Source organism: Blennius ocellaris, assembly GCF_963422515.1.
Source record: "Blennius ocellaris genome assembly, chromosome: 15".
In the NCBI taxonomy this organism is placed as follows: Eukaryota; Metazoa; Chordata; class Actinopteri; order Blenniiformes; family Blenniidae; genus Blennius; species Blennius ocellaris.
The window spans coordinates 18527154-18633171 of NC_137664.1; the positions used below are offsets into that span (position 1 = coordinate 18527154).

At 40.9% G+C, this 106018-nt stretch overlaps 3 protein-coding genes across 3 annotated transcripts; all 3 read left to right on the forward strand.

Annotated features, from left to right (window-relative positions):
* Positions 1-1891: 1891 nt before the first annotated feature.
* gtf3c5 (general transcription factor IIIC, polypeptide 5) lies at positions 1892-12187 on the forward strand (the record flags this gene model as incomplete). Its single annotated transcript, XM_080509752.1, has 11 exons — positions 1892-2206; positions 5698-5896; positions 6667-6862; positions 6966-7146; positions 7342-7446; positions 8413-8527; positions 8706-8786; positions 9981-10069; positions 10788-10870; positions 11094-11236; positions 12006-12187. The coding sequence occupies exons 1-11, from the start codon at positions 1991-1993 to the stop codon at positions 12185-12187; spliced, it is 1590 nt and encodes a 529-aa protein (XP_080365878.1). The 5' UTR covers positions 1892-1990.
* A 2127-nt stretch (positions 12188-14314) lies between these two features.
* cel.2 (carboxyl ester lipase, tandem duplicate 2) lies at positions 14315-19361 on the forward strand (the record flags this gene model as incomplete). Its single annotated transcript, XM_080509570.1, has 11 exons — positions 14315-14380; positions 14503-14650; positions 14762-14881; positions 14963-15160; positions 15233-15363; positions 16047-16154; positions 16280-16394; positions 17428-17614; positions 18360-18563; positions 18881-19090; positions 19178-19361. The coding sequence occupies 11 exons, from the start codon at positions 14315-14317 to the stop codon at positions 19359-19361; spliced, it is 1671 nt and encodes a 556-aa protein (XP_080365696.1).
* Positions 19362-29411: 10050 nt separating this feature from the next.
* LOC308140257 (cholesterol 7-desaturase nvd) lies at positions 29412-88270 on the forward strand (the record flags this gene model as incomplete). The annotated part of the gene is made up of 7 exons (XM_080509942.1): positions 29412-29760; positions 36840-37028; positions 37434-37612; positions 83582-83707; positions 83964-84083; positions 85393-85569; positions 88109-88270. The coding sequence occupies 7 exons, from the start codon at positions 29412-29414 to the stop codon at positions 88268-88270; spliced, it is 1302 nt and encodes a 433-aa protein (XP_080366068.1).
* Positions 88271-106018: the final 17748 nt, after the last annotated feature.

Sequence of the window (106018 nt, forward strand, 5' to 3'; positions counted from 1 at the left end):
CTTCCACGGCAAGACGGGCAGCGGAGGCCGTCTGATAACCTTATCACGGCCTCCCCATGCAGTAACGGCTGGAACAAGCCGGCAGCGCGACAGGGAGGAGTGGACAGGCCTTCGCCCAAGATAGCACCGAGAGTTGGACGAGTGTTGGAGGGGGATGTGGGGCCCCCCCCCGGGGAAGGAGTGGAAAGGCAGACAGGAAGATGAAGAAAATCTTCACACCACAGCAGTGGACAGATTGTCAGTCAGAGTGTGGAGCGTCTGCTGTCTCCTCCGACGTGAAGCCCTCCTCCACATCAACGGGTCAGTGTTCACAAGACCGACCGAAATCTTTATGTCACATGATCTGAACACTATACTCAACATCCACTCACAGATACCGGAACAGATATCTGAACGGTCTTGTAAATGAGAATGAGTGAAAATGAATAATGACATTACCTGTTTCAATAAAGGTCAAATGATTAAAAATAAATGTGTGTATTTGTTAGTTCCACCGCTGTGTGTCCCAGTATGAGAGCCATCATTAATGCCATCAGACATACACATCCATATACTATCCATCCATCTTTCATACTGATGCTTTACCTTCTCTCTCAAATCATAATGTACATTTTTTCCCCATGAAATCTCATTTGCTTATTCAAGAAGGTCTTGTTACAGAGTTTGGAAGCACAAGCACAGAGCTGAGGCGAGGCCTTCTGAACTCGACTGTTGCTATCCGGTTGCCACTCCGATTTATTGCTTCTAACATCAAAGATACGACCATGCTATTTATGTGAAAACAATAACTTAAAGGCAGCCATTCATGAGTTCTGTGGAATCTTCCAGCACCTGGGGATTATAGTCTTATTCAAAACAGCTTCCTTGAGTGGATCCACACTCTGGCAGGTAAATGGGAAACCGCTTTTAAGGTTGAGTTTCAAAGCAGAGCAACCTGTGTGTATCATGCGCATGTGATTTTCAATCAACTGTGAAAGAATTAGGGAAAAAAACCTTAGCTCAAATGAAGTGCGACACAACCTCTGTGCTCCCTTGAAAGCAGTGATAAAGAGGACAAACTAGAATCAAAGTAAACAGGGCGTCACATCACACAGTTATTGTCAATACAGCAGCATCTTAACTAGCTGGGTAAACAGAGGCAACTGTTTCCAAAGTGTCTTCTTTCTTTCTTCTCTGAGGGGATGACAGTCTGTTGACAGTTTCAGGGAGGGACAACACATAAATTCTCTTTACCAACTCCCTTTCTGACATACAATACAAACACTTTTTTCCACAGTCATTTGACAAACTCATTATAAATGAATTGTTGCTTCAAACAAACCTGAAGATTTACTGTGGTTCTGACGTCGTTTAACTCAAATGGGTTTTGGATGTATACTGCCATCTTGAGGCCGCAACATACATAGCAGCAAGCTATTTAATACCTTCACACAAAGTCGAGACCACGTTTCAACAAATTTATGATACACGTTTCGTGGACTACTTTTCTGAAACAAAATATGAAGGATTAATACCAAACAACAAGCAAATGATATAGATACAAAGTAATATTATTTCATGTGTGCACTATCTATATCAGTAAGTCCACGTCTTTATTAGTTTATATGCATATTGCCCCAGGAGTAAATGCATACTATTTTATATTATACAATATTATATAATATAATATTCTATTCTATTCTATTCTATTCTATTATTGGACTTCATTTATGACTTATGAACTATGTAATATGTCTGGACATTTTTTTTAGAATCTAAAACGCGATTCTAAAATTTAGATAACTGTAGGATTAACTACAGGGGAGAAATGTATTTATTTGGTTCCCGTAGGAACGTTTTATCTTATGCAACGTGTTTCCACACGGTGTTATTTTGCACTGGGACACGACCAGCATGGCGCCGCTTTTTCCGTGTTACTGTTGAAAGTGTTGTGTTTACACGTTTCTATGTGGTTTCTCTCCTCTATTCGTCTAGTTTTCAAAGATTTTTCATGGAGGATAAAATGTCGGAGTCCCTGGAGGTGAAGCTGAACTTCACCCTGAAGGAGCTGAGCCTCTCCGGCCAGCCCGGAGGTGAGCGGGTGCCCGGAGGCTCGTCCACCGTGGAGGTCCCCGAAAACAAGCTGGTGTGTGTGGAGTATCCCGCGGGTTTCAGCACCGTGGACAGGATGCTGGAGACTCTGGGAGGCGAGCAAACTGTGACTAAAGTAAGAGGGCTGCCGCTGGTCTGTACCGTGTGGGAGATAAACCTTGTGTGTGTCTGTTATTTTGTGACAGCTGAACGTCTAAAGCGTGTTGACAAGCGGGGAGACCCTGTGGACTTATTGACAGCCCACACATGGCGGTTTGCAAGTTTGCAAACCTGGAGGAATCATTTCAGAACATTGAGGTCATACAAGAACTTTAAGAATAGTCGCATTACAAATACGAAAAAGTAACCCCCACAGTTACATTTTATGTATTTATTTCCTCTTTGCTATACCATACAATTTATCAGCATGCATATAAAACGGGTCACTCCACAACTACTGCACTTACTCAGATTACTGATCATTGGTTAGAGGAAATTGATAATAAAAAAATAATTGGTACAATATTTTTAGATTTAAGTGCAGCTTTTGATCTTTTGGATCATACAATTTTATTAAATAAGTTAAAATGTTATGGATTTCAATTGCCTGCCTTAAAGTGGTTAGAAAGTTATCTTAGTAATCAGGAGTCTAAAGTTTATTTTAATGGAAATTATTCTGATGTTGTGAAGATGGATTGTGGAGTGCCTCAGGGAAGTTGTTTGGGACCCCTTTTGTTTTCAATTTTTACTAATGATTTTCCCCTGGTATTGGAAAATGCAACCATGGCTACACATGCAGATGACACTACCATATTTGTATCTGCACAAACAGATATCCAACTTAATAATATTCTAAATGAGGAACTAGCCTTAGTAATCCACTGGATTAGAGCAAACAAATTAGTAATTAATGTTGAAAAAACTAAATGCATGGTAGTTGGCTCAAACCACCTATTAAAAACAACACCGATGTTACATCTGACCTCAGGAAATATGACAATTGAACAAGTAGATCATGCAAAATTGTTGGGAGTAATAGTGGATTCTAAACTGTCGTGAACCAGTCAAATTAATAATGTATTGAAGAAAATGGGGAGGAGTATGGGCATGATTAAATATTCTAGAAAATGTATTCCCAAGTGGTTGACCAAGCGAATAGTTCAATCACTTGTACTTTCGTACTTAGACTATGCATCAGTTGTTTGGTCAAACACAAATGAAAAGAACCTACAGAAGTTGCAAATAGCTCAAAATAAAGCGGCAAGAATTATTTTAGGTTGTCCATATAGAACCAATGTGAGGACAATGCATGAAAGTTTGGTGTGGTTAACAGTTAAATGTAGATTAAAGTACTTCCTAACAACATTTACGAGGAATGTAATTGTTACAAAAACACCCCAAATCATATATAATAAATTGTCATTTTTCTCAGATAACTATAATTATGAAACACGTCAGGCCATTGACACAAGGTGTGCTTTACCCGGTTGTAAAACTAACCAAATGCAGCGAGCTGTTTGTTACAGAGCCATGGTTGCCTGGAATGCTTTACCTGGATTTTTGTTGTCAGAGAACAACAAAATATGTTTTCAAAAGAAGTTGAAAGTGTTTCTGTTTACACAATAATGAATTCTGATTGTTAATTTAAACTTGTCAGTAGGTGATAGCAAAATGATAATGTTGCTATCATTATGTGATATGTTTTTTGTTTCACATTGAACTTCCACTGTTTGGTTTGTTGTGTGTGTGTGTGTGTGTGTGTGTATGTGTGTTTATGTTGCTTTTTATGTATTAATTTGTAATGAAATTGAAGGAGACCCCAGGCAGAATAGCTCCTGCAATAAGTCAGAAGCTAATGGGGCTCTCAATAAAATGAAATGAAATGAAATGTGTGGCAATTGAGAACCAGTTGTCATTTACAATTAAGACCTGTCCATGACGCGGCATGGAGGCACAAAGAAAAAAAACATAAAAACGAATACAGTATATACATACAGTATTAATACAGTGTCACACAATCTTAAAAAAAAAATAGTATTTACGCTGCTGTTTATACTGTGATGTATATTAAGAGACAAATGTATAAAAGCTAATAGCAAGTGCAGTGGATCCTTCATTATTAGTTGTGTGGTGCTTGTAGAATAAATGGAGCAAATCTGGAGGTTCGTTGCAGTTGAAAACTGAAATGAAGTACAGGCTTTGAGTTTCACCAGACTGATGAATCTACTGGGTAAGACTGCAATTTGTGTTGTGAATATTTAAAAGGGACTGGAGCTATAGAGAGGCGATATATGCATGGTAGGCATATACAAGTTGATCATATCTGTGACTCCCAGTCGAGGATCTGGGCGTCAGACGTCAGTGGACGAGGTACTCCTGGTCTTTTATGTTCATGAGTGGGTGTGTCCACCAGTGATTTGCAAATCAGAAGGTCTGCAGTCATCTTTAGATGTAATCTAAGACGTACAGAAAGGTTGGAAGTCACTGCATCATATTGTAATCAGATGTTTCAGGTGTAATTGGCTGGTAGCAGGTGAGGCAGTGAAGGTGAAACATTAGCAGAAAGATGTTTCAGGACATTCCTTTTTATCTTTTAGATAAGAGCTGTAGTCAAAGATACAATTACAAGTTCTAAGATATATTTGAAATTACTAGATGCATCTATAAATGCAGTTTCTCCCGTCCAAACATAAACATTCACAGCATGTGCTTGTCGGTCTGACAGCTATCAGTGTCGAAAGACACACGACCGTGTTTGGAAAAGAGATTTGCTCTCATTTGACCTGCACTGGAGGTGTGTCAGGAAACGGGGCGTTCGCTGTTTCCATTTTGTTTTAAAGGTTCACACTGCGACAGGAATTATCTGTGAGCGATAAAGGTTGTGTACATTCATATCTAAATGCTGATGTGTCAAAAAATGTGTCCCAAACCTGTCAAAAAGCTGGTGTCAACCAAAATGTATTTCACAAGAGAGAGAGAGCGAGAGAGAGAGAGAGTTTCATTCAGGAATGAATTAATCTTTGTATTTATGTGTCAAGCACACATGTGCCCACGTGGGCTTATATGACACTATAAACATTAATAAAAAGATGACAGGAATGGTATATGCTCACTATAACATGAACATTTTATCGGAGTCAAAAATCTGGATACAAAGCTTTCAGTCTCATTTTCCATGCTTTTTCCACATATCTTGCCAAGTAAAAACATTCATTTCTAAATAACCAACTCAGCATATAGGACATAACAGTTACAGACTGATGTGCAGAGGAGTTGTATGAACCCAGGAACAGGAGAAGGTGTCTATCAGAGAACCTTAAACCAGGACTGAAACATGTGCAGCTTGTAATTGAAAACTGATTACAGGATGGACAATTTTTACTACCAGAAATGAAAGAGAATTGTAATCCTGAGCACACAAGCTGATCCATCAAGGAAGATATCAAGACTTGATTTGGGTTTGAAAATATTCTGGTTTTTTTTTAACATGCTGGGAACAAAAGAAAAATGCACAAGAGTTTTAGCTTCAGAGATCTGCATTTTGTCAGACTTTGTCTTTGTCCTCTTTGCATTTCTGTACTTAAATGGGATTAGAGTGTAACGATCGTCCTCTGCGATACCCTACAGACCTTCGCTCACCCAAACAGGCGCCTCGAGCTGCGCTTCCGACCCCAAGACCCTTTCTGTCACTCAGCGTGTGGAAACCGCTTCCCCTCCAGCAACCTCCTCCTCAGGGTGCGGCGGCGGGTGAGAAAAAAGGATCCCAACGACGCCGAGATCCAGATGGACGTACTTGGAGTAATTGGAACGACATACAAATTCCAAGGTCAGTTTGAATGAGTAGTTTCAGTTTGAGTTTGACCTCGGTGTGTGCTTGAATGATGATCTGACCCTAAAGCAGTGGTTCTCAATTATTTTCTGTCATGCCCCCCCTAGAGGACATACTTTTTTTCAGGCCCCCCCCTGAATTGTACTACCATTGAGAACCTGATAATATTTATTTATTTATCTGTATAAACCACTGTATGAGTTGCTGGCACCAGCATTCTGCATGCAATCGCCTGATTATCAAAATAAATTAATAAAATGAGCTGAGAACAACTTAAAGCAATTTCCAAGTTTAGTTTATGAATTGTGATTCTCATAACAGAAAAAGTGCAAATGATTCACTGGGACGAAGCACTGCCCTAAAGTGACATTTGAAAAGATCAACAACAATAGTTGTATTTATTTTTCCCTCCTTGGGGATTCTATCAGAAGTTGTGGCGAATATGCAATTTCCCCTAACGAAGCACTGGGTCTGTGTCTGCCAGAAGCACCACAGCACTTTCTAGAACAGGCTCAGTTGTCTGGATCGGACAGGAAGTTACGACACAAAAGGCAAATAAGGCATTTTCCGTTGGTTTGTGGGGCCGGATTGGAGTTCTTGTGTGCCGGTTTTGACAGGCCTAATTACCCGCCCCATCCCTGATCGCTTTAGGTATTGGTGATCTGGTGATATTCACCATATTTGAACTTTTCAGAGTGAAAAGTTGAACTGATTTACATGGGGGGGGGGGGAGAAAAAACAAAACATGTTTGTTTTTTATCCTGCAGGGATGGCAGACTTTCAGTACCTCGCCGTTCACTCACAAGGCCAAGAGAACACGTCCCTGTACGACAAAATCATCCTCCGCAAATCTGAGAACCAAGAGTTCTTCGAGCAGCCCGTGGCTTACTTCCTCCCCCCGGCCATCTTCTCTCGCCTCGACGCTCCCGTGGATTATTTCTACCGACCCGACGTCCAACAGAAGTCAGTGCGCGGGCGCCTTCGTATTAAACCTCACAACTTCCAGCATGAGCCACATTGTCGGGATCGTAATCCGAACATCTGCCGTCTGTCTGTGCGTTCGCAGCCAGATGGCCATGAATTCGCCCTTCATCTGCGTGAATCGCACCCGCCGGCCCAACAATGCCATATTTGTGGCCTACAGTGAACCCACCGTTCCCAGCGAGAGCCTCGAGGTGGCCAGGGCCAACTGGGCCCGAGTGTGCGTGAAGGAGCACGAAAAACAGGCCGAGGAGAAGCTGAAAAAGGTTGGCGGTGCGGCTGCCCACGCCGTGTTTTGTTGACAGTGTGTTTCCTCCTCTGTCGTGAGGGTTACTGTAGGTCGCCGCCGGTGTCGGAAAAGGCAAATCAGAGAATGAAATGTTACGCAATGTTACGCAGATACGACTCCGCCGTCATCCTCTGAGTGGATAACTTATCTCGGGCCAAACATTTGTACCTAGATGTTTGAGAGCCGACCCATCTGGTCACGGAACGGCGTCAAGGCCAACGTGGACCTCCACCCTGATAAACTGAAGCTGCTGCTGCCGGTCTATGCCTACTACATGGTGAGCTCCCAGCATAGAGTGTACCCTGATAGATGGAGCAATGTCATTTAATTCCTTTAACTTTGACAGCCATGGAATGAAAACTCTGGCTGCAATAAAAGCAAAATTATTTGTGCAACATATTCTATTTTATGCCGTCTACTGAGAGCTGCCTCTATTTAGATGTTAAAAAAAAGGTTCTTTTAAAGGCAGTTACTGTCATTTCAAATTGTGATTTGTTTTATCTTCAACTACACAATTGGTGCCACAACAGAAGGTTTTGCTTCTTTATATCTTTAAAAAAAAAATTTTTACATTTCTACTCATTGCAACCGGAGAAAACACATCGATGTCAAATGTTACAGCGCAGAATAAGAACTGAATATCCGCATAATAAATAATGTGAAGAAACAACGAGTCATCACAAATACATTCTAAGATGTCTCCTTCGTACTCTCTTTAGATACATAAATAAATCTGAAATGTTTTTTCAGTGTGTGATATGTAACACTGTCAAATGAGAGACATTTAAGAAATATCCCAAACTGTTGAAGAGCTTATAAGAGCAGCAAACTGTAAGGAAAGAGCCGCCACAACAGACATTTCTCTGGCAGTTTTCCTTCAATTTAAACTCTAAAATCATTTCTGGTCATGTGGCTTTTGGTCTGTGTGTCCTCAGCGATACAGCCTTTAAAACACTAATGTTTTAACATAACAATACGGGGACTGTTTGGGATCTGGGTAAACTAAAGTGCGCCTTCTACAGTAAGAGTTTATAAAATACAGAGTAATGGAGAAATCTGATTTTCAGCGGAAGAGCAGACGCTACTGGTAAAAGTCAAGTTGAATGAAAGGAGCCAGAGACATTTAAAGGTCCTAAACATACACATCTCATTGCAGATTAAAAAAAAAAAAGTTTCACACAAGTATAAGCTATCCAGAGTCATTCAGACGGGTGTAGATTATACGGGACAATTGTTTGCTCAGGTGACGGGACCTTGGAGAAGTCTGTGGGTGAAGCTCGGCTACGATCCCCGGAAGAGCCCGGACTCCAAGAAATACCAGTTGCTGGATTTCAGGATGCGCTGCAGCACCAAGCACGGTAAGACATGGGAGAGCAGACACACTCTCATTTCATTGAGCAGTTAAAGTAGGCAGGCCCCGATAGCTTCTTGTCTGGCCTTTTTTTTTTTTTCCCTACTAATTTTGTTCCACGGTGATGTAATAAAATCAACTTGTCATGTAGAAGATTGATGGGAGTCTTTTCTTTCTCCACTCAGGTTATTCGATCAGCGACATCCCAGTGAAGGCCAAAAGGAGCGCCTTCAACTACACTCTGCCAATCACCTTCAACAAAGCAGGTGAGCAACTCCACAACTGTGACGAAATATGCAAACCTGTATAATTCACAAAGAAATGAATTGCAATTAATAATCAATAAGTGCAAAAATCACAAATAAACAATAATTCTATTACTTAAATGAAGCCAACGTGGTGAACCATCAGTAAAGTAATAATCTGACCCATTTTAAATTGCTGATGATGAACAGGTGAGTTGTGATACTTATATATTGAAGACTGCAACACTCGGGTTATGATTGTGAAGAAGTATTTTATGACAAATTATAACATTATCGGTTTCCACAATGTGCAGGTTTTTGCATTTTTGTAGCATAAACACTAAGCTGTTACAACATACCACACATCTACAGGTCTGGCTCCTATTATTAAGAAAACAATGGGGGGAAAGTAATTTTGTCTCCAAATTGAATTAAAATGGTAAAACTATACTTTAGATTTAATACACACAAACTGAAATAATTCAACATGTTTGTATTTTTCTGTCAATTTTAGTTTATAAATCTAAAAAAAATACAATGGAATAAAGTATCAGAATATTCCTTAAATATTCCTTTCTTAATTCTTTCTTTCTTTCTTTCTTTCTTTCTTTTTTTGTTTCTTTTTCAGGCACCATGTACAAAAACATTCATCTTAAAGAAAAGCTGCTTCGTAGCAGATTCTAGCCATCGCTAGAATAATAATCGCAACATAATAATACATATTTACAAATATAACCTACAGTAAAAATAGATAACATAAGCAGTCACCATTAAATGTAACACTTCCTATCATAAAATACAAATATCAAAAATCTTCAGGAACACGTTATACAGAAAACTCAACGAGCAGGAACACATTATAAATATCAGCTACAGTGAAATCAGTAACAGTATTTTTAAACATCAGGAGAAAAAGTGTTGCAGTCTACAGACGGCTTCAGACTGTCCGGAAGCTGGTTCCAGAGTTTAGTGGCTTTAAATGAAAACACTGTTTGTCCAAAGGTGGAGGAAGTTTTGGGGATGGCACAGTTTCTGGGAGCTTCTGTTTGTTTTGTTGTCATTTCTGAGAGTCTCATACGAAGCGTTTCATCCCGTTTCTTTACCCTCGTGTTGCCATGATCGTGGAGAGACGCTCCGATAAAGAAGATAGATTTCTCTCCCACGTTAAAGACTTGACTCCTGAACTCTACATGTTGGGGGGTTTTCCTCTCGCAGGCCCGGCTCCAGCCAGCGTGATGGATCTTCCAGGTCAGGAGGGTGCGAGCACGAGCCGAGACCCAGGGCCAGTCTCATACCAGCTGAAGGTTGGTGAATAACGCCACTGTTCCCCTGAAGACACACCAACATTTTAAGCTCTTTTTAAAAAAATGTATGGGCAGTTAAGCTGTGTGAATTTGAGAGTATTGGTTATAATGGATCATGCCTTGTCACTGTGTCGATGCAGAATGGTCCACGTCCGCATCGCGATGCAACGTAGAAACGATTAATTTTAACACCCCGGACATTTATGTGTAATATTTGTTCGTTAAAGATCAGTAAATTATATCACCACATCATGGTGACAAAACTCAATTCTCTTTGTGTAATCCACTGCTTGAAATGTGTGATAGAGGAACGCACAGTGCCTGTAGGGGGCGTGGCCTCAACAGGCCTGCAGTCCGCTGTTTATTAATGGCATAGATATTCAACTGTCGCTGCATGAAATCTGGCTGTAATAGTCTGGATTATGCTCAAATATATTTTCCCTACTATATATAAGTTCTCTATTAAGAGCCAAACTTCCGCTAGTAAATTCCTGGTTTATTAACATACAGTCCCATAAATGTGCATTTATTCCCATGTAGCGTTTCTAACTTTGAAAATTCCCATAAATTTGCAAGCCTGCTATTTTGCATTTGTAAATGTTTGAACACAGTAAGATTGCGAGGCCTCTCTTTTCTTGTGCTGTTCAAGCAGAATACTGATTGATCATCATATTGTGCCCTTGAATACTCACTGAATACTTGTGTTTCACTTCTACAGGAGTCGTCCTACATCTTTAAAGAGGGAATGCTGCCTCCTCACAGACAGATGTTTTACCAGCTCTGCGATCTGGATGTGGAAAGGTACAACACCAGTCACAAAAGCCTCCGTCCAGATTAATAACGTTGAATATTGTGATTGTTAGAGTTCCAGCTGTGCGCCTCGGTTTTTCTTCGGTGTTTATGTAGGATCATTTAGCAGTCAAACCAGTTTCGTATACCTGAGCTCACAGATTCATTGACCTGACAGTGAAGTTGCCCTCCTGTTGGGGAGGTGGGAGTGTATAATACTTTTGTGGTTCCTCAGTCTTCAAACAATGATCAAGCAGAACAGCGTTGACGAGCAACAGTGTGACGAGCGCGACGGCTGGTGTGTTCGCGGAACCACCGACAAGCTGCGTGACATGATCTCAGCCATGATCAAGAAGGTGATCCGAGCGAATAAACCCGGTGAGGACACGAGCAGTGGTTTGGTTAGGAAGATTCGGCCACAACAACTCTGGGATTGGATTAAGTTAAGGATATGGGAATAGAGACGAAGAGGACGGAGATGCTTTTGAAATCCACAATGTTATGTTCAATCAGCCCTACTTTTATTCTGCAATGATTATTTTGGTCGGTGATTTAAACAGAATGAAAAATTACGAAAACACGGAGTACTCGTACTCTTAACAGATCCCCGATACAACCCAGCGAGCTGTAAGTGACATCATGCGTCCGCAACGGCGCCCACGAGAGAGCACGAATGACGTCTGTGTTTTAAAGATTCTTTGAAATTGTTCAGACAAAATACCAAGAGGAGGCAAAAGCTTGTTTGTACAACACCAGCAACTTAATCACCAGAGACATTTGGACCAGCAGTTTGCCTGATGTGGCTCATTAGTTTAACTGCTCAGTGAATCCAGGAGGATTTTACGCTGAGCTATGCTACATGCTACATGCTAAAGCTTTTTGGGGCTCACACATCAGCAGTGCTATAGATGATTAGAGTATGACCCCCGTCCCCAGATGTATTCAGCTGTATAACATACAGTTCCAATACAAATATAATACAATTTGCAGTAATATAAAGCATTCTTATACAAGTTTATTTGTAAAGTTTTGTATTGAAAACAGATTTTTTTAAAAAAATGTCCTTTGAGTGAAACAGGAGGAATAACAAGCGTGTCACTTCTAAACAGTGTGCTCTGTTAACGAGTCTCACGTCTCTCTCTTCCAGATGTACCAGAATTCCTTATGAAGAGGAGACGTAAAGGTTTACAGTCCATGACACAAAGGGCGACAGAGGAAGACGAGGATAATGACACTAAGGATGGTGAAGAGGAGGATGAAGAAGATGAATTTTTGCCTTCTGAAGGAAGTGAAAATGAGATGGAGACCGAAATTCTGGATTACTTGTAAATAAACAAACAAACAAAAACCTGGCTACTATGCTGTTTTTAGTTTTGCAAATACATTTCAATAACATTCAAAAGACCTGTACAGGTTTTTCAGCTGAAGGTGTGTGTGAGATTGATTCATCTAAGATATTTGGTGTATTCGGAGCCCTTTAAAGCAACATACACTTCTCCACATTCAGTGAGTGATATGTATGGTTATCCGTTCAGAAAGCCCCTGAGCCGGCCAAAGATAACCTAACCTTTTCTAGGAATACCACAATTATGTAAGCTGACAAAAGTTCCTTTAAATCCAGTGTTGGCCGTGCATTCTGTCCTCGGCCTTCACCAGTGCTCAGGTTGAATCAATCCACCCCGCTATAACTTTTTTAGAGCTATATTATGGCCATAAAAACTATGTTATTATGTAGAAAGTCAGTATAAAGATACTATAGATACTTGTGTAGCCAGAATAAATACCTTTACTGATGGGGGGGGGGTCTGGAATACACAACTCTTCTGTGGCTCTCCTGCAGCAGCTATTCCAGAAATGAGGGAGACAGACGTCAGCTTTTCGTGGTCTTGATGTCTGGCAAGTGATAAAATCCTCAATCCTGCTGTGAAAATTGTAGTGAGCGCAAGTATCTTGCACTGTGCCTCTGTGTGGTGCGTTCAAAGACCTTGAAAAGTCCATCTTGAAAAAGGTTTTGACAATAAATCTACAATCAAAAGTGTTTATCTTCTCCTTTCGCTATTTTAGGTTTGTCAAAACCGCAATTAAATCAACACAACTATGTTTTTGTTGGATGCAGTCAACTGATGCTGGAGAGTAAATTCTGTCGATCAATCAGAGGGCGTGAATACGCTGACGTTACCCGAGGCCTGCCAGCAGGCCCCGAGTCGTCAACTCAAAATGTGATGGGTTTTATTTCCTTATTACCTTAGTAAATATATAATTTATACTACATATAAGAGTCTCCACCCCTGGTCTCAAGGTACCAGTGTGCTTCATGTGTGGACTGTTTACCTGAACATTAATCTTAATTATGATACATTACAGGCACAAACCGAAAATATATATTTAAAAAAACAAAAAACAAAACATGAAATGGTGTATGTAGAAACTAGAAGAGGCGAAATAATATAACAATGATTTAAACAGTGGCGGGCCTTCACGGCCTTCTCTGCAGCTTGAAAAAAATTACTTGAATCACAGACCGGTGTCAATTACATTTTGACCATGAATATGTATTAAATAATTCCAAATGGTCAGTCTGCTTCTTCTCATAGCTTCTCCCCTGTAAGTTCCCTATTAAAGCTTTTAACCAATCACATTTCAGCCATCGCCCTGGACAGTCGCCAGTCCATCACAGGATAAAAACAACTACACACACACACACACACACATTCACACCGAGGGACAATTTGGGATCAATTAACCTCACATACATGTTTTTGGACTGTAGGAGGAACCCATCGTACCTGGTTTTTCACTGTGATTTAGTGAAATTCTGTGATTTGTCTATTTTTGGTCTATTTAACAAAAAAAAAACATTTTGTTGTGACACGAAGAACAGAAAGCGGATTTAATTGAAAACCTGGTAGGTCAGCGTGTTTCACAACACAATCAGAGCTTGATAAACAAGAAGTCGGAGTGAGTAAATTCAAAATACTACAATGGTGGATATTTTCCTCTGCCCTGGTGTGACTTGGAAACCAGGTCAACAGCTGTGCAAACTCAGAAGTGGCTGGCTTCCTGATAGACAAGCTGGAGAACAAACAAAAAGAAAAGCAATCGCTCCTCCATAAAGAATATTTCTTGCAGAATCTTCTCACAAAGTGTCATTTTGTCAACAATGGTGTTCTGTGAATGTTCAGGTCGAGAGCAAAATGGAGGTACTGGAGCCTAAAAAAAGATTTCCATACAGAAAATGCAAAAACCGGGATCAGTCTGTGGTGGTGGTTACGTCCAAGAGTTTGAGATAATCTTAATTCTGAGGACAAACACATTCAGCATAAAGTAGCTCAGTGTTGCATAATACCGATGAAGCCGTGGGCCCATGGTCTGCCGATGGGTCAGGTGTTGTTTGGGGGAGGAGCCTCCTGAATAAAAGTGTCCTGTAGTAACCTGGTTTCCACAGTTTGGTCAGTCATGATGGCGAAGCTGGTGATTTTGGGGGCCATTGCTGTATTCCTGGAGACGGTCTCTGCGACCTCTGTAAGTACTTGAAACGACATCTGAACCAAAGTGATCGAGATACCGAGAAAGTTGACTTCAGTCGATAGACTTTTAATGTGTGACGTCCATCTGCTGCCTGTTCTTATGGTTCCTGTCTGCAGCTCGGGGTGGTGTTCACAGAGGGGGGGATGGTGGAGGGACAGAGCCTTCGTCTGGGGCTCTTCAAACACATGGATCGCTTCAGGGGGATTCCCTTCGCTGACATTCCCGGGCGGTTCGAGAAACCTCAGCGTCACCCTGGCTGGGACGGTGTGTAGACCAGACCTCTCACCTCCAGTGGATTTAACATTTTCAGCCAAATATTAAAGGATCAGTTCAGTTCAACCTCTAAATTCTTACATGGTGTCTGTCTTTGATCAGGTATTCTGAAGGCGAAGGAGTACAGGAAGAGATGTCTTCAGCTGAACCTCCTCCAGAATGACTACAGAGGCAGTGAAGACTGTCTCTACCTGAACATCTGGGTTCCTCATGGCAGATCAGGTACAGACCTAAAAAAAAGCCTGTAAAGTTAAAGTGCCATCTTGATTAGATCAACGCCACAACTCCCCTCTCAACCTGCAGTGTCCACCAATCTGCCCGTCATGGTCTGGCTCTTCGGAGGAGGCTACCTGGTTGGAGGATCAATGGGCGCCAACTTCTTGGATAACTATCTGTACGACGGGCAGGAGATTGCAGAACGGGGAAACGTCATTGTGGTGACGGTGGGCTACCGTGTGGGAACTCTGGGCTTCCTGAGCACTGGAGACTCCAGCATGCCCGGTAGGTGACGCAACAACAGCCAGATTTGAAAGCGTTTACGCTCAACTGATTTGAACGATGTGGCCATGGTAGGAAACTACGGTCTGTGGGACCAGCAAGCTGCCATTGCCTGGGTTCACAGGAACATCCGTGCATTCGGAGGAGATCCCGACAACATCACCCTCTTCGGAGAGTCCGCAGGTGGCGCTAGTGTTAGCTTCCAGGTGAGGAGCTTTTTTTGTGGGTATCTATGTTATTATGCAGTCAGAATAGTGTTTTTATTCACATATGGTCAACCAATATTAACAAATATTTGAACCTTTGCTTTTGATCTATCCTTCCATCTTGAATGTGAAGTTATAATCTGAAGTATGATAAGAACCGTTTCGGTGATTGGAGCCTTTATTATTAAAACCTCAATGATCTCTCATGCTATGTTATTCTGTGGTGTGAGGAGACGCGCTTAAGGCCTTTGGAAAACAAGCTGGATGGTTTAACCCTGGCAGAACAATCAATAATCAACTAGTTGTAGATGCCAAACGACTATATTCAGTTTCTCTGGCCCTGACAGCTCCATGAAGTTATGCAGAGCAAAGCACTAGCCTCACAGAAGGTCTTCAACAATCCCCAAATCCCCACAACATATGCTTTCAACTAACACATCAGAAAGCAATTGCACAAATTTGACTTACAATGGATTTTTATTTATTTTTTGAATGTCTGATGATTACATGGATTTTTTTGAACAGATGTATCTTCATGCATTTCAACATTTTTATAAGAGTTGCCTGAGCCAAAGATCGGGGGCTTTTTCAAGACGATTGATTCCTCTTGTGGTTCCCTTTTGAAGGGGTTTGGGTGATTTGGATGGTTCAATTATGAATCTTTTTTTCCTGTTTCCCAACAGACTCTCACTCCCCACAATAAAGGCCTGGTCAAGAGAGCCATCTCCCAGAGCGGCGTGGCCCTCTGTCCGTGGGCGGTCAACAAAAACCCCCGCAGGTTTGCAGAGGAGGTACAGATCAGCTCCTTTGACTTTCGGATTTAATTTTATGCGGAGCACCTAAAACAAATTCAAAGATGGACATCCATTAACAGACCTTGAGACCTTTTTAACGATGATTCCATCCCACCCCCCAGATTGCTCTGAAGGTCAACTGCCCCACTGATAGCAGGATGGCGGCATGTTTGAAGATGACTGATGCAGTGACTCTGACGATGGCAGGCACTCTCCAACTGTCCGGATCCCCCGACCGTAAGCACTCCGAACACCATCACGATAACTTCCATCGTTGTTGATTGTGATGCATTATGATTGGAAAGTTAATGGCAGTTATATCATTAATTTGCATGATTGTGATGCTGTGCTTCTCCTCATGACATCGAGTCGATGTGAAGGAAGCTTCATGTTTCTCTTGGTAATGGGAGGAAATGTCATGGTAAAACACGAACCATGCATTGCACTTGCAACAGCATCATACCAGCTGTGGCTAATGTAAAAGACCCTATGATTCTCAATGATGATTAGGTTGAGCCATTTCACACGCTCAGAACAATGACCTCACAGTGCAAAATAAACTACATGTAATGTCTTTGTGTGTATTGATATAGTTTCAATTTAAGGGTTTTCAATTTTTTTTATTGCTTATTTTCAAGGCTGATGTCATTGTTTGTACATTCCAATCATCTGTATTTCTTAAAAGGCAATACAGTGTCGAGCAGCTGTTTGAAAAAAAAAAAAAAGTAGCTCCCTGCCAACTATTATCTCCTTTATTTTGTGTTTTCACCGCAATCCCATTCACTTTGACAGGTCAATCTTTTGCTATTTTTTTACTTTTTTTTTTTTTTTTTGTGAAAACGGATCGCAAAATCATTGCCAAACATCATAACATGCTATTCTTACATTTTTGGCATATTTTGATGTGCTTTTTGTGTACATGCTCCCATTTTCACTTCAATTCTATCGGCTTTGACTGGCAAATCTTCTGCTGTCTTTTTTAAATTTTTTTGCATTAACAGCTTGCCAACTTGTTAACAAAAGTTATAGAACACTATTCTCAAATATTCTACATGTTTTGATGCGCTTTTTGTGCACGTGCTCCCAAGGGCACAGGACCTCCTACTTGCTAAAAGTGCTTGTGTTCGTTCTTGTGTTCTTTTAACCAGCGAATCACATTTTACATTAATAAAATAAAGTACAACATTATTTGAGTTAAATTATGTGACAACATTCCTTCGTTGGAACATCGATTCAAGTAATATACCAAACTGTTTCCTGCACTCATCAGATCCCATTGTGAGCAACTTGGTCCTGTCTGCCACCATCGACGGCGACTTCCTGCCAGATGAGCCTCAGAAATTGTTCCACAACGCAGCGGAAATTGACTTCCTCGCTGGAATCAACGACATGGACGGACATCTTTTCACCGGTGTAGATGTTCCCTCCATCAACTCTCAGCTGGTGGACACCCCCATGTGAGTTCCAACCATCTGGGTAGTGCAGCGTTGCGGAGAGATGGGGAAATCTGGGATATCAAAGCCTTATCCCAGTGGTACCTTCTACCCTGAAACTCCTGAGGAGAAATCTCGATGACAAGAAATAATTGAATGCTAAAACCAAGGGGCATGATGCAGTTGTGTGTTTGTTAACGTGTGCACCTATTAATGTTTAATTTTAAATGAGGGGTGGGGGTCAAGGGTCATATATAGACCAATTTCATTGTGAGTGGGTAAACTAGTGTCCTAATAACTTTTAAATTTAATCTGTCAGTGTTTTTCTTCATTGTGTATTCAGATTACAGGAGATAAATATGTTTACATTGTTGCAAAACCAAGCAATTACAAGAAGATGTTCACCTAAAAAGTGATATTTACTATGCATTTGTTGAACGTTAAACACTGTATTGTAGGAAAGTAGTACTCATAATGTGTTGGCTAAAGCACATAAAGGGAATTTACAAATGGTGACATGTGTGCGATCAGTTTGACAGTTTACTCTATAAATATCCTCCAACAACACATTTGAATTAAAATGATCAAAGTACACATATTCCAGTGTGTTGTCTCACAATAACCCCTGGGTTAGTGCGACACGACAAAATCTTAATGATGGAGTTTCTCAAAGCACGTGACCAAACCGGAGCTAAAATTTTATTTCCAATAGTCGTTTTGTCCATGAGATTGTGTTTTACTGAAACCTTGATGTTCTGGCTGATTGCAGTGAGGATGTGAAGACTCTCTTGGCTTCCTACACTAAGGAGAAGGGCCAGGTTGGCGCCAATGAGGCCTTCTCCACCTACTCCTCAACTTGGGGAAGCAACCCTAACAGGGAGACCATCAAGAAAACAGTTGTGGCCATCGGAACGGACTACATTTTCCTGATTCCTACTCAGACCGCTCTTTATCTTCACGCTGCATCGGCCACGTAAGTCCAAAATCTTACTATGAAGGTGTCTCCGTTGAGGGCTCGTCATACAATAGGAACAAACTCCAGCCTTATTTCCGGTCCAGCCTTCACCTACAATGTTTGTAATGTTGCACAAAGCCACAGAGTAAAGCGGAGAAGGTTATCGCCAAATCCACACTGAGTAAAGTGAAAACTTTAAACCGAATCCATTGAAGACAGTCATACTATAGGATCGTTTTTGAAAATAAAGATATTTGCTGGGTTGGTTTGAAGCGTTTGAGGATGTTAAGTGCTTTATTTCAATCACTGGCATATTGTGTTTTTTTCCACAACAGAACTGGACGTACATACTCCTATCTCTTTTCGGAGCCCAACCGCATGGGTGGCCTTATCACACCTTACCCCAGCTGGATGGGAGCTGATCACGCTGATGACCTGCAGTATGTGTTTGGAAAGCCTTTCACCACTCCGCTGGGATACTGGCCGAGCCATCGCAAAATCTCCGGCTACATGATCGCCTACTGGACCAACTTTGCCAGGACTGGGTATAAATCTGCAGATTAAAAACATAAAAAACAACCTGAATCACTGGATGCTTTTAAAGGGCATCATCTGTCTGGTTCTGTCCACAGTGACCCCAACAAAGGAGACCTGAATGTGCCCGCCAATTGGCCCAGATTCGACAACAACACACACCAGTTCCTGGAACTCAATCATGATACAGACATGAACTCTGTGGGGCGGATGATGAGGCTACGCTATGTGCATTTCTGGACGAGCGTGCTTCAGAGCTTGCCCACGCAAGTCTCCGAATAAAGATCTCCTGCTCTTACCTGTACTGTTATGTTAATCACTGTTTATATAAATAAAAATAAGTTAGTTACAAATGCAATTTTCTTGTTGTTTCTTTTGTGTCTTATATGTATGCATTTATGCTATAAGGGGACAATATATATGTACAATGTAAATTAGATGGTTTAATCTTATCCCAGATGTTTATGAAGCTTGTCGGTTCACATTTGCTGTAAGAGAAGCTTTTTTCCCAACTTCTAGCTGTTTAAACCCCTTATTATCCACTATTTCACACGTGTTTTTGCTGAAACTGCTCACATCTTGGTTGTTGGTGTTCTACTTCATAATTTGACACATTTATTTAAAAGAAATACACACAAACCAGAATAAATGTGCCAGAAAAGGGCAAACAGAAGAGCATAAATGTAATTTATTTTAAGGCCTTTGAGTTCCCTAGAGTTTGACACAAAATGAAATAATGTCATCATTTTGGCTTTGTTCAGTGTCTGGCATACGTACATAGAAAACCACTGGAAACCTCTTGAACACTATCATGGCACAATAGCACAACATATAATGAGGATTGACCACTCGTAATGCAATTTCAAACATTCATGTGCATTGCTACGTAGATATATCTACCAGAATTAATGGCCACCAAGACTTGTAATACTACTTTTTACCACGAGACGGTGTTGTGAGTCTGTAGCTGCATGTAGCAGCACGAAATCCATCAAAATCAAGTAAACAAGCTAATGTGGCAAAGCTAAAACCTTAACTACAGTACCACTGAAGATAAACTCGATTTTATGAATCTACATTACTGCCTAAAGTATAATTGACATACTATCATTGAATTTTATTTAATCTTTCTTCTATATCTATTTATCCAGTTGATAGTTGCAGGGGTCTGAAGTTCATCACAGCTGACTTTGGGACCTCAGATGCATGTTTTTAGACTGTGGGAGGAGAATTGGAAGAAAACACAATTATGCACAGGGAAACAGACAAACTTGATTCAGAAAGGCCCAGATTCACACCCACATCACTCAACAGGAGGAGAACATGCAGAACCTTCGACTCACACATGATCTGTTTTTGACCAGAGGAGGACTTTTTGTCATTTCATGCTAAACTCACAAAATACAGTCAATTTGAGTTAAGTTTTCAGATTTGAGATAAGTTTTCATATCTCAATTTGAGATATGAAAACTTATCCTTTACAAGCTGAAACACAGTTTTAAATGGCCTAAATTCATTCAGCAACACTGTCTTAGCAGTATTGACGACTCCAGTGAGGTATTGGTTTATTTGAGCTATTTTCGTCGTCACACTGTTTGTACTGAGCTGACCTGGGAATCAGTCCAGCTGCTTTTGTGAGTCAACAGCAGAATCCCTTCATAAACAAGTCAGTAAAGTTAAATCAGTATGTGTACATCTGCACTGTTTTGATGAGCATCTATTCTCTATTCACAGTTATTGAGCAGACCATTGGTGGTTTGAATAAAATACTTTTTTGTGTCCGTTGGATCTGCGTGTAGCCAGACTGAACCGACGACCTGACAGCAGCAAATGAAACTCGAGAACACAAAGCATGACTGAGGTTGGTCCAGATTGCCAAAGCTATTTTTTCAAGGTTGTTGTCATGTATATGACTAAAACATCACAATATCACTACACCCTCCATCTTGTTTTTATTTTTGAGTGAGTGACCAACAAAGGAGAAAGTGAGAAGAGGTTCAATAAAACTAAATCATAGATATTCCTATCTTTGTACTACTTCTGCAACCAGGTTGTTTAAGATTACAGAATTGTTGTTGTTGGTGGTAGACGCAAATTCAAAATGGATGGAGGCTTACATCATGAACGACATCACAGCCACTGTCAATATCAATCGCCTCATACCATCCATGGATTGCCTGACAGTCTCGCCACGGATAATAGTCCTTCATTAACAAATAAGTTGTTTGGTGAGTTTATGCAGCAGACTGGCATTCACTCGTTCACAAATGGTTTGGCAGAGTTAGTAGTGCAGAGAAGAAAAGAAGGCCTGAAAACTGCGGCAATGCTTTGAATTGGTCTGAACTTATTCATTAACACTCAGTCCAAAATGTTGTTATTTTCTCTTAGCAACCACATTTTCCAAATCAACAGCACCTCTGTTGATGTGTTGGTTTATTTAAGATATTGTTTATCTCCACACTGTCTCTCCTCAGCTGACCTGGGAATCAGTCCACCTGCTTTTGTGATTCAACAGCATAATCTCTTCATTCATTTGTTTCCAAAGTCTGCTTGGTTGTATCTAGTGTGTTTACACCTGCACCGTTTGAGGAGTTTCTTATGCAATTACTGCTCAATGGCTGATTTCCTTTAGCACCAATATCAATAAGGAGAAGAGGATGGCTGTGTGAAAAGTTTTGAATCATAAAAGTAATCCCCATTTTTTGATCCTGTAACTTTACTTTGGAACTCACAAATTACACCAGGTTGTTTCCCATAACAAATACGAGGGTCAGAGGTGAGGGATTGTCCGCTCAGACAGTAGGTGAAGCTTTTATGACCCAAACAGGATTTAGTGCAGTTCTCGTCTCACTCGGGGTAGCTCATATATTCAATGAATTATTATATGCAATTTCCCCATATATAGTGAAATTGCAGAAATTAAGTTTTCAATATGTGCGTAAGAGACTTTTCTGTGCATTTTGGGGTGAAACATCTGAACTTGTAGAAACATGCATAATGCAGCAGCTATAGTAGTTTTTTTCCCCAAACAATTCATTGTATTTCACACCAGAAGGTTTCATTAAAATTGACTTCATATTGAGATTGTTGCCACTTTCAGTCGTTATTGTATGCTTTTGTGAAAATATAGACATTTTCATCACATATACTCTGTGCAACCACAAAGAAAAACTTTCAAGTTTAATTTCAATAGTTATTATGGCTCTATTTTCCCAGTCCGGCCCTCTCGAGATGATATTGGCAGTATGCAGCCCATGAGAAAGTGATATTCCTTTATCACTGTAACACAAAGACTGAAGGACATCTGCACACAGTGTTGATGGTGGGGGGGGGGGGGGGAGTGGAGATTGTGTTGGGGATGTGTGGTAGCATTGCGTCACCGCTACTGACGTGGCTGGGACAGAGTGCGCGTTGCTATACATGTGGACACTGTGCAACAACATCTCAGGTTGGTAGTGAGGTACCTACTACACCCTGTGTCAGTGGCACGCAGTAAGTCTTTTTGTATAGGGAAAAAACTCCCAACACATCTCACTTCACTCACTTCCTGCTCCTGCACATCTGCCTATTCCTTGGGAGCACAAAAGCTGTATTTCAGTGGGCAGACAGCAGAGGGGATAGTCCACTGGGTGTAGGGTGCACTGTTTGTATTGTTGGGTGTAAATATGTACTGTATAGTGGGGAATTGGTCACGTATCACAGTAATGTAGCGTATATACTTTGAATGTAATTATGCTTGTCTGTTTGAAGTGCACTTTATTCATATATTTCTTGTTATGTTAATTTAGGGTAGGTTAAACACCCCTTAGACTTTTGTTTCAGCCCAGCCCCTCCTGATTGGCGCAATTTGGGGAGGGGCTGGCCCTATTTAAAGAGGCCTTCTGTCAGTGTCAGGAGGACTGAGAGACTAAGAGCGAATGAGTGTTTGTCTGCTGGCCCCCAGACTGACGGACCCCAGACTGACCAGAGGGGACCAGGTGGAGCCACCTGAGGACCTTGAGGACCCTCCAAACCAAGTGCGAGAATCTGCCTAGGATGAGTGAGATGGCGGCCCTGTGGCTACTCCTGGAGAAGACGCTGAGAACCCAGGAGGAGGAGGCCTATAGGCAGGAGCAACGCTGGAAGAGTGTCTTGACCCAGCTGAACCAGCTTCGAGATGGGGCGGAGACAGAGCGGTCTTCCCCAACACTACCCACCAATAGTGCTTTTGGTGCCCTATCTGACTGGGAAGGCCCGCAGCGCCTATGTTGCAATGGACATGGCGGCAGCAATGGACTACAACTGGGTGAGGGAAGTGATCCTTCATAATTATGAAATGAATGAGGAGGTGTACTGCAGGAGGTTCCGGGAGCCTGAGGTCCAGTTTAGTGAAACCCCTTGTGAGTTGTACACACGCCTCAAGGACATGTTATACAAGTGGATTAGGCCGGTGTAAAAAGTCGGTCGAAGAGGTCTGCGAGGTTCTGATCACCGAAGAGTTTCTTCGGACCCTCGTCCAAGACATCTGAGTTTGGGTTAAAGAACATGGACCTACAGATGGCCAGAGGGCGGCAGAGCTGGTTGAGGCCTTCATGCCGGCACAGCAGCACAGAAACTTCCAGTGGGAGTCAAGACTGACAACCAGAGGTAGGTCTGAGGGGTTTGGTCATGGGAGTGGTTCTACGTCTGCTGAACCCACTAAGATGCCTGCTTGGAATCCAGTTACCCCAGTCAAGTCTATCCCTTCCCTGCTCCAAGCAGAAGGTTGCAGGGAAGGTCGTGTGCTGTCATTGCCAAGAGGAAGGACACATTAAGCCTAATTGCCCTCAGATTAAGTTAAAACACTCTGTGAATAGTTGTATTCCAAAACCAGAAGACAAGAATATAAGTTTTCTTGGCTGACTGGAAACGATTTCGGTCCTAATTGATGGAAAACCTGCTTCTGCCCTATTAGATTCAGGAAGTACCCAGACTTTGGTGCAGCCCTACTTAGTGGATGAAAGGGACTTCATACAATGCAGGAAGGTGAAAGTGCTTTTTGTGAATGGGGATGAGCATGAATACGGCACAGCAGAGGTCTACCTAAAGGTAAAAATCAGACTTATCAGATGATTGTGGGTGTGGTGGAGAAACTGAGTCACTCAGTGGTCATAGGACAGGATATTGTGGTGCTACCAGAATTGCTCCGGTCTTCTAAGCCAGTGAACATGGTGTTCACATGTTCTCAGAGCCAGTTCCAGACCCCTGAGGAGGAAAATAACGAGCTCAGTGAGTCCAATAGTTTAAAGGAGTTGGCCTTCACTGATGCAGAAATTGCTGCCTCTGCCAGAGTAAAAACCAGGAAGACCATCATGCAGCGCAGGCAGGCCAAGCTAGTGGGTACAGTGGAGGAAGAGCAACAGGGTATTCAGCCAGATGACGTTTGGGGTGATGTGCCAGATAACATTGAGCAGTTGCAGAAGGAAGATGCCATACTGAAGGGAGCATGTGACAGGGTCACACATATTGAGGATGTGCCGACTGGGGTGAATTAGACCTTGTCTGGAGAAGGCTTTATTGTGAAAGAGGGTCTGCTATACCATCAGCCAACTCAGGGCACAGCAGAGCAGCTGGTGGTTCCAAGGCAGCTCAGGGAAAATGTGGTAGTATTAGGCCATGGGATACCATGGTTGGGGCATCTGAGCAATTTCAAGACCTATGAAAGAATAGTAGCCAGTTTTTTTTTGGCCAGGTCTCTATAGAGAAGTGCAGGAGTTTTGTAAAAGTTGCCCCAAGTGCCAGTTGACAAGCAAGAAAAAAAATAGCCCTGATCCACTTCAGCCACTGCCCATTCTCTCACATAGCTATGGACTTGGTAGGACCCCTGGAGAGATCCCAGAATGGTGATAAATATATTTTGGTTATATGTGACTATGCCATGCGCTATCCAGAGGCTTTTCCTTTGCATAAGAGTTCAGCTCGCCCCATAGATCAGGCCCTGTTGCAGTTATTTTCCAGGGTAGGGATTCCCGAAGAAATCCTGACTGATCAGGGTCCAAGACCCTGAAACAGGTTTATAGATGGTTAGGCATCAAGGGAATCCAAACCACTCCTTACCACCCCCAGACTGATGGCCCACGGACGTTTGTGGCCGCTAATGGAAAAGATTGGGACTGCTGGCTGCCTTACCTGCTCTTTGCTTATAGAGAGGTTCATCAGGCTTCCACTGGCTTCTCACCGTTTGAACTGCTTTATGGAAGACAGGTGAGGGGTCCTCTGGGTGTGATGAGAGAATCCTGGGAGGGACCTAGGACACCCAAGACCCAGAGTATCCTGGCTGGCCCATGTCCTCAAGATGAGGGACAAGATGGAGGAAACGACTGAACTGATGCAGGCAAACCTGGAGTAGGCCCATTCACACTAAAAGACCGAGTATGACAAAGCCGTCAGGCAGCACAACCTCCAGCCGGGGCAGAAAGTCCTACTTTTGCTGTGGATTGGTCCCATCTATCCTCCCACCAGCAGAAGGACCTGGCAGCGATGATTCCACCAAAACTTTTCAAAGAGACACCAGGGTACACCCTGGTGGTGGAGCATACCATCCCTCTCAAGGACACAACCCTTGTGCGCCAGCGGATGTACAGGGTGCCAGAATGTCTCCTCAAGACTGAGGTGGAGGAGATGTTTGGCACTGGGGGTGATTGAGAAGTCTTCGAGTGAGTGGAGCAACCCAGTGGTGCTGGTGCCAAAGAAAGATGGAACCATGCGCTTTTGTATTGACTTTCACCGGGTGAATGTTCAATCCCCCTTTGACGCTAATCCCATGCCCCGGCTTGAAGACCTGATCGAAAGGTTGGGGAAAGCATCCTATATAATGACACTTGACTTGTGCAAAAGCTACTGGCAGGTGCCCCTGGCCAAGGAGGCCAGGCCGTAGACAGCCTTCCATACACCCCAGGGACTTTTTCAATTTGTGGTCATGCCCTTTGGCCTGCAGGGCGCACCAGTCAATTTCCAGAGATTGATGGACATTTCTTTGGCCGTCAAAAAAGGAAGTGCAGTACCTCGGTCATGTTTTAGGCCGAGGTGTGATCCGGCCACAAAAGGACAATGTGCAGGCAGTACTTGACTGCCCAAGGCCCCAAAACCAGAAGGATGTCTGGTCTTTCCTGGGCCTGGTGGGTTGGTATCGTCGGTTTGTGCCAGACTTTGCTCGGAGAGCAGTCCCCTTGTCTGACCTGACTCGGAAGTCAGACACCTCCCGGATCCAGTGGGGAGAGGAACCGGAGTTTGGGGTGCTTGGTGCTTGTGAACATTCAGCACCAAGCTGATTCAATTTGGAGATTGTGTTGGGGATGGGTGGTGGCGTCGCGTCACCCCCACTGACGTGGCTGGGACAGAGTGCGCATTGCTATACATGTGGACACTGGTGACGTATCACAGTAATGTAGTGTATATACTTTGAATGTAATTATGCTTGTCTGTTTGATGTGTACTTTATTCATATATCTTTTTGGTTATGTTAATTTAGGGAAAGTTAAACACTCCCTAGACTTTTGTTTCAGCCCAGCCCATCCTGATTGGCTCAATTCAGGGTGGGGCTGGGCCTATTTAAAGAAGCCTGCTGTCAGTGTCAGGAGGACTGAGAGACTGAGAGGGAATGAGTCTTTGTCTTCTGGCCTACTGTGAGGCTGAAAGTAAAAGTGTGTGTGAAAAGAATATTTAAAATAAATCTAATTAAATTTTTGTAAAACACCGTCTACCCTCTCATCCTTGCCTCATCCTCTCTCCCAACACCCGCCAACCACATCCCGAGTCGGGGTGACCACCTCAGAACCTCACACAGCCCCTGAACTAAAATGTGTGAAACACCCCTGATGTACGCACAGTTTAATAGTTTGATACAACTCCACCCTTGAATCTCATCATTTTTAACTGTATGATAAAATTATCCATCACTACACTGAATGAAAGATTACACTTTGGAAATAGAGACGCACAGACGCATACCTTGACTTTACAATGATATTTCATATTGATTTTCCACCTGAAACCCATTGTTAAATTCATAACTGACAGTCATTATTTATAGATGCCCACAAGGGGGCGGAGGCAGCACACGACTGTACGGTCTGTACGGATCACATGTGCTTTCCGCTTGCCAGATGTGTTTTGTGTATCAGTCTGTAACACACTTCATTAAAAGGAATTGTCCACATGAAATCCCATGCTGGCCTCTTCTCTTAAATCAGGGAGAGACTGAAGCTCTCTATGACCACAGAAATGATTTTCTCCACAGCACAGTGATGAAAATGATTTAGGAGTTTCAGGGATCTCAGCTCAAGGTACAGAAGCTGATAATGCTTCTAATAACCGATCCCAACTAATAAGATGAAATACTGTGTTCTGGTGCAACTACAGGTAACTGTGAATTCTCTGTTTGAGCAGGAAAATCGTGCTGCTGCAGCAAGAACTACTTTTTGAATTTTCATCTTCTTAAGTTCATTCGTCCATCCATCCTGTATACCGATTCATCAACCTGAGGTTGCAGGTAACAGATTTATTGACACATTATGGCCAAATTAAAGTAATCAATCAAATTATAAATGCATTTTTTTATACTGCGAGAGGAAAGAAGAATTCAAACTGCACAGAGAACAAGCAAAGTCATTATAGAGTTGCCGATCTTGTTCAAATCTGTTCAGTCAGATCACATAAATTAAGAATGAAATAATCCAGGAGAAGTTGTTCAACGCCTTCACACAGTTTGCTTTAAGCTGTTGTCGTCATTGAGAAGAAGTGATTTGTTTTACATAATGTTCCACTGTATTGTTGGTTGACACTAGAAGATCTACTGTATGGACACATGTTTGTCGACACACATTCGACTCTATGGAGCAACATTAGTGTCACAAAAAGTCCTCAAAATATATTTTTATTTAATATAAATATTCAGTTTATTAGACCTCATAGAAAAAGGTAAACATTCTCTGGAATAAATTCACACAAAAAAATGCAACTTTTGACATTAATCGCATGATTCCAATTGTAAAAAATCTAAATCACAATTCAGAATATAATGTTAGAATTTAGGAGAAAGCTACAAACCTTGTTATCATTAAAAAATGATTTGCTTTATTTACAAAATGTTACCCTCGAATGTTTGTGGACACACATAGCATCTTACACGAGGATAGGAACCATCAAAGAAAAGTCCTATTATAGTCCACATAGGAGAAATATTCAGACTTTCTTTGTAAGAGCTAAAAGTTAGAATATTTACTTAAGTCAGGATTCTATTGAGGGAGGAAATAAATACATTTTCTCTTCTCTATTTCTCACCACTCTATTTTTGAGAAACAAGTCAAAATCCTGATTTAAGTTAGAATTCTGGTCTTGATAAGACATCCATCTCTGAATTTCGAGGGAAATGTCAGAATTTTGATATATTTTATCAAAAATTCTGAAGTCAGAATCAGATTAAAGCCGAAATTAAATTTGTTCCCCTCCTGCAGAATTCTATAACTCTGACTTTTATTCTCAGGAATTAGAATTCCAAGAAACCTCCCACGTGTTGCCTTGTACTTGTAGTTTAAGTTTCACAACCACGATCAAGTTTCATGGCAACAGTTTGGCTGTGGGATCAGCAACCTGCAGCTCTGGAGCCACGTGTGGCTCTTCAGCCTGTCTGTAGTGGCTCCCTGAAGCTTTTATACAATGAACATTTGATCATTTCGGACTCTTATCACTTAGGTACAAAGGGCATTGAAAAAGTTACGAGGGAGAGGGGAAAAAAGAAAAGACAATGTGTCACAAGAAATTGGAAAAATTGCTAAAAGAGCTTAAAAAATTGCTTAATGAAGAAAAACTGTACATAACTAAATAAAGAAGAGTTAAAACAGCTAAAAAAAAAAAAGTCAAAATTGTCTAAGTATGCATGAAAAAGAAGGGCAAAACTAAACGAGGTGCTAAAACAGCTGGACCTGTAACGAAATGTTTTCTATCTGAAATTGTAATTTGAAACTTCATAAATACAATATGAGATTCACTTTTTGTAGGTGGCTATATCAAAACTATATACGAAACTTCCAAAGCTCTGTTAGTTTCATCTTCAGCTTTAACACGTTTTGCAGCTTCCAGTCCTACTTGGTTTGTTGGGAAGGTAGAAAAAAAATGCGTTATTTTGCGCACAAAGGTTGCAGCCCTCTGGTTTATACATACATAGTTTTAAAAAAAAGCCAGCCCGGTTTAGAGTTTCAGCATGCCGGGTGTGGCTTGAAGACAGTTGCCTGGTTTCCAATGCCTGGTTTCCACTTACGTCTGCGCGCATTTACGCGCAGACGCTCCGGGAGACGCGCAGACAGAAGCGCAGACATGAGCGTGTTGGGGGTGGCTGCGGGGATCGGACTCGGGGTCCTGGGCGCACAGCTTGTCACGCCGCAGGACGCGATGTGGAGGGCATCCCTCTGCGTCCTCGCCGGAGTCGCCCTCCTGGCGGCACGCTGGCTGCACCGGCTGCTCTTCTGCCCCCTGGAGATCCTCAAGTCAGCGGATGATGTGGGGTACATCGCCCGGGGCGGCCGCAGCAGAGCGCAGGCGGCCAACGAGGTGCGCAGGAGGCGGAAGGTGGGAGAACTGCCTCCGATCTACCCAAACGGCTGGTACCGGGTGCTGGACTCACACATGCTGCACAATGGAGACGTCAAAAATGTCTCCATTCTCGGTAGGATATTACTTTTAAATAACAAATGAAACTCTCATCTTCAGGACCGGTCCAGGATATCTTGGGGGCCCCAAGCAGGAATAGTCTCAGGGGCCCTACAGTGCATTAAATGAGTGGTTCTAAAAGTGTGGGCACCAGGTTTTGCCTTTTGAGTTTTGGTCTTGAGACAAAAAACCCCATCAGCTGCCCCATCGCACAGCATTGTGTGGCTGACTACCAATGGGGCCAATTGTTAAAGAAATTTCTATAAAATAAATTATGGATTACAATAAGTATTTCATGGTGGATCAGTTTTTAGCTCTCTCGCCTCACAGTGAGAAAGTCTCAGTTCAAATACTTACAGGCCTTTCTGTGTGGAGTTTGCATGTTGTGCTTGGGTTTCCTCCAGGTGCAGGCATGTGATGTTAACTGGTGACCCTAAATTGCCCCTAGATGTGGATGCAAGTGTTGTTGGTTGCTTGTTTCTCTGTGTTTGCTCCGCGATGGCCTGGTGACCTGTCAAGGGCGAATCCTGATCCTGCCCTCACTCATAGCTAGCGAGGATCGGTGGATGGATAGAAGGAAAGAAGGTAAAACTATCAATTATTGTAGTAAAACACACATTTTTCAGAATTACAAAGTAAAGCATGCAATAAATAATAGTTAAAACCATTGATGGAAATATGAAGAAAGTTAAAGTGCCCACCCCCGCACTCGAGGTCACAAAACACGCATGATAGCCAATCAGAATCTTGGAAAAAAATCACAACTTCAGAAATTGTGACATAAATATCCGCATAACCCCCTTTTGATGCAAACAAATACCCAGGCAGCTTTAGAATAGTCCCCCTTTCTCCTTTAGAATCCATTTTTCCTTCACCCCGTGACATCGTCCACGAAAGGTGTTAGAAAACTTCGGACCGCACTTCCACTAGGTGATGTAATAATAATCCGACAGCGGTGCAGGTTAGTGACGTCTGCCGTGGTGAAAAAACTACAAATTTCCAAAAATGGACTACAAAAAGTGCATTCCTACCACTTTCCCCTGTGCCTCTAACTGCTGATATAATCTCAAATATCACAAGATTTGAATCAAAATCACAGGAAAAGAGGCTCCAGGCTACGAGGAAGCAAAGTGAAACTGCTTCCAGGTGAATAAATAACCAATCAAGCTGACAATAGGCTGCACAACAAGTTTACTTTACTGCTTATTTACAACATCTGCATCACGTTCATAGTTGGGATATGTGTTTTAGTTTATTTTAAGTTGTTCAAGGCATATTATTGCATCGGTAACTTAGCATGATCTGTGTTGAGTCATCATGAGTTTCCCTGAACGCTCGGATGAACCCGTCCTTTTAAATTTTATCGCCATAAAGAATCGTGGGGCCGCATGAACTGGTCTCCTTTGGTAAAGGATGCATCAGTGTTTCCTAGGCTAAAGGAGGTTGTAAAGGAAGCATTGAGCTTCCTTTCATTAGCTTTTAGAGAATTTGAATGATCCTTATCATGGCAGCCACTTAAACACTTCCAGGGGTTAAGGAAAAGTGGATAGGAAAGGAGATAGGAGGGACTATTCAGTGGAGTTTTTCCAGATCTCCACTGTGGCCATAGTTTTTAGGAATCACCATTTGTGGAGACTAATAGCTGCGTTTATGTGTAAATGCAAGGCCCAATTGTTGAGAAATATCACAGTTTTTTTTTTAAACTTGGGTACCTGTAAACGTGGCCTGAATGTCATCAGTTGGTTTCTGTCAGGCAAACATGAAAAATGCTCACATGTCATTGTGTGAATTCACTTTGCGTCTATCGAGGGTCGGCTAGTGGCCATGGGGCCTCCAGCAGCCACTTCATTTACACAGGGAGAGCTGGATGTTTCACCTTTAAAGGGCATATTTAGAAAGAAAGACTGTTTGAGATATTTTTTCTTTCATGAAAAATCAAACATTTAGTATTTATCTTGTATTCTGTCCTGAGAAGTTTTTTGTTTTTTGTTTTTGTGAATTATTTATCCTACTGACAATAGCCCTCTGTTTGTTATGATTTATTTCAGTTTTTCACTGTGGTTCCAAAGATGTTGCCCGTGAAAGCAGAAAGTAAATCCCTCAGCCAGCAAGACATTAGAAGTGGTTACTAACAAAGCGCCTGAATAACCATAGTATTAAATCATGATGCGTGTCGCCGTTGTCACCACCGTTTTCACAGCGTGTCTTGTCGGCCACTCACAAGGTCACAGTGGGCGACCAGTGTTGGTTGTTTCTGCTTTGAATAAACCACACATTGCCGCCCTGGAATAATAGTTTATGTTGACCGTGACCTTGTGCAATCAATGAAAACTGATTGTTGATGAGAATTTACTGTCATCAGTAACTGTTGACTGGGATTTTCTTTTGGTTTGGTGACATTGTATTGGAAGTGAATATAAATTTCACTCAAAACTTCTCAGCAAGCCATAATGCTCAATTCAGATTATTTGCTGAGTTTATAATTTTCTAATTTGAGTGTGACCATCTGAATCCAGTGTGAACGGTATACCATTCTGAAATGACCAACATGAGCAGAAATGGGGGGGAAATATATCAGAAAACAGTTTTCAATGTCACTGTTTTAGCCTTTTCTCCTGTTTTGTTTTTTCCCCCATTTTAGCTTAGTTGTTTTAGCCCCTTTATGTGTTTTAGACAGTTTCACCATTTGTCATTATAGCAGTGTTAGCTTTCCTACATGTTTGATCTAGTTTCACAACTTGAGCCTTTTTAGGTCATTCCATTACCTCAGCTGTTTTGACTGCTTTAACCATTTATATTTCTCTTTCTACGTATCAAACATACATGTAAATGTGCTTCAATGGCTGTGAAGAAATAATGAAATCTGCCCATGTTGAATTTAACTCTCTAGTTTCATTTAAAAGCTTATTGAAGGCTTTGGTTATGAATCATGAAAACATTTACCAGCTGCTGTGAAAGTCATAAAACATATATAACAAACATCTTGTTGATTTAATTTCATCCCCTCTGACTGCATGATGAGACTCTTTCTTAAATATTTTCCAAATTGTTTCCCCTCCTTTTTTAAATTTTAGTATCAAATAACACAGCGTCTTTCGACTGACCTTCCCAGTGTTTGGCAGCTCAACCAGTCTTGGTTATGGCCGTTGCTAAGACGAGAGGAGGCCGCTCATATTACAATGTTTTGTATATGTTTTGACTATATGTACATTCATCTCTACCACAATGTTTGTCAGGGGCCGGTTCTGCATCAGACTGCTTAGTAACGCTTTCTCCGTGAACAAAGACTCAAGCACCTCAGACAAGCTTCGACCTGCTTCTGTGATTAGAAGACGGAAGGAGACGTTTGAGACTCTTTTTGGGGTCCTTGTCCACATCTGGCTGGTTTGAAGCCGTCACACACAAGGGAAATAACCCAGCCTTCATTTAGGCGCTCATCAATTAGGTTGGATCAGCTTCCTCAGGTCCTGTTTACATGCTGTTTCAAGTGAAAACGCTTCACTTTCACGTTTTGGTTTCAGAAACGTTTCATGGCAACATTTTGAAAACATGGAAAAGGCTGAAACGCTGAAACTGATGTAGTGAGCATGCCAGGTTACAAGTTCGGGGCTGAACAACATGCTATAACCATTAATAATAGTTGGAATACAGACATTAGTATATACAGACGACCAAGTTGTACTGCTATTACAGGTGACTATCAAGTATAAAACTACCAAGTCCCAGGAGAATGTGAATGTTTTCGAAAAGTTGTGTTTTCAATGACTCCGAGCATCATCGTGTAAACAGACACTCAAAACCCAACAAAGAGTTTCTGTTTTCATCTAAACGGGGGCTGAGGTCACAGTATGACTTGTGGCTCTTTAGTCCGGCTTTAAGCACCATTTGTTGGGTACGGGGGCTCTGTCCAGGGCCACAACTCACCGGGAAGCCACATTTTCAAATTAAACTTTGGTTTATTTGTGAGTTAATTACCTTTATAACTAAAGAGATGTTTTTTTTTAGCACTTTACAAAAGGAAATTTGATCCATTGCAGTGTGAACTGCAAGAAAGAGCAAGCCTTTGCTAATGTGCTCAAAGTAAATGAATCTTCAAGGAAGACTTTTGACTTTGATAGAGAATGAAAGACGTACAAACATCTACTCAGTAAAACAACATGGCGGCTGGGAGACAAAGGGAAGAAACATTTTCCAGTCATCTATCCCTAATTTGTTGGGTTTCTCTGTGAAAAGCACCGAGAAATTACTGTTTTATGAGGTGCTATAGAAAAAAAGTTGAATTGAATTGAACTGAATCTAGTTAGAAGCCACATTCCACGTTTCACCACCTGAAGTGAAAGTCGAGCATTTTTTTAACACAATTACATAATTGTTTGGGATTTATGGGGAACTTCAGATCATTCTACAGTTAAAACACAATATCTGTACTCCAGTCATATGTTTGTTGCATTGAGGACTCATTTTCATGTCTTTATGGTGATTGACAGTCTCTGTTTGCTCTTTGAGCTTCATTAAAATGAGCTACCTCATCACTAGAGCCTCTAAAGCGTCCCCCCTCCTCCCCCCCGTCTCCACGCTGTTTGATATGCAGCGGACCCAAAGCTTAAATGCAGCTCACGCTGACGCTCCACTCCTTGGTAATTAAATCGAAAATGCATTTTAAATGTTGTTATTCTCATCTGCTATACGGGACTTGATCCCGTCTGTTTGATCTCTTCACGGTGTTTCTTTTGAGTTTGAGTTGAAAACGCTTTCAAAGAGCGAGGGGCGCTTTCATGTGCCTGCTGCATCCCCTGACAACAAACCCACACACAAACAGCAGGCGAAAGGTTTTACACCTGAGAAATAGACATCCAACACCACAAAGCTGCACCTGCTCCTGCAGGAACATCACGCCTGTCGTCAAAACGATGGACGCCTTCCTCTCCAACGATCGTCACACGATTCTTCATTTAGCTCGAGAATCATTAAATAAGCAAAATCATAAAAAAATCAGACATGTGCACTCCATGCACGGGTTTTCGCATGAAACACAACATGTGAAAGTGCCTCTTGGATCACCTCTTTACCGTCCTGCTTATTCCTGCTGAGTTGGTGCATGAATGAAATGAATGAGTGGATGTGTCTGGGCTTTTTACCACTTAACCCAGAAACAATGGCAGTAACTGTTTTTTGGCCCCAAAGAAGAAAGTTTAAAGGCCAGCGCTCACCTTGACTCCGTGTCACTCGGGACATCAAATGAAGCCAAACTAACAACCACGTTAAGACACTGAAAAATGAAACTGTAGCTTCATGAAGTTTTTGATCTCATGTTGGCTTTTTGCAATACACATGTTCTCTAGGAATCTCAATAGAAAGTAGTTTTTTTGTTTTGTTTTGTTTTTTTAAGTCATCCCTTACGTTCTCCTGTCTCTCCCATCTTGTATTCCAGCACCCTGCACTCCCACCCTGACATTTCACTGTCCCACATTCTCTTGATCCGTATCACAACTTGGCTCGGGCTTCCCGTCTGCATCCTGCTGCGAGAGGCTGAAGTGTCACCCGCCGAACTTTTCTCAGCAGTCATCCAATTTCGTCATATATTGAATTCTGCCAACTGTATCGTTTCCCCTGAGCGGTGGTGTGACTGAGCTCTACCTCTCGCACTACTTTTAGTCCACGCAGCATGGTGCTGTGTCACCCTTGACTTTAGATTTCTCTGAATTGTGCGGTGGCCTGACTCAGCGCTTGTGGAGCTGCTTCAGCTGTCACTCTAGACCTCGGCTCACCAGAAGGCACTAATCTGGGTGCAATCCGAGCTCTGCTAAAAGGGATTTGGACATTTCCAATTCTGCTGCCATCGGGTGTCACAACTCAAAAAGACATTGCGGCAGGTAGCATGGCACACTATTAATTTAGCTGCATTTTTTTTTTTTTTCCATTTTGCACAATTTGGGGATTAATGACTTTGGTTGCCCGGTTTTAAAGCTATCTTGTACCTCTTTAATGTGCATTTTCTTGAAATTGTGCAGCTCTGTGAATATTGTATGTCTCATTGGTCATGCCTAACAGATTCACATGTTTGTAATTTTGATTGAAAGTAATAATCTCATACCTGAATTCACAATCATAGTCAGGATTAAAGTTGGTGTGGCAGGGTTGATTGTCACATGTTTAACAGTTGTTGATTTAAGTACAAAATAACTGACATTAAAAGGGTCATATTATATAGCTTTTCAGCACTTTCAGATTGTATTCAAAATGTATTGACTCAAATCCAGCTTTTCATCCATTTGAGTATATTGGCTCATAGGAGCTGCATTCAGAATCTGCTGTGTCTACGTGAGCTGGACTGTCTCCACCCACACATGCCTATCTTAGGATAAGCAGGAAGTACTTCCTCTCGTGGTGCCATGTGCCAGAGCAGAGCTGCCTAATTGTGGGAGGAGTCAAAGGGAGGGCCAACATTGACTGGGATTAGCTTAAACCCCTGGTGACACTATATAGGGTTTGATTTCTGAGTCGATCATTGGAGCGACACATTTTGTAAAAATGAAACAAGCCAGGGAGAGAGTTGACAGACTCTCTTCACTTCTGGGGCGTCAGGGACAATTATTACTGTTAGAAAAACATTAGAAAGTGAATTTTGCATAATATGACCCCTTTAAAAATGTGAACGTATAAAAACAAGGGTGAATAATTCTGTTATTGTTTGGATGGGATAATGAACAGAAAAAATTTGGAAAGGGAATTTTTTTTTTTTTTAAGGGATCATTTATCTGTTGGAAAACCAGATACATTTTGCATAATACAACCCATCTAAAGGGATGAAATGACCCAGATTGAAAGGACATGACTTGTATCTGTCTCTTTCTTTCTAATGTTCAGCTTTAGTGGCTTCATGGTCATTTTGCACCTCTGTGAGAGTTTCATGTCTCCTCGTGGTAATTTTGAGTATTTTCAGAATCATTATGCTTCCATCAGTGGTCATTTTGTGTGAAGTTACATGGAACTAATACTCATGCGGACAGCGAGTTGTTCTCTCTACTCAAAAAACCTGGTTATTACTTGCATCTCCTGTTCATGTACTCATCTTTACTGTACTGAATGTCCTAGGAGAGGAAGTGGCGGTGTTTCGGGGCGAGGACGGAAAAGCCTACGTGCTGGATGCCTACTGCCCCCACCTGGGCGCCAACCTGGCCGTGGGAGGACGGGTGTTCGGAAGCTGCATCGAGTGCCCATTCCACGGATGGCAGTTTCGAGGAAATGATGGGAAGTGTGAGAAGATTCCCTACTCGGAGAAAGGTACAGAAGGCGGCTGATGTCCACTGAATAGTAATTTCATGAAGCAAAATATACATCGTTATTGTATGATGTGGAGTCTTGATTAAAAAGCTTTTGAAAATAGCCATTTAAATCTATAAAGATATCCTAAGATTGGACTTTTAGCTGTTGTTTCAAAAGAAAGGCTTTTAGAGGTCTGGTTCTGTTGTATTGGTACTGTAATATTCAATAGTTTCTCTTGAATACACACACCTTGAGGAACATGAATATTTAAAGAAAATTTACTGCAAATATGTACCTTTGTTTCTGCATAAAGTTGACCAACCATCTGTCCCGAAGGTGTCACCAAAGGGAAAAAAACCCACAGAAGTGAAGATAAAAACGAAAAGAAGATTAAAAAAATCTGGATTTCATTCTTTTCTCCAGTGCCAGAGTTTGCCAAGGTGCGTTGCTGGACGAGCTGTGAAGTCAACAAGCAGATTCTAGTCTGGTTTCACTGTGACGGAGAAGGGCCTGAGTGGAGCGTGCCCGAGCAGGGGGAGATCACACAGGGCGAGTGGGTTTACCGAGGCAGAACCGAGCATTTCATCAATGCTCACATACAGGTGGGAGCAATCAATCCACTTTCATTACTGTTTCTTTCCAAATGTACTCAATGAGACGAGAAAAAAACAACATCTTTTTATAGAAACGACCTCCAGACACAGAGATGGCTGCCGCTTACCTCAGCTATTAGGAGAGAGTAAAGAAAGAGTAGAGAAAAGCACAGAAAATAACACGGGGAAGCAATCAACTCTGCACAGTTTGAAGGCAGCCCGATTTATAAATCAGAGACTTTTCGCGCCACCCTGCAGAGACAGAAAGGAGAAAGAACGTACTCAAGAATGAGAAAATACTGAATGAATAAATGTATGAAGTTGAAGAAGGAGGAGGGAAGCTTTGTTTATTAAGATTGCCCTTCAATCCGAACTTATAGCAGGATAACCCTCTACAGCATGACTTTTTATTTTAGAATGTAAAAACGATTGAGAGCTTTGAGGTCTCTAATAATGTATAATTCACAAACATTTAGGGTTTATTACCTGAGGGCAACATTTTCTACGATGATACGAAAGCATCAAGGTTTTCAATCATACATTTTTTATTGACACGATGAAACACAAACGAGATACATTACAATAATCTTACAGCCATACTGATGTGTGTTACTCATATAACTGACCTCAGACTATCACTTGACATTCTGGGGGTCACGCTTCCTCACCATCACTCTCATCCTCAAGTTCACCGTCCGTACTGTCCACTGGACTGACCCCAACATCCGTAGTTAAGAGTCCTGTGGGTGTCCACTTCCATTCATAGTAGATAGTACATCAATAATATTGCATCTGTTGCTCATTGTCCAATGGAGTACATGTTTAGTAGTCGGTATAATCACCAAAAGTCCTACATCTGCATCATGCTGCAACACGTGAAAAAATACGAAACACATTTTTACTATATAAACAGAACAAAACATGTTTAAAGCATCACACGATTTTTGTTTTACAGGTTTGTTCATCTCTACACATTTTTAAATTCAATATCTTTTTATTAACATTTTCTCATTATAACAAATGTGCAGTGCTGGATAATCATTACAGAGACATGAGATAGACGTGGGTGTATATCAATCACATCATGCACAAATGAGATGTATAAAAACATAAAGAAGAAAAAAGGAGGGGAAAAAAATGAAAAAAGAACAAAATAATCCCTCCCATGTCATTGCCAGATTACTCTAGTCTCAGCTCTCAGTTTCACCCCCCCTCTGGTGCAAATCTTCATGTAAAGTGAGCTTATGTGAGCGATGCCGACTTGTGACTTGTAAACAGAGCGTGAGACGGGGCAAAAGGGACTGCTAAGGTGGGGGAAGAAAAAGGAAAAAAGGGGGGAAAAGGAGGAAGAGAGGAGGGAGGAACAAAGGCACTTTTTTAACTATTTACAAAGAAATGAAGTTTATTTCTGCACACAAAACTGACAGATGATTGCGTCTTAGATTTGTCCAACACAAATATTGCAATAAAAAGAAGACAGAAGCTATTTTTCCAGACTCTCTCTCCATTCTATTAGAGTCTTGCCAGAGGCTGGACAGTACCATTTCACCTTTATTTGAGTGTGTCCAGTGCTCTTGTTCTTTGAGCGGCCGCACATTTTACATGTGTAGTGATAGTCCTTCCTTGAAAGGTGGCTTTTTTGGTGTCTCCCCCCTCTCCATGGCTTCTCATCTTCAAGTGCTGCCCTCTTGTGCCTCCATTTTAATTGACAGTTCACATAAGAAGGCAACACGTCTTGTGTCGATGCAGCGGAACCTGAAGATGAAGAGGGGACAGAGGGAGGGTGACGAAGGTCTGTTGGGGAGACAGATGGTGGTGCTGGTGGAGGTTGGTGCAGCTGATGCTGAGGCCAAGCGGGTGGTTGCAGCTGTTGACTCTGCCCAAGGCAGGACCAAGCAGGTGAAGTGGCTGCTGGTGTGGAAACATGGACCAGGCAGGTGGTGGCTGCTGGTGCTAGTATCCTTGGTGCTAGTATCATTGGTGCTAGTATCCTTGGTACTAGTATCCTTGGAAGAAAGACACAATCATTAGAAATGATGCCTGGACACATGTGAGTACTTTGTGTCGAGGTCACTTCATGTCATCTGATGACCAGAATGAACAGGTTCACTATGCTGAACATCAATAATCCCCTCTTTGGTACTGTTTCTAATTGACAAGGTTAGCAGCTGAAACTCTGGCAATGATTTGATCAGTTGTATTCTTATTCTGTAGGTTTTTTCAGTGCATGGTGCTTAAAAATGTGGCCCAAATTGCTCATGGAAACTCTGAAAAATTCTGTAACATGTTATTCACTGCATGTACAAATGAATAATTTCTATGTTTAGTGCCTGTAAAACATTCTTGTTCAATCCTTCATTACCTGAGATGATGGATGAGTGGAGTCACCATGGCCAGAGGGACTGTGAGGAGGGGAAGTGTCCATGGTGTCCCACAGTGGGCTGCTTCAGGTGGTCTCTCACAGAGATCAGCTGATCACTGATTGTGACATCAGGACATTCCTCCTGCAGATCTGGTCCAATGATGTCCAGCTCACTGTCCTGTTGGGGAGCAGGTCTCCCTGTTGGACTGTGAGAGAAGGTGTTCCACAGTGATGGTTTGCCTGTTGTAAACAAACAAAAACACACAAACAACACATTGAGAAAAGCAAAGAAAAGGGAAGGATGTTTTTGTGAATGAGCAGAATACACATGTTTTGTTTTTTTTACCAAGTCTATCTCTGTCTTTCCTCTCCTCTCCTTTATCCTCTCCTCTCCTCTCCTCTCCTCTCCTCTCTTCTCTTCTCCACTTCTGATTCTGGTTTCTACAAAGTTTCTCCCTGTTGGGGGAGTTTTTCTTCCCGCAGTCACAAACAAACCTGCTTGCTTTCTATTTTCTCTATAAAAGCACGTTGGAATGACTGTAATGTATTTAAAAATGTCTTCTTTTTAATAATAAACAAATACACATGGTTGAACCCAGCCCAGAATACACACTGGGCTGTCAGAGAAGAAAGATTAAATTTTTTATTAAAGAAATAAGATCTGTCTTTGAGATTTATCATGTTTTATTATTATAAAATATATTATATATTATAATTGAGTATAATAATAATAAGTAGAAGTAAAACTGAAGTAGAAGTAGAAGAAGAAGAAGAAAAAGAAGTTATTTATATTATATTAAAATAATAATTATAACGATAACGATAATGTGACCATCTATCACCCTGTGACAAGATAAGGCCCTGAACTCTTTCGTATTATTTTAGAAAACTCAGAAAATCATCGTGATATTAGTTTGGATTAACTGAAAACTGAAAACACAATGAAACAGTAGCAATAAATTCAGTATAAGTGATTAATGTTTCTGGACTTTCAACCCTTGAAAAGCCAGTTTAATCAAACAATGTCACACAGGAATCATTTCAAAAGTGACCAAATAATGTCTTGCTTTATTATAAACAAAAACAAAAATGATTGTCACCAATAAACAACAGAAAAGGCTCGGCTAAGCCGGCATGATAAAAGTTTTTTAACCTGTGACTCTTCATAGAGAAAAAATAAACGCGTATGGATCGTAATAATAATAATAATAATGGTAATGATCATAAATGATAACATGCAATATTACTATGAAATCCATACACTATATAATTTGTATACATTACACATACTTTATACACATACGAAACATTACACGAGATATACGTCTTTATTTTTTGAGTACAGTCGCCATAATAAAAGAGCAAATTAACGTAACCTATTGTTGCGTACAATATTGCACATGCACGCACCAATAAGAAGAGTATAGAAGTCTTCTATGGAGTGGGCACATTGCGATCGATCGGAGAATAAATAATGCTTATTAAATCATAATCCACCGACGGTTCGATAACGTCCCGCGAGCAGAATGAAAAGTGAAGGGAATTCAGTTAAATATTCCTCGTACAGTCCAAGACATAATATACATGTTTGCATACAAGTATATATGTATGCATACAGGACATATCGATAACGATGTCTACTTATAGATATATACATTTATATTTAAAAGTGAACCACCGCCGATTTTTTTCGGGATTCATAATCGCGCAATTATGAATTATGAAGCAGTTATGATATTAGGAGCGACTATGACGGTAGTATGACAACACGAAACTGAATTAGACTTAGGGAAAAGAACAACAATGAACTCACTGGACGTACCTTTTAGTTGTCTTCCCTTTTCCTCTCCTCCTCGAGTGTTCTGCAGGCGCGTCTCAGGGGGGCGGAGTTTTGATGACATGACGTTTGTACCACGTGACCCGTTAGGACCTGTTAGGACTGCTCTCGGCTTTCTAAGCACTTTGTCAGGACTTGATTAGGAGTTGTTAGGACTTCAAACAGAGCGTGCACGAGGAGAACTGGGCTCGTGCATGTCTCTCGCACGCGTTTTAGTAGGCGTTCCGTCTCGGGAGCAGGTACAACGTTGCGCATGCGCATACGCATTTTTTCAAACGGTGGAGAGGGCGGTACACCTTTAATCTATCATTAATCTGAAAGTATAAACTGCTATAAACCATTAATGTGTAGTTGTAAAGTGTTAATCTGAAGGTTTAAACTGATCAGTTGAAGCAGTAAAGTGTTAAAGTGAAGGTCGGGTCCCACCATGAGCTAGACTGGTTTCAGCTCTCATACACATAAAATACACTCTGCTCCTTTATCACATTGTGCAACTTCGGTTGCGCATATACTAAAATGGAACCATACAGAGTAGATTAGCATGGCCCCGCAAGGAAGAGACATGTAAATTCGTCAAGTTCCTCACTTTTACAAAAACTCTTTTAACCAAATTGTTTACCAAATACTATTTTTCAGTGATTTTAGTGTAAACAGCTCTACCACGTCTATGGTGGGAATAAAAACGGCAGCCGTGGGGGAAGAAAAGGGAAAAAAGGGGGGAAAAGGAGGAAGAGAGGAGGGAGGAACAAAGGGATTTTTTTAACTATTTACAAAGAAATTAAGTTTATTTCTGCACACAAAACTGACAGATGATTGCGTCTTAGATTTGTCCAACACAAATATTGCAATAAAAAGAAGACAGAAGCTATTTTTCCAGACTCTCTCTCCATTCTATTAGAGTCTTGCCAGAGGCTGGACAGTACCATTTCACCTTTATTTGAGTGTGTCCAGTGCTCTTGTTCTTTGAGCGGCCGCACATTTTACATGTGTAGTGATAGTCCTTCCTTGAAAGGTGGCTTTTTTGGTGTCTCCCCCCTCTCCATGGCTTCTCATCTTCAAGTGCTGCCCTCTTGTGCCTCCATTTTAATTGACAGTTCACATAAGAAGGCAACACGTCTTGTGTCGATGCAGCGGAACCTGAAGATGAAGAGGGGACAGAGGGAGGGTGACGAAGGTCTGTTGGGGAGACAGATGGTGGTGCTGGTGGAGGTTGGTGCAGCTGATGCTGAGGCCAAGCGGGTGGTTGCAGCTGTTGACTCTGCCCAAGGCAGGACCAAGCAGGTGAAGTGGCTGCTGGTGTGGAAACATGGACCAGGCAGGTGGTGGCTGCTGGTGCTAGTATCCTTGGTGCTAGTATCATTGGTGCTAGTATCCTTGGTACTAGTATCCTTGGAAGAAAGACACAATCATTAGAAATGATGCCTGGACACATGTGAGTACTTTGTGTCGAGGTCACTTCATGTCATCTGATGACCAGAATGAACAGGTTCACTATGCTGAACATCAATAATCCCCTCTTTGGTACTGTTTCTAATTGACAAGGTTAGCAGCTGAAACTCTGGCAATGATTTGATCAGTTGTATTCTTATTCTGTAGGTTTTTTCAGTGCATGGTGCTTAAAAATGTGGCCCAAATTGCTCATGGAAACTCTGAAAAATTCTGTAACATGTTATTCACTGCATGTACAAATGAATAATTTCTATGTTTAGTGCCTGTAAAACATTCTTGTTCAATCCTTCATTACCTGAGATGATGGATGAGTGGAGTCACCATGGCCAGAGGGACTGTGAGGAGGGGAAGTGTCCATGGTGTCCCACAGTGGGCTGCTTCAGGTGGTCTCTCACAGAGATCAGCTGATCACTGATTGTGACATCAGGACATTCCTCCTGCAGATCTGGTCCAATGATGTCCAGCTCACTGTCCTGTTGGGGAGCAGGTCTCCCTGTTGGACTGTGAGAGAAGGTGTTCCACAGTGATGGTTTGCCTGTTGTAAACAAACAAAAACACACAAACAACACATTGAGAAAAGCAAAGAAAAGGGAAGGATGTTTTTGTGAATGAGCAGAATACACATGTTTTGTTTTTTTTACCAAGTCTATCTCTGTCTTTCCTCTCCTCTCCTTTATCCTCTCCTCTCCTCTCCTCTCCTCTCTTCTCTTCTCCACTTCTGATTCTGGTTTCTACAAAGTTTCTCCCTGTTGGGGGAGTTTTTCTTTCCGCAGTCACAAACAAACCTGCTTGCTTTCTATTTTCTCTATAAAAGCACGTTGGAATGACTGTAATGTATTTAAAAATGTCTTCTCTTTAATAATAAACAAATACACATGGTTGAACCCAGCCCAGAATACACACTGGGCTGTCAGAGAAGAAAGATTACATTTTTTATTAAAGAAATAAGATCTGTCTTTGAGATTTATCATGTTTTATTATTATAAAATATATTATATATTATAATTGAGTATAATAATAATAAGTAGAAGTAAAACTGAAGTAGAAGTAGAAGAAGAAGAAGAAAAAGAAGTTATTTATATTATATTAAAATAATAATTATAACGATAATGTGACCATCTATCACCCTGTGACAAGATAAGGCCCTGAACTCTTTCGTATTATTTTAGAAAACTCAGAAAATCATCGTGATATTAGTTTGGATTAACTAAAAACTGAAAACACAATGAAACAGTAGCAATAAATTCAGTATAAGTGATTAATGTTTCTGGACTTTCAACCCTTGAAAAGCCAGTTTAATCAAACAATGTCACACAGGAATCATTTCAAAAGTGACCAAATAATGTCTTGCTTTATTATAAACAAAAACAAAAATGATTGTCACCAATAAACAACAGAAAAGGCTCGGCTAAGCCGGCATGATAAAAGTTTTTTAACCTGTGACTCTTCATAGAGAAAAAATAAACGCGTATGGATCGTAATAATAATAATAATAATGGTAATGATCATAAATGATAATATGCAATATTACTATGAAATCCATACACTATATAATTTGTATACATTACACATACTTTATACACATACGAAACATTACACGAGATATACGTCTTTATTTTTTGAGTACAGTCGCCATAATAAAAGAGCAAATTAACGTAACCTATTGTTGCGTACAATATTGCACATGCACGCACCAATAAGAAGAGTATAGAAGTCTTCTATGGAGTGGGCACATTGCGATCGATCGGAGAATAAATAATGCTTATTAAATCATAATCCACCGACGGTTCGATAACGTCCCGCGAGCAGAATGAAAAGTGAAGGGAATTCAGTTAAATATTCCTCGTACAGTCCAAGACATAATATACATGTTTGCATACAAGTATATATGTATGCATACAGGACATATCGATAACGATGTCTACTTATAGATATATACATTTATATTTAAAAGTGAACCACCGCCGATTTTTTTCGGGATTCATAATCGCGCAATTATGAATTATGAAGCAGTTATGATATTAGGAGCGACTATGACGGTAGTATGACAACACGAAACTGAATTAGACTTAGGGAAAAGAACAACAATGAACTCACTGGACGTACCTTTTAGTTGTCTTCCCTTTTCCTCTCCTCCTCGAGTGTTCTGCAGGCGCGTCTCAGGGGGGCGGAGTTTTGATGACATGACGTTTGTACCACGTGACCCGTTAGGACCTGTTAGGACTGCTCTCGGCTTTCTAAGCACTTTGTCAGGACTTGATTAGGAGTTGTTAGGACTTCAAACAGAGCGTGCACGAGGAGAACTGGGCTCGTGCATGTCTCTCGCACGCGTTTTAGTAGGCGTTCCGTCTCGGGAGCAGGTACAACGTTGCGCATGCGCATACGCATTTTTTCAAACGGTGGAGAGGGCGGTACACCTTTAATCTATCATTAATCTGAAAGTATAAACTGCTATAAACCATTAATGTGTAGTTGTAAAGTGTTAATCTGAAGGTGGTTTAAACTGATCAGTTGAAGCAGTAAAGTGTTAAAGTGAAGGTCGGGTCCCACCATGAGCTAGACTGGTTTCAGCTCTCATACACATAAAATACACTCTGCTCCTTTATCACATTGTGCAACTTCGGTTGCGCATATACTAAAATGGAACCATACAGAGTAGATTAGCATGGCCCCGCAAGGAAGAGACATGTAAATTCGTCAAGTTCCTCACTTTTACAAAAACTCTTTTAACCAAATTGTTTACCAAATACTATTTTTCAGTGATTTTAGTGTAAACAGCTCTACCACGTCTATGGTGGGAATAAAAACGGCAGCCGTGGGGGAAGAAAAGGGAAAAAAGGGGGGAAAAGGAGGAAGAGAGGAGGGAGGAACAAAGGGATTTTTTTAACTATTTACAAAGAAATTAAGTTTATTTCTGCACACAAAACTGACAGATGATTGCGTCTTAGATTTGTCCAACACAAATATTGCAATAAAAAGAAGACAGAAGCTATTTTTCCAGACTCTCTCTCCATTCTATTAGAGTCTTGCCAGAGGCTGGACAGTACCATTTCACCTTTATTTGAGTGTGTCCAGTGCTCTTGTTCTTTGAGCGGCCGCACATTTTACATGTGTAGTGATAGTCCTTCCTTGAAAGGTGGCTTTTTTGGTGTCTCCCCCCTCTCCATGGCTTCTCATCTTCAAGTGCTGCCCTCTTGTGCCTCCATTTTAATTGACAGTTCACATAAGAAGGCAACACGTCTTGTGTCGATGCAGCGGAACCTGAAGATGAAGAGGGGACAGAGGGAGGGTGACGAAGGTCTGTTGGGGAGACAGATGGTGGTGCTGGTGGAGGTTGGTGCAGCTGATGCTGAGGCCAAGCGGGTGGTTGCAGCTGTTGACTCTGCCCAAGGCAGGACCAAGCAGGTGAAGTGGCTGCTGGTGTGGAAACATGGACCAGGCAGGTGGTGGCTGCTGGTGCTAGTATCCTTGGTGCTAGTATCATTGGTGCTAGTATCCTTGGTACTAGTATCCTTGGAAGAAAGACACAATCATTAGAAATGATGCCTGGACACATGTGAGTACTTTGTGTCGAGGTCACTTCATGTCATCTGATGACCAGAATGAACAGGTTCACTATGCTGAACATCAATAATCCCCTCTTTGGTACTGTTTCTAATTGACAAGGTTAGCAGCTGAAACTCTGGCAATGATTTGATCAGTTGTATTCTTATTCTGTAGGTTTTTTCAGTGCATGGTGCTTAAAAATGTGGCCCAAATTGCTCATGGAAACTCTGAAAAATTCTGTAACATGTTATTCACTGCATGTACAAATGAATAATTTCTATGTTTAGTGCCTGTAAAACATTCTTGTTCAATCCTTCATTACCTGAGATGATGGATGAGTGGAGTCACCATGGCCAGAGGGACTGTGAGGAGGGGAAGTGTCCATGGTGTCCCACAGTGGGCTGCTTCAGGTGGTCTCTCACAGAGATCAGCTGATCACTGATTGTGACATCAGGACATTCCTCCTGCAGATCTGGTCCAATGATGTCCAGCTCACTGTCCTGTTGGGGAGCAGGTCTCCCTGTTGGACTGTGAGAGAAGGTGTTCCACAGTGATGGTTTGCCTGTTGTAAACAAACAAAAACACACAAACAACACATTGAGAAAAGCAAAGAAAAGGGAAGGATGTTTTTGTGAATGAGCAGAATACACATGTTTTGTTTTTTTTACCAAGTCTATCTCTGTCTTTCCTCTCCTCTCCTTTATCCTCTCCTCTCCTCTCCTCTCCTCTCCTCTCTTCTCTTCTCCACTTCTGATTCTGGTTTCTACAAAGTTTCTCCCTGTTGGGGGAGTTTTTCTTTCCGCAGTCACAAACAAACCTGCTTGCTTTCTATTTTCTCTATAAAAGCACGTTGGAATGACTGTAATGTATTTAAAAATGTCTTCTCTTTAATAATAAACAAATACACATGGTTGAACCCAGCCCAGAATACACACTGGGCTGTCAGAGAAGAAAGATTACATTTTTTATTAAAGAAATAAGATCTGTCTTTGAGATTTATCATGTTTTATTATTATAAAATATATTATATATTATAATTGAGTATAATAATAATAAGTAGAAGTAAAACTGAAGTAGAAGTAGAAGAAGAAGAAGAAAAAGAAGTTATTTATATTATATTAAAATAATAATTATAACGATAATGTGACCATCTATCACCCTGTGACAAGATAAGGCCCTGAACTCTTTCGTATTATTTTAGAAAACTCAGAAAATCATCGTGATATTAGTTTGGATTAACTAAAAACTGAAAACACAATGAAACAGTAGCAATAAATTCAGTATAAGTGATTAATGTTTCTGGACTTTCAACCCTTGAAAAGCCAGTTTAATCAAACAATGTCACACAGGAATCATTTCAAAAGTGACCAAATAATGTCTTGCTTTATTATAAACAAAAACAAAAATGATTGTCACCAATAAACAACAGAAAAGGCTCGGCTAAGCCGGCATGATAAAAGTTTTTTAACCTGTGACTCTTCATAGAGAAAAAATAAACGCGTATGGATCGTAATAATAATAATAATAATGGTAATGATCATAAATGATAATATGCAATATTACTATGAAATCCATACACTATATAATTTGTATACATTACACACACTTTATACACATACGAAACATTACACGAGATATACGTCTTTATTTTTTGAGTACAGTCGCCATAATAAAAGAGCAAATTAACGTAACCTATTGTTGCGTACAATATTGCACATGCACGCACCAATAAGAAGAGTATAGAAGTCTTCTATGGAGTGGGCACATTGCGATCGATCGGAGAATAAATAATGCTTATTAAATCATAATCCACCGACGGTTCGATAACGTCCCGCGAGCAGAATGAAAAGTGAAGGGAATTCAGTTAAATATTCCTCGTACAGTCCAAGACATAATATACATGTTTGCATACAAGTATATATGTATGCATACAGGACATATCGATAACGATGTCTACTTATAGATATATACATTTATATTTAAAAGTGAACCACCGCCGATTTTTTTCGGGATTCATAATCGCGCAATTATGAATTATGAAGCAGTTATGATATTAGGAGCGACTATGACGGTAGTATGACAACACGAAACTGAATTAGACTTAGGGAAAAGAACAACAATGAACTCACTGGACGTACCTTTTAGTTGTCTTCCCTTTTCCTCTCCTCCTCGAGTGTTCTGCAGGCGCGTCTCAGGGGGGCGGAGTTTTGATGACATGACGTTTGTACCACGTGACCCGTTAGGACCTGTTAGGACTGCTCTCGGCTTTCTAAGCACTTTGTCAGGACTTGATTAGGAGTTGTTAGGACTTCAAACAGAGCGTGCACGAGGAGAACTGGGCTCGTGCATGTCTCTCGCACGCGTTTTAGTAGGCGTTCCGTCTCGGGAGCAGGTACAACGTTGCGCATGCGCATACGCATTTTTTCAAACGGTGGAGAGGGCGGTACACCTTTAATCTATCATTAATCTGAAAGTATAAACTGCTATAAACCATTAATGTGTAGTTGTAAAGTGTTAATCTGAAGGTGGTTTAAACTGATCAGTTGAAGCAGTAAAGTGTTAAAGTGAAGGTCGGGTCCCACCATGAGCTAGACTGGTTTCAGCTCTCATACACATAAAATACACTCTGCTCCTTTATCACATTGTGCAACTTCGGTTGCGCATATACTAAAATGGAACCATACAGAGTAGATTAGCATGGCCCCGCAAGGAAGAGACATGTAAATTCGTCAAGTTCCTCACTTTTACAAAAACTCTTTTAACCAAATTGTTTACCAAATACTATTTTTCAGTGATTTTAGTGTAAACAGCTCTACCACGTCTATGGTGGGAATAAAAACGGCAGCCGTGGGGGAAGAAAAGGGAAAAAAGGGGGGAAAAGGAGGAAGAGAGGAGGGAGGAACAAAGGGATTTTTTTAACTATTTACAAAGAAATTAAGTTTATTTCTGCACACAAAACTGACAGATGATTGCGTCTTAGATTTGTCCAACACAAATATTGCAATAAAAAGAAGACAGAAGCTATTTTTCCAGACTCTCTCTCCATTCTATTAGAGTCTTGCCAGAGGCTGGACAGTACCATTTCACCTTTATTTGAGTGTGTCCAGTGCTCTTGTTCTTTGAGCGGCCGCACATTTTACATGTGTAGTGATAGTCCTTCCTTGAAAGGTGGCTTTTTTGGTGTCTCCCCCCTCTCCATGGCTTCTCATCTTCAAGTGCTGCCCTCTTGTGCCTCCATTTTAATTGACAGTTCACATAAGAAGGCAACACGTCTTGTGTCGATGCAGCGGAACCTGAAGATGAAGAGGGGACAGAGGGAGGGTGACGAAGGTCTGTTGGGGAGACAGATGGTGGTGCTGGTGGAGGTTGGTGCAGCTGATGCTGAGGCCAAGCGGGTGGTTGCAGCTGTTGACTCTGCCCAAGGCAGGACCAAGCAGGTGAAGTGGCTGCTGGTGTGGAAACATGGACCAGGCAGGTGGTGGCTGCTGGTGCTAGTATCCTTGGTGCTAGTATCATTGGTGCTAGTATCCTTGGTACTAGTATCCTTGGAAGAAAGACACAATCATTAGAAATGATGCCTGGACACATGTGAGTACTTTGTGTCGAGGTCACTTCATGTCATCTGATGACCAGAATGAACAGGTTCACTATGCTGAACATCAATAATCCCCTCTTTGGTACTGTTTCTAATTGACAAGGTTAGCAGCTGAAACTCTGGCAATGATTTGATCAGTTGTATTCTTATTCTGTAGGTTTTTTCAGTGCATGGTGCTTAAAAATGTGGCCCAAATTGCTCATGGAAACTCTGAAAAATTCTGTAACATGTTATTCACTGCATGTACAAATGAATAATTTCTATGTTTAGTGCCTGTAAAACATTCTTGTTCAATCCTTCATTACCTGAGATGATGGATGAGTGGAGTCACCATGGCCAGAGGGACTGTGAGGAGGGGAAGTGTCCATGGTGTCCCACAGTGGGCTGCTTCAGGTGGTCTCTCACAGAGATCAGCTGATCACTGATTGTGACATCAGGACATTCCTCCTGCAGATCTGGTCCAATGATGTCCAGCTCACTGTCCTGTTGGGGAGCAGGTCTCCCTGTTGGACTGTGAGAGAAGGTGTTCCACAGTGATGGTTTGCCTGTTGTAAACAAACAAAAACACACAAACAACACATTGAGAAAAGCAAAGAAAAGGGAAGGATGTTTTTGTGAATGAGCAGAATACACATGTTTTGTTTTTTTTACCAAGTCTATCTCTGTCTTTCCTCTCCTCTCCTTTATCCTCTCCTCTCCTCTCCTCTCCTCTCCTCTCTTCTCTTCTCCACTTCTGATTCTGGTTTCTACAAAGTTTCTCCCTGTTGGGGGAGTTTTTCTTTCCGCAGTCACAAACAAACCTGCTTGCTTTCTATTTTCTCTATAAAAGCACGTTGGAATGACTGTAATGTATTTAAAAATGTCTTCTCTTTAATAATAAACAAATACACATGGTTGAACCCAGCCCAGAATACACACTGGGCTGTCAGAGAAGAAAGATTAAATTTTTTATTAAAGAAATAAGATCTGTCTTTGAGATTTATCATGTTTTATTATTATAAAATATATTATATATTATAATTGAGTATAATAATAATAAGTAGAAGTAAAACTGAAGTAGAAGTAGAAGAAGAAGAAGAAAAAGAAGTTATTTATATTATATTAAAATAATAATTATAACGATAATGTGACCATCTATCACCCTGTGACAAGATAAGGCCCTGAACTCTTTCGTATTATTTTAGAAAACTCAGAAAATCATCGTGATATTAGTTTGGATTAACTAAAAACTGAAAACACAATGAAACAGTAGCAATAAATTCAGTATAAGTGATTAATGTTTCTGGACTTTCAACCCTTGAAAAGCCAGTTTAATCAAACAATGTCACACAGGAATCATTTCAAAAGTGACCAAATAATGTCTTGCTTTATTATAAACAAAAACAAAAATGATTGTCACCAATAAACAACAGAAAAGGCTCGGCTAAGCCGGCATGATAAAAGTTTTTTAACCTGTGACTCTTCATAGAGAAAAAATAAACGCGTATGGATCGTAATAATAATAATAATAATGGTAATGATCATAAATGATAATATGCAATATTACTATGAAATCCATACACTATATAATTTGTATACATTACACATACTTTATACACATACGAAACATTACACGAGATATACGTCTTTATTTTTTGAGTACAGTCGCCATAATAAAAGAGCAAATTAACGTAACCTATTGTTGCGTACAATATTGCACATGCACGCACCAATAAGAAGAGTATAGAAGTCTTCTATGGAGTGGGCACATTGCGATCGATCGGAGAATAAATAATGCTTATTAAATCATAATCCACCGACGGTTCGATAACGTCCCGCGAGCAGAATGAAAAGTGAAGGGAATTCAGTTAAATATTCCTCGTACAGTCCAAGACATAATATACATGTTTGCATACAAGTATATATGTATGCATACAGGACATATCGATAACGATGTCTACTTATAGATATATACATTTATATTTAAAAGTGAACCACCGCCGATTTTTTTCGGGATTCATAATCGCGCAATTATGAATTATGAAGCAGTTATGATATTAGGAGCGACTATGACGGTAGTATGACAACACGAAACTGAATTAGACTTAGGGAAAAGAACAACAATGAACTCACTGGACGTACCTTTTAGTTGTCTTCCCTTTTCCTCTCCTCCTCGAGTGTTCTGCAGGCGCGTCTCAGGGGGGCGGAGTTTTGATGACATGACGTTTGTACCACGTGACCCGTTAGGACCTGTTAGGACTGCTCTCGGCTTTCTAAGCACTTTGTCAGGACTTGATTAGGAGTTGTTAGGACTTCAAACAGAGCGTGCACGAGGAGAACTGGGCTCGTGCATGTCTCTCGCACGCGTTTTAGTAGGCGTTCCGTCTCGGGAGCAGGTACAACGTTGCGCATGCGCATACGCATTTTTTTCAAACGGTGGAGAGGGCGGTACACCTTTAATCTATCATTAATCTGAAAGTATAAACTGCTATAAACTATTAATGTGTAGTTGTAAAGTGTTAATCTGAAGGTTTAAACTGATCAGTTGAAGCAGTAAAGTGTTAAAGTGAAGGTCTGGTCCCACCATGAGCTAGACTGGTGTCAGCTCTCATACACATAAAATACACTCTGCTCCTTTAGCACATTGTGCAACTTCGGTTGTGCATATGCCAAAAAGGAACCATACAGAAAAGATTAGCATGGCCCCGCAAGGAAGACATGTAAATTCGTCATGGTCCTTTTTTTTTTACAAAAACTCTTTTAACCAAATTGTTTTTCACTGATTTTTAGTGGAAACAGCACCACCACGTCTATGGTGGGAATAAAAACGGCAGGCTGAGAAGATTTATCTGTGATTAGGAGACGGGGCAAAAGGGACTGCTAAGGTGGGGGAAGAAAAAGGAAAAAAGGGGGGGAAAGGAGGAAGAGAGGAGGGAGGAACAAAGGCATTTTTTTAACTATTTACAAAGAAATTAAGTTTATTTCTGCACACAAAACTGACAGATGATTGCGTCTTAGATTTGTCCAACACAAATATTGCAATAAAAAGAAGACAGAAGCTATTTTTCCAGACTCTCTCTCCATTCTATTAGAGTCTTGCCAGAGGCTGGACAGTACCATTTCACCTTTATTTGAGTGTGTCCAGTGCTCTTGTTCTTTGAGCGGCCGCACATTTTACATGTGTAGTGATAGTCCTTCCTTTAAAGGTGGCTTTTTTGGTGTCTCCCCCCTCTCCATGGCTTCTCATCTTCAAGTGCTGCCCTCTTGTGCCTCCATTTTAATTGACAGTTCACATAAGAAGGCAACACGTCTTGTGTCGATGCAGCGGAACCTGAAGATGAAGAGGGGACAGAGGGAGGGTGACGAAGGTCTGTTGGGGAGACAGATGGTGGTGCTGGTGGAGGTTGGTGCAGCTGATGCTGAGGCCAAGCGGGTGGTTGCAGCTGTTGACTCTGCCCAAGGCAGGACCAAGCAGGTGAAGGGGCCGGTGGTGGCTGCTGGTGTGGAAACATGGACCAGGCAGGTGGTGGCTGCTGGTGCTAGTATCCTTGGTGCTAGTATCATTGGTGCTAGTATCCTTGGTACTAGTATCCTTGGAAGAAAGACACAATCATTAGAAATGATGCCTGGACACATGTGAGTACTTTGTGTCGAGGTCACTTCATGTCATCTGATGACCAGAATGAACAGGTTCACTATGCTGAACATCAATAATCCCCTCTTTGGTACTGTTTCTAATTGACAAGGTTAGCAGCTGAAACTCTGGCAATGATTTGATCAGTTGTATTCTTATTCTGTAGGTTTTTTCAGTGCATGGTGCTTAAAAATGTGGCCCAAATTGCTCATGGAAACTCTGAAAAATTCTGTAACATGTTATTCACTGCATGTACAAATGAATAATTTCTATGTTTAGTGCCTGTAAAACATTCTTGTTCAATCCTTCATTACCTGAGATGATGGATGAGTGGAGTCACCATGGCCAGAGGGACTGTGAGGAGGGGAAGTGTCCATGGTGTCCCACAGTGGGCTGCTTCAGGTGGTCTCTCACAGAGATCAGCTGATCACTGATTGTGACATCAGGACATTCCTCCTGCAGATCTGGTCCAATGATGTCCAGCTCACTGTCCTGTTGGGGAGCAGGTCTCCCTGTTGGACTGTGAGAGAAGGTGTTCCACAGTGATGGTTTGCCTGTTGTAAACAAACAAAAACACACAAACAACACATTGAGAAAAGCAAAGAAAAGGGAAGGATGTTTTTGTGAATGAGCAGAATACACATGTTTTTTTTTTTTTACCAAGTCTATCTCTGTCTTTCCTCTCCTCTCCTCTCCTCTCCTCTCTTCTCTTCTCTTCTCCACTTCTGATTCTGGTTTCTACAAAGTTTCTCCCTGTTGGGGGAGTTTTTCTTTCCGCAGTCACAAACAAACCTGCTTGCTTTCTATTTTCTCTATAAAAGCACGTTGGAATGACTGTAATGTATTTAAAAATGTCTTCTCTTTAATAATAAACAAATACACATGGTTGAACCCAGCCCAGAATACACACTGGGCTGTCAGAGAAGAAAGATTAAATTTTTTATTAAAGAAATAAGATCTGTCTTTGAGATTTATCATGTTTTATTATTATAAAATATATTATATATTATAATTGAGTATAATAATAATAAGTAGAAGTAAAACTGAAGTAGAAGTAGAAGAAGAAGAAGAAAAAGAAGTTATTTATATTATATTAAAATAATAATTATAACGATAACGATAATGTGACCATCTATCACCCTGTGACAAGATAAGGCCCTGAACTCTTTCGTATTATTTTAGAAAACTCAGAAAATCATCGTGATATTAGTTTGGATTAACTGAAAACTGAAAACACAATGAAACAGTAGCAATAAATTCAGTATAAGTGATTAATGTTTCTGGACTTTCAACCCTTGAAAAGCCAGTTTAATCAAACAATGTCACACAGGAATCATTTCAAAAGTGACCAAATAATGTCTTGCTTTATTATAAACAAAAACAAAAATGATTGTCACCAATAAACAACAGAAAAGGCTCGGCTAAGCCGGCATGATAAAAGTTTTTTAACCTGTGACTCTTCATAGAGAAAAAATAAACGCGTATGGATCGTAATAATAATAATAATAATGGTAATGATCATAAATGATAATATGCAATATTACTATGAAATCCATACACTATATAATTTGTATACATTACACATACTTTATACACATACGAAACATTACACGAGATATACGTCTTTATTTTTTGAGTACAGTCGCCATAATAAAAGAGCAAATTAACGTAACCTATTGTTGCGTACAATATTGCACATGCACGCACCAATAAGAAGAGTATAGAAGTCTTCTATGGAGTGGGCACATTGCGATCGATCGGAGAATAAATAATGCTTATTAAATCATAATCCACCGACGGTTCGATAACGTCCCGCGAGCAGAATGAAAAGTGAAGGGAATTCAGTTAAATATTCCTCGTACAGTCCAAGACATAATATACATGTTTGCATACAAGTATATATGTATGCATACAGGACATATCGATAACGATGTCTACTTATAGATATATACATTTATATTTAAAAGTGAACCACCGCCGATTTTTTTCGGGATTCATAATCGCGCAATTATGAATTATGAAGCAGTTATGATATTAGGAGCGACTATGACGGTAGTATGACAACACGAAACTGAATTAGACTTAGGGAAAAGAACAACAATGAACTCACTGGACGTACCTTTTAGTTGTCTTCCCTTTTCCTCTCCTCCTCGAGTGTTCTGCAGGCGCGTCTCAGGGGGGCGGAGTTTTGATGACATGACGTTTGTACCACGTGACCCGTTAGGACCTGTTAGGACTGCTCTCGGCTTTCTAAGCACTTTGTCAGGACTTGATTAGGAGTTGTTAGGACTTCAAACAGAGCGTGCACGAGGAGAACTGGGCTCGTGCATGTCTCTCGCACGCGTTTTAGTAGGCGTTCCGTCTCGGGAGCAGGTACAACGTTGCGCATGCGCATACGCATTTTTTTCAAACGGTGGAGAGGGCGGTACACCTTTAATCTATCATTAATCTGAAAGTATAAACTGCTATAAACTATTAATGTGTAGTTGTAAAGTGTTAATCTGAAGGTTTAAACTGATCAGTTGAAGCAGTAAAGTGTTAAAGTGAAGGTCTGGTCCCACCATGAGCTAGACTGGTTTCAGCTCTCATACACATAAAATACACTCTGCTCCTTTAGCACATTGTGCAACTTCGGTTGTGCATATGCCAAAAAGGAACCATACAGAAAAGATTAGCATGGCCCCGAAAGGAAGACATGTAAATTCGTCATGGTCCTTTTTTTTTTACAAAAACTCTTTTAACCAAATTGTTTTTCACTGATTTTTAGTGGAAACAGCACCACCACGTCTATGGTGGGAATAAAAACGGCAGGCTGAGAAGATTTATCTGTGATTAGGAGACGGGGCAAAAGGGACTGCTAAGGTGGGGGAAGAAAAAGGAAAAAAGGGGGGGAAAGGAGGAAGAGAGGAGGGAGGAACAAAGGCATTTTTTTAACTATTTACAAAGAAATTAAGTTTATTTCTGCACACAAAACTGACAGATGATTGCGTCTTAGATTTGTCCAACACAAATATTGCAATAAAAAGAAGACAGAAGCTATTTTTCCAGACTCTCTCTCCATTCTATTAGAGTCTTGCCAGAGGCTGGACAGTACCATTTCACCTTTATTTGAGTGTGTCCAGTGCTCTTGTTCTTTGAGCGGCCGCACATTTTACATGTGTAGTGATAGTCCTTCCTTGAAAGGTGGCTTTTTTGGTGTCTCCCCCCTCTCCATGGCTTCTCATCTTCAAGTGCTGCCCTCTTGTGCCTCCATTTTAATTGACAGTTCACATAAGAAGGCAACACGTCTTGTGTCGATGCAGCGGAACCTGAAGATGAAGAGGGGACAGAGGGAGGGTGACGAAGGTCTGTTGGGGAGACAGATGGTGGTGCTGGTGGAGGTTGGTGCAGCTGATGCTGAGGCCAAGCGGGTGGTTGCAGCTGTTGACTCTGCCCAAGGCAGGACCAAGCAGGTGAAGGGGCCGGTGGTGGCTGCTGGTGTGGAAACATGGACCAGGCAGGTGGTGGCTGCTGGTGCTAGTATCCTTGGTGCTAGTATCATTGGTGCTAGTATCCTTGGTACTAGTATCCTTGGAAGAAAGACACAATCATTAGAAATGATGCCTGGACACATGTGAGTACTTTGTGTCGAGGTCACTTCATGTCATCTGATGACCAGAATGAACAGGTTCACTATGCTGAACATCAATAATCCCCTCTTTGGTACTGTTTCTAATTGACAAGGTTAGCAGCTGAAACTCTGGCAATGATTTGATCAGTTGTATTCTTATTCTGTAGGTTTTTTCAGTGCATGGTGCTTAAAAATGTGGCCCAAATTGCTCATGGAAACTCTGAAAAATTCTGTAACATGTTATTCACTGCATGTACAAATGAATAATTTCTATGTTTAGTGCCTGTAAAACATTCTTGTTCAATCCTTCATTACCTGAGATGATGGATGAGTGGAGTCACCATGGCCAGAGGGACTGTGAGGAGGGGAAGTGTCCATGGTGTCCCACAGTGGGCTGCTTCAGGTGGTCTCTCACAGAGATCAGCTGATCACTGATTGTGACATCAGGACATTCCTCCTGCAGATCTGGTCCAATGATGTCCAGCTCACTGTCCTGTTGGGGAGCAGGTCTCCCTGTTGGACTGTGAGAGAAGGTGTTCCACAGTGATGGTTTGCCTGTTGTAAACAAACAAAAACACACAAACAACACATTGAGAAAAGCAAAGAAAAGGGAAGGATGTTTTTGTGAATGAGCAGAATACACATGTTTTTTTTTTTTTACCAAGTCTATCTCTGTCTTTCCCCTCCTCTCCTCTCCTCTCCTCTCTTCTCTTCTCTTCTCCACTTCTGATTCTGGTTTCTACAAAGTTTCTCCCTGTTGGGGGAGTTTTTCTTTCCGCAGTCACAAACAAACCTGCTTGCTTTCTATTTTCTCTATAAAAGCACGTTGGAATGACTGTAATGTATTTAAAAATGTCTTCTCTTTAATAATAAACAAATACACATGGTTGAACCCAGCCCAGAATACACACTGGGCTGTCAGAGAAGAAAGATTAAATTTTTTATTAAAGAAATAAGATCTGTCTTTGAGATTTATCATGTTTTATTATTATAAAATATATTATATATTATAATTGAGTATAATAATAATAAGTAGAAGTAAAACTGAAGTAGAAGTAGAAGAAGAAGAAGAAAAAGAAGTTATTTATATTATATTAAAATAATAATTATAACGATAACGATAATGTGACCATCTATCACCCTGTGACAAGATAAGGCCCTGAACTCTTTCGTATTATTTTAGAAAACTCAGAAAATCATCGTGATATTAGTTTGGATTAACTGAAAACTGAAAACACAATGAAACAGTAGCAATAAATTCAGTATAAGTGATTAATGTTTCTGGACTTTCAACCCTTGAAAAGCCAGTTTAATCAAACAATGTCACACAGGAATCATTTCAAAAGTGACCAAATAATGTCTTGCTTTATTATAAACAAAAACAAAAATGATTGTCACCAATAAACAACAGAAAAGGCTCGGCTAAGCCGGCATGATAAAAGTTTTTTAACCTGTGACTCTTCATAGAGAAAAAATAAACGCGTATGGATCGTAATAATAATAATAATAATGGTAATGATCATAAATGATAATATGCAATATTACTATGAAATCCATACACTATATAATTTGTATACATTACACATACTTTATACACATACGAAACATTACACGAGATATACGTCTTTATTTTTTGAGTACAGTCGCCATAATAAAAGAGCAAATTAACGTAACCTATTGTTGCGTACAATATTGCACATGCACGCACCAATAAGAAGAGTATAGAAGTCTTCTATGGAGTGGGCACATTGCGATCGATCGGAGAATAAATAATGCTTATTAAATCATAATCCACCGACGGTTCGATAACGTCCCGCGAGCAGAATGAAAAGTGAAGGGAATTCAGTTAAATATTCCTCGTACAGTCCAAGACATAATATACATGTTTGCATACAAGTATATATGTATGCATACAGGACATATCGATAACGATGTCTACTTATAGATATATACATTTATATTTAAAAGTGAACCACCGCCGATTTTTTTCGGGATTCATAATCGCGCAATTATGAATTATGAAGCAGTTATGATATTAGGAGCGACTATGACGGTAGTATGACAACACGAAACTGAATTAGACTTAGGGAAAAGAACAACAATGAACTCACTGGACGTACCTTTTAGTTGTCTTCCCTTTTCCTCTCCTCCTCGAGTGTTCTGCAGGCGCGTCTCAGGGGGGCGGAGTTTTGATGACATGACGTTTGTACCACGTGACCCGTTAGGACCTGTTAGGACTGCTCTCGGCTTTCTAAGCACTTTGTCAGGACTTGATTAGGAGTTGTTAGGACTTCAAACAGAGCGTGCACGAGGAGAACTGGGCTCGTGCATGTCTCTCGCACGCGTTTTAGTAGGCGTTCCGTCTCGGGAGCAGGTACAACGTTGCGCATGCGCATACGCATTTTTTCAAACGGTGGAGAGGGCGGTACACCTTTAATCTATCATTAATCTGAAAGTATAAACTGCTATAAACTATTAATGTGTAGTTGTAAAGTGTTAATCTGAAGGTTTAAACTGATCAGTTGAAGCAGTAAAGTGTTAAAGTGAAGGTCTGGTCCCACCATGAGCTAGACTGGTGTCAGCTCTCATACACATAAAATACACTCTGCTCCTTTAGCACATTGTGCAACTTCGGTTGTGCATATGCCAAAAAGGAACCATACAGAAAAGATTAGCATGGCCCCGCAAGGAAGACATGTAAATTCGTCATGGTCCTTTTTTTTTTACAAAAACTCTTTTAACCAAATTGTTTTTCACTGATTTTTAGTGGAAACAGCACCACCACGTCTATGGTGGGAATAAAAACGGCAGGCTGAGAAGATTTATCTGTGATTAGGAGACGGGGCAAAAGGGACTGCTAAGGTGGGGGAAGAAAAAGGAAAAAAGGGGGGAAAAGGAGGAAGAGAGGAGGGAGGAACAAAGGCATTTTTTAAACTATTTACAAAGAAATTAAGTTTATTTCTGCACACAAAACTGACAGATGATTGCGTCTTAGATTTGTCCAACACAAATATTGCAATAAAAAGAAGACAGAAGCTATTTTTCCAGACTCTCTCTCCATTCTATTAGAGTCTTGCCAGAGGCTGGACAGTACCATTTCACCTTTATTTGAGTGTGTCCAGTGCTCTTGTTCTTTGAGCGGCCGCACATTTTACATGTGTAGTGATAGTCCTTCCTTGAAAGGTGGCTTTTTTGGTGTCTCCCCCCTCTCCATGGCTTCTCATCTTCAAGTGCTGCCCTCTTGTGCCTCCATTTTAATTGACAGTTCACATAAGAAGGCAACACGTCTTGTGTCGATGCAGCGGAACCTGAAGATGAAGAGGGGACAGAGGGAGGGTGACGAAGGTCTGTTGGGGAGACAGATGGTGGTGCTGGTGGAGGTTGGTGCAGCTGATGCTGAGGCCAAGCGGGTGGTTGCAGCTGTTGACTCTGCCCAAGGCAGGACCAAGCAGGTGAAGGGGCCGGTGGTGGCTGCTGGTGTGGAAACATGGACCAGGCAGGTGGTGGCTGCTGGTGCTAGTATCCTTGGTGCTAGTATCATTGGTGCTAGTATCCTTGGTACTAGTATCCTTGGAAGAAAGACACAATCATTAGAAATGATGCCTGGACACATGTGAGTACTTTGTGTCGAGGTCACTTCATGTCATCTGATGACCAGAATGAACAGGTTCACTATGCTGAACATCAATAATCCCCTCTTTGGTACTGTTTCTAATTGACAAGGTTAGCAGCTGAAACTCTGGCAATGATTTGATCAGTTGTATTCTTATTCTGTAGGTTTTTTCAGTGCATGGTGCTTAAAAATGTGGCCCAAATTGCTCATGGAAACTCTGAAAAATTCTGTAACATGTTATTCACTGCATGTACAAATGAATAATTTCTATGTTTAGTGCCTGTAAAACATTCTTGTTCAATCCTTCATTACCTGAGATGATGGATGAGTGGAGTCACCATGGCCAGAGGGACTGTGAGGAGGGGAAGTGTCCATGGTGTCCCACAGTGGGCTGCTTCAGGTGGTCTCTCACAGAGATCAGCTGATCACTGATTGTGACATCAGGACATTCCTCCTGCAGATCTGGTCCAATGATGTCCAGCTCACTGTCCTGTTGGGGAGCAGGTCTCCCTGTTGGACTGTGAGAGAAGGTGTTCCACAGTGATGGTTTGCCTGTTGTAAACAAACAAAAACACACAAACAACACATTGAGAAAAGCAAAGAAAAGGGAAGGATGTTTTTGTGAATGAGCAGAATACACATGTTTTGTTTTTTTTACCAAGTCTATCTCTGTCTTTCCTCTCCTCTCCTCTCCTCTCCTCTCTTCTCTTCTCTTCTCCACTTCTGATTCTGGTTTCTACAAAGTTTCTCCCTGTTGGGGGAGTTTTTCTTTCCGCAGTCACAAACAAACCTGCTTGCTTTCTATTTTCTCTATAAAAGCACGTTGGAATGACTGTAATGTATTTAAAAATGTCTTCTCTTTAATAATAAACAAATACACATGGTTGAACCCAGCCCAGAATACACACTGGGCTGTCAGAGAAGAAAGATTCAATTTTTTATTAAAGAAATAAGATCTGTCTTTGAGATTTATCATGTTTTATTATTATAAAATATATTATATATTATAATTGAGTATAATAATAATAAGTAGAAGTAAAACTGAAGTAGAAGTAGAAGAAGAAGAAGAAAAAGAAGTTATTTATATTATATTAAAATAATAATTATAACGATAACGATAATGTGACCATCTATCACCCTGTGACAAGATAAGGCCCTGAACTCTTTCGTATTATTTTAGAAAACTCAGAAAATCATCGTGATATTAGTTTGGATTAACTGAAAACTGAAAACACAATGAAACAGTAGCAATAAATTCAGTATAAGTGATTAATGTTTCTGGACTTTCAACCCTTGAAAAGCCAGTTTAATCAAACAATGTCACACAGGAATCATTTCAAAAGTGACCAAATAATGTCTTGCTTTATTATAAACAAAAACAAAAATGATTGTCACCAATAAACAACAGAAAAGGCTCGGCTAAGCCGGCATGATAAAAGTTTTTTAACCTGTGACTCTTCATAGAGAAAAAATAAACGCGTATGGATCGTAATAATAATAATAATAATGGTAATGATCATAAATGATAATATGCAATATTACTATGAAATCCATACACTATATAATTTGTATACATTACACATACTTTATACACATACGAAACATTACACGAGATATACGTCTTTATTTTTTGAGTACAGTCGCCATAATAAAAGAGCAAATTAACGTAACCTATTGTTGCGTACAATATTGCACATGCACGCACCAATAAGAAGAGTATAGAAGTCTTCTATGGAGTGGGCACATTGCGATCGATCGGAGAATAAATAATGCTTATTAAATCATAATCCACCGACGGTTCGATAACGTCCCGCGAGCAGAATGAAAAGTGAAGGGAATTCAGTTAAATATTCCTCGTACAGTCCAAGACATAATATACATGTTTGCATACAAGTATATATGTATGCATACAGGACATATCGATAACGATGTCTACTTATAGATATATACATTTATATTTAAAAGTGAACCACCGCCGATTTTTTTCGGGATTCATAATCGCGCAATTATGAATTATGAAGCAGTTATGATATTAGGAGCGACTATGACGGTAGTATGACAACACGAAACTGAATTAGACTTAGGGAAAAGAACAACAATGAACTCACTGGACGTACCTTTTAGTTGTCTTCCCTTTTCCTCTCCTCCTCGAGTGTTCTGCAGGCGCGTCTCAGGGGGGCGGAGTTTTGATGACATGACGTTTGTACCACGTGACCCGTTAGGACCTGTTAGGACTGCTCTCGGCTTTCTAAGCACTTTGTCAGGACTTGATTAGGAGTTGTTAGGACTTCAAACAGAGCGTGCACGAGGAGAACTGGGCTCGTGCATGTCTCTCGCACGCGTTTTAGTAGGCGTTCCGTCTCGGGAGCAGGTACAACGTTGCGCATGCGCATACGCATTTTTTCAAACGGTGGAGAGGGCGGTACACCTTTAATCTATCATTAATCTGAAAGTATAAACTGCTATAAACTATTAATGTGTAGTTGTAAAGTGTTAATCTGAAGGTTTAAACTGATCAGTTGAAGCAGTAAAGTGTTAAAGTGAAGGTCTGGTCCCACCATGAGCTAGACTGGTGTCAGCTCTCATACACATAAAATACACTCTGCTCCTTTAGCACATTGTGCAACTTCAGTTGTGCATATGCCAAAAAGGAACCATACAGAAAAGATTAGCATGGCCCCGCAAGGAAGACATGTAAATTCGTCACGGTCCTTTTTTTTTTACAAAAACTCTTTTAACCAAATTGTTTTTCACTGATTTTTAGTGGAAACAGCACCACCACGTCTATGGTGGGAATAAAAACGGCAGGCTGAGAAGATTTATCTGTGATTAGGAGACGGGGCAAAAGGGACTGCTAAGGTGGGGGAAGAAAAAGGAAAAAAGGGGGGAAAAGGAGGAAGAGAGGAGGGAGGAACAAAGGCATTTTTTTAACTATTTACAAAGAAATTAAGTTTATTTCTGCACACAAAACTGACAGATGATTGCGTCTTAGATTTGTCCAACACAAATATTGCAATAAAAAGAAGACAGAAGCTATTTTTCCAGACTCTCTCTCCATTCTATTAGAGTCTTGCCAGAGGCTGGACAGTACCATTTCACCTTTATTTGAGTGTGTCCAGTGCTCTTGTTCTTTGAGCGGCCGCACATTTTACATGTGTAGTGATAGTCCTTCCTTGAAAGGTGGCTTTTTTGGTGTCTCCCCCCTCTCCATGGCTTCTCATCTTCAAGTGCTGCCCTCTTGTGCCTCCATTTTAATTGACAGTTCACATAAGAAGGCAACACGTCTTGTGTCGATGCAGCGGAACCTGAAGATGAAGAGGGGACAGAGGGAGGGTGACGAAGGTCTGTTGGGGAGACAGATGGTGGTGCTGGTGGAGGTTGGTGCAGCTGATGCTGAGGCCAAGCGGGTGGTTGCAGCTGTTGACTCTGCCCAAGGCAGGACCAAGCAGGTGAAGGGGCCGGTGGTGGCTGCTGGTGTGGAAACATGGACCAGGCAGGTGGTGGCTGCTGGTGCTAGTATCCTTGGTGCTAGTATCATTGGTGCTAGTATCCTTGGTACTAGTATCCTTGGAAGAAAGACACAATCATTAGAAATGATGCCTGGACACATGTGAGTACTTTGTGTCGAGGTCACTTCATGTCATCTGATGACCAGAATGAACAGGTTCACTATGCTGAACATCAATAATCCCCTCTTTGGTACTGTTTCTAATTGACAAGGTTAGCAGCTGAAACTCTGGCAATGATTTGATCAGTTGTATTCTTATTCTGTAGGTTTTTTCAGTGCATGGTGCTTAAAAATGTGGCCCAAATTGCTCATGGAAACTCTGAAAAATTCTGTAACATGTTATTCACTGCATGTACAAATGAATAATTTCTATGTTTAGTGCCTGTAAAACATTCTTGTTCAATCCTTCATTACCTGAGATGATGGATGAGTGGAGTCACCATGGCCAGAGGGACTGTGAGGAGGGGAAGTGTCCATGGTGTCCCACAGTGGGCTGCTTCAGGTGGTCTCTCACAGAGATCAGCTGATCACTGATTGTGACATCAGGACATTCCTCCTGCAGATCTGGTCCAATGATGTCCAGCTCACTGTCCTGTTGGGGAGCAGGTCTCCCTGTTGGACTGTGAGAGAAGGTGTTCCACAGTGATGGTTTGCCTGTTGTAAACAAACAAAAACACACAAACAACACATTGAGAAAAGCAAAGAAAAGGGAAGGATGTTTTTGTGAATGAGCAGAATACACATGTTTTGTTTTTTTTACCAAGTCTATCTCTGTCTTTCCTCTCCTCTCCTCTCCTCTCCTCTCTTCTCTTCTCTTCTCCACTTCTGATTCTGGTTTCTACAAAGTTTCTCCCTGTTGGGGGAGTTTTTCTTTCCGCAGTCACAAACAAACCTGCTTGCTTTCTATTTTCTCTATAAAAGCACGTTGGAATGACTGTAATGTATTTAAAAATGTCTTCTCTTTAATAATAAACAAATACACATGGTTGAACCCAGCCCAGAATACACACTGGGCTGTCAGAGAAGAAAGATTCAATTTTTTATTAAAGAAATAAGATCTGTCTTTGAGATTTATCATGTTTTATTATTATAAAATATATTATATATTATAATTGAGTATAATAATAATAAGTAGAAGTAAAACTGAAGTAGAAGTAGAAGAAGAAGAAGAAAAAGAAGTTATTTATATTATATTAAAATAATAATTATAACGATAACGATAATGTGACCATCTATCACCCTGTGACAAGATAAGGCCCTGAACTCTTTCGTATTATTTTAGAAAACTCAGAAAATCATCGTGATATTAGTTTGGATTAACTGAAAACTGAAAACACAATGAAACAGTAGCAATAAATTCAGTATAAGTGATTAATGTTTCTGGACTTTCAACCCTTGAAAAGCCAGTTTAATCAAACAATGTCACACAGGAATCATTTCAAAAGTGACCAAATAATGTCTTGCTTTATTATAAACAAAAACAAAAATGATTGTCACCAATAAACAACAGAAAAGGCTCGGCTAAGCCGGCATGATAAAAGTTTTTTAACCTGTGACTCTTCATAGAGAAAAAATAAACGCGTATGGATCGTAATAATAATAATAATAATGGTAATGATCATAAATGATAATATGCAATATTACTATGAAATCCATACACTATATAATTTGTATACATTACACATACTTTATACACATACGAAACATTACACGAGATATACGTCTTTATTTTTTGAGTACAGTCGCCATAATAAAAGAGCAAATTAACGTAACCTATTGTTGCGTACAATATTGCACATGCACGCACCAATAAGAAGAGTATAGAAGTCTTCTATGGAGTGGGCACATTGCGATCGATCGGAGAATAAATAATGCTTATTAAATCATAATCCACCGACGGTTCGATAACGTCCCGCGAGCAGAATGAAAAGTGAAGGGAATTCAGTTAAATATTCCTCGTACAGTCCAAGACATAATATACATGTTTGCATACAAGTATATATGTATGCATACAGGACATATCGATAACGATGTCTACTTATAGATATATACATTTATATTTAAAAGTGAACCACCGCCGATTTTTTTCGGGATTCATAATCGCGCAATTATGAATTATGAAGCAGTTATGATATTAGGAGCGACTATGACGGTAGTATGACAACACGAAACTGAATTAGACTTAGGGAAAAGAACAACAATGAACTCACTGGACGTACCTTTTAGTTGTCTTCCCTTTTCCTCTCCTCCTCGAGTGTTCTGCAGGCGCGTCTCAGGGGGGCGGAGTTTTGATGACATGACGTTTGTACCACGTGACCCGTTAGGACCTGTTAGGACTGCTCTCGGCTTTCTAAGCACTTTGTCAGGACTTGATTAGGAGTTGTTAGGACTTCAAACAGAGCGTGCACGAGGAGAACTGGGCTCGTGCATGTCTCTCGCACGCGTTTTAGTAGGCGTTCCGTCTCGGGAGCAGGTACAACGTTGCGCATGCGCATACGCATTTTTTCAAACGGTGGAGAGGGCGGTACACCTTTAATCTATCATTAATCTGAAAGTATAAACTGCTATAAACTATTAATGTGTAGTTGTAAAGTGTTAATCTGAAGGTTTAAACTGATCAGTTGAAGCAGTAAAGTGTTAAAGTGAAGGTCTGGTCCCACCATGAACTAGACTGGTGTCAGCTCTCATACACATAAAATACACTCTGCTCCTTTAGCACATTGTGCAACTTCAGTTGTGCATATGCCAAAAAGGAACCATACAGAAAAGATTAGCATGGCCCCGCAAGGAAGACATGTAAATTCGTCACGGTCCTTTTTTTTTTACAAAAACTCTTTTAACCAAATTGTTTTTCACTGATTTTTAGTGGAAACAGCACCACCACGTCTATGGTGGGAATAAAAACGGCAGGCTGAGAAGATTTATCTGTGATTAGGAGACGGGGCAAAAGGGACTGCTAAGGTGGGGGAAGAAAAAGGAAAAAAGGGGGGAAAAGGAGGAAGAGAGGAGGGAGGAACAAAGGCATTTTTTTAACTATTTACAAAGAAATTAAGTTTATTTCTGCACACAAAACTGACAGATGATTGCGTCTTAGATTTGTCCAACACAAATATTGCAATAAAAAGAAGACAGAAGCTATTTTTCCAGACTCTCTCTCCATTCTATTAGAGTCTTGCCAGAGGCTGGACAGTACCATTTCACCTTTATTTGAGTGTGTCCAGTGCTCTTGTTCTTTGAGCGGCCGCACATTTTACATGTGTAGTGATAGTCCTTCCTTGAAAGGTGGCTTTTTTGGTGTCTCCCCCCTCTCCATGGCTTCTCATCTTCAAGTGCTGCCCTCTTGTGCCTCCATTTTAATTGACAGTTCACATAAGAAGGCAACACGTCTTGTGTCGATGCAGCGGAACCTGAAGATGAAGAGGGGACAGAGGGAGGGTGACGAAGGTCTGTTGGGGAGACAGATGGTGGTGCTGGTGGAGGTTGGTGCAGCTGATGCTGAGGCCAAGCGGGTGGTTGCAGCTGTTGACTCTGCCCAAGGCAGGACCAAGCAGGTGAAGGGGCCGGTGGTGGCTGCTGGTGTGGAAACATGGACCAGGCAGGTGGTGGCTGCTGGTGCTAGTATCCTTGGTGCTAGTATCATTGGTGCTAGTATCCTTGGTACTAGTATCCTTGGAAGAAAGACACAATCATTAGAAATGATGCCTGGACACATGTGAGTACTTTGTGTCGAGGTCACTTCATGTCATCTGATGACCAGAATGAACAGGTTCACTATGCTGAACATCAATAATCCCCTCTTTGGTACTGTTTCTAATTGACAAGGTTAGCAGCTGAAACTCTGGCAATGATTTGATCAGTTGTATTCTTATTCTGTAGGTTTTTTCAGTGCATGGTGCTTAAAAATGTGGCCCAAATTGCTCATGGAAACTCTGAAAAATTCTGTAACATGTTATTCACTGCATGTACAAATGAATAATTTCTATGTTTAGTGCCTGTAAAACATTCTTGTTCAATCCTTCATTACCTGAGATGATGGATGAGTGGAGTCACCATGGCCAGAGGGACTGTGAGGAGGGGAAGTGTCCATGGTGTCCCACAGTGGGCTGCTTCAGGTGGTCTCTCACAGAGATCAGCTGATCACTGATTGTGACATCAGGACATTCCTCCTGCAGATCTGGTCCAATGATGTCCAGCTCACTGTCCTGTTGGGGAGCAGGTCTCCCTGTTGGACTGTGAGAGAAGGTGTTCCACAGTGATGGTTTGCCTGTTGTAAACAAACAAAAACACACAAACAACACATTGAGAAAAGCAAAGAAAAGGGAAGGATGTTTTTGTGAATGAGCAGAATACACATGTTTTGTTTTTTTTACCAAGTCTATCTCTGTCTTTCCTCTCCTCTCCTCTCCTCTCCTCTCTTCTCTTCTCTTCTCCACTTCTGATTCTGGTTTCTACAAAGTTTCTCCCTGTTGGGGGAGTTTTTCTTTCCGCAGTCACAAACAAACCTGCTTGCTTTCTATTTTCTCTATAAAAGCACGTTGGAATGACTGTAATGTATTTAAAAATGTCTTCTCTTTAATAATAAACAAATACACATGGTTGAACCCAGCCCAGAATACACACTGGGCTGTCAGAGAAGAAAGATTCAATTTTTTATTAAAGAAATAAGATCTGTCTTTGAGATTTATCATGTTTTATTATTATAAAATATATTATATATTATAATTGAGTATAATAATAATAAGTAGAAGTAAAACTGAAGTAGAAGTAGAAGAAGAAGAAGAAAAAGAAGTTATTTATATTATATTAAAATAATAATTATAACGATAACGATAATGTGACCATCTATCACCCTGTGACAAGATAAGGCCCTGAACTCTTTCGTATTATTTTAGAAAACTCAGAAAATCATCGTGATATTAGTTTGGATTAACTGAAAACTGAAAACACAATGAAACAGTAGCAATAAATTCAGTATAAGTGATTAATGTTTCTGGACTTTCAACCCTTGAAAAGCCAGTTTAATCAAACAATGTCACACAGGAATCATTTCAAAAGTGACCAAATAATGTCTTGCTTTATTATAAACAAAAACAAAAATGATTGTCACCAATAAACAACAGAAAAGGCTCGGCTAAGCCGGCATGATAAAAGTTTTTTAACCTGTGACTCTTCATAGAGAAAAAATAAACGCGTATGGATCGTAATAATAATAATAATAATGGTAATGATCATAAATGATAATATGCAATATTACTATGAAATCCATACACTATATAATTTGTATACATTACACATACTTTATACACATACGAAACATTACACGAGATATACGTCTTTATTTTTTGAGTACAGTCGCCATAATAAAAGAGCAAATTAACGTAACCTATTGTTGCGTACAATATTGCACATGCACGCACCAATAAGAAGAGTATAGAAGTCTTCTATGGAGTGGGCACATTGCGATCGATCGGAGAATAAATAATGCTTATTAAATCATAATCCACCGACGGTTCGATAACGTCCCGCGAGCAGAATGAAAAGTGAAGGGAATTCAGTTAAATATTCCTCGTACAGTCCAAGACATAATATACATGTTTGCATACAAGTATATATGTATGCATACAGGACATATCGATAACGATGTCTACTTATAGATATATACATTTATATTTAAAAGTGAACCACCGCCGATTTTTTTCGGGATTCATAATCGCGCAATTATGAATTATGAAGCAGTTATGATATTAGGAGCGACTATGACGGTAGTATGACAACACGAAACTGAATTAGACTTAGGGAAAAGAACAACAATGAACTCACTGGACGTACCTTTTAGTTGTCTTCCCTTTTCCTCTCCTCCTCGAGTGTTCTGCAGGCGCGTCTCAGGGGGGCGGAGTTTTGATGACATGACGTTTGTACCACGTGACCCGTTAGGACCTGTTAGGACTGCTCTCGGCTTTCTAAGCACTTTGTCAGGACTTGATTAGGAGTTGTTAGGACTTCAAACAGAGCGTGCACGAGGAGAACTGGGCTCGTGCATGTCTCTCGCACGCGTTTTAGTAGGCGTTCCGTCTCGGGAGCAGGTACAACGTTGCGCATGCGCATACGCATTTTTTCAAACGGTGGAGAGGGCGGTACACCTTTAATCTATCATTAATCTGAAAGTATAAACTGCTATAAACTATTAATGTGTAGTTGTAAAGTGTTAATCTGAAGGTTTAAACTGATCAGTTGAAGCAGTAAAGTGTTAAAGTGAAGGTCTGGTCCCACCATGAGCTAGACTGGTGTCAGCTCTCATACACATAAAATACACTCTGCTCCTTTAGTACATTGTGCAACTTCAGTTGTGCATATGCCAAAAAGGAACCATACAGAAAAGATTAGCATGGCCCCGCAAGGAAGACATGTAAATTCGTCACGGTCCTTTTTTTTTTACAAAAACTCTTTTAACCAAATTGTTTTTCACTGATTTTTAGTGGAAACAGCACCACCACGTCTATGGTGGGAATAAAAACGGCAGGCTGAGAAGATTTATCTGTGATTAGGAGACGGGGCAAAAGGGACTGCTAAGGTGGGGGAAGAAAAAGGAAAAAAGGGGGGAAAAGGAGGAAGAGAGGAGGGAGGAACAAAGGCATTTTTTTAACTATTTACAAAGAAATTAAGTTTATTTCTGCACACAAAACTGACAGATGATTGCGTCTTAGATTTGTCCAACACAAATATTGCAATAAAAAGAAGACAGAAGCTATTTTTCCAGACTCTCTCTCCATTCTATTAGAGTCTTGCCAGAGGCTGGACAGTACCATTTCACCTTTATTTGAGTGTGTCCAGTGCTCTTGTTCTTTGAGCGGCCGCACATTTTACATGTGTAGTGATAGTCCTTCCTTGAAAGGTGGCTTTTTTGGTGTCTCCCCCCTCTCCATGGCTTCTCATCTTCAAGTGCTGCCCTCTTGTGCCTCCATTTTAATTGACAGTTCACATAAGAAGGCAACACGTCTTGTGTCGATGCAGCGGAACCTGAAGATGAAGAGGGGACAGAGGGAGGGTGACGAAGGTCTGTTGGGGAGACAGATGGTGGTGCTGGTGGAGGTTGGTGCAGCTGATGCTGAGGCCAAGCGGGTGGTTGCAGCTGTTGACTCTGCCCAAGGCAGGACCAAGCAGGTGAAGGGGCCGGTGGTGGCTGCTGGTGTGGAAACATGGACCAGGCAGGTGGTGGCTGCTGGTGCTAGTATCCTTGGTGCTAGTATCATTGGTGCTAGTATCCTTGGTACTAGTATCCTTGGAAGAAAGACACAATCATTAGAAATGATGCCTGGACACATGTGAGTACTTTGTGTCGAGGTCACTTCATGTCATCTGATGACCAGAATGAACAGGTTCACTATGCTGAACATCAATAATCCCCTCTTTGGTACTGTTTCTAATTGACAAGGTTAGCAGCTGAAACTCTGGCAATGATTTGATCAGTTGTATTCTTATTCTGTAGGTTTTTTCAGTGCATGGTGCTTAAAAATGTGGCCCAAATTGCTCATGGAAACTCTGAAAAATTCTGTAACATGTTATTCACTGCATGTACAAATGAATAATTTCTATGTTTAGTGCCTGTAAAACATTCTTGTTCAATCCTTCATTACCTGAGATGATGGATGAGTGGAGTCACCATGGCCAGAGGGACTGTGAGGAGGGGAAGTGTCCATGGTGTCCCACAGTGGGCTGCTTCAGGTGGTCTCTCACAGAGATCAGCTGATCACTGATTGTGACATCAGGACATTCCTCCTGCAGATCTGGTCCAATGATGTCCAGCTCACTGTCCTGTTGGGGAGCAGGTCTCCCTGTTGGACTGTGAGAGAAGGTGTTCCACAGTGATGGTTTGCCTGTTGTAAACAAACAAAAACACACAAACAACACATTGAGAAGAGCAAAGAAAAGGGAAGGATGTTTTTGTGAATGAGCAGAATACACATGTTTTTTTTTTTTTTACCAAGTCTATCTCTGTCTCTCCTCTCCTCTCCTTTATCCTCTCCCCTCCTCTCCTCTCCTCTCCTCTCCTCTCTTCTCTTCTCCACTTCTGATTCTGGTTTCTACAAAGTTTCTCCCTGTTGGGGGAGTTTTTCTTCCCGCAGTCACAAACAAACCTGCTTGCTTTCTATTTTCTCTATAAAAGCACGTTGGAATGACTGTAATGTATTTAAAAATGTCTTCTTTTTAATAATAAACAAATACACATGGTTGAACCCAGCCCAGAATACACACTGGGCTGTCAGAGAAGAAAGATTAAATTTTTTATTAAAGAAATAAGATCTGTCTTTGAGATTTATCATGTTTTATTATTATAAAATATATTATATATTATAATTGAGTATAATAATAATAAGTAGAAGTAAAACTGAAGTAGAAGTAGAAGAAGAAGAAGAAAAAGAAGTTATTTATATTATATTAAAATAATAATTATAACGATAACGATAATGTGACCATCTATCACCCTGTGACAAGATAAGGCCCTGAACTCTTTCGTATTATTTTAGAAAACTCAGAAAATCATCGTGATATGAGTTTGGATTAACTGAAAACTGAAAACACAATGAAACAGTAGCAATAAATTCAGTATAAGTGATTAATGTTTCTGGACTTTCAACCCTTGAAAAGCCAGTTTAATCAAACAATGTCACACAGGAATCATTTCAAAAGTGACCAAATAATGTCTTGCTTTATTATAAACAAAAACAAAAATGACTGTCACCAATAAACAACAGAAAAGGCTCGGCTAAGCCGGCATGATAAAAGTTTTTTAACCTGTGACTCTTCATAGAGAAAAAATAAACGCGTATGGATCGTAATAATAATAATAATAATGGTAATGATCATAAATGATAATATGCAATATTACTATGAAATCCATACACTATATAATTTGTATACATTACACATACTTTATACACATACGAAACATTACACGAGATATACGTCTTTATTTTTTGAGTACAGTCGCCATAATAAAAGAGCAAATTAACGTAACCTATTGTTGCGTACAATATTGCACATGCACGCACCAATAAGAAGAGTATAGAAGTCTTCTATGGAGTGGGCACATTGCGATCGATCGGAGAATAAATAATGCTTATTAAATCATAATCCACCGACGGTTCGATAACGTCCCGCGAGCAGAATGAAAAGTGAAGGGAATTCAGTTAAATATTCCTCGTACAGTCCAAGACATAATATACATGTTTGCATACAAGTATATATGTATGCATACAGGACATATCGATAACGATGTCTACTTATAGATATATACATTTATATTTAAAAGTGAACCACCGCCGATTTTTTTCGGGATTCATAATCGCGCAATTATGAATTATGAAGCAGTTATGATATTAGGAGCGACTATGACGGTAGTATGACAACACGAAACTGAATTAGACTTAGGGAGAAGAACAACAATGAACTCACTGGACGTACCTTTTAGTTGTCTTCCCTTTTCCTCTCCTCCTCGAGTGTTCTGCAGGCGCGTCTCAGGGGGGCGGAGTTTTGATGACATGACGTTTGTACCACGTGACCCGTTAGGACCTGTTAGGACTGCTCTCGGCTTTCTAAGCACTTTGTCAGGACTTGATTAGGAGTTGTTAGGACTTCAAACAGAGCGTGCACGAGGAGAACTGGGCTCGTGCATGTCTCTCGCACGCGTTTTAGTAGGCGTTCCGTCTCGGGAGCAGGTACAACGTTGCGCATGCGCATACGCATTTTTTCAAACGGTGGAGAGGGCGGTACACCTTTAATCTATCATTAATCTGAAAGTATAAACTGCTATAAACTATTAATGTGTAGTTGTAAAGTGTTAATCTGAAGGTTTAAACTGATAAACTGATCAGTTGAAGCAGTAAAGTGTTAAAGTGAAGGTCTGGTCCCACCATGAGCTAGACTGGCTGCAGCTCCCATACACATAAAAAACACTCTGCTCCTGTAGCACATTGTGCAACTTCGGTTGTGCATATGCCAAAAAGGAACCATACAGAAAAGATTAGCATGGCCCCGCAAGGAAGACATGTAAATTCGTCACGGTCCTTTTTTTTTTTTACAAAAACTCTTTTAACCAAATTGTTTTTCACTGATTTTTAGTGGAAACAGCACCACCACGTCTATGGTGGGAATAAAAACGGCAGGCTGAGAAGATTTATCTGTGATTAGGAGACGGGGCAAAAGGGACTGCTAAGGTGGGGGAAGAAAAAGGAAAAAAGGGGGGACAAGGAGGAAGAGAGGAGGGAGGAAAAAAGGCACTTTTTTAACTATTTACAAAGAAATTAAGTTTATTTCTGCACACAAAACTGACAGATGATTGCGTCTTAGATTTGTCCAACACAAATATTGCAATAAAAAGAAGACAGAAGCTATTTTTCCAGACTCTCTCTCCATTCTATTAGAGTCTTGCCAGAGGCTGGACAGTACCATTTCACCTTTATTTGAGTGTGTCCAGTGCTCTTGTTCTTTGAGCGGCCGCACATTTTACATGTGTAGTGATAGTCCTTCCTTGAAAGGTGGCTTTTTTGGTGTCTCCCCCCTCTCCATGGCTTCTCGTCTTCAAGTGCTGCCCTCTTGTGCCTCCATTTTAATTGACAGTTCACATAAGAAGGCAACACGTCTTGTGTCGATGCAGCGGAACCTGAAGATGAAGAGGGGACAGAGGGAGGGTGACGAAGGTCTGTTGGGGAGACAGATGGTGGTGCTGGTGGAGGTTGGTGCAGCTGATGCTGAGGCCAAGCGGGTGGTTGCAGCTGTTGACTCTGCCCAAGGCAGGACCAAGCAGGTGAAGGGGCCGGTGGTGGCTGCTGGTGTGGAAACATGGACCAGGCAGGTGGTGGCTGCTGGTGCTAGTATCCTTGGTGCTAGTATCATTGGTGCTAGTATCCTTGGTACTAGTATCCTTGGAAGAAAGACACAATCATTAGAAATGATGCCTGGACACATGTGAGTACTTTGTGTCGAGGTCACTTCATGTCATCTGATGACCAGAATGAACAGGTTCACTATGCTGAACATCAATAATCCCCTCTTTGGTACTGTTTCTAATTGACAAGGTTAGCAGCTGAAACTCTGGCAATGATTTGATCAGTTGTATTCTTATTCTGTAGGTTTTTTCAGTGCATGGTGCTTAAAAATGTGGCACAAATTGCTCATGGAAACTCTGAAAAATTCTGTAACGTGTTATTCACTGCATGTACAAATGAATGATTTCTATGTTTAGTGCCTGTAAAACATTCTTGTTCAATCCTTCATTACCTGAGATGATGGATGAGTGGAGTCACCATGGCCAGAGGGACTGTGAGGAGGGGAAGTGTCCATGGTGTCCCACAGTGGGCTGCTTCAGGTGGTCTCTCACAGAGATCAGCTGATCACTGATTGTGACATCAGGACATTCCTCCTGCAGATCTGGTCCAATGATGTCCAGCTCACTGTCCTGTTGGGGAGCAGGTCTCCCTGTTGGACTGTGAGAGAAGGTGTTCCACAGTGATGGTTTGCCTGTTGTAAACAAACAAAAACACACAAACAACACATTGAGAAGAGCAAAGAAAAGGGAAGGATGTTTTTGTGAATGAGCAGAATACACGTTTTGTTATTTTTACCAAGTCTATCTCTGTCTTTCCTCTCCTCTCCTTTATCCTCTCCTCTCCTCTCCTCTCCTCTCTTCTCTTCTCTTCTCCACTTCTGATTCTGGTTTCTACAAAGTTTCTCCCTGTTGGGGGAGTTTTTCTTTCCGCAGTCACAAACAAACCTGCTTGCTTTCTATTTTCTCTATAAAAGCACGTTGGAATGACTGTAATGTATTTAAAAATGTCTTCTCTTTAATAATAAACAAATACACATGGTTGAACCCAGCCCAGAATACACACTGGGCTGTCAGAGAAGAAAGATTAAATTTTTTATTAAAGAAATAAGATCTGTCTTTGAGATTGATCATGTTTTATTATTATAAAATATATTATATATTATAATTGAGTATAATAATAATAAGTAGAAGTAAAACTGAAGTAGAAGTAGAAGAAGAAGAAGAAAAAGAAGTTATTTATATTATATTAAAATAATAATTATAACGATAACGATAATGTGACCATCTATCACCCTGTGACAAGATAAGGCCCTGAACTCTTTCGTATTATTTTAGAAAACTCAGAAAATCATCGTGATATTAGTTTGGATTAACTGAAAACTGAAAACACAATGAAACAGGAGCAATAAATTCAGTATAAGTGATTAATGTTTCTGGACTTTCAACCCTTGAAAAGCCAGTTTAATCAAACAATGTCACACAGGAATCATTTCAAAAGTGACCAAATAATGTCTTGCTTTATTATAAACAAAAACAAAAATGATTGTCACCAATAAACAACAGAAAAGGCTCGGCTAAGCCGGCATGATAAAAGTTTTTTAACCTGTGACTCTTCATAGAGAAAAAATAAACGCGTATGGATCGTAATAATAATAATAATAATGGTAATGATCATAAATGATAATATGCAATATTACTATGAAATCCATACACTATATAATTTGTATACATTACACATACTTTATACACATACGAAACATTACACGAGATATACGTCTTTATTTTTTGAGTACAGTCGCCATAATAAAAGAGCAAATTAACGTAACCTATTGTTGCGTACAATATTGCACATGCACGCACCAATAAGAAGAGTATAGAAGTCTTCTATGGAGTGGGCACATTGCGATCGATCGGAGAATAAATAATGCTTATTAAATCATAATCCACCGACGGTTCGATAACGTCCCACGAGCAGAATGAAAAGTGAAGGGAATTCAGTTAAATATTCCTCGTACAGTCCAAGACATAATATACATGTTTGCATACAAGTATATATATATGCATACAGGACATATCGATAACGATGTCTACTTATAGATATATACATTTATATTTAAAAGTGAACCACCGCCGATTTTTTTCGGGATTCATAATCGCGCAATTATGAATTATGAAGCAGTTATGATATTAGGAGCGACTATGACGGTAGTATGACAACACGAAACTGAATCAGACTTAGGGAAAAGAACAATAATGAACTCACTGGACGCACCTTTTAGTTGTCTTCCCTTTTCCTCTCCTCCTCGAGTGTTCTGCAGGCGCGTCTCAGGGGGGCGGAGTTTTGATGACATGACGTTTGTACCACGTGACCCGTTAGGACCTGTTAGGACTGCTCTCGGCTTTCTAAGCACTTTGTTAGGACTTGATTAGGAGTTGTTAGGACTTCAAACAGAGCGTGCACGAGGAGAACTGGGCTCGTGCATGTCTGTCGCACGCGTTTTAGTAGGAGTTCCGTCTCGGGAGCAGGTACAACGTTGCGCATGCGCATACGCATTTTTTCAAACGGTGGAGAGGGCGGTACACCTTTAATCTATCATTAATCTGAAAGTATAAACTGCTATAAACTATTAATGTGTAGTTGTAAAGTGTTAATCTGAAGGTTTAAACTGATAAACTGATCAGTTGAAGCAGTAAAGTGTTAAAGTGAAGGTCTGGTCCCACCATGAGCTAGACTGGCTGCAGCTCCCATACACATAAAAAACACTCTGCTCCTGTAGCACATTGTGCAACTTCGGTTGTGCATATGCCAAAAAGGAACCATACAGAAAAGATTAGCATGGCCCCGCAAGGAAGACATGTAAATTCGTCACGGTCCTTTTTTTTTTTTACAAAAACTCTTTTAACCAAATTGTTTTTCACTGATTTTTAGTGGAAACAGCACCACCACGTCTATGGTGGGAATAAAAACGGCAGGCTGAGAAGATTTATCTGTGATTAGGAGACGGGGCAAAAGGGACTGCTAAGGTGGGGGAAGAAAAAGGAAAAAAGGGGGGACAAGGAGGAAGAGAGGAGGGAGGAAAAAAGGCACTTTTTTAACTATTTACAAAGAAATTAAGTTTATTTCTGCACACAAAACTGACAGATGATTGCGTCTTAGATTTGTCCAACACAAATATTGCAATAAAAAGAAGACAGAAGCTATTTTTCCAGACTCTCTCTCCATTCTATTAGAGTCTTGCCAGAGGCTGGACAGTACCATTTCACCTTTATTTGAGTGTGTCCAGTGCTCTTGTTCTTTGAGCGGCCGCACATTTTACATGTGTAGTGATAGTCCTTCCTTGAAAGGTGGCTTTTTTGGTGTCTCCCCCCTCTCCATGGCTTCTCGTCTTCAAGTGCTGCCCTCTTGTGCCTCCATTTTAATTGACAGTTCACATAAGAAGGCAACACGTCTTGTGTCGATGCAGCGGAACCTGAAGATGAAGAGGGGACAGAGGGAGGGTGACGAAGGTCTGTTGGGGAGACAGATGGTGGTGCTGGTGGAGGTTGGTGCAGCTGATGCTGAGGCCAAGCGGGTGGTTGCAGCTGTTGACTCTGCCCAAGGCAGGACCAAGCAGGTGAAGTGGCTGCTGGTGTGGAAACATGGACCAGGCAGGTGGTGGCTGCTGGTGCTAGTATCCTTGGTGCTAGTATCATTGGTGCTAGTATCCTTGGTACTAGTATCCTTGGAAGAAAGACACAATCATTAGAAATGATGCCTGGACACATGTGAGTACTTTGTGTCGAGGTCACTTCATGTCATCTGATGACCAGAATGAACAGGTTCACTATGCTGAACATCAATAATCCCCTCTTTGGTACTGTTTCTAATTGACAAGGTTAGCAGCTGAAACTCTGGCAATGATTTGATCAGTTGTATTCTTATTCTGTAGGTTTTTTCAGTGCATGGTGCTTAAAAATGTGGCACAAATTGCTCATGGAAACTCTGAAAAATTCTGTAACGTGTTATTCACTGCATGTACAAATGAATGATTTCTATGTTTAGTGCCTGTAAAACATTCTTGTTCAATCCTTCATTACCTGAGATGATGGATGAGTGGAGTCACCATGGCCAGAGGGACTGTGAGGAGGGGAAGTGTCCATGGTGTCCCACAGTGGGCTGCTTCAGGTGGTCTCTCACAGAGATCAGCTGATCACTGATTGTGACATCAGGACATTCCTCCTGCAGATCTGGTCCAATGATGTCCAGCTCACTGTCCTGTTGGGGAGCAGGTCTCCCTGTTGGACTGTGAGAGAAGGTGTTCCACAGTGATGGTTTGCCTGTTGTAAACAAACAAAAACACACAAACAACACATTGAGAAGAGCAAAGAAAAGGGAAGGATGTTTTTGTGAATGAGCAGAATACACGTTTTGTTATTTTTACCAAGTCTATCTCTGTCTTTCCTCTCCTCTCCTTTATCCTCTCCTCTCCTCTCCTCTCCTCTCTTCTCTTCTCTTCTCCACTTCTGATTCTGGTTTCTACAAAGTTTCTCCCTGTTGGGGGAGTTTTTCTTTCCGCAGTCACAAACAAACCTGCTTGCTTTCTATTTTCTCTATAAAAGCACGTTGGAATGACTGTAATGTATTTAAAAATGTCTTCTCTTTAATAATAAACAAATACACATGGTTGAACCCAGCCCAGAATACACACTGGGCTGTCAGAGAAGAAAGATTAAATTTTTTATTAAAGAAATAAGATCTGTCTTTGAGATTGATCATGTTTTATTATTATAAAATATATTATATATTATAATTGAGTATAATAATAATAAGTAGAAGTAAAACTGAAGTAGAAGTAGAAGAAGAAGAAGAAAAAGAAGTTATTTATATTATATTAAAATAATAATTATAACGATAACGATAATGTGACCATCTATCACCCTGTGACAAGATAAGGCCCTGAACTCTTTCGTATTATTTTAGAAAACTCAGAAAATCATCGTGATATTAGTTTGGATTAACTGAAAACTGAAAACACAATGAAACAGGAGCAATAAATTCAGTATAAGTGATTAATGTTTCTGGACTTTCAACCCTTGAAAAGCCAGTTTAATCAAACAATGTCACACAGGAATCATTTCAAAAGTGACCAAATAATGTCTTGCTTTATTATAAACAAAAACAAAAATGATTGTCACCAATAAACAACAGAAAAGGCTCGGCTAAGCCGGCATGATAAAAGTTTTTTAACCTGTGACTCTTCATAGAGAAAAAATAAACGCGTATGGATCGTAATAATAATAATAATAATGGTAATGATCATAAATGATAATATGCAATATTACTATGAAATCCATACACTATATAATTTGTATACATTACACATACTTTATACACATACGAAACATTACACGAGATATACGTCTTTATTTTTTGAGTACAGTCGCCATAATAAAAGAGCAAATTAACGTAACCTATTGTTGCGTACAATATTGCACATGCACGCACCAATAAGAAGAGTATAGAAGTCTTCTATGGAGTGGGCACATTGCGATCGATCGGAGAATAAATAATGCTTATTAAATCATAATCCACCGACGGTTCGATAACGTCCCACGAGCAGAATGAAAAGTGAAGGGAATTCAGTTAAATATTCCTCGTACAGTCCAAGACATAATATACATGTTTGCATACAAGTATATATATATGCATACAGGACATATCGATAACGATGTCTACTTATAGATATATACATTTATATTTAAAAGTGAACCACCGCCGATTTTTTTCGGGATTCATAATCGCGCAATTATGAATTATGAAGCAGTTATGATATTAGGAGCGACTATGACGGTAGTATGACAACACGAAACTGAATCAGACTTAGGGAAAAGAACAATAATGAACTCACTGGACGCACCTTTTAGTTGTCTTCCCTTTTCCTCTCCTCCTCGAGTGTTCTGCAGGCGCGTCTCAGGGGGGCGGAGTTTTGATGACATGACGTTTGTACCACGTGACCCGTTAGGACCTGTTAGGACTGCTCTCGGCTTTCTAAGCACTTTGTTAGGACTTGATTAGGAGTTGTTAGGACTTCAAACAGAGCGTGCACGAGGAGAACTGGGCTCGTGCATGTCTGTCGCACGCGTTTTAGTAGGAGTTCCGTCTCGGGAGCAGGTACAACGTTGCGCATGCGCATACGCATTTTTTCAAACGGTGGAGAGTGCGGTACACCTTTAATCTATCATTAATCTGAAAGTATAAACTGCTATAAACCATTAATGTGTAGTTGTAAAGTGTTAATCTGAAGGTGGTTTAAACTGATCAGTTGAAGCAGTAAAGTGTTAAAGTGAAGGTCGGGTCCCACCATGAGCTAGACTGGTGTCAGCTCCCATACACATAAAATACACTCTGCTCCTTTAGCACATTGTGCAACTTTGGTTGCGCATATACTAAAATGGAACCATACAGAGTAGATTAGCATGGCCCCGCAAGGAAGAGACATGTAAATTTGTCAAGTTCCTCACTTTTACAAAAACTCTTTTAACCAAATTGTTTACCAAATACTGTTTTTCAGTGATTTTAGTGTAAACAGCTCCACGACGTCTATGGTGGGAATAAACTGCAGGCTGAGAAGATTAATCTGTGATTAATTTGAAGGTTTAAACTGTTGTACTGTTAATCTGGAGGTGTAGAATGTTAACTTGAAGCTTTAAACTTAATCTGACGGTTTACATTTATATAAACTGTTAATCTGATAGCTAAAACGTCAATATAAAAGTTGAATTTGTTAATAAGAAGGCCTAAACTGTTGATATGGAAGTTTAAACTGTTATAAAGCATTAATCTGAAGGTTTAAATTGTTCACCTGAAGGTTCCAACTTAATTTGATGGTTTCAATTCACATAAACTGTTAATATGAAGGCTAAAACTATCAATATAAAAGTTGAAATTGTTAATGCGGAGGCCTAAACTGTTAATCTGAAGGTATGTTGCCTAGAAACTCAGATTATTCATCAAATACTTTTCATTGATTTCAGTAGAAACAGCGCCACCAAAAGTCAGATTATTAAAATGTTTCAGCTGCAAAGGTCTGATGGTGATAATCTACACTTACCTTCTGATTTCTATATTGTACATTCAATCATCAGTATATGTACACATTTGCACCAAACCTGATTCTGTTTGTTGCTTCTATTTCTATGTTGTAAACTGACGCTGCTGAGTCGGCGTAAAATTCTGTTCACTTGTTACAGTTACTGAAAATTGTGCATTGCTGCAGCAATTAAACTGACCAATGGTGATGTGGCTGGTCAGCCAAATGGTAACTGGATGCTATTGGTCTTTTTGTGTTTGGGGTCGGGGCTTAGCTAGGGTCTCAAACTGAACTCCCCCGGGGGCCGCTGGAGGCAGAGTGTGGGTGAGGCTGGGCCCCATCAACGATTCCATTATGAAAGTTGCACAAAAAAATCCTCCAATGTCACTAACAGTTTTAATTATTCCTTCTGAACATGAATGGAACAGTGAACAGTTCTTCGTCCGTCGGGTGGTCCAAACCTCCCGACAAAATCCTGTACCCAATTCAAACTCTGATTATCTTGGACAGAAACTTGTCTTGCCACACGTTGAAAAGATATAAAGGCAAGAAATGGAAAGGTGTCGGAGGCAGAAATTTGCTTTACTGTCAGAATGCCAGACAATGCTTTGCTGTAGAGTAGTGATTCCAACCCGGGGGGGGGGTCACACGAGTGGCGCCAGAGATTGATGGCTCCTGATTTTCAGGGGTATGACATCTTTTCTGTATCTTAAAAACAAGGTGAGGGTTAGGAATTAAACCATTTATGTCACAAAGCTACTAAGCTTTAGTGTTACTTCAGCATTACAAGTGTATTATTTATTAAAAAAACAAGTTACTATGCCGTACGGTGGACGACAAGTATATTTGCCTATTTGAATCCTTGAAATATTTGTAGAATTACATATAAACACAGCTTCAAACACGCTGTCTCGCTGTTAACAATAGAGAGACTTATGTCTTGAATGTAGGAGATTCCTGAAAATGCTGCGGACATCGCTCACCTGGCTCACCTGCATACCCCAGGCCTCGTTAGCGGAGTTGATCTGCGCTACACCAACAGCAAAACCTGGGACTTTGTGCGCCATGATTGGAAGGTAAAGTTTAAAAGTTGTTCTCAACGAATAATGCCATTCCTTCTGCATTGTCAGAGCTTCTGTGAATCGAGACCAGAAATAAAGTTGTCAAAGTAGCTGAGGCGCAGTTGGTAGAGTGCATCGGAATCCCTAAAGACTGAGCACCTTGGAACAGCCATTTTAAATCTATGTCTGCTCATTTGTAATATAGCCATGGTGGGATGAGTGAGTGATCGTTTGATCTAAAATGTGCTTTCTTTCTCTATTTTTGTTCAAGGCTCAGTGGGAACCAGAGTCAGCGCCCAACAAGCATTGTTCTCAGATGCTGATCAAACATGCACTCACTGTGTTTGGACGTCCGTGGTCTCTGCTGGATGTCCATGTTGTGGCCAGACAGGTGTGTAACAGAGGTGAAGGACGGATCCCACCAAATTCTGATATAATTACATCATGCAGGTTTTTAAAGAATTTTTTAATGTGAATATTTGCTCAAACCCCAGTAAATAATGTGACAAAAACAAAGAAAAGTATTGAAGCTGTGAGCAGCCTTAATTGGGACCTCGCACTTTTGACTCTGGCCTGTCAGGGATCGACCCAATCATGGCCTCTGGTCCATTTAAATATAGATCAATTATACATTTTGAAGGTTTTAACAAGAAAGGACACAACCTTAAACCTAATTTTTCTGGTTTCAGAGTTAAGGATTTACTATAGTGGGTGTGGATGTGGATATAGTGGGTGTGGATGTTAAGAAAAAGCAAAGCAAGTCACTTTCGGCTCGGGTTGGTTCTGTGACCCTGACCCTAGGGTGGGGTCAAAAGTGGGCCGGACCCGGCTAATTAGTTAGTGATCTGTAACCTTTTAGGCCACCCCCCCTAAATATTGAAGCTGTACGACATACATTTTCGACACTAGCTGGCTCAGTTTGATGCAGATGCATGATTTTGCTCCATCTGGCTCAATGATAAATGTCACTTGAAATTGCTGGAAACAAAAAAATGAGAGCAATGTTCTCTCTCGTCAACAACTTCATGTTTTATAGAATTTTCCCCACATGTGTTACATCGTCTTGTTCAGCAGGTTCTTCTGATCTGCTCGCTTTGTCGATCAGAGTCAGGGTTTAGCCAAAGTCGCCACTTGTTCAAGGTGTTCTGTCACGGCTTCTTTTGAGGACACATTTTTGGTTTTCCTGTGTATTTCAATGAGAGGAGGGAGGCGGCGGGATTCGGAATTCAGAACTTTGACGGCTAATACAAATGAAACCACTCGACTCGTCAAAAAGTTGAACAGAATTATTGAGTAGGAGAAACCGCATGGCCTCAGAGACTTGTGCAGTGTTCAGTGCAACAGAACTGGTTATCGTGCTACAAAACCAGCAGGACTGAACGTTCCTAACAATCTCCTGAGTGGAAAATCAGTGACCTTGTTCACTACTGTCTTTTCTAACCCTAATGCAGGCGGGAGAGGGCATTCTGCTAAATGACTGGGCTTAACCACTTGTATTAATATATGTTTGTAAAGAATTTGTGTGAAGCACAATTTAACACATGGTCTGCTTTTAGCAATCAAATCATTTGTTAAAGGAGCTTTTTGGTTAATTAAGCTGGAATTATAAATGATTATGAAAGCAAGTCATAAAACACAACTTTTTGATAACACGAGTGTGTCTATTGAGTGTCAGCTGTCACACACTACATGTTTTCCAGGTGGGGCCTGGCCTGGTGTTTCTGCTGTTCCAGCACAGCTTCCTGGGCCGAGGTGTGATCATGCACTGTGTGACTCCAGTGGAGCCTCTGCTGCAGTGTGTCTCTCACACCATCTTCTATCAGTCCAACATCCCTCCTGTGGTGCCCAAATTCATCCTCAAGGCCGAGTCCATTCAGGTGCTGGCACGCTTATTTGTTTCTCTGAACTTTCGTGGACTATGTGAATTGAGAATTTACGAATGCAATGTGCTCATCATAGCTACTTAGCTTTTGTTATGAAGATGGAAACCTGTTTTTAGTCCATTGGCATATATTTTTCAGATCATCTTTCTTTAATTCATTCAGTTCTATTTGTAAAAGTACTAATAACAATGTTGTCAGTCAAGGGCTAACTTTCCCAAATGAGCATGATAGAAAGAAAAAACATCTTTTGAGGAAGAAACCTTTGCAGAACCAGACTCAGATGTGACGACTCTCTGCTGTTTCAGTTGGATAGAAATAAAGAAAAGGATTGAAAAGAGACAGACCGTATCAAACAAACAAGTTGACATCAAATAGCAAGTTAATCAATTCAATGCAGAATTGATTGGGAGCAGGAGGCTCAGATCACAACCTTCCAGTTCCATTATTGAAAACATCCTGCATGAAGTCTTAATCTTCCCACAGTGTGGACCTGCAGCAGCTTCACTAGAAAATGTTCCAGGGTCGCCTGAACCAACCCCAACTGTGAGCTTAAATAGATAGAAAAGTCTTGATTGTCCATAAATGAAACTGGGATCTGGTTCCACTCGATCCACACCTCCTAATCTACTTTTTCGAAAACCTAGGAACCACCAGTAGGCCAGATGATAAAGCGCTCTGCTGCGGAGATATAGGACTGACAGTTCTTTTAAGATATGATGGAGCCTGGATGTTAAAAAGCTTTATAGATTAAATGATGAACTTATCAATCAATCAACTTAATTAATCCAGCAAGCTGTTCCACAAACGGGGGGCAGGGGAGCTGAATGCAGCCTCCCCGTGGGTCTTGGTCCTTGGAACTTATATTAAATCTATTCAAAATTTAACAGGAAGGGATTAGAATCGTCTACTCTGGTTGTAACAAATGCAAGGATTTTTGAGACATCCGAGGTGAAAAGAGGCAGTTCTTATTCAATATGAGAGTTGAAGGATAAGTGTTGCTGCTTTGTCTTTTTCAGATTATGTCTCATAAAGCATTTTTCTTGTTTTGCTCTATTTCCTATAACGCTGATGTATTTGATAATTTCCTCCATCCAAATCTATTAAGTTTCATATTGTGCTTTCGCTCCAGCCAAAAACGCTGTGGGGCGGACGCAAGCAAACTAACATGGAAACGATACCGTTTAAAGCTGATCATGTTGAGCAGGTAACAAAATCTCATCACAGCGTTTTACTGAGAAATCTACATTGACATAGGTGTGGAGTCTGCTTTTTATGTTCCAACGCTGTCAAGATGAAAGAGCCAAAATGCAAAAAAGAAACTATGGTTCACTCTTTGAACCCTGTGGATTTAAGCTTGCAAATGTTAAACAGGAAATGAATCAATTGACGCAAGTGTAGTTGCAAGTTCACTGTGTGTATTTGCCACCTTCATACATAGAGCTGATTCACATTGCTACTAGAAATAGCTTCGCACAGCAAAGGTGCAAATAGTCCTCATTATGATTGATAATTACCTGGCTGGTGAAGAAACACAGCTGCCCAGGTTTCAATAAAAGTAAAAAAAAAAAAAAAAAATGGCTTAATGCACCAGAAGAACGTGCAATTCTCATGAAAACTTCCAACTGCTTTAGAAATGTAGTAGAAATTGGTTCATTCGCTGGAGTTACAATGACAAACAGTTTAATTTAACTCGTGATGGAATCTGCTGCTTTCCTCATTTAAAGCATTTAATCTTCATTTAAAGTCTGTTCATGTGCTGCAGAGGCCAGAAAATAAAAAAAAGTCACTCCAAAAGGCACTTCAAGAAGAAGGAGATTTCGCTGAAATGCCAAATGTGATCAGCAGGCTGACTCAGTGTGAAGTGACATTTAATCACCAGCAGACTGTACACACAGAAACCCCGCTGATTAATTAGAGTCATTTAATGCAGAGAGACAGGAGACGTTGTTTACTTCATCTTCCTGTTTGCAAGAATATGTGCTCTTCTTCCAGCCATATTGTATTCCGTTGGAATTCAATGAGAAAGAGTATTGTGTGAAACGAACGAGATTTATATGTGAAACAATCCTTGAGCTTTTTTGAAATAAATCAATAGTCTTAGCTGCTGTTTTTTAGGAGGGGGGGTTAAAAGGATGCACCGATACTGATACCAGTATCCAGTGTCTGGTCCAAGTTGTAACGTATACATGAGAAGATGAGCGATGTCAGCTGTTTGGAGAGTCTTTAATATTAATGAGAATGAGGAGGAGACAGTTCTTGGTACGACACTGATCCTGATGAACAATAAGCTGCGATCTTGTTCTACAGTCTACAATACTCATAAGGCAGTGCGTAGATAGACGCTCTGCACCACGTAGCCTTTTTGCATATCATGAGTCTACGGCGTATGACGTTTAATAAGTACTCGTATCAGTATTCACTTCTGGCAAGTGGCTAAAGGTGAGTACTCAAACTTAAAAAAAAAGTGGTATCAGTGCATCCGTAGTGTTTGAAGGTTCTGTCATGTGACTCGGTGTTGGTTTTTTGTGTCCAGTTCGAGCGCGACGTGATGATTTGGAACAACAAGATGTACATCTCCAAGCCTCTCCTGGTGAAGGAGGACTCAGCCATCCAGAAGCACCGGCGCTGGTACAACCAGTTCTACAGCGAGAACAGCCCGCGGCTGCAGCACCAGCGCGACACTTTAGACTTCTGACCGCCCTGAGTGACAGAGGACCGCTGGTACAGGGAACGAGTCCACTCCATGCAGACCGCACGACAACGGACAGAGCCCGTGATGCTTGTTTTGTGCATCACATTAAGGGAACTCCACTCAATGTGGTGTGACTGTGCAAAGTATGACCTGCAGATAACTATGCAACCTGCTTTTCTATTCAATTCAATCCAATTCAAAATACTTTATTAATCCCCAAGGGACAATTTAGATTTAAATCTGATTTAAATTTGAATGTAAAATTAGACCTAACCAAAGCAAAAACACCCAGATTGCCTTGTTGCGACATTTGAATAATGAGAGGCCAAACCGTTTTTTTTTTGGTTGTTTTTTTTTTTCTGTGCAATGTTGTGATGTTAAATTTGATTTACGTACTGCAGGGAAAAGGAGATTCGCCTCCAACCTGGTGTACACATCCCCGTCTCTGCTGATAAAATGTTGCCCCCACATTCCTCTGACAGTGATTGTGGCTACTTCACCAACAGACTGGACAAAACACATTAAATTATAGTATTTTCAACTCAAAGTTGTTGTTTTTTTCCCCCAAAACAGTGTCTAAAACAAGTGTCAAACATCAGGCCTGTGGGCGACAACCGGCTTGCAAGAGCCTCTGATCCAACCCGCCAAGCCACCCAAAAATCAGTATCGTAGAGAAAACCTACATTTTTTTTTTAAACAAATTGATTAAAAGTAGCAGACACAACAAAACACTGAGATCCGAGCTGAGATAGCAGTGATGTTGGCCTGAACGATAGCTTAACTTCATTGTGAGCAAACTGGCTTCTAAGCCATGCAGTCAGGGTGAGTTTCTAAAAACATGCATCATGGAACAGCTGCAGACGTTTCACTGTATTTTGCACCAGAAGGTTTCAGAAGGTGTCTATGGCACGACTCCCAGCCCACAGTCTCCTGGGGCTTGGTAGTTTTATAGTTCAGCGTCACCTGGAATATCAATTGAACGTCGTCGTCTGTTCGTACTAATGTCCGTGGACTCGCCATTGTGAATGTTTACAGCGTGTCGTCGTGTGCGTGGTTTCATTCCAACTGCAGCGTCACCTCATTTCAGCATTTCTGCCAATTTGCAAAACGTTGCAGTCCAAACAAAACTTTTCTGAAACTTAAATGCAAAAATGATGACATTTCAAGTGACTTAAATTTGAAAGGGTTTCGGGTTTAAACTTGAAGTGGCCTAAACTTGTCTTTGTTGTCAAAATCATACATTCTTATGTCAAATTAATTGCATTGTTTAGAGATAAAACTTTGAAATCGGGCAGATTTGACCTTTTTCTTGTATGGTTTTCTCCATCACACTGTTCATACACTTTCAGCCTTCAATTGTGTAATAGTGGGAACCATGCGTATTTTCTGTGTACATTTTCCTCCAGGCTGAGTTCTTTCTCTAAAGCAGGGGCGTTCAACCTCAGTCCTCGAGGGACGCAGTCCCGCATGTTTTAACTCTCTCTCTCTGTTGCAGCACACCTGATTGCAATGAGGGGCTCATTATTGGGCTTTTTCACAACTTTGGTGATGACATCATCATTAGAGTGAGGTCTGCTGAAGCAGAGAGAGAACTAGAACATGCAGGACAGGGGCTCAAGAGGAGCAGGGTTGGACTGCCCTGCTCTGGAGGACGTCTCACCAAGCTTACAAGGAAATTCAATTCCAAGCAGTGTGCAATGAAAAGTTAAATTCTAAGCTATATTTTGGGTTATATTTAATGAGTTTATAGCAGCCCATCCAGCTCGTACATAGATTAGTACGAGCTGGATGGGGTCTAGATCAACTATAACAACAGAAATCAAAGGAAAACTAACATTTGCAGTAACATTATACACACACACACACACACACACACACACACACACACACACACACACACACACACACACACACACACACACACACACACACACACACACACACACACACACACACACATACATATATATATATATATATATCAGTGTTGATCCCAGCCAACAAGTGGCTCAACAAGATTCCACCCGGCAACATTTCCTAAGCAACCGTTGCTAGGCAGCAGTTGCTAAGGAACAGTTGCTAAGGAACAGTTGCTGAGCAATGATTCCCTTGAGAGTAATTTCAAGTGTGCATAAAAGATAATAATGGTGATTGTGATGTGGTCATTTTTAATTTTTTTTATGTGCTTTTGCTACAAAAATAAATCAATTCTGGGAGTCCGGTCACTCTGGAGGCCATATACTCACACACTCCCGTCTACACCCGAGCGTTTCCACAAAGTGTCGTTTTCACCCTTTTACACAATGACGGAGCCAAATTGTTTTGAAAAAAACTTGCGCCTTGGCAGCCATTTTCGAAAGGTTTCATTCCCAGTGGCTCAGAGAACCTTTGTCATGTAAACGGGCATCCAAAACACAATGAAAGTTTTGAGTTTTTGAGTTCTTGATATCATGACAAACAGTTCCTAAGTTGCTCCTCATCCAATCAATCAAACCAATCCCACCCTCCAATATACATTTGGGATAATTCCTCTCTGGTCCCGTTATAATTACAGCAGCCACTAGAGGGCACTCTCTATCCCACCAGTGGAATCACTGAAATTGTCTCGAAATAATATGTGCAAGTCCAGGGTCCACATGGAGCTCGTTTCCACCTTCAATAGGCCAGCACAGTGAAATGATCATAACCTTTTACTGATTTTTTTTGTAAAACCCCAAATGTTTTTCTTGAATTCATTTTAAAGAGGTATGGATGAATTATGAAAACATTTGACATTTAATGCAATATCTTAAAACCCTGAAAAGTTCAAAAAAATTTCCAGGAGGCTCATGTATAATTTAAACACAATCTCATGCAAAATACAGGGAACACAAGTCCTCCATTTGTGGCATTTTACAGCCATCAGCATATATGTAATTGCACTTTCAGCATCATCTGAGTGTGGCATTGATGGTAACACTACTTTATATGCTACATTATAGTACAATGTGTGAACATTTTGATGGCTTTTACTACAGCTTCATCTCACTAAAACTCTGCAATCCACAGTCAGTGGATTAGAAACGGCAGTGACTTGGATAGGAAAAAAAATGCAATAATGATCTTCTCCTTTTCTTTAAAAAAATGGTATCTCCATATCAAATTTGTCTGGCAAATAAATACAAATTTGACTAAAAATAAACCCTCTAAGAAATCCAACCCGACCACCAAACCACCAAGCACATTGTTAACATTTCTAAGAAAACAGATTTTTTTTTAACACATTTCTTAAGAGTAGCAGACACAACACAACACAACACAAAGCTGAGGTTACGCTGCCATGAAAGATCTCAAACTAACATTAGCCTCAAAGTCATGCTGTCAGGGTGAGTTAATAAAAACATGCATAATGCAACAGCTGTAGTAGCAGTTTTTATAAGTTTGTTTTTTCTGCATTTCATGGTATTTTGCAATAGAAGATAACATTAAAACTGGTTTTCTATTGGGGTTGTAGTCATTTTCAGTAGTAATTTTTTGGCTTGTTGTTGAATCTCGAGTGTTGTACCAGCTCTTGTTATGTACTTTTTGTTGTCGTTCGTGTGCACATTATTGACATGCAATGCTTGAAAGTGCTTTAATAATGCTAAATGACAAAAGCCTGAAGGAGATAATAGCCTCAGGTGATGATGGGTTGCTTACATTTTAATTTCCGTTATTGTCTGGCGGCTGTAATAGAGGGCGGATGCATTTCAAAGCGAACAGTACCTGTCCCAACCATCTCGTCCTCCTTCTCAATATTAAAATGTGTCTTTGTCGCGGGCTAATCTACAGATGTAATGTTTATTTAAATATGCGGAATAAATCTGTCTCCTCTGCTCTTATGTGCTCGCTCATGCATTTCTGAAATGGCAAAAGCTTTTCCCGTTGCTCTGAACACGCTAACGTGCTAAATTGAGCGTCGCAAGTGAAATGCTCACTGCACTACTTGGCCGGTGGCATTTCTCAGAGGCTCACATTGTTGCTGAGCACTTCCTGTCCTTCCTATCTCAGCTGAGTTCGTGAGAGGAGGGAGCTGCGCTGCCTTTGTTATGTTAAGCTGTGACATCAACAGTTAGTCCTCATGAGCTTTGTCCAGACTTGAGGAGACATATTGAGCTGTGTCAGGCGCAGCTGCATGGAGAAATGGCTCGCCGTGAAGGTGGCCGACGACAACGTCTTTGAATCTGAGGGGTAGGGTGTTGTTACGGGCGGCGGGAAATCATTTGCTTGCAAAAAAAAAAAAAAAAGAAGAAAAGAAAAAAAAGCATTCTGCTTCTGCACAAATGTCCGGACAGACGTGCCGAAAAATGTCCTGGCCGAGACGCAAAACGGCGACAGATGGGGCTGACTGTCAGACATCTGCTTCACAAGTACTGGAACTGGCTGGCAGGCATCAGCCCGGCTTCAGTGGAAGTGTCAGGAGTCCGTGTGGTGACGGCAGTCGGCGCGAGTGCCCCCATCTCCTGCGAGCTGTTCGTGCCCGGATCACCGTGTCACCTTGCTCAACTGTAACCACCTCTGTACCCATCCGACTTCTGTTGACGGAGCGCCCGGCTCACGCCGCGGGACATTCAGAGTGCCATTCCAAATGGATTCCGCCATGATCCTGTTGTCACAAGCCCAAGGCCCCGACCTCCAGGCCGGCCTGGCATCGTCACCGTTGTGTTGCATCACCCTGGAGACGCAGCTGGAAGCTCAGTCTGATAGAAACTTGTTGTTGGGGGGGGGGGGGGGGGGGGGGTTGAGTAATACCCTCCTGCTGCTCCTCCTGGTGCTGCTGGCCTGTTTCCTCCACACAGTCCTCAGTGTTGTAATGCTGTCAGTAACGGCTAAGCTTGTTATGTGACACAACTGTTGTTATTGCTGCGGATAAACCGCCACTCAGCTCTTTCAACGGGCCTTCCATCTGAAATGAAACGCTGGAATGTGAGAGCTGTGCGCTTTCACAGCAGTTGCAGGTGTGATATGCATTACGCATCACAATCGTGACATGACTTTTGATAAATTATCCAACTATTAAGGATACAATGTTGACATCTTTGGGATTTGTACTGCCCAATAACAGTTTCTCTCTCGCTCTTCTCTGTCCGCATTTCAGAAGCAAAGCGGTTGATATTTTTTCATTGATTTTGAAGATTTTACCTTGGTTTTGGTGCTTTTGTGCTGGCTTATGTGACTTTTGCATTTTGCACAGAATTGTATAATCTGTTCAATCATTCTTTTGCAAGATGTGGATTTTCGATGGTCATAGTACAATAATACTTACAACAATATTGTACAGCGTTAGAAGACCTCATATAGGCCACGGCTGTTAAACTTTTGTAAGTTCAAAGGCTCAAACAATCCAATTTGTTCTCAATCGGTGAAATATTTGCATGATTATCTATAAATACCAACAAACTCAAATAATCCACCCGAAAAGTGTTTAATGCATTTTCTTAAGACACACTTGTTAAACTTCTGCCCCAGGTACACGGATTCATATAACAAAATGCAGTATAAACATGTCTATAATTTAAGCTCAATCAAAAAATCTGGAAAAAAAGCATTTTCCAAACTATGTCACACCTGAGTATAAGTCACATATAGAAATGTGTCATGAAGTGGAAAAAATCATGTGCAAGGCCTCATTTACATGACATTTTGTGTGAAAATGCATCATTTAAGCATTTTTCACTTTCTGTTTAGATGGCAATAATTTGAAAACGATGTCAGTTTACAAGGAAACAACAGAAACACTGAAAACAATGTAGTTTTCATGTTAGGCCACTAGTTGGTGCTGTTTTTATAATGAAAGCACCCACATGACTGAAGAGAACAATAAGCTATAAACATTAACAATGGCGAGTACATAGACACTTGTATTGCATATGAGTGGCGCTGAGTGTCGTCATGGAAACGGACACCCCAAAAAAAGTGTTTTCACTTTGAAGTTGCCTTCTGAACAGGACCTAAAATACATGCTGGCAGATGCAACAATACCAGGTGCATTTGACAATAAACACCTCTGTAGAAAGCGGCTAAATTATTTCTTGAAACAGAGTGTTGCTTGGCCGGGTGGAGGAAAAGTTTTCGACGTAAATAACTGGACGATAAGAGCAAAATGTGCAACGACAACGCCAAAGCCATCGGCATCACGTCAATGGTGAAAGCGTAGCCATTAGCATTGACAGCCAAGTTAATATTAAGATTATTCTGAGGGTTGTATTTAACAACAGCAGAAGTTAAAAAAAAAAAAAAGGAAAAGAAAGTAAACATGCTTTCATTGGGAAAACACATGTAAACGTCTTTATTCCTTCATTTATCAATATGTCGAATACTGTGGCTTATTTGATCAAAAACTGAGATGCAATTAAAATGTGAAAAAGTGCACATTTTTAAATAATAGAGTCTTTCTTCTCATTACACTTTCATGACTTGCTTGTATCTTTTTCATGTTAAATTTGTTTCGAGATGTGTGTCATGTTTTCTAAGGTGCTTGTGACTTAATTACATTTGCAGCTTTTTTTTTTCAATCTCCTACATGCTTTGTTTTTTTTTTCTTCAGACTGCCCTTCTATTGCACGTTTTCACATTAGTGGTCACAAAGTGCTTTGAAATTTTAATTGCAGCCAACGATTGTGACGAGGCTGCCATGCGAGGTGTTCGCCCACCACTGGGACTAACTTGTGACTCGGATTTCTTTCTAACTGCGCAGCCTGCAATCACATGACGACACGCTCTCCCATCGGATCTTAAGATACTTATTTTCCCTATTCGTTTTAAGAATGCATAACCTCCGGTTAAATGTTAAATCTGCTTTATTCAATGAAGAAACAACAAAGCTAGGATACCTATTAGGTTCTTCATTATTCTTCAGTTTCAGCCAGTTTTAACTTCATTTAAATACAGTCCATTTATAAACAACATTACAACACCTCTTACCTTTTTAGATTGAGAGAGGCCTTCAGCGAGGAAAATCATTGCACTTTTAGACAACTAGTGAATAGAAAGCGCTTATTCAGACTCATTTATTAACATACTTGTAAACGAACGCAAGCAGATGCTTCATTAGCTCCATTTAGAAAAAGAATGCGTTTTGGGGCTGGTTTACTTGAAATGACAGTTAGTCTGAGTTTAGGGAAAACTAAAGCTAATCTCAGATATATTTTCACCAACTCATCAATCCATCTTTCTCAACATTTTAGGATTGTGCATTAAAAAAGGCGTGGAAAATAAACAGTGTTTGTTTTTTTTTGTTTTTTTGAGCTCTCAAAATTTCAGTCATTAATGAATATGAGCATATATAAACATTTATAATCATCAACAAACCTGGACACATTTTGAACTCATTTATATTTGTTTGTTTGTTTGTTTGTTTGTTTGCATTTAAAAATTGGTCAATTACACATCTCAGAGAAACACACGAGAACAAACCAGAACTGAGTTAAGAATATTAAGAAATGATAATGTGTCATTATTTGTGGCACACAATCTGAATGTTAATAAACTAAAAATTAACGTCTCTACATTGGAGGTTGCAGTTTTTCTGAATCGTTTATTCACAAACACTGGTACCTGAGACACGATGACGACAATATGTAACTTATGCACCAACCCTCTGAACCAATTGCACGCACATTTCAATTCTTAAACATGCCGTTTTCAAAACACCACACACAATGTGCTGCATTTGGCACAATTTTCATGAAGACAATCCTGTGTTTTCAGGAGCAACATGCTGTCATTCAGAATTCTAAAGCTATGCACACTGACTCAAGAGGAGGAGGAGGAGGAGGAGGAAGGCCAAGGACCGTAGTTTGTGATGAGATCTGAGTCACTCTTTTTATTTATGTGTAGAGTTCTGAGAGCATGAGGCATGCTTTCTGAAAATGTGCATGGACAATCGAAAGAAAACTCGATTTGAGTCTCTTGAATGCACTTGAATGCACACTCAAAGAAAATAAAGAGGAGCTGCTGCTTTTTTCCTTTTTTCCTTTTTCTTTATTACCATTTTAACCCTCTGCCTTGTGTCCTTCCATAGATGTCCTGCTATTAAGTAACAAGAATTTTTTTTTTTGCCCATATTGCACACCCCTACTTGGACCGCATGGATCACGTTGTCTTTACCAGCTTTTAGAACACATACAAACCGACCAATGGTTTCTCTGCGGTTAAGCTACAAACCAGCAATGTGTCCCTGATGGACTGACTGAGGTCTTCAATTCCTTATAGGCAGTTAACTGTAATGACAACCGAGCCATCAATTAGAATGGGTTCACCACTAAAAGCAGTCAACTGGAGTGGAGTGTCTCCCTTAAACAGCTCACACATTGGTCGCATGACGAGACCAGGTTGGTTTGGATCTTTCCAGATAACAATCTGAGCCCCATTTACACAACAAGGCTTCCAGTTTTTCCCGTTATTGTTTCAAAAAGGTTGAAATGGAATGAAATGGAAGAAACACTGAAAAGGATGAAGTGAGCATGTTTTTGTAATGAAATCACAAACACAGGTGGAGAGAACAATAAACTGTAAACTTTAACAATGGAAATTTTCAGTTTTCAAAAATGAATAGTCAATGTAAGTCTTTTAAAATCATCTTGAATAGTGCATAGCATAAAGGCAAGATGCTTTTTTTTGTAATTTTCTGTTTCAATAAGTAACGACAACAACAAAAATTACCTTATTCACATACAGTATGCATCAAGAAACACAGAAACGCCTGTCACTTCTTTGAATGAGTAATAAGGATAAAAAAAAAAAGGCTTTAGATTGTAAGGCCACATCTCCCTTCATGTGCACTGTGAAAGTAGATCAACCCCGGCTTTTCTTGTTACAAAGAATATACGGCGGTGGCAGCACGGAGCACCGGAGCTCTTCTCGTGACAAGTAATTCAATCGGAGACCAGCAAAAAAAGACTTGATGAGTTTTGATCCGGAGTCAACCCTCCATTAGCCTTTGCAGCAGATGCAACAAAGCTGCATCAATACACAGAGACAACATGCCAGAGGGTGACAGATATTATGTAAACATGACACCGGGAAAGTTCATATTCTGGAAATTTTACTCTGCATTTGTGCATCAAACTCAAACAAAACTCAGGTAAAAACATCAAAATAAAGGTCTGGTAGAAGGTCCATTTCTATTTATTGGGGGAACGCCTGTCACTCTGCATCTCTCTAATGAACATCTGAAGTCCCAATGTATGTTTTCTATTCCCGAACAGGAACAGCAGAAAGACTGATACCTTTAACCCTCAATCTGCAGGGCTTTCTTTCCATACTGGAGTTTTGCTCCTACACTGTCTATGCTTGCTCAAAGTTGTGTTTGCACAGAAACAAATGGCGGCGCCCTGTACGGCAGTGGCTGCTTCGGCATCCGGTAACTTATCCAATACATCGCACAATTCAGTCTTTACAACATCTGCTGCTCGGCGTAACAGTGCAAAAACTGTATCACTGTTTGACTGTTTGTACTACTTTTTAAAATATATTTAAATACGTTTTTTTTTAATGCCTTTTTCACCGGTTGCTAAGCAACGACATTTCGTTGCCAGTTCCTCACTGTGTGATGTACTGTGCAATGACAATAAAGAAAGTCTAAGTCTAAGTCTAAGTCTAAGTTTTTCTTTATAAAATTGTCATAATTGCTATATTGTTATTGGTACTTTATAAATATATCTGAATTCCATTGAAGAAGTGCACAAGTACCTTTCACAGCGCATAAAAATCTACCTTACACCAGATGTCACGAGGATGGTATTGATTTGTAAGCTTGAGGCTTTATATAGCAGTCTTTAGACATCAGTGAGATTACATTTCAGTCACTTGCGCAGCGAGATAATCTATCAAGCATGGGAATTCATCTCCATCGTTTTACCTTTTCTTTGCTCTGGCATTATGAAGAATTTATGATTATTTATAAGCTGAATAATGCATACAAAAAAGGCATTAAACTCAGAACATTTTCAGCTGGTTGTCCTACCCAAGCATATTGTATCTCTTCATTTGGCCTAATTTACAGGTATCGCTGAGCCAGTTCATTGTGATGAAACCACTCACGTGAGCGCAGAGAACAATACGCTATAAATAGTAACAATAATGAGCAACGGACATTAGTAATCACAGACAACTAAATTGGTTTGTTATTAGGGTGACTCTCAACTGTAAAACTGCCGAGCCTGGAGTAGAAATTCACGGCCCATCTTTCTTTTGTCAGTAATATAAAAGAATTTCTAAAAACGTTGATATCGCTTGTGCTCTTTGGTATACTTGTGGGCAACGTTGCCGATGCATGCAGCTGCGTAGAACTCACCGGGTCATATTGGGGAGTTTTTGGCGAGTATGAATATGAGTAGGCTACTTCGTGCAGATGCCTACAGTAGCCCAGAAGGGCCAACGGTACAACACAATAGCAAAAGCCACAACACAACAAGAAATAGTCACAATATGCCAACAAAAAGCCACATGACAACAATAAATAGTCACAACACAACAGCAACAAGCCACAACACAACAAATAGCTGATACCTGATGGTGCTATTGGTGCATCCCGAGTTCTAACATTCAGACTTGTTTTGCTGCGATTGAGTCCTAACTCTCTGCAGGCTTGTTTGACTGTCTCAGTTTCAGAAACACGAATTTGACGCAAGCTGGCCTCTCTAATGTGACACAGTGAATCGATCCTCATTGATCGGGCCTGCAGCCCCGCCGCCGCCCCGCGGGGCTCCGCAGCCTGTCGGGAAGCGAAGCTTGCGAGTCTAAAATCTGGAAGAGCCTTTGTGTTCTGTGCTGCATGAATACTTCAGCTCGGGACAAGCAGGCGGGTGAGCACCAAGGGGGTTCACGCATCTATAATTTATTCCAGACCTTCACACTACATGAGAAACACATCAGATAGGCAGGCATCCATCTGCAGATGGCTCAGTGAGGCAAACCACATCCAGGTTCTCGTCAGCTCTGTTTACATCTGAGAGCTGGCAGAGCGTGACCTGCTTTGCGTCCCACTTCGGTCAGATAAAACCGGCTCTGTGTAACAGCCGTCGAACATCTCCGGCCCGCTCCTTCCTGCTAAACGCTGCTCTTTGCATTAAAGTGACCCTCGGTTATCACACGAGGTCCCCCCCCCTTTAACACCGTTCAGCGCTGACATGTTCCCATCAAAGGCGATCGTGTTTTATATAGAGTTTATATCTGACTAACACTGAGAGCTGAAGACATGCAGTTTGCGGACCAACGCGCTGCTGTCATGCTAAGCGCTAAAGCATGTCGGAGTTCAAGTGTGACCTGCTGAGTCTGCTCTTTCCTCCACTCAGCTCACACTCGGTGGATTTCATTGAAGGGCAATTCATCAAATCCTGACACTTAACCGCGGAAAGCTTTAACAGTCAGTACACATTTTTGGGTTTTCTGTGACTTACAACTGCAATTTTTAAAATATGAATATATTAATAGGCTATGAGTGTCGAGATAGTGCTGACTGAAAGGTTGAACAACTTATTTTTGCAGGTCAGCATCGCCCAGTCCATCTAGTTTTAATGCAGCTTTTTGAATTGTTGCAGCTAAAGTAGATTTGCAGCAAATGTTTGCACATTTTGTTTATTTAATAAGTTGTAAATCCTTTTTTTGCCACATCTCTTTTATGATTTTTAAAACTAAAAGGCCACAGAAGCATAAAGCTAACATGAGCCAGTGAACAGGTTATCCACTATACTACCAGATATGACTTTCCACGACCACAGCTAGATATTGTACATTTATCTCACATAAATAAATCTGTTTTCATTTTAATGTTGTCATGACCTCCACCTCTGGCTCTTCCTAGTGGCAGCATTTGTTCCCTTCCCCCTCCCTCCTTTCCTTTTTCCTAGGTGAGCGTGTGCTGCCTGCTGTGTGAGGTGTGGAGGAGTGCAGTGCTGATTTTCTGAGTGCACTCACCTGCGGCAGGGTGGGGCTTCTCTCAACAATGCACCTCTCTCCCTATAAAGCATCAGATGAAGCTTTGGCGTCGGACCGTAAAACTACCAACTGTTAGTTGTTCTCTGTTCTGACTTACCTCGCCTCAGATTGTTTTGTCCTGCGTTAAGTGTGTCTCTCTTCTGCTGCAGTTCTTGACCCACCCTGCTGCACCGAGCTCCTGCATGAGACTCTGCTCGTTGGCACATTCCTACAGCTTCAGCACAGGACTCCCCGACAACCGTCCTTCTGGCTGCAGCACACGCCACCTCGTCTGGTCTCCAGTGTCAACAAACGCCATTCATCCCGCTCCGCTTCACACCAGGCTGTGTGCTCCCTCAGTCTCCCGCTGGGTCCTGATAGTTTGTTTGGGGTGGTTCCTTCGTCGGCGTAGTGTTTCTGTGTTGTTTATGCTGGAGTTCTGTTTGGATGGGTTTTAGTTTGTTGTTTCTATGTTAAGTCTGTAATTCTGACTCTTGGAGTTCTGCTTGTTTGTGTTTTTGGTTTGTGTTCGTTGCCACGTTGTTGCTTATTAAAGTGCTCTGAGAGTATTTCTGGTTGCCGTGTTTCTGTCCGCAACTGAGTCTCTTGAGTGTGAACCGTGACAAATGTTTGAGTCAGAAAAGGTAACAAAACTGACAGGAAGACATTGAGAAGATAAAACATGCTTATGTTTGAATTGGAAAGATCTTGAATTAAACTTGGCATCTGTTTAGCTGGTTATTTCATTAGAAGATTAATACAATTTTCAAAAACTCATATGAAGTTTAGTATTTTGCAGAATCAAAACTGGAAATTGAATAAGACATTTATTCCAATATGTCTTCTGATCTTCATTTCCTCCCCCTTTTCATTGTGTGTGGTAAATGGCTGGTTTGTCTCTTTGATCCTGTTTACACGACAATGTCTCCAGTGAAAACACATAATTTTTGCATTTTGGTGTCAGAACATTTTCACTTGAACTCTCGCGGTGTAAACGGGCCTTTTATTTTACACTGACGGCAACAGTAAAGCAGCACTGCATGCCATGTTGCTTGTTGTAAACCTTGTGAACTGGGAAATGCAACCACATCAACAGGTAACTTTCCCAGTTTATTTTCAGAATCTTAAATTTTTTGGAAGCTGAAACCTCTTCAACAGTTGCACTGTATATGAAGCCTCTCCAAATATATGTACCTTTAACCTCCCCAGTAAACTAGTTGTATTTATTTATAGCTGCATAATTTGGTTTCATGAAATGAAATCAATACAATTACTTTATAAAATGTTTTCCAATCTGTTTTTTAATCTGATAGTGTTCTATTGTTTGCATGGCCTTGGTTTGCAGCAGAGTTGCACACACACCTTCCTGACGTGGCCTTGCATGGGGCTGTGTGGGTGGTGGATGACTCTTCTGCTACTTCTGTGTGGGCGGACAGCTCAGAGTGTAAACTCAAGACTGTGTGTGTGTATCTCCATATGGACGAGAGTGTATGTGTGTGTGTCTTGAAAGCCTGCAATGAGCTTTGTGTGCTTAATCTCATGTTTTGCGTCTGGTTGAGTTTGAGAGCCATTGTTGGACTCTCCAGCAGCAAACATGTCTGCTTATTATATAAATGGCTGTAGAGCAGATTGGTCCGGCTTTATTGATGTGAGTGGGCTGGCAGAAGAGATGCAGGGAGGGGGGGGGGGGTGCTCATCTGACAAGGAGGTCTTCACGCTATCAGGGTCATCCAGTAAGTGGAGAGTTTAAAGCAAACCGGTTGTGGCAGTCACGCCAAGGCTTGGAAGGTAATTACGAGGTGCTTCTCCCCGGCATTCTTATTTTTTTCGCAATTATTTTCCGTGGCTCCACCGTGAGAGGGACTTGTTGAAAGTTTTGTTTATTCACATCGACAAGCAAATCCGTCTTTAAAAATGCATGTTGTCCGGGCTGAACCTCCAAAAGAACAGCGTGTACCAAAAGTCTGGACTCAGCAGCACCTGACCAACCAGCCTGTTTCTCACTGCTTCAAAGCTTTAACATTTTGCGCACTTCAGAGGCTTCTATCTCACTTTGAAAGAAGTACATTTTTAGTTTGTTGCCTTTGAGATGTGCTCCTCCACCAACTTCTCTCAGCTTTAAGTTTTTAACCATCATTTTCCGAAGGCTCCCCTTTACATATACTTTGTTTTAAACAGAAAAGATCAACTCTAATCTAACAGTGTGCTCCCCTCAACAAGAAGACTGCATACCTTGTGTAGGGCATTTCCATGTGGAGTTTGCATGTTGTCCCCGTGGTTAGTTTTCTTTGTTTACTTCCTCTCTGGGTAATCAGAATCTTGTTCTCCACCGGGAGAGACTCCTAGTCTATGTGAACTCAACGTCAATAAAAGAAGCTATAAAATATGGATGAATGGCTACTTTCGGAAGTTTCCTGAAACATGTTGTGTCCTGATAGGTTTAAGTCCCGTGAAAATCAAACAAACATCCTATTTGGTGGAAATGGGGATTATAGGATTAAAGAAAACCAGCTCATACTGTTAGAGAACAGTGATGTGTCAGATTTAAGGAGCTTTGGGGTTGAACAGTAATAATGATAGAAATAATCGGAAAGCAAAACTAAAAGTAATCTTATTGAAACCCAAATTTTTCCGATTTATTTCAGGTGTGATCAAATAACAATAATCAAAGAAGCTTTAGTATATGTTACAATACTTGTGTCGTGTATATATAAAGATCTACCATATATTTTTACTTCAAAGCATCGAAACAGCAAGACAAAGACTCTCCTATCCACAGTAATTGATTCGTCTTGATGAAGTCCCTCATGTGGCACTGTCAGTGCTCTACCCTTCAGTGAAATGTAACTACCGATACAGTGATGCAGCCTTTGTATTTCTGAGTTTTGTTGCCACTAGCGGTTCTTTTATGTGCAGAATGTAAAGCTCAGAGCATTAATTTAAGGACTAAATAGCTGGTCATTATGCCCTTTAATCTTGCAGCAAACAATGAGGCGTTATTTGTTTTTATAGCAAGCAGGAACATTACCATCATCATGGTGGTCAGCACACAGCAAAACAAATAAAAACTGGATTTCCATCTGGTCCTGGGCATTTTTCAGTATGTTTTTTTTTTTTTTTCACATTGTCTCTATATATTCCAATAAATTTATGTCAAGATAAATGGTGTGACTTTTCATGAGAGTAATATGTTTATGGGTGACAAATCTGACGGATAAATCCTGTCATCAAGCTTGAGCTCCAGTTCTTTATAAAAGTCTACAATTTGTTCAAACTGTAGATACGAAACAATAACTATACCTCATTTTCACTATGAAGAAATAATCTGTGAGGATTTTTGTTTCAGCAGCCATGTATGGCCAATGGCAGGATTTCCATTTTCAGGGAGTTTTGTGTTTTTGGTTAAATAGTCTTTCGTGATTTGAGAACAACAGTTGTTAAAAACCCAAAATGCAACATCGAGAGCAATGTCTGTACAATTTGCAGTGGAGTTTGCATGCTTCTAACCTTCTCTGAGCATAAACAACATTGTGCTCACCGGTGGTTAAATGTGAGATAACCTGTATTATCTTATCTTATCACATTCTGAGATATTAACATCAGCAGCTGTTGAGATCTGTAGGCTATTGAAAAAAATAACACTTGTGATGCATGTACCTGGTAATTAATTCTAGTTCTACCTGCCAGTTTTGAGCAGGATTTCTTCTTGGATGTGCTAATGGAGGCCATGCCCCCCACTAGGAGAACCCCGCGGCGAAGTGACAACAGTGACAGTCTTCAGGATGTCTCCTTCCCTTCGCCCAATGTCATCTGGAATGGGCTGCGTGACCCTCCGACCCCACTCTGCATGAAGAGGCCGTGGGAGCTGAACGGTAGCCTGAATGAGCAATGAGAGCTGAATTGTGTTTTCAGATTCTCCACACATGGTGTCTATTGTCATGCATTAAGCACAAGCCACCTGCCTTCTCTGTGTCCAGTAAATGGGACATATTGTTTGGCATTTTTCTTTCTCAGAAGTTGTCCGGACCGATCAAATCATATTCGACAGGCTCGTTTTGGAGGCACACGCGCAGCCGGCAGCTGATGAATGCTGATTTCGTCTACCTTGTGATTAATTCATCGGCCTCACAGCAAAACAGAGAGTTGTGTGATTCATAATTCACAGCAACGCTCAAATTCTGGCCTCATTTCCAGACACCTTTTTTGCAACTGCAGGAATTGTTGACACTGATAGCTAGAATAAACACGCGGCCGCTAAACACCCTCAGGGGAAATGTCTTAAATACTTCTTGACTGTCGATCAGGAGAATAAAACGCAAAACTTATCTTTTCAATTATCTTGTCATTTTCCTGTGCATGTCCTGTTTTGTTGTGGTGATTTGTTTGGACGCGCCCCGCTGTGATGAATAAACTCACTGTGCTACAGAATAGTTCCTCCCCTTGAACATCTCCTTTGTGAGCGAGTGTGTGTGTTGTAAAAAAAAAAAAGGAAAAAAAGGAGCTTGTTTCCTAGGCAACCAGGAGGTTGATTCAGCTCGTGTCTTCATGCAGCAGGGGTGCACCTAACAGTTCTTTAAACAGAGGGAGCCCAGAAATGATAGGACACCCACCATATCTGCCAGTGTGTTTTCACTTGGTGTCCCTTGACGCATGATTTAAAGCTTGAGTGGTGGAGGAGAGCAGGGGGGGGGGGGGGGGGGGGGGGGGGGGCGGATGGTGCTGACATCCAGAGTGATAAACGAGCTCCTCCAGAGGTTGGTCCACTTTATTCACAAACAGACTCTTGCAGGTTGGAGGTGAGTAAACCGCATCAAAGACAGTGTTTGTGCCTCAACTCTGACCCCCAAACCTGCTCAGACAGAGGAGACATTGAATAAAATAGTAAATTTAAAAAAGCACACATCTTCCTCGTCATCATCGTCCTCATCATCTATCTGCTCTAATACATTCAAATCACACGCAACAATAACAAGACTCGCATGGCGTCTAATGTGGATTAATTTTGCAGCCCGCAGGTATATGCAACCCTAATCCCACTTTACAAGCCATACAATGATTAAGTGTATTTCTAATATGTGAAGGCATATATTTCCCGTGCAAACATCTTCATCAGCATCAGTACGGCACGCCAACGCGCAAAAACCTCACAGAGGGTGAGAGCCGATGTACGACGGGAGCGCGCCTCCCAGCCTCGCCACCATCAGCACCACCGCATCGGCGGGCGCGCATGCACAGCTGTCAGTACCAAGGACAGCAGCCGTTCAGCCCCGGAGCGAACAGCCGATACGACGCATCGGTGTGACAAAGTGCGGAGAGCGGCGGCTGCAGAGAGCGATACGCGCCCCGGAGAGGAAGCCTGTTTCGTTTATTTTCTTTCTTTCTTTCTTTCTTTCTTTATTTTCCCTGACGGATTAACCCTTTCATCCAAAACCGCAGAGGGGTTTTGGAAGAAAGGGGGGAAAAATGTGCAGAATGCGGGGATGACAACCTGATCATGCACATTCCTCCGCATTGCACATAACAGCCGCCGATTTCTTCTCCGCTCGCCTCCCTCCCCTGCGCGCCCCACACCGCCCACCTGGATCGCAGCAGTCCGCAGTCTGTGCGTCTCTTATCGCCCGCCACAACCGGCCTGAGCCGTGCCGCTGTCCGGGAGCTGGTCGAGCCGACCCGCCACCGAGGAGACGAAAAGCGACCGGGTTGCACTGTGCTGTTTGGTGGTCCGCCACGCGATGCGTCTGTTTCTGCTGGCGGTGCTCTTCTCGTGCTCCTGCGCGCGGGCCGGCTGCGAGCCGAAGATCGTGAACATCGGGG